Below are 144179 nucleotides of genomic sequence, written 5' to 3' on the forward strand. Positions count from 1 at the left end.
CTTTCACTAAAGATATCAGATAAGTATTAGATTTTCATCTATTTTTTTATATTATACCCCAGATTCAATTCATAGAATTCTCCTGATAAAAAAATGAATTGATTCTTTGTGTTTCCTTTTTGCTTCCCACAGGATTTCAAAGAGTTTCTATCTCCATTCAGGTTAAGTATAAGTTCTTTCCCTTCTTTATTTTGTGTTAACTGTCACTTAGCTGGAGCTTCACTTCCAAATCGTTTCCTCGTAGTCTTTCTTGCGTCGGGGCCTTTAAACTCCTTCTGGACGCACGGCTGTCAGAATTCTTCCCAGGATTGACTTCTCCCTTCACCTCTCTTAATAAACATAAAAGGGAGCAAAACCCTATCTGCCTGCCTGTCTGAGTTAAATTTTCCCTCTTTCTTGGTGAGATTTTAATTATCACACTGTGGCCCAGCACTAACTCAAAATTAAAATAATCCAATCACCCTTTCTTTGAGGCCTAAGCTTTTCTTTTGCGTTCCCTGTGCTAATGAAGGAGTGCCTTCAGCGGTACAGGAACCCAACCACACAAAACACTTACACTCTTACTTCTATCCTTATTACTACTTCTTATCTTCTAATAATATCATATAATCCCTTCCTTCCCCAGAACCCACTAACACTACTCACCCCCTTCTGAACCCAATTAATCACTAATGAAATTCTAACCCCTATTTCTATGAACTACCAAACAAACTTTTATTTCTAAAATAGCAACACAATCACTCTTTCCCCTCTTTCATTCCCTTTCTTTATACTCCTTTCCAAGAAATCCTCCCCTTGTTACCCTATTTTCTCACTTATCTCTTCTCCTTTCTCTCCAATAGCACCAGCCTCTCCTACACACATCCACACTCACCGCAATCCCAACTCCTTCTGATAACTGCCAGCGACTCCGTATCCTAGGTTACGGAATTTCCGCTGGCAGTTCCGAAGACCCTTAGCCAATCCGTCGCCAGTTCTAAGATTCCAAGATTCACTGCTGACCAACGGAATGTTGGCCAGCAGTGCTAAATCTCCATTTTATTTAATTAAATCCCATAGGAATTAATGGAAAATTCTTCCATTAACCTAAATTCCCTCTTAACCTTAATTAATTTACACCAAAATTTCCATACTAATAAAACTTCCCGTCCCCTATCAAATCATGTTTTTAAAAATTTAAAAATACCCCTTTTTACTATCCGCCTACCCTTATTCCACCTAAATCCCCTTTTAAAAATCCCAAATTCCGTAAAAACCCGATCAAAAATTAAATGAACACTTCCTTCACATACCCCGTCGAATAAATTAAATTAACCCTTTCAGAACCCCTTAAAACAACACCCTACCAAAAACTCCCACTCAAAATATAAAAATTCAAAAATTAACCCACCAGAAAAATTCTAAAAAATTCCCCGACCCCAAATCCAAAAACAGAATTTAAATGCGTCAAACCCCTGATTTTTTAAAAATAAAAAACGCAATTCTCACATTTTAAAAATAAATAAATTAAAATTTTGAGTCAAACGACCCCTTACCTTAAAGAAGATTTTCTGCTCTCTCGACCTCTCCCTTCATATTCGTTCCAGCTTGTCTCCCGACGAAAACGGAGCCCAAAATAGAAATAACCCCAAAAACCGGCGAATCTTCTGAAGCTCCGGCAAAAAATCGAGGCCCAGGCTTCTAGGCCTCGCCGGAGCTCATTTAAAAAAAAAACCCAAAACGGGCACGCGCACGCAGCCGACGCATCCCAAACTCACCGCCCCCTTCTGCCTGCCCTCCTTCTTCGCCGGAAACGGCCCTGCTGCAGCTCTTCAACTCCCGGGGACTCGTTCCTTCGCCCCGGGAGTTCAAAACTTCCACGCTGCCTTCAGCAGTGTCTACTGACATCGCACTGGCCCCCGAATGTGCCTTCACTCCCGGGGACTTGCCCAATCGTCCCCGGGAGTCAGAAAAACAGCGATGCTGCCTCAAGCAGCGTTCCCCTCGGCCCCACACGCCTGTATTTTTTTTTTTTAAAAACCCGCCACTTCTTGCAGCCCTGCAATGGCCCCCAAGCCTGTCACTGTCCACTCACCCTGGGCAGCAGCCTCCCGGACCCTCCAGAGCCCCCCAGGTAAGTATTTTTTTAATTTTTTTTTCTTAACCCCTTGTTACATAATGAGATGCAAATATAGGCGCACTTAGCTTTGAGCATCATGGAGTTCAGCGGGAGGATTATGCTTGGTGCATGCACAGAAGAGTTCAGCAGTGAGCTCAGCTCCTGTGCACATGTGCCTGGTGAAACCCGAATGTGAAGCACACACTGGCGTCTGTTTTCTGCAGTCTAAATATAAACATACAATTTTTTTTCTGGATGCTTATATTTAGATGCAAGTAACAGACGCCAATGTGTGCTTTTTTTTATTATTACTAAGCATGGCCGCTTTAAATTTAGACACAGGACAAGAACGCCACTTCACTTTCGGGTCTGCAGTTTCTCACAGCCAGCACTCAAGGGCTTACACGGGCTTCTTTCTGCTTCCAAAAGCAATCAAAACTGGTAGATTTTGCAGAAAGAATCATGAGAGAAGCATGAGGATTATGGGAAATCCTCTTTTCTAAATTTTTTACAGCGGTAAGGCACCTTTGTTTCAGGTGCTCTTTTCTGAGCACCTGATCTTGCCAGGTATTTGTGACCTGGATTGGCCACTGTTGGAAACAGGATGCTAGGCTTGATGGACCTTTGGTGTTTCCCAGTATTGCAATACTTATGTACTTATGTACAAAATGACCTTATTTAGGGGCCCTTTTACTAAGCCGCATAGGTACCTACGCACACCTAATGCACACCAATTCAGAAATACTGCCCGGCTACCGTGTGGCCTGGGTGGTAATTTCATTTTTTACGCACGTCCACTATGCATGCCAGAAAAGTTCCGGCATGCGGCGCTAACCGGGCAGTAATCGGCACTGTACACATGCTAACGATTACAGCCCGATTTACATGTGAGACCTTACCGCTAAGTCAGTGGGTGGTGGTAAGGTCTCAGGCCTAAAATGGACGTGCGCCAATTTTTATTTTGCCGTGTGTCCATTTTTGTCCAAAAAAAGGGCCTTTTTTGCAGGTGCACTGAAAAATGGACTTGTGCATGTCCAATACACATGTCTACACCAGCGCCGGCCATTTTTCAGCACACCTTAGTACAAGGACCCCTTAAATGAGCTTGACTACATTTGCATATATCAGAGGGGTCTAGCAGAACAATGAGTGCTTTTTGTTTGCTGCACTAGACCCCTTTGATCATTTGGCACTGGTACTGTACATGTGAGCGCTAGTACGGAACTAATACCCGTGTTTACTTTTGATCACTTGCACCTCAGCGTGGAGGTATGAGTGAGTGTTTATTTATTATTTTATTTGTTACATATGTACCCCACATTTCCCCACCTATTTGTAGGCTCGATGTGGCTTACATAGTACTGTAGAGGTGTTTGCCAATTCGGTTGATAGCAGATACAAAGTTATATTGTGGCCAGATGAGGTAGGTGTGGATCAGGGGTCAAAGGAAGTGAAGATTATAAATTGTCCAGTACAATCATTAGTTATGCTGTGTTGCTGGGTGCGGGGATTTTTGTTGGATCGGTGGGATAGGCCTTTTTGAAGAGGTGAGTTTTGAGTGATTTCCTGATGTTTAAGTGGTCACGGATTGCTCTCAAAGCATTTGGGAGTCCGTTCCATAGTTGTGCGCTTATGTAGGAGAAGCTGGATGCATAAGTTGTTTTGTATCTTAGTCCTTTACAGTTTGGATAATGTAGGTTTAGCTATGATCGTGATGATCTGATTCTGTTTCTGGTTGGTAGATCTATTAGGTCTGTCATGTATCCTAGGACTACGCCGTAGATAATTTTGTAGATCAGAGTGCAGATTTTGAAGATGATCCGTTCTTGATTGGGAGCCAATGCAACTTTTCTCTTAGGGGTTTAGCACTTTCGAATCGTGTTTTACCATTTCTCAATCTGGCTGCTGTATTTTGGGCGGTCTGGAGTTTTTGATATGAGTTTATGATATAAGCACATATATGTGTGTGTTTGAAATTAAAAGAGCAATTTTATAACTGCACCCACATTCATGTTCTTCTTGAAAGTATAAAGGTGCAGAATACAAGCACTTTAGCGTTTTTTCTATTTTATTATAATTTATATTCTACTCTTATCCAGAGCAGAGTGCAAACATACATAATAATAAAAACATATAGTAAATCAGATAATAACTAACTGTACATACCAGATGGACCAACAAAGCAACACACTCACATCAATCCCTTTGTTCAATCAATAAATATACAAAGATCTTACAATCACTGCAACCTATCAAACTGTCTGTATTATGAAATACTGTTGCTTCAGTAATAGTTTAAACACTACAGAGCTTCCTATTGAACTGCCTTTGTTAACAGATGCTGCTTCAGTGGTCTTTTCGCAACATTCTTCTGCTTCCTAATAACAGCTGGCAGCTTATTACATTCAGGAGGTCCGGCCGCTAAATAGATCCTCCTTCTTATATATTCCAGCTGAAAAAGCCGGAAATCTGGCACTTCCAGTGTACAGGAAGTTTCGGAGTGACCTATATAGAATCTTCTAGATAGTGTGTAAATACAAAGGGCTTGTTCACATGGGTGGAGCATGGCGGGATATGGGAGGAGCTGCCACTTACATGTGTAAGTGGCTGCGAAGTGACTAAGCACTATTCTGTAAGGGCGCATGCAAGTGCATAGAAGGGAATTCGGGAAGATCCACGCTAAACTAATATTATGCAAAGGACGCATGACCTTTGCATAATACTGGCTTAGTACAGATCTTGTGCCTAACTTTGAATGCAGCACTTACACCTGCCAAAACCTGGTATACATTGTGGCGTCCAACTAACAGCAATTGTGTGCGCAAATGACATTTTTCTATAAATTGCACTTAAATCCTGGGAATGCCCCTGATCCGCCCATGCCCCTCCCAAGGCCCCACACCCTTTTGAGTTGTGTGCTATAAAATGTAGGTGCACATGTAATAGAATAGCGTACAGGGCAGATCCAAGCATTAATCCTAATGACTGCCAATTAACACTAATTATTGATTGTTAATACCTTGTTAACTAATTAGTTTATGTGCAGATCTAGGATTTGCACCCAAATTTCCACAATCTATATAGAGTCCCCTAGATAGTGTGTAAATGCAAAGGGGTTGTTCACATGGGAGGGGCATGGGAGGAGCCTGGGGGGAGCTGCTACTTACATGTGTCACAGAATGCTGTTGTATTTACCTGACTACAGGTATGCCATCTCTATAGCTGGTGTAGCTATTGGTGCATAAATGTACAGTGCGCCGATACTGGGTTACGCTAGTATTCTATAATGGGATCCGGGTGCCCAGCTACTATTATAGAATAGACTTTCACCTCATGGCATCGGGGTGCCTATACAGAGACACTTAGCTGTAGAATTGCCCCCCTATCCCCATAGTAACATAGTAAATGACGGCAGATAAAGACCTGTATGGTCCATCCAGTCTGCCCATGTTTCTACTATACTCTCCGTACAACTCAGTTTTGCACAATCCCCCTCCCTAATTCTATAAAAGTTGCCAAAGATTGCATGTGCAAATTTGTACATGTGCCCGCAATTTAATTGAATAACAAGGTAATTAGTGCCAATAATTGGCTTTTTAAAAAGCAATTATTGGCACTAATTGGATTCAGTTAAGATGTACAAGCATAAATTTAGCAAAGAAAACCACCCCAAAGGGGTGGAGGTACACTGGTTCCTACGTAAAAGGTTGCAGAAGCAAGAAGTAGGAAAGGTAGGCTCTTCTAAAAACCGGAGGAGACGGAATTGGTTTTTTTATAGACGTCTCCTCCGGTTTTTAGAAGAGCCTACCTTTCCTACTTCTTGCTTCTGCAAGCATAAATTTAGGCATGTGATCTATGCATAAATTTTAAGCATGTCCCAAAAAAGGGGGCATGGAAATGGGAGGGTCATGGGTGGTTTAGAGTGGATCATGGGTGTGGTTTTAGGTTACATGCGCAATTATAGAATAAGGGGGTTCCATGCATAAATTTAGGCAGGGCATTTGCACCACATTTTTGTTGGTGCAAATTTATACAAACCCCCCCAGGACTGAAGCGCTATTCTCTAAACTATGCCTAACTTTAGGCACAGCTTATAGAATAGCACTTAAATGGGTTTTTTTTTTCAGTGCAGATTTTTTAGGTGCAATTTATAGAATTCATCCCCACTATGTACAGATGTGCTTTATGGATTTGAAAACTGAGCTAGAGGGAACAGCCACTCCTGCTGTGAACCTAACAGAGATACAACTGCACCTTTGTGCATGCTTTTATTTTTTTAATAGTTTAAATAATCACACACGTGTTCCTTCTATCCAGGAAATCTGGGTTTCTCACCCCTCTCCATGGGACCCCACAGCTAGCCAGGTTTTCATGATATCCAGGATAGCCGACCTGAACATGTATACCTTGGAGGAAAGGAGAAACAGGGGTGACATGATACAGACGTTCAAATATGTTACTATTGAATGTGCGTAAAATAAATTGTATGCATTGGGAACCAAGCATATGCAAATTTATCTCATGCATAATCTTTAGAGGTATCATGAAAACCCAACAGACTCTTGATGGGTTTGAGAAGCCCAAATTTACTGGATAGAAGATTTAAGAATCCTATTTTACAGGTCATACTATAAGAAGTGATTTATTTAAGCTAATTCTGTGTTTTGTTCTTTGGAATATTAAGCTGATGAGTCCAAAATAGCTGAATGACCTACGGTCACCTTATGTTCCTTCTTGCTCATTATGTTCCACATCCTCACAACAGAGTTGACTCCAAGCCCCTCCTCCTTCAGTTATGAAGTTTAATATAGTCCGGCACTTTTTATTTTTGTACACGAGATCTCCTTCCAAATAATATTAATATAAAGGATTCCTACTTGGGTTTTAGAAAATGGAAGAGTTACCCAAAGTTGAGTAAAATTCCCCAAATAAAGTCTGCATATTAACTATTTTATTTATTTTGTTAACTTGACCCTTTTTAAATATTTCCTATTATTTTTAATACGTTGTTTGTGACTTTTATATATTTCTTTTTAGTTTTTAAGTTACATTTGTGAATGTTTTATTTATGTTTGTGATTTTTATATGCACTGTATCCAGAAAAAAGTGAACCCCCTAAACATTTTACAATAACAACCTCAGACCTGCACCAAATTAATTAAAATTTTACAAAATGACATCTATTTGTTTCACCGATGCCAAATTACATAGGAAACCCTTGTCCCATTTAAGAGATTTTTAATTTTGGCACACTGCTGTCACAAATCTCGGTTTCTGATATGACTTGGGGTCCTTTTACGAAGCTGTGGTAAAAGGGGGCCTGTGCTGGCATTGGCACATGTTTTTGATGTACACCGAGGCCCCCTTTTAACACAGTGGAGCACAGTTTGCACATGCAATATAATTGAATAACAAAGTAATTAGTGCTAATAATTGGCTTTTTCACAAGCAATTATTGACACTAATTAGATATAATTGGTACTTATACATGTAAATTTAGGGACATGGAAATGGGAGGGTCATAGATGGAACTGGGAAATTCCTAGCATTTACACGCCTTGTTATGAGGGGGGATACGCACCTAATGTAGGCACGTACATTTACACCACGTTTAAGTTGGCCGTGCCTACAGTTAGGCATGATTCCCATGCATAAGCAGTGTTCTATAAACCACACCTAACTTTAAGCACAGCTTATAGAATTGCTCTTTTTTCAGCACCGATTTTTTTTGGTGCTATATATAGAATCTAGCCCTATATAATAAAGTCATACCCATACATATGAACAATACTCAGAAAGTATCCCCCCCTGAAATTCAGTGCTATTTAACCAGTCATCAATGGCTGCTGACCACTTAAATAGCATTTAAATGGCTAACTGCCAATATTCAGTTCATAGCGACTCACCAGTGATATAGTTGGTTTGCGCCGATATTCAGCGCTGGGTTTAGCAGTTAAATAGGACCGCATAAATAGTTCTATAATTAACTGCTAGGAACTTTAACCAGTTGGCGCTGAATATCGTCTTAACCGGTTAAGTTCTGGTGGCCAAAAATGAAACCAGAAATTCAATGCCGATCACCAGATAGGGCGCGACATTGAATTTCCGGGTTCAACGCCGGCAGCAGGCTTTAACCGCACTGCCTTCTACCAGTTGAATATTGGCCCCTATGAGTCCAATGATGTGGGTAGTAGGAAGATTCTCACGAAAGATGTTTAACACTGGAGGCTGCTTTTAGTTCCTGTTTATTATTTTAATAATGATTTATTATCAGAATTTACAATCACTACAGGAAAACTTTTTAAATTGTTAAGAAGAAACAGAGTACCCAGTGTATTTTTGTCTGCTCAACTAGATATGAAGGCTTGGCTGCTCTTAATGGCATTTTCTCAGTGCGAAGCATTGTGTATCCTAATGCTGTGGTGGTGAGAAGATAAGTCCATGTGATTGGAATGAGTTTTTCCTGTGCTCATGGATGGATGGAATTGTGAATGCAGACGAGGCTCTGTTGTATGACTGTATTTTAAGGAAGGGGTAGAGAATGGGTGGGTGATGTTGGTCTACTAATATATTGTACCAAATTGTCAATGTATCTGATGTATTGATTTGTGTTTGTTGTATTACATGAGATCATGATGTAAGTGATAGCTCTATGAGCCTTAATTTTATTTTGTACTGTAGTTTTTACTTGTATGCTGGAAATTGCTTTACACCAGTTGCGTAGCCAGACATATAATTTTGGGTGGCCTGAGCTGAGCCCAAAGTGGGTGGACACAATGTTTTTCTTCCACCCTGTCCCCCCACCCTACTCTCTGCCCCCTCCCCAGAGACCCTCAACTCATTTTACAAGTACCTGAGCTGGTGAGGATCCCCAAGCATTGCCAGCTGAAGAGGTCCTCCTCTAGCAGCCAGAACATTCCACTTCTCTCTCCAGTCAGTGGCACTGTCCATGAGCTGCTGATGCACTGGCTCGCCACCCCATGTATGCTCAGTTTTTGCACATGCATGATAAATGAGAATGTGCAGGGGCCAGTGTAGTGGCGACCCATGGACACTGCCACCAACTGTTGAGCAAAGGGGCATATTCTGGCAGGGCTTCGGGATTCCTACCAGTCATATTAAGGGTGTTGCAATTTTGTGTGGGCCTGGGCTCAAAGTGGGTAGGCCCAGACCAATACGGGCCCACCCATGGCTCTGCCACTGTTTCATACAGTGAAAAGAGATAAGTAAATATAAAATAATTTGAAGTAAAACCTATGTATTCCATATCATGCTAATAATTTTGTTTCATTAAAAAACAAAACAACAAAAAAACAGAAGTCTGCTTTTCTCTATTTCAGACAGACATACAGTGAGTGCCAGGTTCATCCCTGAGGAAGGCAGTGGAGATTGATCTGACCACCCTGAGTCCCAGCTTTGTAGCTCGCACCTTGTTGTACCACCTGACATCACTTCCTGTTCCCTGAGAATGCTGGTAACCTGCAGTGGTGAGCCAAGAGCTACAGTGGCAGATAGTCAAGAGAGGTCTCTTTAGTTCTTCAACCTCCTTCAGTGATGCTCAATCTCATGGCCTTCTCCATCTGAACCTTCCATGGCCCTCCACCCAGGTGCACAAAATATCATGGACACATACAGGCAGATAGTTAAGAACATATATATGGTCAGTGGAAGGGCCAAACCATATAACTACTTTAAAAATATTCCAGACCACGTGAACAGATAAATTAGGCGTATAAATTGTTACACACTCTACATTATCTGTCAGTGGGATTTGGGGCATTTTGGATGAGGTGCCACTTAGATGTGTAACTTACATTTCATATTTATTTAAAATAGGTATATTTGATATATTTCTGCATCTGTGGTGATAGTATAACTTACAAGTTAGACAGCCAAATGGGTCATACTAATAACAACTAGAGCTTGAACCATCTAAGTTAGATGGACCAAGTTATAGAAATATATCCAGCAGGGCCATTTAGGGGAGTAGGTACTATAGTGGGTTAAGGAAATAAATGCAGTATGTTGCCATCTAACATGCATTTGGTGTCAACATAGTGTGCTATTTTACCATCACAAACAGGCTGCACAATAATGAGATATAGAGCACATTATTTTGTAAATTGATTAATGCAGCTTGTAGTGACTCCTGCAAGCTGTAATATTTGTGGAAAAAGCAATGACTGCTTAAAACTGGTGTTATTTTTCCTGGCCGGTAGCATCTGGCTACTAACACACACAGACTGATGCTCCAGGGCACCATCTTAAAGGGGCCAGAGCTGTATAAATATTAACCCTCCCTTCCACCAAGCAATAGTGGCCCCCTCATCTGATCCTAAACCCTCCCCGCAAGCACTATTATAAACCCTAATCCAAGGCACCCCCAAGACCTCCCCCCGTATGCTCCACACACCTTTAGACCCCCCAGGCCTACCTGAAACTACAGCTAGAGTGTCAAGTTGCCATTTAAGGGTAGCTTTTTGCCCTTACTGTATATAGCAACTTGATCCCTATGGTAGTACCATGAGATGACTACTAGGAGACATGGCTGCCATTTTCAACCCAGAGCCACAAGGAACTGAGATTGTGCTTACCAGGGGCGGACTGACTGTTCGGGAAACTGGGCAGTGCCCGAGGGCTCAGAGGCTCTGCCCGGATGCCTGCCGTTCTCCCGCTGTTCTCCCCATTCCTACAAACTACCTTCCTGCTGCGGCCACTGCTGCTGCTACAGCAGCGGTGGCAAAAACAGAAATAAAGATCATGATGCAGAGCCGCAATGTTCCTCCTGTTCGCGGCTGCCGGTCCTGCCTTCCTCTAACAATTTCCGGTTCCGGGGCAGAGCCGGTCAGCTGTGAGTGGGATGGGAACAACGGTGCAGCCCTGCGATCTTTTTTTTCTATTTTTGCCGCCACTGCTGAAACAGCAGCAGGGCAGCAGCAGTGGTGGCCGTGGCAGGGGGGTATTGGGTGGGAGTGTGGCTAGCCTGGTCCTGGTGTGCCAGTGGTAGTGGGGGTGTCCGGTGGGGGGGGGGGGAGGTTTGGGTGTTGGGTGGGGCTGAAAAAAAGAATGAAACACTGGATGGAAGGGGGAGGGTGTGATTGAAGGTAGGGTAGAAGACTGGGGATATGGGGATTAGGTGGGGTGATAGTGGAGACATATAAATTGAGCAGGAATAAAGAGGACCCCAGGTACAGGGTGACTGGGTGATGGGGAAGGACAGACGATGGATGGAGAATGGAGTGGGGAGGGGGAACAGATGCCAGATGGAAGGGAGAAGAGATGGGACAGATGCTGGATGGAGGGGGAAGGGAGGACAGATGCTGGATGAGAAGAGAGGAGACATATGTCCAGTGGCATTCCTAGGGGGGGCGGTGGGTACGGTCCGCCCCGGGTGCACGCCGCTGGGGGGGTGCCGCGCGCGCCTGTCCTCCATTCGTTCCATGCTTCTTCTCTGCCCCGGAACAGGAACACAAAGACAAGGTTAAAACCTTTTGAGAAGGCAAAGCATGAAAGCCCTAAGATTCCTTATAAAGGTCCTCACTGATGAAGTCACAACTTGGAATGAGGCTTGGATCACACTAAGGAACACAGCAGGGCACCAGAGTAAGGCTAAGATACTGGGACATCAGACTGAGGCTTGGATAGACTCTGGAATGAATCTGGAATGAGGCTTGAGAAACAGGGAAACAGACAACAGTGGTATCAATACAGTCCAGAGAAGCCACAGAGCCCTACCATTGGAAGAAAAGGTGAGTGCGGACGTGGGGCACAGCTGCAGCCGTGACATATAAATCAAAGTAAATCTGCGTTAATTCTTTTTTTTTCATATTTTGTAAACAATAACAGTAAAAAGTGTGTATGTGAAAACAGCTATTAAAATGTGGGATTTAAAAATCCTATTTTACAGATCATTCTATATTTTATGCCAGATCAACCAAATTTTATACGCCAGAATGCTTCAGCTATAATAAGTCTGAATCAACTGCTTAATGTATTGTGCTACAAAGAACCTCGTGACAGAGTGCGTTCAACTGCACTCCTTGCGTGCCATTGTTTTCACAGGTGGCACTGTCACCCAGCCTTATGAGCAGTTTTCAACCCATGGGTGTGACTTCCACTTGTCACCTGGCAAACTATGTCAGCAGTTTTAACATCACATTAGCTCAGAAACTCCTGCCAAATAGTCAGACATGATATTACCCAGGAAACTGGCAGCAACTATATCTGACCCAAGGAAGGGACGGTCAGATTCCACTACCTAGACCCAAAGGGGTCAATATTCAGCTGGTGGTATTATTACCAGATATTCAGTGTCAGGCCGTGTCCGGACACTGCCATTGAATATCCAGGTTTATGCAGCCAGCTATTTCTTATGCAGTTAAGTGCGATATACAGACCTAAGAGACACTAAACCAGAAGTGTGTGCTAACTGTGTAGACACCCATAATATTCCTGTGGGCGTCTTCATGGTTAGCATGTAGACAGGACCTGTAGAAGTATTTATATTCTGAATTGTACAATTTCTTCCTTGCAATTTGCTATGATATTATTCTTTGTAACATTTAAAACTTCAAATAAAAAAGAAAGACTGAACAGGAGAGATTTTAATGAATTTGTTCACTTTGCCAACTGAATTTGGTATAATGTTTTCTTGCTAGTGTTACTGCTAAAACAGATGTGAAGTATCATTTTAGAAAGGAGGTGCAAATCAAAATTGAGACGTCCAGGTCAGGATGTCTCAAGTTCTGCTAGTATTTTATGGTTGATGGTTTACTGAAATTTACTATACCATTTAACTTTTTAGAACACAGCAGTTTACAATAATAATAATAATGAAAAAAACATAGTCAAAGGTAAAAGTGCAGATATACCTGAGGGAGAACATTAATTTCTCACAGAGCTATGTCTCAAACGTTGCAAAAAAAAAAAAAAAAAAAGGATTTCAATAACACCTTAAATTTCTTCAAAGAACATTTCACAATAGGATATGCAGACATGGAGCCTGTTCTAAGATACATGGTGGAATGGACTTCTATGCACTGGATATGTTTCACAGGAGCATCCATTTCAGAAATATAAATATATTAATATCAACAGGCATAGCATGACAATATATGCCAGCACATACATGTGTATCTTAGCCATTTCAGAAACAAAGACATCTACAAAGTCTGAATGAAAAATAATGCCTCCACCTTCATAATTCTTCAACAGACGGCAGCACTGATGCACTATATGGGTTCACTTGTTCTTTGAAATCTCTTCCTTCACCTCAGTTGGTGAGATGGGTCTTTGTGAAGAGGCTGTTTTGCTATTGTTGTGAAATGAAAGCATGCATTGAGCACAGATATTTAATGCTCTGCTCTGTTCCTTATGGAACAGAGGTTAAAATAATGCAGAGTTAACTAACAGGTTAAACAATTAAGGCTAAGCCAAATTTTGAGTGATAAAATCAATCTATAAACAGACGTCTATATCCTTATCTATAGCAGGCACCATGTTTGACATGTCACAAGGAAAAGTGCAAGGAAAAGTGCTTGATCTGTAAGAACAAACGAAGACCAGATTAGCTTTGCTTGGAGATAGGGAAAGGAGAATACCAGAAGATAAGGGAATGCATGAGGCTAGAATCTTTTACAGGGCAATTATCAAAGGCATTTCAGCACATAAAACAAGGAGCTTTTTTATTTCACATTTTGAGTATACATTCAAAAGCGAAACATAGGAAACACGCAGTATAATACAGAGAAAACTAATGATAAACCACTCACAATCACTGCTAATTCAGCAAGCTCCACTGTGGTTCCAAAGGGGCTAGACCTGATTCTTTGGGCATGCTCCTTCAGACACAAGCTTGAGGCTGCATACTGGAGTCCGGCTGGCTTAAATCTGCCCAAAGCATCCCCTAGTGATGACTTTGACTTTAGGGCTGACACAGGTGTTCTGCAGAGGTAACTAGAGCAGCAAAAATAGAGAGGATCCAACTCCTTCTGCATGCGCTTACTTCCTCCTCTCCCACAACAGCCTCAGTCCCACTGATTTACATCCTCCTGAAACAGCCTCCAGTGATGATGTCAGGGCCAACACAGGTTAACCAGAGCAGCAAAATAGAGGGAATCCAACTCTTTCTGCAGGTATTCACTTTCTTCTGTCCTTTAAAACAGGGTTTTATGTGCTGAAATGGGATTTTTGAAAGTTGCCCAACACATATTTGGGTATAACCAATACCTACATAATCGTACCCACATATCAGGGAGGCATTCTTAGGGATGGGGTTGTTGGAAAGTGAATTTACATGCATACTTTTACACTTCCGTAAGTGTGTATGTTAATGTTCAAGGAAAATAGTACCTGTACAAACAGGAGGTGCAGATTTGTGTACACACTTTTAACCAGCTCAGTTTTCAAAGAGACATTCTTCTCTTTCAGAGTTAATGTTAAGGCTGTGGTTTAAAAGTACTGTGACACTGTAGCTTGGTTTCCAGATCTAGGTCTTAGGTGGTAATGTCTACAGAATATATATTGCAATAGGCTTTTAAATAAAGTAATCTAATTTGGAAACAGTTCTGTTTCATGGCTTTCTATATTTATCTAACAGGTGTGGTAATGTGTGGCAACAGTTTCATGCAGAACAGTAGCTCCACGCAGACAGTAACATGAACACAAACCAACGAGGGTTTGTGTAACAGACAGGCCTAAAACCAGTTAATATAATAATGCATGCCATTTTTTTATTGCTGGATATGACTTTGTTTGTTTCTCTGCTAAGGAATGGCTGGCAGATTGGAAACAGCTGGCTGTTCTTCCACTGCTCCATGACCCATCCTCCAGTCACACATTACCCTGGGGGATCAGCTCCCTGACTGCCGTAATAAGAGAACCTTCATAAAGAAAGGCAGCCAAACCAGGGAGATTTATTTATTTTACAAAAACTGAATCACAAGCTGTTTTCATGAACATTGTGTTAATGTAAGTAGTAATTCGTTTGCTCCCAAACCAGACTCCTTTAGTTGGGCACAGAGAGAACCAAAAAGAGAATCGTTTTATCCATGCACTTAGGGAGTAGAAATCCACGGGAGAAGTATGTTAGGCGGGAAGAGTCTGATAGTTACGGGCGGGGAGAGGGATCTTGGGGTGATAGTATCTGAGGATCTGAAGGCGACGAAACAGTGTGACAAGGCGGTGGCCGTAGCCAGAAGGTTGCTAGGCTGTATAGAGAGAGGTGTGACCAGCAGAAGAAAAGAGGTGTTGATGCCCCTGTATAAGTCGTTGGTGAGGCCCCACCTGGAGTATTGTGTTCAGTTCTGGAGGCCGTACCTTGCTAAGGATGTAAAAAAAATGGAAGCGATGCAATGAAAAGCTACGAGAATGGTATGGGATTTGCGTTACAAGACGTATGAGGAGAGACTTGCGGACCTGAACATGTATACCCTGGAGGAAAGGAGAAACAGGGGTGATATGATACAGATGTTCAAATATTTGAAAGGTATTAATCCGCAAACAAACCTTTTCCGGAGATGGTGAGGGCGGTAGAACGATGAGGACATGATATGAGAGTGAAGGGGGGCAGACTCAAGAAAAATGTCAGGAAGTATTTTTTCACGGAGAGAGTGGTAGATACTTGGAATGCCCTCCCGCGGGAGGTGGTGGAGATGAAAACGGTAGCGGAATTCAAGCATGCGTGGGATAAACATAAAGGAATCCTGTGCAGAAGGAATGGATCCTCAGAAGCTTAGCCGAGATTGGGAGGCGGGGCTGGTGTTTGGGTGGTGGGGCTAGTTCTGGGCAAGACTTCTACGGTCTGTGTTCTGAAAATGGGGCTAATTCTGGGCAAGACTTCTACGGTCTGTGTCCTGAAAATGGCAGATACAAATCAAGGTAAGGTATACACAAGAAGTAGCACATACGAGTTTATCTTGTTGGGCAGACTAGATGGACCGTGCAGGTCTTTTTCTGCCGTCATCTACTATGTTACTATGTTATATGTACTATAAGGTGTGACTCCGGGGCTACTGTGGGGGTGATTTTCAAAGCACTTAGTCTTTCAAAGTTCCATAGGTGAAAGAAACAGTACATACCAGCCTGTATGAGAGTCTGATTAGAGCAGCAAGAAGGTCCCTGGAATAGCCTAGTGATCAGTGCACTGCACTGTGGAGAAGGGGACTTGTAAGTCTAAGTGCTTTGAAAATATGCCGCTATATGCCCTAAGAAGCAGAAAGATATTTACTTGTACAGATCATTCAGGGGTACTGCTTACCCTTGCTTCAGTATAGAGTTAACAGAATCTAGGAATTTTCTAGCTGGGTTGGGTACTGGCTATATCAAAGTAAAGGGATTTGAGGATGCTCTTAGCCCCAATGAAAATACAAGAATGGAAGCACGGATGACTTAAGAGTTTGAGAGAGAGAGAGAGAGAGGTGCTCTTCCCGTTGAAGCAGGTTGAAGCTGGTTGAGACAGTTAAGAGGCCTCTGAGAGTAAACAGGAGAGGAGGGATTTATACTGCAGAAAGCAGGTGATGCCCTACACACCATCCCCCATATTCTATACATTGCGCTGAGATTTCTGCGTGGAAATCAAAGCATATTCCATAACAATGCACATAGCCTAATTGGTTAACAAGCCAATCAGCGCTGATAATTGCTACTTAACAAGCAATTGTTGACACTAATTGGCATTAATTAGAATTTACAGGCAGAATTGTCTAAGTGTATTCTATAATATGCTGCGTGTAAATTCAAAGTCACATAGTTGAAAAGGAGGCGTGGACACAGGTATGGAATGGGCAGGTCATGAGTGTTTCTAGTATCTATGTGCATGGTTATAGAATATACCCAGTCCACGCCTAATTTAGGTGTCAGCATTTACACCAAGTTTTACCTGATGTAACTGCCCGCGACTAGATGTAGTCACATGGTCTGGCATTCAGTGTATTCTATAAATCGTGCAGAAATTTAGGCTTATTCTATAAAGTACTCCTAAATTAAGGTGTACTTTACGCTTAGGTGAATTTCAATTCGGTGCCAATTTTTTAGGCGTGATGTATAGACTCTAGTCTTACAGGGGCTAATTCTGTTAAGTAGGCGCTAACATTTATATGCCAATTACACATGTAAATGTTTAGAATATTAGCACATACACACTTAAATGCCAACATTCCATCTAAGGGCTATTCTGTAACCAGCTTGCAGGTAGCCATAAACGTGGGTGGAGGCTGGGCAGTGCATGAGCTGGGTGCACTGTTATTCACATTCCCCCAAATTCTATATATGGTGCCTTAAGTTGTGCATGCTAATTTGGCAGCATGGCCAAATTGCATGCCCAACTTAATTGATTAACAAGTCAATCAGTGCTGATAATTGGTACTTAACAACCAATTAGTGGCACACATTGGCTTTAATTAGAATTTACACGCACAACTTTCTAGGCATATTCTATAATGCGGTGCGTATAAATTCTAATACGTGCAGTCAAAAAAGGGGCATGGCCATGGGCATGGAATGGGCAGGTTGTGGGCATTTAAAAAACTATGTGCACTATTATAGAATACTAGTAAAAAAGGCCCGTTTCTGACCCAAATGAAACGGGCGCTAGCAAAGTTTTCCTCGGAGTGTGTATGTTTGAGAGAGTGTGTGTGAGAGTGACTGTGTGTGTGTGTGAGATAGAGAGAGTGAATGTGTGAGTGTGTGTTTGTGACAGAGAGAGTGAGGCTGGGTGCGAGTGTGTCTGTGAGAGAGAGAGTGAGACTGGGTGCGAGTGTGTCTGTGAGAGAGAGAGTGTGTGTGAGAATGAGAGTGTGTGCCAGGGGCCCCCCTTCCCCCTCCCTTCCTTCCCCCCGCCCCAGTTCCAGGGTCATCCCCCACCTCCCTCCCTCCCAGTTCCAGGGTCATTCCCTCCCTCCCTCCCTCCCTCCCTTCCTCCGATTTTCAGGGTCGTTCCCTTCCTGCCTCCCTCCCTCCCTCCGACTTTCAGGGTCATCCTCTCCCTCCGACTTTCAGGATCACCCCCTCCCTCCCTCTGACTTTCAAGGTCCCCCCTCCCTCCCTCCGAGTTTCATGGTCCCTCCCTCCCAGTTTCAGGGTCCCTCCCTCCCTCCCTCCCGAGGAGGCATGGCGGCTGCTCACACACCCTCCCATGGGGCCCAGAGGGGCAGCCGCGGCCGTCGCCTGCTTTTCTCCTCTGCAGCGCCGCTCCGACTCCTGAGGTCCCCCCTCCCCCGTGCAGGAATGCACGAGCGCACCTGCGTGCCGGCTCGGCACAGCAGCACGCTCTCTGTGGCTCTGCCCCCTCCGCTCACGCCCAAGGAGGACTCCAACCTTTCCCTGCCATTGGTCGCGATGCTGTCGGCTACTCTGCCCCTCAACGCTTCTTTTTCTCTTTCAAGCTCCACCTCAGCCCCGTTGCCCTGCCCCTTTCTCCCCTCCTCCTCTAGCTCTGGCGTTCTACGTGACATCAGCCTGATCTACGGAGCCTAGCAGACCAACTCGGAAGAAAGCCACGGACACAGGCAGCAAGACGCATAGAACGTTGGAGGTGAGAATTATTATATAGGATACCCGATCTGCACCTAACTTAGGTGCAGGTATTTAGGCTTGGTTTTAGGTGGCCTTCATGGGTGCGCCTAAATTTTAGTTGCAAGAACTGCAAGTGAGCATATTCTATAAACTACATGTAACTTTAGGTGTAGTTTATAGAGGCGCCATTTATAGAATTCCCCCCATTACCTACAGAATACTGTAAGTTACAATCATATCACTAGAACTTAGGCATGTTCACTTATACCAGCTCTATGGCTGGTGTAAATGTTCATTTCTAAGTGCATAGATACGTGTATGCACCATTAAGCTACTATTTTATAAAGGTATGTATGCGCCTACATTCCTGTATAGAATAGGCTGTTACCAGGTAGTTTTAGAACTACCCCCATCTGCCTGATGATCAACCCAAAGAGATGTTCTCCACACTTCCCTCCCCCTACCCTTTGTTTCTTTATCTGCTGCTATTGCATTAGTCCAGGGCTCCCTTCTCTCCGAAATGGCACACAGTAAGTGTTTCACTTATCACACAGCCATGTCTTTTTTTCAGAAAAAGACAACCTTTTATCTTAGGGGGCCTCAGCACGCGTGAAAAACATGCACTGACACTAGTGCATGCCCCCTTTTAGTAAAAGGACTCCTCAAGGACCTGGGAGGAGAGGATCTCACCCATAACTGAGACAGTCAGAGACTGTGTGTGTGGAGCGAACCCATTCCTTCTAGAGATTCAGAGGAGAGAGGGAGATTCAGATTTAGGAAGAGAAGAAACAGGAAACGAAAAATGCTTGAGGCGAAGAGAATATCAGGAGAAGGTGTTCATCAAAGTCCTGAGAGTTCCTTTAGAGGTGGAGTCTGAGAATTTTTCCATCTTTTCAGTTTGTCCATACCCTGAAACTGTGAGTTAACAGATGAACTTGTATTATAATTTTATTAAATCCAGTACATTTTTTTAACCAACTCTTCTGGGGTGTGGTTTATGTGTTAATGGTGGAAGATATCTAGGAGTTTGAGGAGGTTAAAGGCATCAAATTTGGGCATAGGACCTTGAAGACTGATTCGCTCCCCCCCACCTTCTCAGGACCCTAATTAAAACAAAACTCTCTAAAATCTATCCCAAAACCCAGTCAAAGAACCACCCCTGGGTTAGCAGGTGCTGTTATCTGCATACGTGTTTATGGATATTGTCCCCCCCCCTCCCCCCCCCCTGATTTTTGAAACCAGAGACTTAACGCACGTGAGAGGCAGATTTTACCAATATGGGTGGCAAAATCAGCTCTGCATGTGTATCTGCCACTTCTTACTTGTTCAATGCCTGAGCGATGCTGCTCTTTGTTTCTTTGTACAATGGTTGTTCCTTCTATCCATGCCACCAATTACTTATGTCTCTCCTGCGTTCAATGAGTCTTTTATAAAATACTTTGCAAATGGTGAATGCCCAGATTAGGATGTCTCTTTTTCTATTTTATTCTGTTATGAGTCTTGAATACCGACCGTTCTTCCTCAAAAAGGATTTGCAACAGTACACAGAGCAAGAAAAATGTCTACAGTAAGAAAGAATAACAAAATCAAAAACAGTACAACTTACTAATGTAAACTCAAAAACTAAAATTCATATAAATAAGTCTTTAGGATATTCTTAAAGGCTAAATATGAAGGCAGAAACTTCAAATTGGCAGGCAATGCATTCAATAATGTGCCCCCTGATAAGTGAAGGAATTCTCAAGAATTGATTTAAACCTGACGTTTTTCATTATAGGAAAACCTAATATAAGAGCTTGATGAGAACAGATTTCTCCTAGAAGATGGAATAACCAACAAATCCACCAATCCTTCTGCATTTAATCCAAAAAAGTGATTTAAAAATTAAATAATAACATCTTAAATCTAATGTGTTGACATACTGGTAGCCAATGTAATTCTCTAAGAATAGGTGTCACACTGTCAAATCTACCCACACCAAATATTAATCTACCAGCTGTATTCTGCAGAAACTACAATCGATTTTTCTACTTAGGCAACCTATGCAAGTTAGGCTTTTTGGATGTTAAATTAGGTGCATAGTGCAAAAATCAGATCTAAAATGTTTTTCACCTTAATTCAACTTCCATAGCCACCTACTTCTTAGGGAACTAAATTCAGGTGGTCTGACAATTTTCAAAGGGAGTAATTTAGGTACTTGACTCCCATTGATGCCCACTTAATTTGCTTATTTTTCATGTAATTAATATCAACAAGGATGTGATTAGAGACAACCCATGCTTAAGATTTATAAAAAAGTGCATTATTGGGTAGGACTTGAATATGGCCAGAGAGGGGACAGGATGCACCAGTTTAGGAAGCCTGGCTCAGACAGATTTTGCAGCACAAGGAGACTGCATTGCTGGGATTTAGCAATGAAAGAGAAATACACAGATAAGAGCAGTTTTCCAGATGAAAGGAGGTGGTGGTGGGGGACATTGTAGAGATAAGAGAGGCAACTAGGATCTGCAGATTAGATGCACTGGTATTTGATTAGGAGAAACTTGAATTGTGAAAAGAAATGAATGGAGAACCAATATAATGATGTGAAAAGAGGATTTATACATCATAAAGGCACTGAAGGTAAATAGCTGAAAGGTGATAAGCAGAGTATCTCAGGGATCCATTCTAGGGTCTATTCTGTTCAGTATCATTGTGAGCATAATTGTGATGGGCTTAGAAGGAAAAGTTTGTCTTTTGGTGGATGATACAAAGGTCTACAAGTGTGGACACTCCTGAGGGAAGAGACAGATGACCCGATGCTCAGAAGTAAATGTGGACACTAGAGGCGCACAATATACAAAGGCCCTTACTGCGGGAAAGAAGGAGCTTGCAAAGGAACAGCGCAAGTAGGATGCTAATGTAGGCAAAAGGATGCAAATAAGGACATTTCCTATTCCCTCTCAATGCTCAGTGAACAAGGGCACCCTTACTGCTGGAAACCCTACGCCAGCATTAGGGTGCCCACACAAGCTGGTAAAAGGCAACTCATAGCCCTGGACCTTCAGCGACAGGTGCTGCCCTCTGCACAGCACAGCCCTCTCTCTTCTGGGCTGCTGGGCTCTTCTCTGCTGCTCACTTTCACATGCTCTCCCCAGGGCATGTTTCCAATTCAGGGATTGCTCGCCACTGGAGCCCAGACTCCCCTCGCTACCCAGACAAGGAGGGTTTTCTGCAACATGAGCCCTGCCCTAAGCAGAGAAAAGAGCCAACCGAGTCCCCATCCCAATAAGCCCCTCACTGAGCCTATCTCATAGACACCTGATGGTCCAGTGGGGTCCAAAGGGCAAGAGCAAAGTCCCCAAGTACCTAAATTCCAGTCAAAAATCTAAGACCTCACTTTCTCCACTCTTCTCATCCAGGTTCAACATCTCCCTTCTCTGTATCCTCTCCTGTATCTAGCATCTACACATACACACACACTCTCTTTCCTCCCCGTTTAACATCTATTCTCTATCTTTCTCCACCCCTGTGAATTCAGTATTTACCTTGTCTCTGTGCACTTTCCTTTCCCATTCTGTATCTGCCTTGTCTCTTTTTCTCCCCTCCCCAATCTAGCATCAATCCCATTTTCCCCTCACTCCTTTATCCTTTATATGGTATAGAACCCCCATCCAGTGCTACTCCCACCTCTGTCATTTCGAGGTGCACGGGGGTGCTAGACCACAGGGTGGGGCTAGAGGGCTGGAGGTCCACTGGACCTCAAGCCCTCAGGGGGACCGGGTTTGCTTCTGGTGGGCAGGTTTGCCTCTGTCGGGGATGTCAGAGGGGGGTTGGGGGTTGCTCTGTCGGTCTTTAATTCCCTATGCTGTTCCTGCACTAAGGCCCTCATGATCAAAAGCAAATTCTGGTGCTAGAGGCTGTTAACGCCATACTAGCGCCAGAGTTTGCAGCCGACCCATGATCAGAGCCCTCAAGCGCCTGAAACAGTGCACTCGAGGGCTCTCAGCGCAAGTAGCATGCAAATGCATGCTAAACAGGGCTTCTAGCGCAATTAGCTTGCAAATGCATGCTAATTGGCGCTTAACACATTCATCCCCAATGATCAACGCCAAAGATTGGGTCGCTGGCCGCAGCAAAATCAACGAGCTGGCGTTAGATTTTGCGGATCATTGGGGAGGAATGGTGAGCCCTGTCCAGCATGCAGTTGCAACCAAGTCGTCTGGGGGTTCGTGGGGGGGGGGGGGGGGTGGCAGGAGAACCACCGGATTTCCAGCCCTCCGTGAACATGGGGGGGGGGGTCGTCGGGGGGACCGGAGGTCCACCGGACCTCCAGCCCCCCCCCATCGCTGGGTGGGAGGGTGGGAGTCGGTTTGGCCGCCGCTCTTTGTTGGGGGATCGGCAGGCCACTTTGACAGTTTTGGGTTTTTGACAGCCCAGACCTGTCAAAGAAGTGCAGGAGGATTGTGCTGAGCGCATGCTCGGGCGCAAGTCTCCCGCACTTCAACATGATAATCAAAGATAATAGCGCTGCTTAGATTTGCATGCATTATCTTTGATCATCGATGCAGAAAAGCCCTGCGCTGTCCCGGCGCTATTTTTAGGGTGCTGTTTGGAACAGCGCAGGGCTTTTGATCATCTGGGCCTAATTTTTCAGCACTGTTTGGAACAGCACAGGGAATTTGATCATCGGGGCCATAGGGAAGCATCCATATGACTGTTAGCTAAGTACTGTAAAAGCTTTTGTGTTATATTAATTTTCTACAGGGTTGTCACATAAGAAATCCATATAAAAATGATATGGATCAATGATTACAAAAGCACACGAATTACCCTGTAGACCTGTGTTCTGACCTCTCACTGGGTGCCTGGCATGCAGTTTAAACTACAGTACAGAACATCACTATGAGAAGACTCAGAACTCTTGAACTAAAGACTTCTTTAACAGGGAAAAATAACTTACAGTTCAGATGTGCTAGACAAGAGTTTTTGTCTTGCAAACTGTTCTCCACCAGCTCTTCCTCTGTACAAAAGAGAAGCTGGGAGTAATTCAACAATACACTGAGTAATGTTGTTTATATTTTTGCGCTGGTGAAGTCTTGATAGAATCAAAGAGTACAGCATAGGTAATGACGAGCTTTACAATTGGTCACCCCCTTATTTTTTTGTGTGCTTGGTTTTGATGTGTAAATGTACATATATAAACATCTCTATATATAAAAGGCACCACCAACGTTCTAATGAAGCCTCCAGCTGAAAGTGTTAAGCGCCAGAGATATCCGGTTTCCCCATGAGTGTCTGCCCCACCCTCGCTCTCTCTGTAACACAAATAGTGAAGGAAAACAGCACAGCACGAAATCGCGCTCTCTGTAACAGTGAAGGAGTCAGGGGGGGAGGGGCGTGAGACGCCCTCACTCTCTCTGTAACACAAACCCAGCAACACAAACACAGCACAGCAGGAAACCTAACACTGAAGGACTCGACTCGGAGGGGAGGGGGGGAGGGGACAGACAACACAGGGGACGGGAGAGAGGGCAGGGACACACACACTCTGAAGAAAACCTTGCTAGCCCCCATTTCATTTGCATCAGAAACGGGGCTTTTTTACTAGTTTCATAATATATTCAAGGTACAAAATACATACAGCAAAAAACAAACAACAAAACAACACACCCTATTCTATAAGTGCAGAGCATAAAACTTAATAATGATAGTCAAAAGATTTGTCCAAGTTGTTCTGCCCTCACAGTTGTGCGTACATGTTCACATTTGTCTTGTATTTATAGTTGCAGCATGGAAACCAGGTTAGCAGTAACTTCCTGCTACAGTTTGTAATCTCTGTTCACGTAGGTCAAATGTTGCATTTGAACCCATTTTCTCCAGTCACTGGGAGACCTGCCAGGTTCAGGCTTCAGCCCAAGATACATCCTCTGATTCCACTGGTCAATCTACAGCCCCCTAGCCTTTCTTGGGTATTCTATGCACCCCTCCTCCATTCAGGGCAACTCTCCATTTTGGACTTGGGAACAAACAGCCCACAGCCTCTCTCTCTCTCTCTCCACCCTTGGAAATATGTCCTCCTTTTACTCTGAAACTCAATGTCCTTTTTTCCCTAAAAGCTTAACATCCTTCAAAGAGGTACTCAGCATCTGTCCATTTAGAAATCCAACATCCATCTCATTAGTCTGACAGTCAATTAACTCAGCATCCAGTTACAAAGGTTCACCTTGCCAGACTGGAACTCTTCTTTCATTCAGTTTACTTATTTGAAATAAGCAGTTGGAAATCAAGAAAAGCAAGTCTTCCTTTAGGATGTTGGGTTGGTTTAGTTAACAGTTTACTAATGCGTGGAATACGTGCTATGAGAACAGTATACAGGTATATTGGGGAGTTGCACAGACAAATCTTAAATATTTTCAATTACAGCTTTGTCACCTCGGACTGAGAAAGATTTTCCAGTTATGTTGACGCAGGGTTAGAGGTGTTCTTAGGACACAGTTTTAGTTTACCAGTGATATTCAGCAGTCCAAATTAATTGGTTTAACTGTGCTGAATGTCTACTTAAAGTTATCCAGAGTAGTTACCCAAATACCTTTACTGAGACACCAGTTAGCTGAATATCAATCCTATAGTGACACAAAGTCCAATGAACGCAAAATAGAAAGCAAAATAATTACGTATTCATCATCATAATGACGAAAGCAAACTGTCTAAAACCTTGCAGGAATTATGCAAGACACAATCATTTAGTTCCATAATGAAGATTACTTTAAAAACATCATACATAAAAATCATACATAAAAATGCTTTTAAACGCTTATGAAATCATCAATAACCTAAATTGCCTTGGAAAGATCATTCTGTGAGAGAGACAGCCTTCCTCCAAGCTCCTTGCAACTTAGCTATAGATGAAGAGGGATTGTACAGACTTTGCAGGAAGATAGAGGCACGATGGTCTCTCAATAATCAATGTAAGTAGGATGATCTTGAAATAGGTATGAGCACTAAAGGGAAACTATGATAGCATTTCCAATGTGGGTTTTGTGTGATTGTCTAATTTTAAAACCCATCAAAAAAATAGGTGGAGGCATTCTGAGTTAATTGAAATCTGTTAACAAATCTTAATGTACACCTATATAGATGAATTTAAAGTAATCAAGTTATGATAACATAGAGGTCTGTATCACTGTAGCAAGAGTTATTTATTTATTTATTTATTGTGATTTATTAACTGTCTATCTAGAGATTAGCCCAAGGTGGTGTACAGCAGGTAGTACTACTAATCATTTCAATAGTGCTACTCGAAGTATGCAGTGCTGTACACATTATATGCAGGTTCTTTCTCTGTCCATAGAGGGCTCACAATCTAAGTTTTTGTACTTGGGGCAATGGAGGGTTAGGTGACTTGCCCAAGATCACAAGGAGCTGCAGTGGGAATTGAACCCAGGTTGCTAGGATCAAAGCCCGTTGTGCTAACCATTAGGCCACTCCTCCCTAAAACTTAGACTAGTAAAATGAGCAATTACATGGCAAATTGAAATCTAGTAATAGGACTAGCATGATACAGTATCAGAAATATACATACACACACTTAACAGCACTGTGGAACAATCTTATAATAGAGATATGATAATGTCAGTACAATAGAAATGATACTCTAAATAACACGGAAAAACATTCACATAACATAGGTATGATCCGATGTCAGTGTACTACCAATGAAACAGCTAATAAGCATGTATTAGAACATTTAAATAACATAGATATGATGTTAATGAGATAAAGGAAATGGTCTTATCATTTATTAAAATGTAATATACTGCCTGGCTACCAGATCTAGGCAGTTTACACAACAACCTAAGGGCCCCTTTTTCTAAGCTGTGGTAAAAGGGGCCCTGAGCTAGCGGCAGCGTGAGTTGATTCCCCTTTTACCGCATCGGGTAAAAAGGTGGAAAAAAGAAAAGGCTGTGCAGTACGTTCGCATTTGCCGTGCGGCCATTTCGGATGGAGCACTTACCACCACTCATTGAGATGGCAGTAAGGTCTCATGCGCTAACCCAGTGGTAACCAGGCAGCGTGAGGAGCTGCCCGATTACTGCCGTGTGGTGATAATTTTAGGAAACTTCTGGCAGCGCCGGAAATGCTACACGATGGGTCGGAACTACCTCCTGTTGCCGTGGTGGGCTGGCAGTAGTTCCAGATTGCCGTGCGGCAAGCCTGTAGCCGCGTGGCAACCCTTTAGTAAAATGGCCCCTAAAATACAGTAATAAAAGAAAGGAACTCCATTAAAAGACAGGAAAGACCTACACATTCATACCAAGATAAAAATAATAGCAGGTACCTTAAAATACCCCATACGCATGCTCAATGAATCCTTCCCTCTCCTTCCAGTTCATCCCCATGCAATTGCCACAAGAAGAGATCTATTGTGGGAGGGGCCAGGTGCAACTCTCTTCTGCCTTTCACTGAACCGGGGTTCCCTACAGTACAGCAATGGCAACACAACACCAGGCTGCTGCTTCTTTTTCTGCAACTTAGAGCTGGAAAGTTGCAATCTGAACTGTGTGCACCAATGTCTCCAGTAGTTCAAAGAGCGACATTCCAGCTCTTAGTTGCACAGAAACAGGAAACAGCCCAAGGCCTATGCTGCCCAGATCCACATATGGGATGGGAGTCTATGGGGGTCACTTTCAAAAGAGAAAAACATCCAAAAAGTGGCATAAATCTGCATTTGGATGTCTTTCTTACAAAAAAAGTCAAAATTGGTATTTTCAATGTTGCAGGAATGGATGCATGAATTTATGATACTTCAGAAGTCAGACAGCACACCAGAATGAGAGAGAAATCTTCTTTATTTGCCAGCAAACAAAGTAGAACATCAGCATTAAGTCTCTTCTTCTCTTTCTCAGCTCTCTTTGTCTCTCTCTCAGCTCTCTGTGTCTTTGTGGCTTCTGTCTCAGCTGCTTCTCTTCTTATGCTGTCTTCTCCTTCTTCTGTCTGTTCCTTCTGTCCTTCTCTTTCTTCTGAGCTCCTTCTGACGTAAACTGCTTCTTCTCCCACTTAAATACAGTTCTATCTAGCCTAGCCCCCTTACTCTCCAATTGGTTAAGGAATAGATTGATTACCTTGCCTCAACCAATCAGCTCCATACAAATATCAGTTACATAGGTTCCAGACATCCTAAACTGACCTGTGACCTGGGGCCCCTTACACCAGACATTTGGGCTCCAGTCTCTTACATGTTATTATGATTGATTTCTCATATTCCTAGTACTAACTGCTAACTAAACTCTGGTATTCATTAAAGGGGTCAAGGGCCAATCTTACTTAATAGCATACATATCAGGTTATTACTTTCAAGACCATTTCTACATTTTACCTATAATTAATCAAGGAGAAGAGAGCTGACTAGTCCTGACCTCTTTCACCTATCAGCTTCCTTCACAGAACTTGCTAAGACCACAGAAAACTCAAAACACATGTTGGCCTCTTCACTGCAGTCCTTGCTTAACCTCTTAAACAGCAGACAAAGAGTAATACAGAATTTAACAGACATTCTACACAGAATTATTAATTTACACAAAATACAGCATATTCTAAAGTAAGCATCCTTATAAGACATATTCTACATACTTATAATGGTCTATATATCTAAGCTATCTCCTTATAACAAAATCTACATATTAAGAACTTCTGAAATTATTTCAGCTTTAAACTACAGTATGCCTAACAGTATACAGATGTTGAGCTAGCATTCATCATTCACAAGGGTGAAAGAAATTCCTGTCTCTGACCTTTCTAACCTTTTGCTCGGCAAGCTAGACATTGAGTAATTAACCTGAACCATCTGGCATTCCTTCATTTACAGAGTGAAAGTTAAAATTAACAAATATGATTTCTTATATATATTATGCCCATGGCTGCCTCATTCCCCCCTTTGAGACTAAAATCAGCTTATGCAGAGATAAGTCTCACTACTCAAACTCTGGAGATTATAGTGATCCTAACTAGGAATAGACTCATGAACCACCATTACCCTACTTGTTAAGGTCCGACGGCATACTGCCGAAGCACATGAGGCCAGGAAACAAAACAACAACCCTGCTAAAACTAAGACTATTAGGGAAATAAACAAAGGACGTATCCAGGAGGTCAATGACCACCACCAGGAGGTAAGGTCTAATCCTCCTCGGTAATCCTCCACATTAAGGCTGGCCAACTGTAGGACTTTATCCATAGCATGCCTAACTACATGCGTCCTATTTATGACAATAGTACAGCACTCTGAAGAATTTAGCACTGTGCAGAGACCACCCTGGGCTGCAAAGAGATAATCAAGACCCATACGGTTATACCGAGAAACTATACTTAATTCATTAATTTGATCCTGCAATGCATTGACTACCACGTTCAGCTCATGAACTAGAACATGAAGTAGGGATTGAAGTCTCCGGGTAGCCATACCTAGTTCAGTAATACCCGCTACCGGGCCCCCAATTGGAATCCAGGCCGTGGCAGAAAGGGCTACAAGTCTCTTTTTAGTCAGAGGATAAGTAGAGTTAATATACTGGAGGGCTAATTCAATCGCCTCATCCTCTGTGGCAACGGAGGAGGGTAAGGACAAGGCCTCTCGCTTAGAGCGGTGCGGGGATGGTGGTTTGAGAAGAGGAATAACTAAGGAAAATAATTCAAGGTTACCAATACACAAAAATCATATGTGGGGGGAAGAATCATGTGGAGGACATTATCACAGAGCCAGTAATGACCAAGGAGAGGGCGACGAAAGTTCCCAATAAATGTAGGCACAGGATGGAGATTAGGATGCCCATAATGCGAGCCCCTATCCCAGGGGGAACGAAGAAGAAATGGAGACTTTGTACACCATAGGTGCCAATCCCCAATTGTGACAGACCGCTCATATGATGCAACCCCTTCATACCCCGGGGACTTATGAAAGTAGAAAATAGGATGGGACACTATAGTCTTCTCAGTAGTATAGTTAGGAGCCAGATAATCACCTTGGTCATAATCTACAGGTATGGTAGTAGGGCACATAGGAGTACCTGGAGAAACTACCCACACAGGTTCCTCCTTCTCTGGGAGAACATTAGTATAATTACAGGGAATGGGAAGAACAGTTGAGATGTCTCTTGTTAAACAAAACACTCCAGAAGCTGGATAGGGAGACGTAAAAACTGGCCTTAGAGAAGAGTCAGAGAGGGAAGTAGCATTATAAAAGGACCACCAAGTATAATCCTGGCTCCAAGGGCCTGAACTCGAAAAATAGGGAGGTATAAGAGCTGGGAGTTGCACAGGAACAGGAACAGCTGGGACATCTGTAGTATAAGGAGAAAATCGGGAACACACAATACAAGGGGAAGTAATCTTTGCCTGGCTAATTAGTTCCTGGACAGAGTGTAACCAAAGGTTAGAGCGAGTTGGGGTATTAGGAACAAGGAGGCAAGGAGTAGAAAACAACAAAAGCATCCAAATTACTAACATTTTCTTTCTTCCTAATCTAAAACAAATACAGCAAACTAATTAAGCAATAATATTTCAACAGTCTGTGCTAATCACAGATTACTCTCATATAATGTTCTCAGTCTTTGAGTTCTTATACCAGTTGGGATAGACCCTCAACTGACAAGGATCAAGCTCTCAAATTCCAAGAAAGCCAGAATCTGGACAGAAAGAGTCTCAGTGTGAAGCCGAAGTTCAGCAGCTCCTGCAGTATGCAGTTGACCCTTCTTTTCAGCTAGTAGATTCTTTGGTTCGGGTCAAGCGCAACTTCAATGGCTCCGCTGGATCACTTTCTGCTCTCCACTGTCTAGGCTCCGTCTGATCCGTGCTGGGCTCAGTCTGGTCAGCAGACTTAATTCGAGACCAATGGACCCATGGAGTAATCCCTGCGACCTTCACAGCTGCAGGGGTAGAAAGCAAAACAGTAAAAGGTCCTTTCCACCGGGGCCCCAAAGGCTGGAGCCTCCAGTCTTTCACCCAAACTCTATCCCCTGGCAGGAAGGAATGTACCTGAGCCTGGAAGGGGACAGGGTTTATTTCTCTCACATAAGACTGAAGCTCAGAAATTATCTTACCCAAGAGGGCTACCTGCTCCTGTACCTGGGCAGACCCTAAAATCCCTATGTCTCCCTTAATTCCCTGCAAAATGGCTGGGGGCTTCCCATACACAATTTCAAAGGGAGAGAGGGCTGTTCCTTTAGTTGGAGTGCATCGGAGGCGGAAGAGGGCTAGTGGCAGTGCCTGTGGCCATTTCAGTTGGGTTTCCTGACAAATCTTTGCTAGGCTATTTTTCAAGGTTCTGTTTGCCCGCTCAACCTGCCCTGAACTCTGGGGACGATAGGCACAATGCAATTTCCAGGTAATGCGCAATGCGCGGGACAGGGCCTGAAGTGTAGCTTCAACAAAGGCGGGACCATTATCTGAACCTATGGCAAGGGGCAGTCCATACCTGGGGATGACATCCCTAAGGAGGGCTCGAGCTACTTCTGTGGCTTTCTCAGTAACTGTAGGATATGCTTCCACCCACCCAGAAAAGGTACAGACCATGACCAAGAGGTATCGGAGCCTACCACTCCTGGGCATTTCTGTGAAGTCTATAACTAGAGACTCAAAGGGTGTTAGTCCTCTAGACTGAACTCCTGGTGGAATACGGGGTCCCTGACGAGCATTATTCTGGGCACAGAGAGTACATCGGGCAGAGGCAGTGGCAACCAGACTATCCAATCCTTCCAGCACCACTACTCGACTGAGTAGGCGGGCTAGTGCTGTTTTCCCTAAGTGTGATAGGTCATGAGCTTGAGACACTACAGGCCAAGCTAGGTGGCGTGGCACCAGAACTCTGGTATCAGGGAGATGTAACCAGCCATCAGGTCTCCTTACTGCACCTTCCTCTTGAGCCCATTTCTCTTCCATTTGGGTGTACATAGGCGTCCATTCTTGCAATCGAATTTGGAACAGGGGAGTCACAGTACTTGCTGGGGGTCCTCGAGCAGCTTCCTTGGCCACCCGATCAGCATGGCGGTTCCCTCGGGCCACTGGAGTATCTACCCTTTGGTGTCCCCTGCAGTGAATAACAGCTACCTTCTTAGGGGCCCACACAGCCTCTAGCAGCTGAAGTATTTCGGGTCCATACTTAACAGGTTGGCCTGCAGCATTTATGAGTCCCTTTTCCTTATACAAAGCTCCATGAGCATGTAGGGTTGTGAAGGCATACTTAGAATCAGTATAAATGTTGGTCACCAGTCCTGCTGCTAGCTCCAGAGCTCGTATGAGGGCCACAAGTTCTGCTTTCTGGGCTGAAGTTCCTTGGGGCAGGGCTCTTGCTTCTATCACCTTGTCTTCTGTCACCACAGCATAGCCTGCCAATCGCTTGGAGTTCTCCACATAACTGCTTCCATCTGTGAAATAAATTACATCTGGGTCCCTCCACGGAACATCTTTAAGATCTGGTCGACTGGAGTACACTTCATCCATGGTTTGGATACAATCATGATCCGGTGGTCCCTCAGATGCTGGCAAAAGAGTGGCGGGATTAAATGTAGCCACTGTTTCCAGGTGTATCCGTGGATTCTCACACAAGCTAGCTTGGTACTTAACCATGCGGTTATTTGTAAACCAGTGGTTGCCCTTATACTCCATGAGGGTAAGAACTGCGTGGGGGACTTTAACAACCAGTTCTTGCCCCAAGGTCAGCTTGTCAGCTTCCTGGACCAGTAAGGCTGTTGCTGCAATGGCCCTCATGCAGGCTGGCCATCCTTTAGCCACTCCATCCAGCTGTTTAGACAGGTATGCAACAGGCCTCTGCCAGGATCCCATCATCTGGGTCAGCACTCCCAGAGCAACCCCCTGTCGCTCATGGACATACAGTGAGAAAGGTTTCTCCACATCAGGAAGGCCTAACGCAGGGGCTTGGAGTAGGGCTTTCTTTATGGCAATGAAGGATTGTTGAGCAGTAGGTCCCCATTCAAATGGTTCCTTTTCACCCCCCTTTGTGGCCTGGTAAAGGGGTTTCGCCATCAATGCAAAATTTGGAATCCAAATTCTGCAGAATCCGGCTGCTCCCAGAAATTCCCTAACTTCCCTTCTGGACTTGGGTTGGGGAATTGCAGCAACTGCTTGCTTCCTACTGACATCCAGTCTCCGACTTCCCTGGGAAATACAGAAGCCCAGATACTTCACTTCTGACTGACAAAGTTGGGCCTTTGAGCGTGAGACCTTATAGCCTGCATCCAAGAGTAACTCCAGCAATTCTCTGGTAGCCTCAAAACACTCTTCCTGAGTCACTGCTGCAATCAGGAGGTCATCTACATACTGGAGTAAAACTCGCCTGGAAGGCTCAGATTTAAAAGTCTTAAGGTCTTGTCCTAGGGCAGTCCCAAAAATGGTGGGGGAGTTCTTGAACCCCTGTGGCAGGCGGGTCCATGTATACTGAAGCTTCCTTCCTGTTACTGGGTTTTCCCATTGAAAGGCAAAAAGCAGTTGACTGGCGGGGGCCACCCGAATACAAAAGAAGGCATCTTTTAGGTCTAGTGTCGTGAAATGGGTAGCTCCAGAAGGTATCAATCCTAGCAGGACATATGGATTAGGCACTACAGGGTGTAATGAGATAGTGGATTTGTTGACCACTCGTAAGTCTTGGACTGGCCGGTAGTCCTCAGTCCCTGGCTTCTGAACTGGCAATAGTGGCGTATTCCATGGAGACTGGCAAGGACGAATAATTCCATGGGATAACAAACGATTCAGATGTGCTTGAATCCCTTCTAGAGCCTTTCTGGGAATTGGGTATTGGCGAAGATGGATTGGCCGAGCACTTGGAAGTAAGTCTACATGTACAGGAGGAATATTTCGGGCCAACCCTGGGGGATTATCTTCTGCCCATACCCCACTGACCTGAAAGCTATCTGCCAGGGGTAGGTCAACTTGGCCATGTGACTGATGCAGCCGCCATTCTTCTTCAAGAGGGCAGCAGAAACTCAATATACCCTTTGGGCTAGATGTCGGGGGCCGAAAGGAGACTGAAGTCTGGCCATCAGAGTCAAAGGAAATTTGGGCCCTAAGCTTGGACAGCAGGTCTCGACCTAACAAAGGGATTGGACAGTCTGGCATATACAGGAATTCATGAGTGACTGTGTGTGAGCCTAACTGGCATCTACGGGTCGTCAGGAAGGGCCTCCGGTTCTGCACCCCCGTGGCTCCCACCACTCGGACAGTTTTTCCAGACACAGGCGCTAATCGCTCCGTCACAACAGAATGTTCAGCTCCTGTATCAATCATGAATGGAATTGAGCGGCTCCCTATAGTTAACTTGACCATAGGTTCCTGGGAGCCCAGTTTGTAGGAACCCGGTCTGTCCTATTCGTCCCATTCTGCCATCTCGGCTATCCCGATGATGTCAGATTCAGGAGGCTCATATCTTCCCTCTCGAACTCGGCCTCGGCTTCCTCGATCTCCTGGTCCCCTTCTCAGTCCCTGGCGCCTCTGGGGGCATTCATCTTTCCAGTGCCCTCTTTCCTTACAGTAGGCACACTGATCCCTCTCCAATCTTGGTCTGGGATTCTCCCCCCTTGGCCGGGATTGATTGAAGGAATCTCGGGGCCTGGCTGGTGGTCCGGGGTCCCACTTTGGCTTCCCATTAGCTAGAGGTCGACCTCGATTAAGGGTGGAATTAGTAATGGCTGCCGCTAAAAGGTCGGCCTTCTTCTGCATCTTCCGGTCAGCCTCTCGGCGCACCTCCTGATCTCTATTAATGAAAACCTTGGTTGCGATCTCAATTAGCTGGGTGGTATTCATCCCTGCGAATCCCTCCTGACGCTGCAACTTCTTCCGGATATCTGGCATACTCTGGGCCACCAATGCACTATTCACCATTCTCTGGTTTTCTAGGGCTTCAGGGTCAAATGGGGTGTATGTTCTGTAGGCTTCAATTAGTCGCTCTAAAAAGGCCCCAGGGGATTCAGTTGCCCCTTGGAGAATTTCAGAAACCTTTGCCAGATTAATGGGCCTCTTTATGCCTTTCCTCATACCTTCCAGCAAGTCCCGGCAATAGCCAGACAACAGTTCATAGTGCTGCCCATCATTTGGATCCCAAACTGGAGCTGCGCGAGGAAACCGAGCTCTAACCCATTCCTCTAGGTTCTGTGTCCCCTCGGGGGCACGCGCTCGCGTGATGGCCTCAGCATTTTGCAAAATCTTCCGCCTCTCCTCAGTTGTGAAGAGGGTCAGGAGAAGTTGTTGACAATCAGTCCAGGTTGGGTTATGGGTGGCCATAATGCTAGCCACTAGGTCCACCACTGCCTGAGGCTTTTCAGTATAAGAGGGGTAATGCGTCTTCCAATTCAGGAGATCGGTGGTTGTGAAGGGTACATACTGATAGGCCTGTGCCTGTATAACCTGACCCTGATTATTAGGATCCGGTCGAGTGGTAGTTACCTGTCGGAGTGGCAGAACTCTCGAGGAGGTGGGAATGGAATCTGAGGTAGAGCTAGGAGCTACCCTCCTATCATGCTCAAAGGTGATTGCAGCGGGTCTAACCCATTCAGGGGAGGTAGGTTGAAACCCTGAGGGATGGGGAGGGGTACTCATAGACTGAGAGGTGGTCACAGGTGATTCAGTCCATTGAAAGAGATGCCGGGCCCCTGATGAGTGGGTAGGGGTACTAGAGGGAGAGGCTGGGCTGTCAGGAGTTGAGGAGTCAGGGAGTGGAGCCCAAAGCGGGTCTTCGGAGGTTAACAGGGAAGGATGTGGCAGAGGAGGGTAGAGACTGGCTGAAAAGTCCAACCTAGGATGTGGTGGGGTTCGCACAGTGGGGGAGGAACTATCCGGAGAAGCCTGTACTGGAGAAGCTTGGGCTGGGCGGCGTGGATCTCTAGGGGCGGCAAGAAACCCCAACAATGGGCCATAAGGTGGTGGCTCAAGATCTGAGGGGTCATCAGAGAGTATGGGTTTCTCAGGCAGGGTAGGGGCGGAAGCCACCGATTGGGTGGTAGGCTTCCTGGGGCTCTTTCCCTCTTCTAGTTTAGATTTTCTAATCTTTCTTTGAGCACGGCCTAACATGAATTTTACTGGGGATCCCATATAAGTTTTCAACCAAGAGGGAGGGTCAGTCACAAGGCTATCCCAGGAATCTATATAAGGGAGTTGTTCAGAATATTCTGGTTCTCCTACAACTATGCTGTAGACCTTCCGGATTACTTCAATATCTAAGCTGCCACTAGGGGGCCACCCCACTCCCATAGATGGCCACTCAACTTCACACAAGGTTCTTAGAGTACTTGAGCTTAAAGTCTGTCCATAGTCATTAATTAAAAATCCTTTTTTAAAATTCTTAAGCATACAATCTAGGGGGGTAGCAATTTGTCTAGATGATGTCCCACCCATAATGCTTACAGTTACAACACACAAAGAGGGAGGGAATTTTTGAAAGTGCAGTAAGGGGTCCGCACTCTCGAGACACTAGGTAGACAGACAGCAATCGCTTCCTTCCGTTGCTGGCCAATTGAACTCGCGTTAATTGGAAACGCAGCTATAAGAAGTCCGCACTCGTTTAACATTCACGCATCACACATTCTGCACAAAAAATCCCACCCAACAATTTCAGATTTCTCAGATACAGATAAGCTCAAGCGGTTTCGCTTCTAATCTCCACTAGACTAGAAGGTACTAGGGCCTTCGCTGAGAGTTGATCAGGCTCTCCTTCCCCCAATTTTTGAGGGGCTGGTTTACAACTTTCTAGCTAGAATTATAATACAGAATACAGAATACATACCCGGCGAATGTTCTCCAGTCAGTTGGGTGCTGGGATTAATGCAGGATTCAGGATCCCACCGCTGCCACCAAGAATTGTTGCAGGAATGGATGCATGAATTTATGATACTTCAGAAGTCAGACAGCACACCAGAATGAGAGAGAAATCTTCTTTATTTGCCAGCAAACAAAGTAGAACATCAGCATTAAGTCTCTTCTTCTCTTTCTCAGCTCTCTTTGTCTCTCTCTCAGCTCTCTGTGTCTTTGTGGCTTCTGTCTCAGCTGCTTCTCTTCTTATGCTGTCTTCTCCTTCTTCTGTCTGTTCCTTCTGTCCTTCTCTTTCTTCTGAGCTCCTTCTGACGTAAACTGCTTCTTCTCCCACTTAAATACAGTTCTATCTAGCCTAGCCCCCTTACTCTCCAATTGGTTAAGGAATAGATTGATTACCTTGCCTCAACCAATCAGCTCCATACAAATATCAGTTACATAGGTTCCAGACATCCTAAACTGACCTGTGACCTGGGGCCCCTTACACCAGACATTTGGGCTCCAGTCTCTTACATGTTATTATGATTGATTTCTCATATTCCTAGTACTAACTGCTAACTAAACTCTGGTATTCATTAAAGGGGTCAAGGGCCAATCTTACTTAATAGCATACATATCAGGTTATTACTTTCAAGACCATTTCTACATTTTACCTATAATTAATCAAGGAGAAGAGAGCTGACTAGTCCTGACCTCTTTCACCTATCAGCTTCCTTCACAGAACTTGCTAAGACCACAGAAAACTCAAAACACATGTTGGCCTCTTCACTGCAGTCCTTGCTTAACCTCTTAAACAGCAGACAAAGAGTAATACAGAATTTAACAGACATTCTACACAGAATTATTAATTTACACAAAATACAGCATATTCTAAAGTAAGCATCCTTATAAGACATATTCTACATACTTATAATGGTCTATATATCTAAGCTATCTCCTTATAACAAAATCTACATATCAAGAACTTCTGAAATTATTTCAGCTTTAAACTACAGTATGCCTAACAGTATACAGATGTTGAGCTAGCATTCATCATTCACAAGGGTGAAAGAAATTCCTGTCTCTGACCTTTCTAACCTTTTGCTCGGCAAGCTAGACATTGAGTAATTAACCTGAACCATCTGGCATTCCTTCATTTACAGAGTGAAAGTTAAAATTAACAAATATGATTTCTTATATATATTATGCCCATGGCTGCCTCATCAAAACCAATTCTTAGAAATATTTCTATGCAGACCACCAGAAGTGTGTTCAAATCATAAGGGGGCATGTCAGTGGCATGTTAAGGGTGGGATCTGGGCATTCCTAACATTTGGAAGTTTTTCTGCTATAATGGAACAAAACAAAAACATCCAAGGCTATAAGTTGGACGTTTTGGTCTAGACCTCTTTTATAAATAAACTAGTAAAAAAGGCCCGTTTCTGGATGAAATGAAACGAGCACTAGCAAGGTACCCCCCCTTTCCCCGGTCTCTCCCTGTGTCCCCTCCGAGTTGCATGCAGTCCTCCATGCCCTCTGTTTGTTGTACACAGGAGTGGACGTAAGGCTAGGTAGTGCAGTGTAGGAAAGGAAGGGAATCGCATTAATCCCAGTTTCCCCAGCCCTGTGTAGCCGTCATCTCCATACACTCAAAGAAAAGCAAACCTCAGAGGTGCTGCATCGACGTTGTCCCTCCGACGTTCACTGTATCTGGCTGGCTGGCTCCCCCCAGAAGCGGTTTTGTCACATAGTTGTACGGGCGTTTGAGGGGCCTTGTTGGTGTCGTCGGCGCCGTGGGAGCTGATTGTGAGGCACAGCGTGTTTCCGCATTAATCTCAGTTTCCCTTGCCCCGTGTAGCCGTCATCTCCATACACTCAAAGAAAATCAAACCTCAGAGGTGCTGCATCGACGTTGTCCCTCCGACGTTCACTGTGTGTGGCTGGCTGGCTCCCCCCAGAAGCGGTTTTGTCGCATAGTTGTACGGGCGTTTGGGGGGCCTTGTTGGTGTCGTCGGCACCGTGGGATCTAATTGTGAGGCACAGCGTATTTCCCTCCTTCTCCCTTCGCATTGCGTGACTTGCATCCCTTTCGTTCACTCCTCCCTTCCCGTCGCGTCCATTTCGTTCATGGTGTCGATGTCATCACGAGGGTGTGTCAGAGAGAAATGGACAGATAGTCGGTCGGGAGGCTTCACCACCATGAATTTACGAACCCTTCGTGGAAGTGGGTGGAGCTTGATTGGCTTCATTCGAATGTTGGGGTTGCGAATTATGTCCGGAAGGGGCGTGGCTGAGGGCGGGTGTATGAGAGTGAGAGTGAATGGTGCTGACAGGCTACAACATTACAGAGCTTCACTGTTTCCCTGCCACACTGTGAGCTTCAGTGAGCTTCAGAATTGGAGGTGAGAATTATTTATATAAATAAGCCAAAAAAAGTACCCTAAATGACCAGATGACCACTGGGATGACCTTCCCTTATTCCCTCAGTAGTCACTAACCCCCTCCCACCCCCTAAAAAATGTGATTAAAAACAATATTTACCAGCCTGTATGCCAGCCTCAGATGTTAAGTCCATTAGAGCAGCATGCAGGTCCCTGGAGTAGTCTAGTGGCGGGTGCAGTGCACTACAGATGGAACCAGGCCCATACGGACCCCTATCTGTTACACTTGTGGTGGAAACTATGAACCCTCCAAAACTGACCAGAATCCCACTGTATCCACGTATAGGTGCTCCCCTTCACCTATAAAGGCTGTTGTAGTGGTGTACAGTTGGGGTTAGTGGGTTTTGGGGGGCTCAGCAGACAAGATAAGGGAGCAATGGTGAGATGTGTACTGTGCCCTTTAGGGTGCCCTATTGTTCTCCTGGGATGTCTGTTACTGACTCCTCCTACATCGCGATGGTATGATTTTGTGCAGTTTTCACTTGGACAATTTTTTTTTTTTGAAAATGGACCAAAAAGGTAAACGTACAGATCACAAAAACATCCAGTAAATAGCTATTTGTGAAAAAAAAGATAGACATGGCTATATTCCCCACTTGAATTTTGGATATTTTTAGCAAAGCATCCAAATTTGACGTAGACATCATACCAAAAATGCCCCTCCACATGAGTAATAGTAAAGGGATCAAAGAGCATGTAAGGGTGAGGGAGGAGATCAGAGAAGGTGTGGAGTGTGCATGCGTGGAAATGAGTGAGGTGATTGGTGGGCTATGGGTAGATGTGAGACTGAGTGAGGGGATCAGACAGGGTGTAGCATGTACATATCAGAGTGATAAAGAGGATCAGAGGAGATGTGGCTCATATGCTGGAGAGGGAGGGGATTGGAGGTGGTGTGGAATGCATGTATCTAAGACTGAAGATATTGGAACGTATGAGTGAGTGAGGGGATTGTGGGAGGTGTAGAGAATATGTGTAGGTGAGCAAGTGAGAAAAGGGATCACTGGAAGGAAGGATATGAAAGTGGATCTGTCCTCCCTCTATTTCCTGATCTGAGATTCTCTCTTTTTCTCCCCTCCCCCTACATCCCACACCTTCCTTGTCTCTGTTCCTGCTTCCCCTGTTCTCTTCCTTTCTATCTTCCTCCATCCATCATCAATCTCTCTGCCCCTTCTTCAGGAGATCAGTTCTCTATCCCCTTCCTCCCTTCTGATCACTAGAATTCTTCCCCCCCCCCCCCCCCCCCAAAAAAAAGACAGAATAAATTATCTGGCCACCAGAAAACATACATTAATATGCAAATGTGCCACATGATTGCTGCAGAATTTCTGAATCTTAGCCACAGAAGGTGTAATTTTATAACAGATCCAGGGCTGTAGTTAGTTATGTTTGGCCAGAGCAGCTGCACAGGGCACAAGGGGAGTCAAAATTTCCCCTTTGTCCACTGGCATGAATCATGTTACGCCTCTATTTTGTAAACTTCACTGGCCTCTTTCAGTTCAATCAAGGATATCTTATAAGTAATTTATAGTCAGTCTAAAAAGCTATTTTTTTCATATAGCTTTTGACGATGCTGGAGTGCTGAGGGAGGGGGGCAGTGGTAACATTGCAATGAATGTCACGATGATTGCTGTGGACAAAATGGATTCTGTCTTTCTGGTATGATTGTGTCTATTCTGTTTTTATTACAGATCTTATTCTGGTTTCTGATTTTTAAATACTGTATGTACATCTCCTCGATTTGACCTTGGCCAAGATTGATGATTCATCAAGCTTTAAATAAACATAAGCATAAAAGACCTTTTACACATGAGAAAAGTTTACAAAATTTTGCCAGAATGTCCTAACTCTTGCTGTAGAATTTATACTTCATTTACTGCAGGAAACTGGGGACTGTGGCCATAGTATTTCTGGTTTTATAACATTTAAAGAGGGTATTTTTTTCATTGTAGCCATTTGGAAATTGTTATGGATCAGCATTATGTTACAATCTACTCACACATTCACACAATTGACAGCTTTTCCAGTTCTGTGGCCTCCAAAACAATGAAAAATAGAAGACCAGTCACTGCAGTTCAAAGCAACATTGCAATTAAAAAAAACATAAAAAAGACGACACAAAGCCACAAACAAAAATCTAACCTTTACTAATGCAGTCTTTGAAAACCTATTGAACTGAAGGGTGAGGTGAGACCAAGCATTGAAGGAGAGAAAAGTCTAAAGAAAACATCTCCTTTTCCAGTGTGTGAGAAAGACATTGTTTTCATCAGCTGGGCATATTTAAAGCTGGGTTTGCCAAGTTTCTTCCCAGAAGAGGCTTTTATGATTCAGGCTCCCAGTGGCGCTTGGAGTGGTTCCTCCATTAAAGACTGCATAATTGTATATATCCTTGACTGTGCTCCATAATAAACCAGGGTTCTCTGAATATGATCTTGATCTGGGGACCTGCTTGTATAGTACCCTGACAGTGGCTCTTCCCTTTTACTATAACACAGCATCTATAGCTTAATACAATAACATCACTTGAGTTAAAAAAAAGTCAAGAGTGGCAGGCATAACTAAGTTCAATGGACACAAACATTGAATATAGCTAGGTGGGTTCAGCAGGCATAGATCTGGAGCCTATAGTTAGGCATGGGAATTGGCTCTAAATGGATGCCCTTTTAAGAACTGCACTTAGCGCCGATTTTTCTGGCACCAAATTTAGAGTGTATATATAAATGGAAGAACTATTATAAACTACCTAAGTCAAAACAAATACAACTATAATACCTTAGATCAAATACAATAATCCATACACACCAGGTGACGTCTAGTCACCGCTACCTTTTTACCTTAAACTATATAAATGTGTTATAAATGTGCTCAGTCCATACCCATTACAACCATTATATCCCCAAGAGGAATATGTGGTAGTGTCACAGATGGAACCATCATAGCACATTAAATGTTCTGCCTCCTTATGGTGTATGTACATACATCTGAACCAGCTGAGCGTTTTTAGTATCTATATAAGGTGCCTAAAAAATCCATATGGTAAACATTTCTGCCTAAGCATATTCTATAAGTGGCACCTAGATTTAGGTGCGGTATATAGAATATGCTTAGTTGATATTCCAGTGCCTAAAACTATGCACCTCCATTTACACCAATGAAAACATGGCATAAATCCCTGCACATAGATTTACTCACACTGGGCCATATTCTATAACTACGCACATAAAACTGGGAACACCAGTTGCCCTTCCCATAGCCATGTACCTTTTGAACTGCACGCATTAGAATTTAGGCGCAGAGATTGTAGTAGATCGGGTATCTTTAAATAACAATAAAAATCAGACAAAATATTGCCAATTAATACTGTCAAGTACTAAGCATGATGTACTTAGGAACAACAAACATAGTTTGAAATGTCTATATGCGAATGCCAGGAGCCTAAGAAATAAGATGGGGGAGTTGGAATATATTGCACTAAATGAAAAATTAGATATAATAGGCATCTCTGAGACCTGGTGGAAGGAGGATAACCAGTGGGACACTGTCATACTGGGGTACAAATTATATCGTAGTGATAGGGTGAATCGGATTGGTGGAGGGGTAGCATTGTATATTAACGAGAGCCTTGAATCAAATAGATTGAAAATTCTGCAGGAAACAAAACACTCCTTGGAATCACTGTGGATTGAAATTCCATGTGCAAAGGGGAAAAGGATAGTGATAGGAGTGTACTACCGTCCGCCTGGCCAGGACGAACAGACGGATGCGGAAATGTTAAAGGAAATCAGGGACGCAAACAAACTGGGCAACACAATAATAATGGGGGATTTCAATTACCCGCATATAGACTGGGTTAATGTAACATCTGTACACGCAAGGGACATAAGATTTCTTGATGAAATCAAGGACAGCTTCATGGAACAGCTAGTTCAGGAGCCGACAAGAGAAGGAAAAATACTAGACTTAGTCCTTAGTGGTGCTCATGATCTAGTGCAGGGGGTAACAATACGAGGGCCGCTTGATAACAGTGATCATAATATGATCGGTTTTGATATTGGCATTGAAGGAAGTGAAACTAGGAAATCAAGTACGCTAGCGTTTAACTATAGAAAAGGTGATTACGACAAAATGAGAAAAATGGTGAAAAAAAGACTGAAAGGAGCAGCTCGCAGAGTAAAAAACTTGCATCAGGCGTGGATGCTGTTTAAAAACACCATCCTGGAGGTTCAGGACAAATATATTCCACGTATTAGAAAAAAGGGAAAAAAGACTAAACGTCAGCCGGCGTGGCTAAACAGTAAGATAAAGGAAATCATTAGAGCCAAAAAACAATCCTTCAGAAAGTGGAGAAGAGAACCAACTGAAAGTAACAGGATAGATCATAAGGAATGCCAAGCCAAATGCAAAGCGGAGATAAGGAGGGCAAAAAAGGACTTTGAGAAGAAATTAGCGTTGGAAGCAAAAATACATAGTAAAATTTTTTTAGATACATTAAAAGCAGGAAACCGGCCAAAGAGTCGGTTGGGCCGCTGGACGAAAATGGTGTTAAAGGGGCGATCAAGGAGGACAAAGCCGTAGCGGAGAAATTAAATGAATTCTTTGCTACGGTCTTCACCGAGGAGGATTTGGGGGGGACACCGGTGCCGGAAAGAATATTTGAAGCGGGGGAGTCGGAGAAACTAAACAAATTCTCTGTAACCTTGGAGGATGTAATGGGTCAGTTCAGCAAGCTGAAGAGTAGTAAATCACCGGGACCTGATGGTATTCATCCCAGAGTATTAATAGAACTAAAAAATGAACTTGCGGAGCTACTGTTAGAAATATGCAATCTGTCCCTAAAATCGAGTGTAGTACCGGAAGACTGGAGGGTAGCCAATGTTACTCCGATTTTTAAGAAGGGTTCCAGAGGAGATCCGGGAAATTATAGACCGGTGAGTCTGACGTCGGTGCCGGGCAAGATGGTGGAGGCTATTATTAAGAATAAAATTGCAGAGCACATACAAAAACATGGACTGATGAGACAAAGTCAGCACGGATTTAGTGAAGGGAAGTCTTGCCTCACCAATCTAATGCATTTTTTTGAGGGGGTAAGCAAACATGTGGACAATGGGGAGCCGGTTGATATTGTATATCTGGATTTTCAGAAGGCGTTTGACAAAGTGCCGCATGAAAGACTCCTGAAGAAATTGCAGAGTCATGGAATCGGAGGTAGGGTATTATTATGGATTAAGAACTGGTTGAAAGATAGGAAGCAGAGAGTAGGATTGCGTGGCCAGTATTCTCAGTGGAGGAGGGTAGTTAGTGGGGTCCCGCAGGGGTCTGTGCTGGGTCCGTTGCTTTTTAATGTATTTATAAATGACCTAGAGATGGGAATAACTAGTGAGGTAATTAAATTCGCCGATGACACAAAATTATTCAGGGTCGTCAAGTCGCAGGAGGAATGTGAACGATTACAGGAGGACCTTGCGAGACTGGGAGAATGGGCGTGCAAGTGGCAGATGAAGTTCAATGTTGACAAGTGCAAAGTGATGCATGTGGGTAAGAGGAACCCGAATTATAGCTACGTCTTGCAAGGTTCCGCGTTAGGAGTTACGGATCAAGAAAGGGATCTGGGTGTCGTCGTCGATGATACGCTGAAACCTTCTATTCAGTGTGCTGCTGCGGCTAGGAAAGCGAATAGAATGTTAGGTGTTATTAGGAAGGGTATGGAGTCCAGGTGTGCGGATGTTATAATGCCGTTGTATCGCTCCATGGTGCGACCGCACCTGGAGTATTGTGTTCAGTACTGGTCTCCGTATCTCAAAAAAGATATAGTAGAATTGGAAAAGGTACAGCGAAGGGCGACGAAAATGATAGTGGGGATGGGACGACTTTCCTATGAAGAGAGGCTGAGAAGGCTAGGGCTTTTCAGCTTGGAGAAGAGACGGCTGAGGGGAGATATGATAGAAGTGTATAAAATAATGAGTGGAATGGATCGGGTGGATGTGAAGCGACTGTTCACGCTATCCAAAAATACTAGGACTAGAGGGCATGAGTTGAAGCTACAGTGTGGTAAATTTAAAACAAATCGGAGAAAATTTTTCTTCACCCAACGTGTAATTAGACTCTGGAATTCGTTGCCGGAGAACGTGGTACGGGCGGTTAGCTTGACGGAGTTTAAAAAGGGGTTAGATAGATTCCTAAAGGACAAGTCCATAGACCACTATTAAATGGACTTGGAAAAATTCCACATTTTTAGGTATAACTTGTCTGGAATGTTTTTACGTTTGGGGAGCGTGCCAGGTGCCCTTGACCTGGATTGGCCACTGTCGGTGACAGGATGCTGGGCTAGATGGACCTTTGGTCTTTCCCAGTATGGCACTACTTATGTACTTATGTATTACAGAATATGCTTAGCGAGTTGTGTGCTTAAATTCTATTTATTTATTTATTACATTTGTACCCCGCGCTTTCCCGCTCATCGCAGGCTCAATGCGGCTTACATAGTAACAAGAGAATACAATCTGTAGTATCAGAATCAACAAAGGAGGTATGTGATAGGACAAATGAGCAAGGAGTAAATGGGATAAAAGAGGTATGAGAGAAAGGATATGGATAGGTAAGGTGGAGTGATAAAGGAGAAGTTGGGAAGAGCATGGAGGGTAAGAAGGATTGGTAGGAGATATTTCTGAGTCATGTTGTTAATGATAAGATGAACCGGTAAATAGATGGGTTCTTTGTGTTTGCTTATGGTAGGTCAAGTCATTCGGGCAAACCTGTTTGAATAGATGGGTTTTCAATAATTTTCTAAAGGGAAGGTATTCACTAATTGATTAGTGCTCATTATTGCTTGTTAAGTGCTGTTATCAATGCTATTTATTTATTCATTTATTAGGATTTATTTACCACATTTTGGAAAAAATTCACTCAAGGCGGTGTACAGTAAGAATAAAATCAAACATAAGCAATAGACAATTACAGCAGTAAAAATATTCAAATAATAATATATTTTAATAGACAGCATAGGATATAAGCAAAGAAGGTAAGAGAGTAAGAGGAGTTAGAAAATAAGATGACTAATTTAAAGAAAGTTGCACATGAAATCAAAGAGATGATTAACATATAGGGCCCTGTTTACTATGCAGCGTTATAGGTACGTTAACATTTTTAACGCGCATTAACCATGTATGTGTGATAACCATGTATGTGCCTACAATATCCCTATAGGCACCTACATGGTTAGTGTGTGCGCTAAGTGTAGGGGCACTAAAAACATTAATGCACTTTAGTAACAGGGCCCATAGATAGGAGGAGTTAGAGAATAAGGTGACTAATTTTAAGAAAGCTGCACATGAGATAAAAGCGATGGTTAATGTATAGATAGGCAAGAGAGTAGGAGGAGTTAGAAAATAGGATGACTAATTTAAAGAAAGTTACACATGAGGTCAGAGAGATGGTTAACATATAGATAGGTATGAGAGTAAGAGGAGTTAGAAAATAAGGTGACTAATTTAAATAAATTAACTGGTTAAGCCAATTAAGTTGCACCCGTTGTTATACAATATGCCTGGATTTCAGTGTGGATCTGTAGGCATGCTATATAGAATCTGGCAGATAGCATATAAATGCAAGGTGATGTTCACATGGTCAGAGCAAGGGAGGGACAGTATGGCAAGATCTTGCTTGGTTGTTGAAGTTTAATCCTCACTGTAGTGATTTGTTACCAGTCCAGGAAATTTGGATTTTTCTCCAGGTTCTGATAACCAGGGCTTTTTTTAAGGGGTACTTGGGGTTACTGAGTACCTGCACCTTTTCCACTGTCTGCTAAACTTGACCCATGGTTCTCGTATTTTAATGAAAGAGCTCAGGTTCTACATGCAAATTCTGCCTTGTCATAGATTCTATGGCTGGTTGCAGGGGTCCTGGCTATTGTGGGGTGAGTCCCTCAATGATCACTCTACCCCTGAAGGATGGCCTTGTATTTGAGCACCTTTTTTGCTAGACAAAATGCACTGCTGATAACCATACGATGTTGACTTGGGTGCAGAGAGGTTTACTACTACTACTACTACTTTATGTCAATTGTATCATTTTCTTACCTTGGGTAGCTCTCTTCATTTAGCAGCTGAGTTATTTTCAGGGGAGCAGGACTTTGCAACCCTTTATGCCTTTCAACAACTTATTCATTATATTGTATCCTGAATACGTGGGGTTATTGGACATAGGGTGCCTTTTGTTTTGCATATATTTACCTGTTTTGTTCTTTATTTTTGGCTGGATTGGAGGGATGGTTGGGAGGGCGGATGGGTTTCAACTCATACTAGGAAACATGGTTGATGGAAGGGCTGTATTCGGCTCCTTTGTTCAGCCATTAGCATTTTTGCTTGGTTTAAGTTTTTGTACTCTTTGTTCTTTGTTTGCATTGTCATCAATAAAAAAGTATGACAATAAAAATAGTCATTGCAAATATGAAGGGTGAGGGGGTTGGTAGGAGATGGGGGGATTACACTTGTTAAAAGTTTGATGACACAACTTTCATTGTCTTTTTACTTTTATATATGCATATTTTGCGATGTGATTTACTGAGTACATATGTAATGTTGGCTGTATGTTGACTCTGAATTGCCATCAATAAAAATTTTGAAACATAAAATGTGTCATAGATGTTACCACCAGACCAGGCCTGACTTAAGTACCTGTAATTCATTTGTGACCCATTTGCTAGTGTCACAGTTGAGTTACAGTAGGCTAAATATTGCTGTCTGTGAGCTGCTGCTCAATGCACTTTGTCTATCTACAAGGGTTCATTTTAGAATTTGTGATCTATGCGTACACATATATCACATGGAGGGGCAAAATGGAAAGATCGTCCAAGTACGAATTAGGGCGTTCTTACGATAACGTCCAAAAATAGACCTGTATAATGGAAAAATAGTGTGGGCGTTTTTCGATAATCGATTATCCCTGTAAGAAAACAATCAAATGACGAGCGCATAAGCGTGACTAAATTGGGCGCCCTAACACGGTCGACTATTGCAGGTGCAAACGACCAAATCACGTGGTGTGTAAAATAATGTACATAGGTGTATCGCAAGTACAGTACATGTTGTTCAGGCCATCCAGGTACGGAAATATATGACGAACGCATATATGTGTCAACTACAGACATATCATGCTGCTCCACCCATACATTCATCATATGTGCCCATCTGAATGTGCGGATCTGCATGCACTGTACACCTACTGAACATGCAGTAAATGTATATTGTGTATATGTGAAAAGGGTCGGGTGGGGTGCGTCATACTCATCTATAGAAGCCACGTTTCACACTCCTGCAGGCATGTGCACGTCAAAGACGTCTATGCTTACGAGGGCGTCCACGTGCTGATAGGGGCCATATATGGAATGGTCATCCATATATGGAGCTGTGCGTGAAACGACGTCCCTCACGCAAGGTCGTCTATATAAGGCACTTCTTTTCCAACACGTGGAAAAATGGCACAACGAAGGGAACCCAACTTCGGGCAGGAGGAGAGCCTGATGCTGGTGCGGCTGTGTGTAAGGCACCGGCACAGGCTCTTCATTCAGCACCATCACCTGCCCCCCAGGCTGCAGGCCATGCGAGCCTGGTCCCGCATCCGGGAAAGGTTAGAGAGGTAAGGTTATGGCCCAACCCCCCTCCCCTCCTGTACCTACACATATAACAGCTCCGTCATCAATGTTACCAGCAGTAACTGGAGTGTCCATGCAAGGATCATGAGTAATATAGGAACATGCACAATCACTAATAATCTGTATGTTATTGAAACGACCACCATTCCCACATCCCTACAAGAATGTATTTCGTTAGGTTAGGTATGTGACATTTGCTATTAGTGTTATGTGACAATTTCGTTAGTTATGTGAAGGCCACATTTTCCAACCCCTCTTTGGAGCCTCCGAATAGTGGAAGCATGAGACCAATGAAACCTATACCATACTTTATAACATGGTCATGATAACACATATAAAGTAGTTTAACAAGCATACATTATAATGTATACAAACGGTACTGTCTGGCCTCATGGCCACCTCTCTGGCATCATCTGCATAGGAACCAACTCGGTGGCTGCTGTGGGTGCTTCACCACCCCACCACCAATATCAAATATGTATGGAGGGAGGGGTCATCTCCACTGGGGGTTCCACCCCCCCAAAATGGAAAAAAGGTGGCTCCTATGATTCACTACCAATGGAGGTGCCCCCCCCCCCCCCAACACTGTAGACCCTCTCTCTCTGGTATGTGAATAGCAAATGAATGTGTGCAGAGGACAAAAAGGACCAACACCCCTGACCCCTGCTCTCCAAACTTATATCTTACAGACGCTTTGGAGTCCACCGGGACCTCGAGTCCCTCCGGAGGTGGTTCCGGCGGGTGAGGCGGGAGAGGCCCGACCTCATCCGGGCGGTGCGAAGGCACCTCAGGGCTCGCCGTAAGTATTCAAAAACAGGACACCTGTACAGATTACTACATACATTTCATGAATAAAGCAAATGTGTTGTACAATATCACTTCCCATGTGCCTAATAGCCACCTAGTAATACCAATCTGTCCCAGATCAAGGATGCAGGTTGCAGGGGTTCTCCCATGAGCGTGCCTGCAACGTCCGACCATCCCCCCGAGATGAATGAGATGATATGCCACACTTTACTATTCCCCTTATTGTGGTGGCTGATTACTGTGTCCTGGTACAGCTGCCTGAGGCCCTACTTGTACTGCATGTTATGTCCTAAATCACATAAAAGAATTGTGCTCAACACCCTTCCCACTGCCCCCCCCCCCAATAGCTCCTACAACAACTGCCCATCAACCCCTCGTTGCATCTCACAATGCAAACATGCTGGTCAGCAATGAATTTGGTATGGCAACATGTCCTGCGTGGTGTGTGTCAGAGGAGGGTCCAGGGTTCTGTTTCATGTCATCTGATGCAGCTCATTCCCCATGGGCATAGGCTACGCCTTACCACACCCTGCCCCATCCCCTGCCTCACGCCACCCAGCTACTGCACTATGCAAGCCATGGTGTATGCACTGATCTCAATCACACTCCTTTTTACATACACAGGGCTCCACCAGCAGGAAGCTGAGCGGCAGGATGAGGAGGGCCACCACCTCCAGGAGGAGGAGGAGGAGCAGCAGGAGGAGGAGCAGGAGCAGGAGGAGCAGGAGGACATGGATGAGGAGGAGGAGGAGCAGCAGCCAGACCAGGAGGCGGCCCACCAGGAGGAGGAGGAGGAGGACTCGGACTCGGAGGAGGGAGTCCTCATCATAGATGAGGACAATCATGAGGGCCCCTCCCCACCTGCAGCTCCGTGTGAGGCCTCTCCCTCCCCTCAGGCAGCGCCATCGCCTGGGCCACCTCCATCCCCTGGGCCAGCGTCCGTGTCCCCTGGCCCACCTCCATCCCCTGGGCCAGCGTCCGTGTCCCCTGGCCCACCTCCATCCCCTGGGCCAGCTTCCGTGTCCCCTGGGCCACCTCCAGCCTTTGGGCCAGCTACTGTGGTCCGCCTCCTGCAGCAGCTGGTAGATGGCCAGCAGCAGCTTCTAGTTGGCCAGCACCAGCTGCTGCAGGAGGTGAGAGCCCTACTGTAACAAGGGGTTAAGGGTAGGAAGGGAAAGGGAAAAATATTAATTTAAATTATAAATACTTACCTGGGGTCCAGTTTGTGGGAGCGGAGGTCGTCCCCGGGTGAGAGGAGTTGGGCTGGGGTTTTTTTTTTTCCTCTCCGTCGGCGGTTCCGGCGGTTCGTGGGGGTTTGGGGCCCTGGTTTGGGCCGGTGGGAACCTGGAAGCGCTGCAGGGAGGCAGCGCTGAAATTTTGGACTCCTGGGGACGATTGGTGTGTTCCCTGGAGTGAGGAGGAGGTCCGGGGCATGTTTGGGCCGGGTTCGGGCCGATGGGAGGCCGCACAGCGAATTTCGGGGTCCGGGAGCAAGGGAGCGTGTTCCCGGACCAGAAGAGGGGAACCGGATGCCGGAGGAGCGCTGCAGGAGGCAGCGCAGAAGTTTTCCGGCTGGGGGGAAGCGCTGGAGTGGGTTTTTTTTTTTTAAAAGATGGCCGGCGAAGGTAGAACGTCGGCGCGAGTGTGCATGAGGCGGCGCGCCTCATACACGAATCGCGAACGCGCGTCTTCGCGGCTAGGCCGAAGCCGGGGCCTAAATTTTGGGCCGGCTTCGGTTGTTTTTTTGTTTTCAATCCGGTTTCGTGTGAGGACATCCGGGACCGGAACCAGGGGAAGTCTACAGGTGTGGGGAAAATCGACAATCAGGTAAGGGGGTTTTTAACCCAAAATTTTAATTTATTGATTTTTAAATTGTACAAATAGGGTTTTTGATTTTTAAAAAATCAGGGTTTTGTTTAATTTAAATTTGGTTTTCACTTTCGGGTTTAGGGGATTTTTCCTGATTTTTCCAGTGGGTTACATTTTGAATTTTAATATTTTAAAGGGGTCTTTTGGGAGGGGTCTGGTTTTAAGGGGTTAATTAAGGGTTAATTTTTTAAATTCGATAGGGTAGGTCCGAGAGGGGAGTTGGAAATTTTTGGGATGGTTTTTGGGTGGATTTAGGGATTTTTGAGGGATTTGGAACAGTTTATTTGAGGGCGGACATTGGAATTTGGGATTTTTAAAATTGAAAAACAGGGATAGATAGAGAATGGGGGATTTAATTTTTGGGCCAAATTTTAAGGGTTTTGGGTAAACGGTAGGGGGGCTAGGATTTTTGGAAATATTTTTACATTGAAGTCTATGGGGTTTTTTTATTCAAAATGGTGCTGGAGCAGTGCTGGTCAACATTCCGCAGGTCAGCTTGGCCAGTTTAGAATTTTAAAAAAGGATGGTGATTGGCTGAGCTGACTGCGGAATGGCAAGCCAGTGCTGGTCTCCTTGGCAACGGGGTTTGGGCAGTTGGGGAGAATGTGTTTGGGAGTCAAGGTGAGAGGAGGTGTGATCTGTGTTGGGAGTGTGTGAGAGTGGTTTCAGGGAAGGAAGAGGTAGAAATTTGAGAAAGACTTGGGAAAGTATTGAAAAATAGGGTATTGGTTAGAGTATAGGCTGTATAGAGTATAGGTTAAAGTTAATATTCATTTTTATTGGGATTTAGGAATTTGGGATATTTTTAGGAAGTTGTGGGGTTTGGAATAGGGAATATAGTATATGGGAAGTTGGGGTATAGTGAATAGTGAATTAATATTAGAATTTAGGAGAGTTACTGAGTTTAAAGGTTAAGTTAATAGAGAGGGGATAGGTGTAGGGGTATAGTAGGGAATATTAAGATTATAATTAAAAGTATAGTAGTGGAATGAGAGGTATGTTTGAATGAAGACTACCAAACATATTTGATATAAAAGTTAGATAAAATAAAAGTTTAATTAGAGAGTGTAAGTTTATAGGATAGGGAATTGTTTAATTATTTTGATTTTATTAGCTAGATGGCCCCAGTATAAAATTGTTACGGACACTAGGTATCCTGGTACCTGGTCAGTGCAGGGAGAGGATTGCTTCCATTTATTTTATTAAAGGGTGAGGTTTAGGAGGAAGAGCCGTCATCTACAAGGAATCCTGAAAAAGCTGACACTGCAATTACAAGGGCCCCAACGCAAGCAAGGTTCACCGGCGCACTGGAAAAAGAGGAACATCCTACAGCTAAGTGACTGTACAGAGAATTCTGTGACTGGGGGTAAAGGGAAAACAGTGGGGTTAGGTACTCTGAGAAAGAAGAGAAAACAAATAAAACAAAATACTTACCTGTACCAGGAAAAGTGGGGTGTATACTCTGTAAAACAGAAACGGGAACACAAAGAATCACATTCTATGAAAATACTATTTAAGGGAATACTTAAAATTATCAGGAAAGGGTAAGGAAATAAAGAGGAAAAGAAAACAAAATACTTATCTGATATATAAGCTGGTGAAGTACGGAAACTCGACCTGTAAGAAAAAGAAAAAGAATGTATGATAAATTTGAGAGAGTTTAAGAAATATTTATGGTTTTTGTTGAACTGTTTTTATTATTATATTGAAATGTTTTTGAATAAATGTTATTTGATTACATGAAAAAAAAAACATCTGATCACTATCTGATTTTGGGAGTTTGGGCAGGAAAAATCCTAACATTTTAGTTTATTTTCCTCTCCTGGTCTTAGAGATCAGGAGACGAGGTTAGTGATTGTACCCACCCTCTGGCCTTGGTGATTGGGATCTCAATTTAGCTGTCACGACTACAATCATCTGGCTATTGAGACCCCTTTACTTGATTACAGCATACCCTAGGCTGAGGGGGTGTGGCACATTTGGCGTAGTCGGCAGGATTTTTCTTGCGTTAAGCTGCCAAACTGACAGATTTTAGGAGGGAAATTGGTTAAAGAAATTTTGGGAGGTTTGGCTGGGTTAAAGAGGTAAATAATTTGGAAAACTTCCTTTGCAGAAACCACTTATTGTGAAGTCAAATAAAAAAAATTGGTGGAGACAGTAGTCTTTGGTAATTTTTGGGTGGGGTTTTTCTGAACTTCCTGGATCTTTGGCTTCCTGGGGGGTCCTGTTTTTGGAGTGACACTCATCCCCTGGCTAAGAAGATGGAGGGCGAAGGATCCGGAGCTCGTGCTCAGCCACAAATCCTAACTCACACAATTGTGATTCCCCAGGACCGAACAGTGCCAGATTTCTGTGGGTTTCCAAAAGGACCAGAAGATCTCCAGGTAGAGGAGTGGATAGATAAGATTAAATCACGCCTGAAGATTCTGAGAGTTCCTGATGTGGATCAGGTGGAAGTGGTGAGGGATCACCTACGAGGGATTGCACTAGACACCGTGAAGTACTCCTTACCCAGGGACAGTACGGTGGAGGAAATATTTGAATTATTACGGCAAGTGTATGGGGATAAGGTGTCGTTGGGTTTGCGGCTACAGGAGTTTTACAACCACCGACAGGGTGAGAGGGAGTCAATACGGGTGTTCGCCTACAAATTGCAAGAACGTTTGGAGTCCATTTTGAAGAGGGATCGGAGGAGAGTGGGTAACCCGGATGAGACCCTGCGTGAGCAATTTATTATCGGGCTGAGAGATGAGAGTCTAAGGAGAGAAATCGCCAAAAGAAATGAAGATAACCCAAATATTTCTTTTGCTGAGTTGATGCAAGCAGCCATCCGCTGGGCTGGTGAAGAAAAGGGGTTATTGACTGGGGAATTTGCCCCGAGAAGAGTGTTGCAAAGATCCATAGAAGAGGCAGGAGAACAAGTAAGGCCGGAAGAGTCAAGAATGATGGCCATGATGCAACAGATGTCGGCGATGTTTTCCCGTCTCTGTGAAAGACAAGAGGAAGAGTGGGACCGACAGAGACGGGAGAGGAATAGTTGGGCATATTCGAGTCCAGCCCCAAGAGGAGAGTATCTGAGAACAGGAAGACCCTCCAGAACGGATGCGGGGCAAGTAATCTGTTTCAGGTGCCAGGAGCCGGGTCATTATGCCAGAAATTGCCAGAGCGAGAGAGTTAATCGTCCTGGTTCTGGTGAAGACAGAAATAGACGAGAAGAGCCAAGCACCAGTGGTGTACAGGCGAAAGCTGGGGATTCTCGAGGTGAATGTCCCTCGAAAGGGGACGGAGGAAAACCGATGGTGAGATTACAGAAGCATTCAGAAATGGAGGGAATGCGGGAAGAAAAACTGCATGGGGAGCGGGCTATAGGATCAAGCCCGGTTCTAAAGGTGAAGATTAATGAAGTCGACACTGTGTGCACGGTGGATACAGGATCTAGCGTGTCAACTATTCTGGCCAGTTTTTATTATAAGAATTTCCCGAACACAGAACGCCTTCAGGATGCCAGCCAGTTAACTCTGGTGGCGGTGAATGGGACGGAGTTACCAGTCCTTGGTTACATCGATGCTGATGTTCGCTGTCTGGGACAACTGGTGCCGGAGAGGTGCATATTCATTGTAAAAGATAATTTCAGAGATGGGCAGGTGGAAGATTGCTCTGTACAAGGCATTGTCGGAATGAACGTCCTACAACACCTGGAGGGACTGTTCAGAGACCTGTCATGTTTTACGCTTGAGCCAGTGAAAATTGCTAGTATCCTGTCCAAAATTCCAAAGAAGAAGTCTGTCAAATCTAACAGTGTAGAAGGCATGGTGAAACTGCAAGGAAATGTGGGGCAGATAATTCCAGCCATGTCGGAGCGAGTGCTGGTGGGAAAATGCCAGAGGATCAGAAAAAATCTGGATGTGGTGTTGGTGACTGCTTCACGGAAGATCAGCTTACCTGATAAAGTGATGGTCGCTAATACCTTGGTTAGGCAACAGCGTGGGAATGTGTATGTACGAGTAATTAATGTGGGAATGCGGGATGTCACTATTCCCGGGAGGTGTCAAATTGCAGAAGTACATACACCTGAACAAATTCTCCAAGGTGCAATGCCCGAGTTATCGGGAGAAAAGAGTAAGAATTGGGAAACAGAAATCCCGAAGGTTAAAGTAGACTGGGAGGATTTACTTCCGGAACAGGCATTGAAATTGAAAAATCTTCTATGGAAGCATAGGGACGTATTTTCAAGCAGTGATACGGACATTGGCTTCTCAGATTTGGTCTCACATAAAATAAATACTGGGGATATACCACCAATCAAGCAGCCATACCGAAGAGTTTCACCACATATCTTTGAACAATTTAAATCCCATGTTCAAGATCTAGTGAGTCAAGGCATTTTGCGGCGAAGTTTCAGTCCTTGGGCATCACCAGCAGTAGTTATTAAAAAGAAGGACGGCAGCCTTCGTTTTTGCTGCGACTACAGGAAGCTGAATGCCGTGACAATCCGGGATGCCTACCCACTACCCCGGATTGATGAATCCTTAGATGCTCTGGGGGCGGCAAAATGGTTCTCATCCCTCGACATGACTTCAGGTTATTTTCAGATGGGAATGCACCGGGCGGATAGAGAAAAAACTGCGGTTACCACACCCTTCGGGTTGTTCGAATGGACCCATATGCCGTTTGGTCTCTGTAATGCGCCGGCAAGCTTCCAGCGTTTAATGGAGACTGTCCTCAACGAATACGTTCTTGACATCTTGTTGCTGTATTTGGACGACATACTGATCTTCGCTTCAACATTTGAAGAACATCTTCGAAGATTGGAGTTAGTTCTTTGGAGAATGAGGGAGTGCGGCCTAAAGCTTAAACCATCCAAGTGCAGACTGTTGAGTCGAGAAGTGCGGTTTCTTGGGTACATTGTGTCGAGTAAAGGAGTGTCAGCGGACCCCGATAAAGTGAAAGCATTACAAGAGTGGAAAGTTCCGTCCAGCAAAACTGAGGTGCGAAGCTTCATGGGTTTTGCTAGTTTTTATAGAAGATTCGTGGAAAATTTTGCTCAGATAGCGGCTCCTCTGCATGCTTTAACGGGGAAGTGTGTGAAGGAGGGAGAGCCATTGAATTGGAATGAAGACTGCCAAAGAGCGTTCAATATTTTGAAGGAAAAGCTATCATCTGCTCCGGTTTTGGCTTATCCTGTCTTCACTCAACCATTTATTTTGACGACTGACGCAAGTTTGAGGGGTCTGGGAGCTATTTTAAGTCAGATGCAAGATGGAACAGAGAAAGTCATTGCATTTGCGAGCAGGGGCCTTAGAAAGTCGGAGCGAAACCCGAGTAATTATTCAGCGTTTAAGCTAGAGTTGTTGGCACTGAAATGGGCCGCAACCGAAAAGTTCCGGGAATACTTAATTTACCAAAGATTTATCGTAAGGACGGACCACAATCCCCTAAAGTACCTGGAAACTGCGAAGGTACAGGCTGTGGAGCAGAGGTGGCTGGCTCAGTTAGCTGAGTTGGACTTCCAGGTTGAATACAAGCCTGGAAAGAGCAATGTGGTAGCAGATGCACTGTCTCGATTACCGGAGGTTGAGGAGCCGGAGAAGGAAGAAAGTGATGTAGAAAAAGATTTCCTGAGATTACCTTGTGCTGGGATTGCAGTGAAGAAAAATAAAGGAAAAACTCGTGCTCGCAAGGAATGTAATAGAGTGTTCCTAGAGGGGAAGAACATGGAAATTTTTAGAGCGCAGCATGAAGATGATGTTTTAAAAACTGTTATATTCTGGTTAGAGTCCAATCATCAACCTGAAGGGGAAGAATTGAATGTTGCTGGGAGAAGGTCCTTGTGGAAGCACCGAGCAAGACTGCGACTGAAGGAGGGTGTGTTGTTCAGGTCATATGAAAACTGTCGACATGGGGCGGATATATTGCAGTTGGTGGTGCCGGAAAGTCTGAAAACTGAAGTACTGGAGAGATATCACGATAATATGGGACATTATGCCATAGAAACAACGTTTAAGAATCTCAGAAAGGACTTTTTCTGGGTCAACATGAAAAAAGATATTGAAGATTGGATTCAGCGTTGTAAGAGATGCTGCTTTGCAAAGGAACTTTTCCCAAGAGAGCGAGCGGAGTTGGGCTGCTTCAGTGTAGTAAGACCGCAAGAGGTCGTAGCAGTGGATTATACGATACTGGAGAGAGACAGCGCGGGATTCGAGAGCGTGTTGGTTATGACAGACATGTTCTCCAGATTCGCTGTGGCTGTGCCGACCAGAAACCAAACGGCTTTAACAACAGCTAGGGTGTTGGTAACGAAATGGATTGCAGTGTATGGGCCCCCAGAGCGAATACATTCGGACCAGGGACCAGCATTTGAGTCTGCAGTAATCAAAGAGTTATGCACCTGGTATGGCATCCAAAAATCAAGAACGACACCTTATCACCCGCAGGGTAATGGGAGGTGCGAGAGGTTCAATCGCACGTTACATCAGATCTTGCGCACCTTCCCTGAATCAAAGAAGAGAAGCTGGTCAAAGTGCTTGCCGGAGCTGAACCAGATCTATAACAGCTCAATTCACCACTCCACTGGTTTCACTCCAGCGGCTCTGTTCCTGGGTAGGGAGTCCATACTTCCTCAGCACTTATTGGTGAGGAAAGAAGAGGATTGGAATGCGGATGAAAAGATTGAAAATTTGGAAGATTGGGTGCGGTCTCACCAGAAAAAGATGGAGAATGCGTATGAAATAGCGAGGAAGTGGGAGCTACAACAGAGCCGACAAATGAAACAGCAGTACGATAAGAATTCCGGAGCTGAAACCGTAAAAAAAGGGGATTGGGTGTTGCTTCGGAGGCAGAGATTCTTGGGGAGACATAAGATCCAGGACGTTTGGGAATCTCGTCCATATAAAGTGGTGGAAGTTTATGGGGAACAGTCAAATGTATTAAATATTCAAAATGTTTTGGGGGAGAGGAAAACAGTGCATAGAAACACTGTGAAAAGGTATGTTTGCGAAGAGGGAGAACTCGAAATGAATTTAGGCTTAAGTAAGCAAAGGTTGAGGAAGGAGTCTCCTGTGCCAGTTACTGAACCAGAGACTAAACCTCTCTGGTATACCATTCATACCGAGTTTATTTTTAATCCGGTAGGGGTGGTGAATGAGGTCACAGATACTGGTAATATAAGGGTATCTAGTAGAGAGAACAAAGGTGTGAGTTCAAAATTTTTGCAGGGAAAATTATGTATTAGGTTAAATATGTGATATATATTCTGTTTTGTAATTTATGGGGAATGAAGTTGGTTACTTCGTATCCCTGCTAGGGGAGAGCTAAGCTGGTGGGTACGGGGTGTAATTATAACAGGGGGTTGAAGAATTTTGGGGTCAACATTCTGTTCCTGTATTCACACGTATTCTTAATCAAGGGAATACTGGTTGAAGAAATGATGATTATTGTACTGTTGTAATGTTAAAGTTCAATTTATGTGAAGAAAAGTTTAGTTATGTGAATATTTAAAGTAACCTGGTTAGCTGGGTTGGGGATTAGATTGGATGAGATTAATAAAGAGGGTTGAGTTTATTGGTAGAATGCTTGGAATGGGTTGGTTGTTTGGAAAGGATGGATGAGTAAGAGATAGGGTGATTTTATGAGGATAAGGTATGATTGAGGAGAGAGTTTAAAAAGATGATGGGGGATGATTGGTTGTTGAGTAGGGTTGATAAAAGAAGTGGCTGTGAAGGTTTAAGATGTGTTGGTATAAAGGAGAAGTTTGTGGTTGAATTTAAAGGATGATGGTGTGGGGGAGAATATTGGGGACAATATTCATTTTAAGTCCGGGTGAATGTAACAAGGGGTTAAGGGTAGGAAGGGAAAGGGAAAAATATTAATTTAAATTATAAATACTTACCTGGGGTCCAGTTTGTGGGAGCGGAGGTCGTCCCCGGGTGAGAGGAGTTGGGCTGGGGTTTTTTTTTTTTCCTCTCCGTCGGCGGTTCCGGCGGTTCGTGGGGGTTTGGGGCCCTGGTTTGGGCCGGTGGGAACCTGGAAGCGCTGCAGGGAGGCAGCGCTGAAATTTTGGACTCCTGGGGACGATTGGTGTGTTCCCTGGATTGAGGAGGAGGTCCGGGGCATGTTTGGGCCGGGTTCGGGCCGATGGGAGGCCGCACAGCGAATTTCAGGGTCCGGGAGCAAGGGAGCGTGTTCCCGGACCAGAAGAGGGGAACCGGATGCCGGAGGAGTGCTGCAGGAGGCAGCGCAGAAGTTTTCCGGCTGGGGGGAAGCGCTGGAGTGGGTTTTTTTTTAAAAGATGGCCGGCGAAGGTAGAACGTCGGCGCGAGTGTGCATGAGGCGGCGCGCCTCATGCACGAATCGCGAACGCGCGTCTTCGCGGCTAGGCCGAAGCCGGGGCCTAAATTTTGGGCCGGCTTCGGTTGTTTTTTTGTTTTCAATCCGGTTTCGTGTGAGGACATCCGGGACCGGAACCAGGGGAAGTCTACAGGTGTGGGGAAAATCGACAATCAGGTAAGGGGGTTTTTAACCCAAAATTTTAATTTATTGATTTTTAAATTGTACAAATAGGGTTTTTGATTTTTAAAAAATCAGGGTTTTGTTTAATTTAAATTTGGTTTTCACTTTCGGGTTTAGGGGATTTTTCCTGATTTTTCCAGTGGGTTACATTTTGAATTTTAATATTTTAAAGGGGTCTTTTGGGAGGGGTCTGGTTTTAAGGGGTTAATTAAGGGTTAATTTTTTAAATTCGATAGGGTAGGTCCGAGAGGGGAGTTGGAAATTTTTGGGATGGTTTTTGGGTGGATTTAGGGATTTTTGAGGGATTTGGAACAGTTTATTTGAGGGCGGACATTGGAATTTGGGATTTTTAAAATTGAAAAACAGGGATAGATAGAGAATGGGGGATTTAATTTTTGGGCCAAATTTTAAGGGTTTTGGGTAAACGGTAGGGGGGCTAGGATTTTTGGAAATATTTTTACATTGAAGTCTATGGGTTTTTTTTATTCAAAATGGTGCTGGAGCAGTGCTGGTCAACATTCCGCAGGTCAGCTTGGCCAGTTTAGAATTTTAAAAAAGGATGGTGATTGGCTGAGCTGACTGCGGAATGGCAAGCCAGTGCTGGTCTCCTTGGCAACGGGGTTTGGGCAGTTGGGGAGAATGTGTTTGGGAGTCAAGGTGAGAGGAGGTGTGATCTGTGTTGGGAGTGTGTGAGAGTGGTTTCAGGGAAGGAAGAGGTAGAAATTTGAGAAAGACTTGGGAAAGTATTGAAAAATAGGGTATTGGTTAGAGTATAGGCTGTATAGAGTATAGGTTAAAGTTAATATTCATTTTTATTGGGATTTAGGAATTTGGGATATTTTTAGGAAGTTGTGGGGTTTGGAATAGGGAATATAGTATATGGGAAGTTGGGGTATAGTGAATAGTGAATTAATATTAGAATTTAGGAGAGTTACTGAGTTTAAAGGTTAAGTTAATAGAGAGGGGATAGGTGTAGGGGTATAGTAGGGAATATTAAGATTATAATTAAAAGTATAGTAGTGGAATGAGAGGTATGTTTGAATGAAGACTACCAAACATATTTGATATAAAAGTTAGATAAAATAAAAGTTTAATTAGAGAGTGTAAGTTTATAGGATAGGGAATTGTTTAATTATTTTGATTTTATTAGCTAGATGGCCCCAGTATAAAATTGTTACGGACACTAGGTATCCTGGTACCTGGTCAGTGCAGGGAGAGGATTGCTTCCATTTATTTTATTAAAGGGTGAGGTTTAGGAGGAAGAGCCGTCATCTACAAGGAATCCTGAAAAAGCTGACACTGCAATTACAAGGGCCCCAACGCAAGCAAGGTTCACCGGCGCACTGGAAAAAGAGGAACATCCTACAGCTAAGTGACTGTACAGAGAATTCTGTGACTGGGGGTAAAGGGAAAACAGTGGGGTTAGGTACTCTGAGAAAGAAGAGAAAACAAATAAAACAAAATACTTACCTGTACCAGGAAAAGTGGGGTGTATACTCTGTAAAACAGAAACGGGAACACAAAGAATCACATTCTATGAAAATACTATTTAAGGGAATACTTAAAATTATCAGGAAAGGGTAAGGAAATAAAGAGGAAAAGAAAACAAAATACTTATCTGATATATAAGCTGGTGAAGTACGGAAACTCGACCTGTAAGAAAAAGAAAAAGAATGTATGATAAATTTGAGAGAGCTTAAGAAATATTTATGGTTTTTGTTGAACTGTTTTTATTATTATATTGAAATGTTTTTGAATAAATGTTATTTGATTACATGAAAAAAAAAACATCTGATCACTATCTGATTTTGGGAGTTTGGGCAGGAAAAATCCTAACATTTTAGTTTATTTTCCTCTCCTGGTCTTAGAGATCAGGAGACGAGGTTAGTGATTGTACCCACCCTCTGGCCTTGGTGATTGGGATCTCAATTTAGCTGTCACGACTACAATCATCTGGCTATTGAGACCCCTTTACTTGATTACAGCATACCCTAGGCTGAGGGGGTGTGGCACACTACGGCAGGGCAATGAGCAGCTCCAGGGCCCACTAAGGGTACTGCTGGGGCTGCTCATTGCCCTGCTACAGAGGGCCTTGCTCAGAGGACGTGGCCGCCCTTAACTGAAATAGGGGGGGGGGACTGTTGGGGGTGTGGGGAGTGGGTGGGGGAGGGAATTGTTGGGGTTGTGTGTGTGGGGGGAGGGAAATGTTGGGGGTTCTGTGGGGGGTGGGGGAGGGAAATGTTGGGGTTGTGTGTGGGGGGAGGGAAATGTTGGGGGTTCTGTGGGGGGTGGGGGAGGAGGGAATTGTTGGGGGTTCTGTGGGGGGTGGGGGAGGGAATTGTTGGGGTTGTGTGTGGGGGGAGGGAAATGTTGGGGGTTCTGTGGGGGGTGGGGGAGGGAATTGTTGGGGTTGTGTGGGGAGTTGTGGGGGGGAGGAGGGCATTGTTGGGGCTTATTTTGTAGGGGTGGGGGTGGGGGGAAATAAATGTTTTGTTACAATATAACTATCAGTGTGTGTGTGTGTGTTTGTCTCCCTTGTGCATTACATATCACCAAATGGTGCTGTTGAGTTGAGAGGAAGGAGGGCAGCAATATGCATAGCATTACATGTGCTGTGTGAATGAGAAGGTGATGTATGTCTGAGAATGTTGGCCAGACAGAACGCCACCTGTTCATTCCAACCTGCATGCCCATATGTGCAGGGGGGTTGGCCCAGGGAGGCTGGATGGATATTTGTGTTCATTAATAAAAATGGCCAGCCAGCATCTCTCTCGCCCTCCCTCCCACCCCTCCACCATACTGACCCACAATACAGAGTGCCATCAATAAGAGAGTAATAGTGTACCACGACGTGTGATCTACCAGGTACACACTTCCACATAACTCCAGGTACCACATACACAGTGTTTGCTGTCTGATGGACACATATCCTTACCCACAATCAATCCACATTGGTGGGGGGGGGCCAAGAAGGACCTACAAACAGCTGGCTCATATTTTCACATTGAATACATCAGCTATGGTATATAATGCTGAGGAGCAAAAGGGAAACAATGGGAAACCCAATAGATGGATGGTTACTTCATCACAGTTGCAATGTAATACTTGTGTTAGGGAAGGGCACAAATAAAAATGGTGCTCATTATTTGCAGGTGTGATCACACTTTCTCCAGTAGTTGATCAAGGTGTGTTACATTCAAGTATTCTGGGTTTGTGTCAAACTTTGTCCCTGAAGTGACTTGCCTTAGGTGGGATTTGAACCAGCAACCTTATGATTATAAGGCTGGTGCTCTAACCACTAGACCACAGCAGCCACCAGGCTTTAGCCACCACCAGTTACTTTGGGTTGGTACCTGTACACACACCCCTCTCCCTCACCACCACGTAGCCACCTCGATCATTTTGTCCAGGCTACCGATTAAAAACAATGTAATGTGCATGTTCCCTACCCTACTACCTATGGAGCAATTTAGGAGGGGGAAGTATCTCTGGCTGTCTTTATGTATATTAACAGGCCACCTTTATGATGCTGTTGTGACCTGGTAACCCCTACTCCCTAGCTCTCTACCCTTACTCCCTATCCCAACCGTTGTCATTGGGTTTCCTCTTACCTGTCCTGTGTGCCCATATTTATTGAATTAATTGTAAGCTCTATTTGAGTAGTGGTAGTGGTCATGTGTGTTATAGGAGCAAGCAGACAGGGTGGACAGGGTGGGTGCTGTGTGTGTGTGTGAGCACCCCCAATAATGAGGAAAGATCATGTAGCTGTGCAGGGAGGAGGGTTGGTCACTGGGCTTAGCACCCCCAATACTACTTTCCAGTTGGCTCCTATGGGTGTGTGTAGGTTACTACTGTGGCAGAACTTTGGGGGCCGTCCTTCCCTACTACTCCTCTATTTTCCCATTACCAACCTGTGCCTAGTTCCTCCTGTGACCTCTGTGCTCTACTGAGTGTGGGCCACATGCATTCAACTGAAGGAGCCTGTAATGGGGGTCATAAAGCAGTTCTATGCAGTTTAGCAAGTCAGTAGTAACACAACACATGCTGCAATGTTGTTCAATTTAACATTTATACAACTAACAGCTTGAGCACAACGTTGTGAGTGGTGTCCTTCTCTTGGCTGCTCATCCACCACCTCTACCCAGCTGCCTGCGGGGCTCTCTCTTTCGTACCCGTGTCAATTCCATTCCTCCTCACCATCTCTTTGCTGGGTCATCAGGTTGGGGGACATACCAATGTATATGAATGCTGAAAGACAAAAGTGGGTTATTTGCACCAACACTATTCCTCACTCTTGTGCTATACAGGTGAAGACTCGGAGGAGGCCGGCCCTAGTGGCCTGCAAGGCCAACGCCCTACACCATCCGTCCAGCCTCAACCTCCACAGCCTGCAGCACCAGCAGTCCAGCCTCCACCACCTGCACCAGCTATGCATCCTCTGCGTCCACCACCACCTGCACCAGCTGTCCAGCCTCTGCCACCACCACCTGCACCAGCTGTCCAGCCTCTGCCACCACCACCACCACCTGCACCAGCTGTCCAGCCACCACCACCACCTGCACCAGCTGTCCAGCCTCTGCCACCACCACCACCACCTGCACCAGCTGTCCAGCCACCACCACCACCTGCACCAGCTGTCCAGCCTCTGCCACCACCACCACCACCTGCACCAGCAGAGGCCGCACCTCCAGCACCGGAGGACTTTGTTGAGGAGGAGGAGGAGGAGGGCCCAGCTCCCCGCCAGAGGCCATCTGGCCAAAGGAGGCAACTCCTGCGGCTGGCCACGGAGCTACTCCGCCACAACGTGCGCTTGGAGGAGTACCGGCAGCAGAAACTGGAGCTGCAGCGCCAAGCACTGGAGGCACAGCAGCGAGCACACCAGGAACTCCTCCAGGTGCACCGTGAAGGCCACCAGGAGGTGCTCCAGCAACTGAGACGGCTGGAGCAGAGCATCCAACACCTGCGCCCTCAGGGCACCGCGCCTACTCCAGCCCCAGTGCTGCTGGAGCAGCCCCTGCCATCAACATCCTCCTCCACTGACCACCAGCAACCACCAGCTAAGAGGTGGGCATTGCGCTCCTCAGCCTCCGCACCCACTCCTGCAGCACCCGCGAAATCTGCTCCCATTCTGGGTCCTGTGGCCAGACCACTAGAAGCAAGAAGGTGGCCCGATTTCCACGGTGCAGCCGAAGCCGCAGGCTGCCGTGGGGATACTGAGGAGGACACTGGGAGCAGCAGCTCAGAAGAGACTTCCCATGCAGCACCAGCTGCAAAGGAAGGGCGTGGGAGGGGTAGGAGGGGACGGGGGAAGGGAAGGGGAAAATGATGGGACATGCTGTAGGGTGAGGGTTGGTGGGAGGGGGGTGGGTGTGGGAGGGGGGTGGTGGTGGTGGTGGTGGTGGGGTTGACCAAACACATATGCACTGTATGTAAAAAATAAATGTTCACTTACATTCACCTAAAACTTGTTTCAATGAGTCTTTGTCTTGCTCTTACGCCAAGCTGGTAGGCATTGAGCTCTGCTCTGTGGGCTGGGGGTGGAGGGGGCTCCTCTTCCAGCTCATCTGGGGCCTCTTCTGGTGGTGGCTGTGGCTCCTCTGGGAGAGGCTGTCCTCTGCGCTGGGCCAAATTGTGTAACATACAGCACGCCACAAAGATCTTGGCCACCTTTTCTGGACTGTAGAGCAGCTCTCCTCCAGACCGGTCCAGACAGCGGAAGCGGTTTTTCAATAAACCAAAGGTGCGCTCAATGATCCCCCGGGTGCTGCGATGTTTCCTGTTGTAGGTTTCTTCTGGCCCTGGTTGTGGGTGGATCAGGGGGGTCATAAGCCATGTCCTCTGCGGGTAGCCTCGGTCACCTTTGCGGAAAAGCAGAATGAGATAGATGAGTGTGTATCGCTTGGAGCAGGTACAGGGGGGGGGGGGGGGATTTGGATAGTGGGTTGTGGTGGAGGAAGCCAGGGAGGAGGGTTGCCCAGTGGAGGAGGTCTAGTATGGGTGGTACATGCATGTTGCACTTACCTAGTAGCCATCCACCAATGAACTCCCCTCGCTCGAACCTGCGGAAGATGCCCGAGTGCTGTAGGATGTAGGCATCGTGGCTGGAGCCGGGGTACCTGGCACACACGTCTAATATCTCCCCCTGGGCATCACATACAACTTGCATGTTCATAGAATGAAATGCCTTCCTATTTCTGTAGGTGGCTTCGTGTGCCCGGGGGGGTCTGAGGGCTACGTGTGTGCAGTCTATCACACCGATGACCGAGGGGAATCTAGCAACAGCATAGAAGGCGGCCATGTTGTTGTGCAGGGCCTGGGGGGTGGTGGGGAAAGTGATGTAGTGTGAGGTGTGAGTTATGAAGGCATCCAGGAACTGGGTGAGACAGTGTGAAATAGAAGCCTGGGTGAGGCCTGTGTTAGCAGCTAATACGGATTGAAAACTGCCAGTGGCCAGGACAGAGAGAGCGGAAGTGATTTTGAGGTGGGCAGGGATGGGGTTACTCCTACGTGTCTGGGGCTGAAGGAGGGGGTTCAGCTGCTCACACAGCTGACGAATGGTGGCCCTATCAAACCTGAACCTTGTTAGACACTGCTGGTCAGTGAGTTGTAGGAAGGTGGTGCGGGGCCTAAACACTCGGGGCCATGAATACCTCCTGCGGTGGGTGGCCTCTTCGTGTAGCATGCATGCCACAAGTGCATTAAGTGCATCCATATCCCCACCACCAGTGCAAGTATTAGGACTAGTAGTCAAACAAACAGCAACACACACAGATCTGTCACTTCCCAGCCACCACGCCCTCTGGCCACTCACTCGCCAAACAGTACAGGCACACAGAGACAAACGGAGGTCAGGGAATAGAGTATACACGTGGGAAGAGTGAATGGGGAGGGATAGGGGAAGGGGAAGGGGGCGATGGAGCAAAGGAGTAGGAGTAAGGAACGGTGAAAGGGTAAGACACAAAAAGAGGCAGGGCACACAGACGACCGTCACAGGTACTCAACACGCTCGGCTTTCTCTCTGCAACCACCACTTCAGCTCTTCCACCAACAATATCGCCACTCTCCAACTACACACAATCGCTAATGGGTCTAAAGACGATTTCCTCCTTGCTCTGGTCGCTTTTATTTCGGGTCCATCATATTACGCCCATCTTCCCGCTCAACCAGAGCCATTTCGCTATTCGTTATACGTTGTACCCGCCCACGTCGTATCACCGCCCCTAACACGCCCCCGACACGCCTCTTATTTGGACGTTTTTACGTCCACGTACGAGCGACACGGACGCACTGAAACATTGCTTTCAATTATATGGATTTACTCGTTTTTGTGAGATTAACGTCCATCTCCCGATTTAGGTCGACTCTTGGGCGTTTTTTTCGTTCGATTATAAGCAGGATAGAGATGTAATCTATTACATTTGTCACAAGACATACTTCATGTATCACTTACAGATATAGATACACGTGACACATTTCACTAGACATGTGATATATACCACAGATACAGACATAGTGCATTGGAAGGATAAACCTAACATATGTTTATTCTGTATTTGTATGTATAAAATAGGATATGTCTTTAATTCTAAAAATTTGTGCACAAGTTTTGACACTAAGGAGGTCATTTTCAAAGCAGATAGCCTTCTCAAAACAGCCAAAAATACATCCATTTGCTGAAAATGTCTAAATTGCGATTTTCAAAAATGCAGAATTTAGACCGTTTCTACTTTGTTCATCCAAATAACAAGGGTGCATGTTGTGGGCATGTTTCGGGAAGGAATAGGGCGGGCCCAAAATCAGGACATCTTTCAGTAATAATAGACCAGAAAGACACATCCAAACCTAAAAAGAATGTTTTTCTCCAGATCGGTTTCAATCACATCAAAGTTAAAAAAAAGATGTTCTGAATGACCAGCTGACCACTGGATGGATTAATGCTTGACACCTCATAAGTACATAAGTATTGCCATACTGGGAAAGACCAAAGGTCCATCGAGCCCAGCATCCTGTTTCCAACAGTGGCCAATCCAGGTCACAAATACCTAGCGAGATCCCAAAAATGTACAAAACATTTTATACTGCTTATCCCTTAATTCCCCAGTGGATGCTGTCCCCTCCCACCTCCCTAAGAACTGGAATGTGATACCAGGTGGTATGACAGCATCAAGTATAATGGGAATACTTGACAGAGCAGCAAGCAGCTTTCAGGAGTAGCCTAATGGTTAGTGCAATGGACTGTGAACAAGGGGATCCAGGGCCAAATCCCACTCCCCCTAGTATGTTTGTGGTGGAAACTGTGAGCCCTCCAAAACCAGCAAATTACCTGTACTGTAAATATAGGAGACACTTGCAGGGTGGAAGGTGATTGTAATGGTGTACAGATATTTACCACATTGTGGCTGAACACAACAATCCCGCAAAGAGAGTAACGAAGAAAAGAAGAGTGGGAAATGGAAGAAGGCTCAACAAACAACGGGACTTAAAAATATGAAACAGTTCTTTTATTTATGTTGTATGAAAGACTCATAAAACAGTTCCTTTGTTTCTGTTACATAAAAGACTCGACATGGCACCCAGTAGCGTTCCTAGGGGGGCTGGCACCCAGGGCGGATCGCCGATTCGCCCCGCCCCCCCGGGTGCAGCACCCCCCGATGCAGCACGGACCCCCCCCCCCCGGCGAAAGGACACCCCCACGAAGGAACCCCTCCCGGCCGGGTGCACGCCGCCGGGGGGGTGCCACGCGCGCCTGTCCTCCGTTGTTCCATGCTTCTTCTCTGCCCCGGAACAGGAAGTAACCTGTTCCGGGGCAGAGAAGAAGCATGGAACAACAGAGGGCAGGCACGCGCGGCACCCCCCCCCCCCCCCCCCGGCGGTGTGCACCCGGGGCGGACCGCCCTCCCCTAGGAACGCCACTGATGGCACCTTGTTTTGGCCTGGAGTGCCTGCCTCAGGAGTTTTTAAAATCTCTGTCCGAAAAAGGGAACTAAACAGCTACAGATAAGGATATCTTGTGGAAAGAAAAAAAAAAGCTATTCAGCAATCTTGTAAATGCCTATCCCCAAAAAAGGGCATAAACCACTACTGGTAGTGATGCGTGGAGAAGTGGCCTACTGGTTATAGCATCAGTCTTGATATCCAAAGGTGCCTGGTTCAAATCCCACTGCTGCTTCTTGTGATCTTGGACAAGTCACTTAACCCTCCATTGCCTCAGGTACAAACTTAGATTGTGAGCGCTCCTGGGATAGAGAAATACCCAGTCTACCTGAATGTAACTCACCTTGAGCTACTACTGAAAAAGGTGTGAGCAAAGTCCAAATAATTAAGGGCCCTGTTTACTAAGGCACACTAACATTTTAGCACACACTAACGATAGAGACACCCATTATATTCCTATTTTTAGTGCACGCTAAAAGGTTTGTGTGCCTACAGCGCGGCTTAGTAAACAGGGCCCTATGTGTCTTGTGATCTCTAAAAAGATCATGGAGAAAAGTACATAAGTAATGCCACACTGGGAAAAGACCAAGGGTCCATCGAGCCCAGCATCCTGTCCACGACAGCGGCCAATCCAGGCCAAGGGCACCTGGCAAGCTTCCCAAACGTACAAACATTCTATACATGTTATTCCTGGAATTGTGGATTTTTCCCAAGTCCATTTAGTAGCGGTTTATGGACTTGTCCTTTAGGAAACTGTCTAACCCCTTTTTAAACTCTGCCAAGCTAACCGCCTTCACCACGTTCTCCAGCAAAGCGAGCGCTGTCTAGCAATCTGCGGAATGCATGACTATGATTACAAAAATCAGGATCTACAGCTGCTTCCAGGTTTGCATAGGTTTTGTAAAATTTCTCATTTTGGGCAGCACTGTACAGGAGAGATTAAGAGTTTTCCCTTTAATTATCCAGTATTCCCTTTAATTATCCAGTATTCCCCCACCCCACAATTGATAGCGCAGATGATTGTGGCCCTGAACCTAATTGGAAGTATTTATTTAAAAAACTCATATACCACCAATAACTAGGTGGCTTCCATAAAAAACACTCACAATCAATAAAACAATACTAAGAAAAAAATTAAAACAAGACATAGCGACATTGCCCAACATTAAGTAACATGTTCGTATACAGTTACATGAACATAGTCACAAATAATTGTGCTTTCAAAAGTTTTCTGAACTGCATAAAATTAGAGTAATGACAAAGCTGGCCAGGTAACTCATTCCATAAAGAAATTCCAGCTGGAACAAATGCTGAAGCTCATGTATCAGCATGGCGCAGTTGCATCACTACATCAGTGGAGAGACACATAGCAGACTCTGACTGTGGTGCACGCCTTGGATGGTACACGTTCAATGCTTGCTTCAAATAAAATGGAGCAGTGACAAATAACGCCTGATATACAAGTGTCAGCACCTTAAATTGTATTCTTTGTACAACAGGAAGCCAATGTGTAGGTTTCCATATGGCAGACATAAATATCTCTGTGTCAGTGCTTGCATGTCTAGGGTCTGAATTACCAATTTGTCTATGTCAGTACCAACACATAGAGGTATAAGTTGCCAAGTTCCCTCCTCTAAAAAAATGTTTGGACAAATTCTGGAGGAAAAGTCCATAGTCTGCTATTGAGGAAGACAAGGGAAGCAACTGCTTGCCCTGGGATTTGTAGTATGGAATGTTGCTACTCTGAGTTTCTGCATGGAATCTTGTTACTCTCTAGGATTCCAGAATCTTGCTATTCTTTGGGGTTCTACATGGAATGTTGCTACTCTTTGAGTTTCTGCATGGAATCTTGTCACTGTCCAGGATTCCAGAATTGCTATTCTTTGGGGTTCTACATGGAATGTTGCTACTCTTTGAGTTTCTGCATGGAATCTTGTCACTGTCTAGGATTCCAGAATCTTGCTATTCTTTGGCGTTCTACATGGAATGTTGCCACAATTTGGGTTTCTGCCAGGTACTTGTGACCTGGCTTGGCCACTGTTTGGAAAACAGGATAGTGGGCTAGATGGACCATTGGTCTAACCCAGTATGGCTGCTCTTTAGATGTTTTAGGCATTGGCAAATGAAAAATGGTTGCACCAGCCACATGTAGCTAGTACATACAAATACATTCCTGCATGTATTTTAGAAAAGGTTCTATGTTGGCAGATCCTTTTCTAAAATACTGCCAGAACTGGGTATGTCCTGACCTGGATGTCTCAATTCCATTTTCTACCTTCTGTCTAAAAGGGGGCTGCACAGCTCTTGTCTGCACTCTACAGATGCAATATGTATTCAGTAGTGGTCCTCAAGGGCCACAAACAGGTCAAGTTTTCAGGATACCACTAATGTTTATGCTTATTACATAAGATAGATTTGCATGTGTAGTATTTCCTACAGAGTCATTCATGAAAATGAACCCATTTGTGGCCCAGGTGGACTGTAAATATCTTCACAAATGCAGTTAATCCTAATAAAAAAAAAAAATATATATATATATATAAAATACATAAATACATACTACCACTACTACTTATCATTTCTATAGCGCTACTAGACAAACGCAGCGCTGTACACTTGAACATGAAGAGACAGTCCCTGCTCGACAGAGCTTACAATCTAATTAGGACAGACAAACAGGACAAACAAGAGATAAGGGAATATTAAAGTGAGGATGATAAAATAAAATACATGAATAACAGAGGCTTGTGTGCTAAGGAGCACCCAGCACTTGCTACTCTGCCCAGTTTATGACTAGAAATATCTAACAGAACCTGATTTATTACCAACATGTGAGACTGTGGACACACTGCTCCAGACAGGAAGAGCAGATAACAGAAAGGCAGCGTCTTCAACTTTGTTTATATATTTTTCTCATTTGAAAGCTGACATCATATGACTTGATTGCTCGGTGACTTGGTTTCTTTCTGTTAGAAGTGAATTTAAAGTTCTTCATGAAAGAATTTCCTGTGTCCTTGATAAGTCTGTGGTTGACTAATGTTTATGACCTCTATGGAATCATGTTTCTGAAAAAGAGAAGAGAAAGATGTTAGTTCTTATTGAAACATGGCTGGGTTCCCCAGTCAGTCAGGTTTTCAGGATATCTGCAATGAATATTCATATCCTCCCCTAAGTAACCACATTTATATATGCTTGTTACTTTATTATAAACTTATATCAAATCATTTGTGTACAATAATTTCCCAATAGACTTTCCATATCTTTCTTTTCCTCCACCAATCATTCAATTGAATATTCATTGTGGATATCCTGAAAACCTGACTGTCTAGGGAGCCCCAGGACAGGTTTCGGAACAATTGGTTTAATACATAGACCTGTGCAATCAAAACATGAATAATAATCATAGTCATCATCATAACAATCTTAAGTTCAAAAAAGGCCTGAAATACTCCCTATAACTGTACTATATGAAAAGTTTGTATTGATTCTTTAACAATCTAACCTTAAAAATTAATAAATTTAGGTTTGATCTGATATGATCTCAGTGACATGAATCATAAAACTATTCTGCTGGTTAGTCAATGGAAACCTTGTACCTATGGGGATAATGTAATCCTGGCCCCATACATTGAACATGTAGCTTACAACTTCCTTTCTTTATAAATATTTGATATACTGCTCTTCATTACAAAACAGCAGAGGAGTTTACAATATAAAATATAACATGTAATAAATATAACACGTATAACAATTTTTACAAAAGACAACCATCAGGAACACTCAAAGATATACATTAAAGGGAACCAGCCACAAAGAAAAAGACAGAAGAGAGAACCCCCCCCCCCCCCCACTGAATGTCACTAGCTCATTTCAATCTGGCTGAACCCCAAAAGACTATGGGGCAATTCATAAATTGGCTTCTCAGCTTAGGCACCCCAATGCTGTGTGCCTAATGTCAATTCTATAATGGCATTTTGGTGGCAAGATTACATTATAGAATACTAGTAAAAAAGGCCCGTTTCTGACACAAATGAAACAGGCGCTAGCAAGGTTTTCCTCGGAGTGTGTATGTTTGAGAGAGTGTATGTGAGAGTGACTGTGTGTGAGAGAGAGAGAGTGAATGTGCGAGTGTGTGTGTGTGTGTGTGTGAGAGAGAGAGAGAGAGTAAGTCTGGGTGCGAGTGTGTCTGTGAGAGAGAGAGTGTGTGTGTGAGAATGAGAGTGTGTGCAAGTGCGTGTGTGAGACACAGTGTGTGAGAGAGTGTGTTTCACACAGATACAGTGTGTGCGAGAGAGACAGTGTGTGTGAGACACAGACTCTCTGTGAGACTGAGTGTATGAGACCAAGAGAGTGTGTGACACATAGAGAGTGAATGTGATACAGTGTGAGACATACAGTGTGTGAGAGACAGTGTGAGATTGAGAGAGAGAAAGACATTGACTGTGAGAGAGAGAGTGCGTGAGAGAGAGAGTGTGTGTGTGACAGAGATACCTCCCCCCCTCTGGTGTCAGGCCCCCCCTTTCTCTCTCTGGTGTCTGAGTGTTAATGTGTAGTACGCTGAGCTCTGGCTGTGCTTCAAGGAACTGACCAATCCTATTTAATAGAATGCACCTCCAACATTCTGAAGCCGAGAAACCTCGTGTGGTTGGTCACTTCTGCTTGTGACATCAATTCAGGAGATGGATACAGAGAGCAGGAATGCCTCAGCCATGCAGTCAGCTTCAGAATGTTGGAGGTGCGTTTTATTATATAGGATAAGGATATGTTGGCCTTGGTAGGCATAAGCTGGTACCCCCAGGTATAGGTATACCTAGTGACACGTAATTATTCTATAAACTAAACCCCACATGGCTGGCAAAGTTTAAATCCCAGCAAAAGCTTTACATCAGACACAAATGGTGCTGGAACCAATCAAGCAAAACTAGTACATGAATTTTTAAAGACCTCAGCAGTCCCACTGGATAAGCATAGGTCAGCCTCGTCGAGATTTAAGCACCATATTTGCCACTGGTCTTTTAAGAAAAAAGTATTGCGTTTTCAATTATAATTATTCAACAATAAAGTTGGTTTAACATTTATATATATACAGTAATTAACTTATTAGCTATAGGGTGGTAACTGCTGCAGTGGGATCCATTCATATTTGTCTTCCTCAGCATTCAGCTTAAGGACTATATGACAGAGAGATAATGTTCACTCACCCTCCTAGAGAGTCCCATTGAAAAAACACATATGACTACGGATCCACAAATAGCAAGTTCTTCAGTAAGGTGGCAGGATAGAGATCTAAGGTACAATTGTCATTATTAAATTTGATAATTAATCACTGAATTTCATTAAAAACACAAACCTAAATTCCTCTTAGATGCAGTCGCTTAGATTACCCAGCTTTGATCCAGCTAAGAAAGCTCAATGGGGCTATATTCTAATAATCTTTTGTGCCTGTTAATTAGTCAAAGCAAGGCATGGTACACTAAGGGCAGGATTAAGATATGGGCAATCTTTATCTGTCCCCTCATCAAAAGAAATTGTACGATGTGATACTTGCCAATGTGCTTTCTCAGGAGTAGCACCCACGCTCTGGAATTTACTCCCAGAACGGTCAAGTATAACTACCTCTACTTCAGGAAGCAGGTGAAAGCCTGGCTCTTCTCCCAAGCCTTTAATACATAGGGTGACTGACTATACACTCGTTCTGCACCTAGACTAGTTTGCTACACACACTGTAACTGAAATCAGTTCCTTATATCTTGCTTAACTGTACACTGAAGTTGTCTTGAGTTTAGCCACCCATTCCCAACTGACTCTGTACCACCCATCTTGTCCCCACCTATATGTCTGCACTTCACCCCTCAGCTATATGGTAAGCTGTATTGTAGAAAAGCATTAGTATCATATCTCTGTTATTTGAATGTTCTAACGTGTGGTTATTAGATGTTTCATAAGTATTATGCTGACATTTTATTATATCTCTGTTAATTAAATTTCACTGCTGTCAAATGTGTATATTTTTCATCCTGTTTCATGGTAGTCCTATTCTTAGGTTTCAATTTGCTGTTTTCAAGTTTACCTCATTTATTGTATTCAACCCTGACACCAGGGCCCCTAAGGGATGTTATGCAAAACTATATCCAAGAGGCTTGTATGGTGGTCAGATGTCAAAGTGGTAACTGATGGAAGGTTTGAAAAGCTGGTTCCTCTAAATCAGGTGGCCTCCATCGGGAGAGGTTACAGACTAGTGAGTCATTAGCTGTACGGCTGCCTTTCTAAGACAAATATTTTCACTTAAGCAGATCAGCTTCTACAGCAATGAATCTGATCAAGGCATGGGAGCAAAAGGTAACCCTCTTGCAAGCTTTATAACTGCTGATCTTGATATGTTTGAGATCTAGTCTGTTGTTGCTGTTGAAAACCTTGAGTGGGGAGGGATGGATTGATGGATGGAGACCCTCCTTCAGAGCAGGCCCCACTTTATGCTAAAAGAATTAAATTGTAGACAAAATAATGTCATGCTCATTCATAGCTCTTTGGTCATCCTTTCTAGATATGCTTCCCCCACACTTGTAACAGGATGAAAAGTAGAATGGGGGGGGGGGGGGGGGGGGGGGGGAGGGGAGGCAGAAATCTAATTTGTCTCATTAAAAATGTCAGATTTCATTTTTCTTAAGATTACTCCAAAACATACTTATCTTCTCTTGAAAATAGTTTGGTTACTCGTACTGTTGGCCCAATATCACAAATTTTATCTGAGACTGTATCTTTAATCTGTGTGCATACACTTGCATTGGATTTTTCAGCAGTCTGAATAATCACAATTCTTAGATCTATGCTACCCTGGTTCAGGATAATGTTCCAATTGGCCACAAACATTTGGTTTTTCACTCTACAGTTTCAGTTCTTTTTGAATCCTTAAGCCTTGGAGATGTATTCAGTCAGCAATATGTGATCAGACTTGTTGTTCACCATTTTGGGTGAATTTCTTCATTAAAGGCAGTTAATAAAGCTCAATAAATAAATAAATACAGAGTGCTTGCAAATAATTCCATGTGGACAAATCAGCGTGTAATTCTGTATGGATTAAAAGATGCTCAGTGATCGTCTACTGAGATTAATATAAAAAAAAAGGATGGTCTCTCCATAGTACATTTACATTTATTTACACTTATATAGCGCTAGTACCAAAGGTTCAATAAAAAATACCAAGCAGTCCATAGCTATGGCTTCTCAACCTTGGGACACACCCAGCTACTGTTCTTTCTAAGCTGAGCGGGTGTGCTCCAATTGCATTGCTGCCAGTAGGTGGTGGTGCATCAATGTTGTGTTTTCAGTCACTAGGGTCAGGCAGGTTCTTTGGAGTCCTGCAGAGCTTGCCGGTCCCTCACTATTAGAAATGTGATAGTGAAACAGCACCCCCCACTGGCAGCACTGTAGCTGGAGGACTCCTGCTCAGCTTAGAGGGACCAGTGCACACAACCAGTCAGTCAGGTTTTCAGGATTCACACTTTTCCTCCGATATTTAGAACCATTTAATCAGCCAGGAGCCATGCCTGGCCGGTTAAATGGCACTTAACCGGCTATCCGGCAATATTCAGTGTGAAATAGCCGGTTATCTCCTGCTGAATATCGACGGTTAGCATTTAGTGGATAACTAGTTATATCTCATGAGTTACTGGTGCTAGTAGAAGTGTATGTGAGTGCTTGACTGATTGACATCATGAGTGTCTGTGTTAAGAGTGCTGGATTTCTTTCTTTTTATCTACCAAACTAATTTGCCTTTGAGGTCTTCTTCTTTTTTCCTCTTGCTCTGGCAGTGCATCCAGTAAGTTCCTGAGAATTTTCATTCATCAACATTATGACCACGTTGGGTTCGTACTAGACCTCTATTCTCCCTGCTACTCTACCATAACTAAAGCCCTTGATTCTGTATGCAGCAAATTAACACTGAGGATAGGGAAATTGTGAAGATCACATCACGTGGCAATATTTTGAAACATGTCTTAGATCTTGATTAAAATGAACTGTATTAGAAGACCACCTTGGCCAGTCCAATGGTTCAGATGGCAAGTGTCATCCAGAAGGACTTGATACAACTCTAATTGGGTCTTCGGTCCCTGGATCAGCTAAGGCTGGGGATGCTACAGAGGCAGTGTTCATAGGGCTCAGGGGAGGGACATTAGTAATGGTGATACCTGGTGGCCAGATTCAGCACTGAAGATTGCAGGGGTCTAGAAAGAGCCCTAGTGCATGGCCCTACTCATCCCGGAATGAGAGGAAAGTGGGAATGGTTTTAATCGATAGACTCCTGATGTAGGCTTTTTTGGCCGAAACATAACGTTGTGTCAAGTCATTTCGTATTCTAATAAACCTTCATTTACTTTATTACTACTGTGGTCCTGTCTTTGGATATCCTGGTTCTCATTCCCACTTTCCTCTCATTTTGAGCCTCTCCGTGGGACCTCTTGAGTTCTCCACGCACGTGGATTCTCTTTGGACCTACTCATCCCGGACCATCCTTGCAACAACAGATTAGGCATGTTGGGAACAGAAGGAAATAAAATAGAAAGATAAAAGGAGCAAGGAGGAAGCTGCTAGGTCAAAAAATATCTTAAACCAACACAATAGTATGTGCAAAACACTTTGTACAACCCAAAATGACTTCAACAATCCCAGAAAGGATGTATTGCTTTGAGCTGTGCACAAGATTTTGTAGCCTTGTTCTTGGAACACTCCCAGTTCTGATTCAGGTCTTCCACATGGCAGCTACACTTCACAATATGCAAACCAACCCGATATATGTATTTCTCCTGCACAAAAAGATTTTTTGCTGTCATATTTCAGGAGGTAATCACTGATGCATCTTTGCTTAGCTTATCTGAACTATGATAAAATTCAACATATTACTGTTTGTCTTGAAGAAACTGTATCAGGTGGACAACTGCCACAATTTAACTTTTTTAAAATTTTTTTGAAGCAAGTGTTGCAATTGGCAACGCTAATAGTGGTACATATTTATCCAAACTCCATCTTATGCAGACCCAGATACGTGCTTAGGACTTGTGTCCCTGAAAGAAATAAAAAAGACTTGCAGTATTCTAGATCTGCACATTCTTAGGGGCTGATTTCATTACAGGAAGGCCATTTGAAAAGTTCAAAAAGGCACTTATTTTAAGCCTAAATCAGGGCCGTGCCAACACGGTAAGCGAGGTAAGCATGGCAGGAGGGCGCCATCCTCTGGGGGGCGCCCCGCCGCACCATGCTTACCTCACCCTCTTCTCCCCAGATCCTTTTCCTTTTTTTTTTGTTTAAATTTACCTCTGTCCGGCGGCGTAGCGTCAGTGAGAAGGAGGCAGCGCTCCCCCGCCCCGACGTGTCTACTAGTCTTCCCTTCATTGTGTTCCGCCTTCTTCTGATGTCAGAAATGACGTCAGAAGAAGGCGGGACACTTAGCGAAGGGAAGAAGACTAGTAGACACATCGGGGCAGGGGAGCACCGCCTCCTTCTCACTGACGCTACGCTGCCGCCGGACAGAGGTAAATTTAAACAAAAAAAAAAAAGGAAAAGGATCTGGGGAGAAGAGGGCGGGCAGTGTAGCGATCATTTTCGGAGGGGGGGAGCGGCGCGGTGCCAATGGGGTGGCAGCGGCGGTGCGGTGCCAACGGGGGGGGGGGGCGCCGGAGACCCTAGGCACGGCCCTGGCCTAAATTATAAAGGAAAGATAGGTGCCTATAATAGGGACTCATTTTCAAAGCACTTAGACTTACAAAGTTCCATAGGTTACTATCCTGCTTATAATCGAACGAAAAAAACGCCCAAGAGTCGACCTAAATCGGGAGATGGACGTTAATCTCACAAAAACGAGTAAATCCATATAATTGAAAGCAATGTTTCAGTGCGTCCGTGTCGCTCGTACGTGGACGTAAAAACGTCCAAATAAGAGGCGTGTCGGGGGCGTGTTAGGGGCGGTGATACGACGTGGGCGGGTACAACGTATAACGAATAGCGAAATGGCTCTGGTTGAGCGGGAAGATGGGCGTAATATGATGGACCCAAATAAAAGCGACCAGAGCAAGGAGGAAATCGTCTTTAGACCCATTAGCGATTGTGTGTAGTTGGAGAGTGGCGATATTGTTGGTGGAAGAGCTGAAGTGGTGGTTGCAGAGAGAAAGCCGAACGTGTTGAGTACCTGTGACGGTCGTCTGTGTGCCCTGCCTCTTTTTGTGTCTTACCCTTTCACTGTTCCTTACTCCTACTCCTTTGCTCCATCGCCCCCTTCCCCTTCCCCTCCCCCTATCCCTCCCCATTCACTCTTCCCACGTGTATACTCTATTCCCTGACCTCCGTTTGTCTCTGTGTGCCTGTACTGTTTGGCGAGTGAGTGGCCAGAGGGCGTGGTGGCTGGGAAGTGACAGATCTGTGTGTGTTGCTGTTTGTTTGACTACTAGTCCTAATACTTGCACTGGTGGTGGGGATATGGATGCACTTAATGCACTTGTGGCATGCATGCTACACGAAGAGGCCACCCACCGCAGGAGGTATTCACGGCCCCGAGTGTTTAGGCCCCGCATCACCTTCCTACAACTCACTGACCAGCAGTGTCTAACAAGGTTCAGGTTTGATAGGGCCACCATTCGTCAGCTGTGTGAGCAGCTGAACCCCCTCCTTCAGCCCCAGACACGTAGGAGTAACCCCATCCCTGCCCACCTCAAAATCACTTCCGCTCTCTCTGTCCTGGCCACTGGCAGTTTTCAATCCGTATTAGCTGCTAACACAGGCCTCACCCAGGCTTCTATTTCACACTGTCTCACCCAGTTCCTGGATGCCTTCATAACTCACACCTCACACTACATCACTTTCCCCACCACCCCCAGGCCCTGCACAACAACATGGCCGCCTTCTATGCTGTTGCTAGATTCCCCTCGGTCATCGGTGTGATAGACTGCACACACGTAGCCCTCAGACCCCCCCGGGCACACGAAGCCACCTACAGAAATAGGAAGGCATTTCATTCTATGAACATGCAAGTTGTATGTGATGCCCAGGGGGAGATATTAGACATGTGTGCCAGGTACCCCGGCTCCAGTCACGATGCCTACATCCTACAGCACTCGGGCATCTTCCGCAGGTTCGAGCGAGGGGAGTTCATTGGTGGATGGCTACTAGGTAAGTGCAACATGCATGTACCACCCATACTAGACCTCCTCCACTGGGCAACCCTCCGCCCTGGCTTCCTCCACCACAACCCACTATCCAAATCCCCCCGCCCCCCCTGTACCTGCTCCAAGCGATACACACTCATCTATCTCATTCTGCTTTTCCGCAAAGGTGACCGAGGCTACCCGCAGAGGACATGGCTTATGACCCCCCTGATCCACCCACAACCAGGGCCAGAAGAAACCTACAACAGGAAACATCGCAGCACCCGGGGGATCATTGAGCGCACCTTTGGTTTATTGAAAAACCGTTTCCGCTGTCTGGACCGGTCTGGAGGAGAGCTGCTCTACAGTCCAGAAAAGGTGGCCAAGATCTTTGTGGCGTGCTGTATGTTACACAATTTGGCCCAGCGCAGAGGACAGCCTCTCCCAGAGGAGCCACAGCCACCACCAGAAGAGGCCCCAGATGAGCTGGAAGAGGAGCCCCCTCCACCCCCAGCCCACAGAGCAGAGCTCAATGCCTACCAGCTTGGCGTAAGAGCAAGACAAAGACTCATTGAAACAAGTTTTAGGTGAATGTAAGTGAACATTTATTTTTTACATACAGTGCATATGTGTTTGGTCAACCCCACCACCACCACCACCACCACCCCCCTCCCACACCCACCCCCCCTCCCACCAACCCTCACCCTACAGCATGTCCCATCATTTTCCCCTTCTCTTCCCCCGTCCCCTCCTACCCCTCCCACGCCCTTCCTTTGCAGCTGGTGCTGCATGGGAAGTCTCTTCTGAGCTGCTGCTCCCAGTGTCCTCCTCCGTATCCCCACGGCAGCCTGCGGCTTCGGCTGCACCGTGGAAATCGGGCCACCTTCTTGCTTCTAGTGGTCTGGCCACAGGACCCAGAATGGGAGCAGATTTCGCGGGTGCTGCAGGAGTGGGTGCGGAGGCTGAGGAGCGCAATGCCCACCTCTTAGCTGGTGGTTGCTGGTGGTCAGTGGAGGAGGATGTTGATGGCAGGGGCTGCTCCAGCAGCACTGGGGCTGGAGTAGGCGCGGTGCCCTGAGGGCGCAGGTGTTGGATGCTCTGCTCCAGCCGTCTCAGTTGCTGGAGCACCTCCTGGTGGCCTTCACGGTGCGCCTGGAGGAGTTCCTGGTGTGCTCGCTGCTGTGCCTCCAGTGCTTGGCGCTGCAGCTCCAGTTTCTGCTGCCGGTACTCCTCCAAGCGCACGTTGTGGCGGAGTAGCTCCGTGGCCAGCCGCAGGAGTTGCCTCCTTTGGCCAGATGGCCTCTGGCGGGGAGCTGGGCCCTCCTCCTCCTCCTCAACAAAGTCCTCCGGTGCTGGAGGTGCGGCCTCTGCTGGTGCAGGTGGTGGTGGTGGTGGTGGTGGCAGAGGCTGGACAGCTGGTGCAGGTGGTGGTGGTGGCTGGACAGCTGGTGCAGGTGGTGGTGGTGGTGGCAGAGGCTGGACAGCTGGTGCAGGTGGTGGTGGTGGCTGGACAGCTGGTGCAGGTGGTGGTGGTGGTGGCAGAGGCTGGACAGCTGGTGCAGGTGGTGGTGGACGCAGAGGATGCATAGCTGGTGCAGATAGTGGAGGCTGGACTGCTGGTGCTGCAGGCTGTGGAGGTTGAGGCTGGACGGATGGTGTAGGGCGTTGGCCTTGCAGGCCACTAGGGCCGGCCTCCTCCGAGTCTTCACCTGTATAGCACAAGAGTGAGGAATAGTGTTGGTGCAAATAACCCACTTTTGTCTTTCAGCATTCATATACATTGGTATGTCCCCCAACCTGATGACCCAGCAAAGAGATGGTGAGGAGGAATGGAATTGACACGGGTACGAAAGAGAGAGCCCCGCAGGCAGCTGGGTAGAGGTGGTGGATGAGCAGCCAAGAGAAGGACACCACTCACAACGTTGTGCTCAAGCTGTTAGTTGTATAAATGTTAAATTGAACAACATTGCAGCATGTGTTGTGTTACTACTGACTTGCTAAACTGCATAGAACTGCTTTATGACCCCCATTACAGGCTCCTTCAGTTGAATGCATGTGGCCCACACTCAGTAGAGCACAGAGGTCACAGGAGGAACTAGGCACAGGTTGGTAATGGGAAAATAGAGGAGTAGTAGGGAAGGACGGCCCCCAAAGTTCTGCCACAGTAGTAACCTACACACACCCATAGGAGCCAACTGGAAAGTAGTATTGGGGGTGCTAAGCCCAGTGACCAACCCTCCTCCCTGCACAGCTACATGATCTTTCCTCATTATTGGGGGTGCTCACACACACACACAGCACCCACCCTGTCCACCCTGTCTGCTTGCTCCTATAACACACATGACCACTACCACTACTCAAATAGAGCTTACAATTAATTCAATAAATATGGGCACACAGGACAGGTAAGAGGAAACCCAATGACAACGGTTGGGATAGGGAGTAAGGGTAGAGAGCTAGGGAGTAGGGGTTACCAGGTCACAACAGCATCATAAAGGTGGCCTGTTAATATACATAAAGACAGCCAGAGATACTTCCCCCCCCCCCCACCACCACCACCACCACCTACCTCCCTCCTCCTGCCCCCCACTCCTCACCTCCCTCCCCCTGACCCCAACATAAGTGTAGTGCAGCACAACAGATACCCCAACTGCATAATGAAACACCTACCTGAATCCTCAGCCTGGCCCGAGGTGTCCAGGGAGCCAATCCCGTGGATGCCCTCCTGGGGTAGGAGGGAGTACACCATCAGCTCCATGGGTGTAAGGTTGGCAGTGTCATTGCCTGGGGGATTGGCCCCCGCCTTCCTGCGAACATCCCTCCTCAGCTTCCGCCACTTCCTCTTGCAGTCCTCCACGTCTCTCCCAGCATGGAAGACAGCATTCAGGCTGTCCCGTACTGCCTCCCATTCCCGCTGCTTTACTGTTGCTGCCAGCCTCTGCCCTGTAGGAGCAAACAGACTCCGGTGCCGCTGTACAATTTCTTGCACCAGGAGCTCCACCTCTGCCTCGAGAAAATTACCCTTCCGGGTCGGCGGCATGCGTGGTGGCATTGTACCAATGGGGTTTTCGAAAATACGGAGTGGGCGTTTATATAGGCGCCAAGAACGCCCATTGAGACGGGGGAATAGGCGTTTCTGATTTGGGCGCTACTTTTTCAATTATACACATAATTCCTAAGCGTGCCCAGCTCAGATAGCGATTAGGAACACATGGTTTCGATTATGAGTAGATAAGTACGGGCGTCTCCACCTGCCTTCCCTTTCTTCATTGCCATATCACCTGCCATTTCCTGCACTTAGACCTTGCCCGTTGTTCGTAATAATCATTTACAGGGTTTTACCCTCACTTATATGAAGGTATGTGTTTAGCTAAGTATGCTTGGGTACACCTGTGTATTTAGGGGGGGGGGGCGGAATTATTGTTGGCCCTCAGCCACCACGCCTTCCGTTTCCTGTCTTCCACATCCCCTGATGCTCCCTTCCTTTCTCCCATTCTCTCTGCCTGGTTGTAGCAGGCAGTGTGTGGGGGCCAAGAATTTAGTACAGTCGGCCCAAATCAAGCACCCCTCGGTGAGGGTCATTTCAATCAGGGAGATGTGCAGCTAATGTTCCAGAACATAAAAGGCGCACTACACAGTCTTGAAACAGACGTTCATGGTAAGCTCTCATTTGTCTGCCACCTCTTCTCTTTGTGCTCATAGTCAAGGAGTGTGCATTCACTGTATGTATGTATGTAGTCTGGAGTCAGATGTTAGGTAGCTCTCGTTTCACCAGGTTCCTGTGCACTGTACTGTGGGGTTGGCAGGTTCTCAGTGGTGTGGGCCAGCTGTTGGACGTGCTGTATTGGTTCCCGGTAGTTTCCATCTTCCTTGTTTATGTGGTGTACCCCAGTCCCCATTTATCAAGTGGCCACCCATTCTCAAGGTCCATAGGCGGGGGAGGGGAGAATGATTAATGCAATGGATGTGTATAGCACATTATGGAACACCTTCCTAAATTGCTCCATAGGTAGTAGGGTAGGGAACATGCACATTACATTATTTTTAATCGGTAGCCTGGACAAAATGATCGAGGTGGCTACGTGGTGGTGAGGGAGAGGGGGGTGTGTACAGGTACCAACCCAAAGTAACTGGTGGTGGCTAAAGCCTGGTGGCTGCTGTGGTCTAGTGGTTAGAGCACCAGCCTTATAATCATAAGGTTGCTGGTTCAAATCCCACCTAAGGCAAGTCACTTCAGGGACAAAGTTTGACACAAACCCAGAATACTTGAATGTAACACACCTTGATCGACTACGGGAGAAAGTGTGATCACACCTGCAAATAATAAGCACCATTTTTATTTGTGCCCTTCCCTAACACAAGTATTACATTGCAACTGTGATGAAGTAACCATCCATCTATTGGGTTTCCCATTGTTTCCCTTTTGCTCCTCAGCATTATATACCATAGCTGATGTATTCAATGTGAAAATATGAGCCAGCTGTTTGTAGGTCCTTCTTGGCCCCCCCCCCCCCCCCCCCACCAATGTGGATTGATTGTGGGTAAGGATATGTGTCCATCAGACAGCAAACACTGTGTATGTGGTACCTGGAGTTATGTGAAAGTGTGTACCTGGTAGATCACACGTCGTGGTACACTATTACTCTCTTATTGATGGCACTCTGTATTGTGGGTCAGTATGGTGGAGGGGTGGGAGGGAGGGCGAGAGAGATGCTGGCTGGCCATTTTTATTAATGAACACAAATATCCATCCAGCCTCCCTGGGCCAACCCCCCAGCACATATGGGCATGCAGGTTGGAATGAACAGGTGGCGTTCTGTCTGGCCAACATTCTCAGACATACATCACCTTCTCATTCACACAGCACATGTAATGCTATGCATATTGCTGCCTCCTTCCTCTCAACTCAACAGCACCATTTGGTGATATGTAATGCACAAGGGAGACAAACACACACACACACACTGATAGTTATATTGTAACAAAACATTTATTTCCCCCCACCCCCACCCCTACAAAATAAGCCCCAACAATGCCCTCCTCCCCCCCACAACTCCCCACACAACCCCAACAATTCCCTCCCCCACCCCCCACAGAACCCCCAACATTTCCCTCCCCCCACACACAACCCCAACAATTCCCTCCCCCACCCCCCACAGAACCCCCAACAATTCCCTCCTCCCCCACCCCCCACAGAACCCCCAACATTTCCCTCCCCCCACACACACAACCCCAACATTTCCCTCCCCCACCCCCCACAGAACCCCCAACATTTCCCTCCCCCCACACACACAACCCTAACAATTCCCTCCCCCACCCACTCCCCACACCCCCAACAGTCCCCCCCCCCCCCTATTTCAGTTAAGGGCGGCCACGTCCTCTGAGCAAGGCCCTCTGTAGCAGGGCAATGAGCAGCCCCAGCAGTACCCTTAGTGGGCCCTGGAGCTGCTCATTGCCCTGCCGTAGGGCTCTCACCTCCTGCAGCAGCTGGTGCTGGCCAACTAGAAGCTGCTGCTGGCCATCTACCAGCTGCTGCAGGAGGCGGACCACAGTAGCTGGCCCAAAGGCTGGAGGTGGCCCAGGGGACACGGAAGCTGGCCCAGGGGATGGAGGTGGGCCAGGGGACACGGACGCTGGCCCAGGGGATGGAGGTGGGCCAGGGGACACGGACGCTGGCCCAGGGGATGGAGGTGGCCCAGGCGATGGCGCTGCCTGAGGGGAGGGAGAGGCCTCACACGGAGCTGCAGGTGGGGAGGGGCCCTCATGATTGTCCTCATCTATGATGAGGACTCCCTCCTCCGAGTCCGAGTCCTCCTCCTCCTCCTCCTGGTGGGCCGCCTCCTGGCCTGGCTGCTGCTCCTCCTCCTCCTCATCCATGTCCTCCTGCTCCTCCTGCTCCTGCTCCTCCTCCTGCTGCTCCTCCTCCTCCTCCTGGAGGTGGTGGCCCTCCTCATCCTGCCGCTCAGCTTCCTGCTGGTGGAGCCCTGTGTATGTAAAAAGGAGTGTGATTGAGATCAGTGCATACACCATGGCTTGCATAGTGCAGTAGCTGGGTGGCGTGAGGCAGGGGATGGGGCAGGGTGTGGTAAGGCGTAGCCTATGCCCATGGGGAATGAGCTGCATCAGATGACATGAAACAGAACCCTGGACCCTCCTCTGACACACACCACGCAGGACATGTTGCCATACCAAATTCATTGCTGACCAGCATGTTTGCATTGTGAGATGCAACGAGGGGTTGATGGGCAGTTGTTGTAGGAGCTATTGGGGGGGGGGGGGGGCAGTGGGAAGGGTGTTGAGCACAATTCTTTTATGTGATTTAGGCCATAACATGCAGTACAAGTAGGGCCTCAGGCAGCTGTACCAGGACACAGTAATCAGCCACCACAATAAGGGGAATAGTAAAGTGTGGCATATCATCTCATTCATCTCGGGGGGATGGTCGGACGTTGCAGGCACGCTCATGGGAGAACCCCTGCAACCTGCATCCTTGATCTGGGACAGATTGGTATTACTAGGTGGCTATTAGACACATGGGAAGTGATATTGTACAACACATTTGCTTTATTCATGAAATGTATGTAGTAATCTGTACAGGTGTCCTGTTTTTGAATACTTACGGCGAGCCCTGAGGTGCCTTCGCACCGACCGGATGAGGTCGGGCCTCTCCTGCCTCACCCGCCGGAACCGCCTCCGGAGGGACTCGAGGTCCCGGTGGACTCCAAAGCGTCTGTAAGATATAAGTTTGGAGAGCAGGGGTCAGGGGTGTTGGTCCTTTTTGTCCTCTGCACACATTCATTTGCTATTCACATACCAGAGAGAGAGGGTCTACAGTGTTGGGGGGGGGGGGGGCACCTCCATTGGTAGTGAATCATAGGAGCCACCTTTTTTCCATTTTGGGGGGTGGAACCCCAGTGGAGATGACCCCTCCCTCCATACATATTTGATATTGGGGGTGGGGTGGTGAAGCACCCACAGCAGCCACCGAGTTGGTTCCTATGCAGATGATGCCAGAGAGGTGGCCATGAGGCCAGACAGTACCGTTTGTATACATTATAATGTATGCTTGTTAAACTACTTTATATGTGTTATCATGACCATGTTATAAAGTATGGTATAGGTTTCATTGCTCTCATGCTTCCACTATTCGGAGGCTCCAAAGAGGGGTTGGAAAATGTGGCCTTCACATAACTAACGAAATTGTCACATAACACTAATAGCAAATGTCACATACCTAACCTAACGAAATACATTCTTGTAGGGATGTGGGAATGGTGGTCGTTTCAATAACATACAGATTATTAGTGATTGTGCATGTTCCTATATTACTCATGATCCTTGCATGGACACTCCAGTTACTGCTGGTAACATTGATGACGGAGCTGTTATATGTGTAGGTACAGGAGGGGAGGGGGGTTGGGCCATAACCTTACCTCTCTAACCTTTCCCGGATGCGGGACCAGGCTCGCATGGCCTGCAGCCTGGGGGCAGGTGATGGTGCTGAATGAAGAGCCTGTGCCGGTGCCTTACACACAGCCGCACCAGCATCAGGCTCTCCTCCTGCCCGAAGTTGGGTTCCCTTCGTTGTGCCATTTTTCCACGTGTTGGAAAAGAAGTGCCTTATATAGACGACCTTGCGTGAGGGACGTCGTTTCACGCACAGCTCCATATATGGATGACCATTCCATATATGGCCCCTATCAGCACGTGGACGCCCTCGTAAGCATAGACGTCTTTGACGTGCACATGCCTGCAGGAGTGTGAAACGTGGCTTCTATAGATGAGTATGACGCACCCCACCCGACCCTTTTCACATATACACAATATACATTTACTGCATGTTCAGTAGGTGTACAGTGCATGCAGATCCGCACATTCAGATGGGCACATATGATGAATGTATGGGTGGAGCAGCATGATATGTCTGTAGTTGACACATATATGCGTTCGTCATATATTTCCGTACCTGGATGGCCTGAACAAAATGTACTGTACTTGCGATACACCTATGTACATTATTTTACACACCACGTGATTTGGTCATTTGCACCTGCAATAGTCGACCGTGTTAGGGCGCCCAATTTAGTCACGCTTATGCGCTCGTCATTTGATTGTTTTCTTACAGGGATAATCGATTATCGAAAAACGCCCACACTATTTTTCCATTATACAGGTCTATTTTTGGACGTTATCGTAAGAACGCCCTAATTCGTACTTGGACGATCTTTCCATTTTGCCCCTCCATGCAACATTGTATGTCTAAGTGCTTTTCAAATATACCTCATGTACCTTTATAAAATGGGCTTCCAGGACCAGCCCCAAAGGTGTGCAAATACTAACATACACACACCCTTGCTTACACTTATGCGGGTAAGTGTACTCTCACACATGTGCTAGTATTCTATACATTTAGAAGCACAAGGGGAGAGTAAATGTGAGTACCTAGTATATAGACTTGCCCTTTTAATGATCAGAATTCACTCCCCAATGTCCCAGAAAAATGGTGTTATGAGCTGGGCATCGAGGGCATCTGTGGGTGAACAAATATCTTTCAGAAATAATCTTATTGCCACAATAAAATTCCAGTTTCTACTCCCAGTGGGTTTTCTGACTGGATGGATCCTATCAGAAAACAAAGTGTTTTGTTTAGACCCCTACAAGGTTCAGGGATCCACTGAGAAGGATGAAAAAAAGATTCTGGCATGCACTAGATAAAATAATGGTAATGTTTAAAAACAAAACAGAATAAGATAAGACACTAAAATGCTGAAGTTACTTTCTACAGCTCATACGTATCGGGAGTTGTTATGCTGGTACTGTATGAAAATGTTGTATATGTGCTACTGAGCATTTCTGTGTATCACCGATTTTCTTCTTTTGGTTTGGCATGACTGACCTGCCTGTTACTCACTACTCTGGAGACCTACATTTTCTGAAAGCTCTTAGATCAGTTTTATGTTTATGGTTATATTTATTCACTTACATCCCGCCTGGACCAAGGCAGATAACAAAGTAACATGCACAGTCATAAAGCAATAAAACCATACAAAATAAATAAGTACCTGAATATAATATGTAAGCCACATTGAGCCTGCCATGAGTGGGAAAGCGCGGGGTACAAATGTAATATAAAAAAAAATCAAATATCAAGAGCACAATACAGGCTCAGCCAAACTTCACACAAACAGACTCCCCAGTTTGTCGAAATGCCTCGGAGGTTCACTGGGATCGATATTCTTCTAACCTTCCAGAGTAAAATCCTGAGAGAATCAATCTGTCCTCAGGGAGCATCTATGCCCTTTGTTTTTCAAGCTGACTGGAAACTGCATAATATGCATGATCTTCACTGTATGCAAATATATCTCATGGATATATATTGTGGATAACCTAAAACCCTGGCTGAATGGATTATGTCCCAAGAAGTGGGAAAGGAACCCCTTGCCCTACAGTACAGTTGCAGATTTTCATGCAGTGGCCTTGACCCATGGGGAGCTTGCTAGCTATCAGTGGTTTTAGGGTGGTAATATTATTAAGTATTACTAAGGCTAATTTTGTGTGGCATGGTCTTCTCATGTTTGCTATAAAGTGCTGGAATCTGGAATGTTTGCACTCAGAAGATAAGATTTGGGTTGGAACAGTAAACACAAATTTATTTTTTTGGTACACGTCCACCAGTCTGGAAGCCAAGAAAGCACTTTGGCCGCAGTCCGGGAAACTTTGCCCTCTGTTATGAAAAATCCCTCCAAAGGATTACAGGAAAGTGTAGACTCCAGCCTCCTAGTTAAGATCTTGAGCCCCTCGACTCTTCCAGTGAATAACAACAGTGCAAGCAAATTAATGACAATTCCTCTCCTCATCTATGTAGTCTGCAAATGTAAGCTAATCAAACACTGTAATCCATGGAACAATGCCAGCTTCTCTTAGCCAGCATTTTATTACTAATTAAACAAACGTGCCCTGTCATTCTCCTTTTTGCTCTTTGTTCAAAACCAGCCAATATATCAGGGTAACCTCTAAGCAGATTCTGCAGAACAGCCTGCTCCGTTTTTGTTGTCCCTCATAAAAAGAAATTATTGCTTTGTTGGTGCTCATGATGATCATTTGGGGTTTTTTTTTATTGTCACAGAATGGTAGAAGCACCTTTGAAACATTTGTACGTTACTGCCAGGTGCAGTCTTGTCAGTAACTGTGTGCAATCCAGAATCTAGTCTTGTTTTCACAACACTTCATGCGTGGATTTACAGGTCTGATTTTCCTAAGAAAAGCAGCATTACATTCCCATGCATGCAATAGGGTAAACCTTGGACTGGCTTACTTTAAGACAGCGATTCCCAAATCCCAGCCAGTCAGATATTTAAGGTACCCACAATGCATATTAAAGAGGCAGTGTATGCAAATCAATCTCATGAATATTTATTGTGGCTATCCTGAAAACCTTGATTGGGTGGGATTCCCCGAGGACAGGTTTGGGAATCACTGATCTATAATCTAGAATTGTTGGCATCCTTATGTTTATTTATTATTTATTTATTTGTTACATTTGTATCCCACATTTTCCGACCTATTTGCAGGCTCAATCAGGCTTATTTTCGAAAGGGATCGCCAGCGATCTTCAAACACAAATCGGGAGATCGCTGGCAATCTCTCAATCCCGGCCAAATCGGTATTATCGAAAGCCGATTTTGACCGGCCTCAATTGATTTTTTGTTGCAGCGCCAGCCAACCTTCAAGGGGGCGTGTTGGTAGGGTAGCGAAGGCGGGAAGGGGCCGGGGCGGGATTACGAGATGACCGGCTTCACCTTATTATAAAAAAAAAGGCCGGCTCGAACGAGCATTTCGCCGGCCGGACTTGGTCCATGTATTTTTAGGACCAAGTCCCAAAAACGAGCCCCCAACTGACCAGATGACCACTGGAGGGAAGCGGGGATCACCTCCCCTTACTCCCCCAGTGGTCACCAACCCCCTCCCACACACAAAAAAAACAATTAAAACATTTTTTGCCAGCCTCAAATGTCATACCCAGCTCCCTGACAGCAGTATGCAGATCCCTGGAGCAGTTTGTACTGGGTGCAGGACCCAGGCCCATCCTCCCCCTACCTGTTACACTTGTGGTGGTTAATGTTGAGCCCTCCAAAACCCACTATACCCAAATGTAGGCGCCCCCCCTTCACCCCTTAGGGCTATGGTAATGGTGTAGACTTGTGGGCAGTGGGTTTTGGGGGGGATTTGGGGGGCTCAGCACACAAGGGAAGGGTGCTATGCACCTGGAAGCTAATTTTGGTTTTTTTTTAAAGATTTTTTAAGTGCCCCCTAGGGTGCCCGGTTGGTGTCCTGGCATTTCAGGAGGGCCAGTGCACTACAAATGCTGGCTCCTCCCATGGCCAAATGCCTTGCATTTCGCCGGGTTTGAGATGGTCGGGTCCGGTTTCCATTATGGCTGAAAATCGGAGCCGGCCATCTCATCTAAACCTGGCGATCCGCTGGCGATCCTATTCTAAACCCGGCGAGCGATTTGGCCGGCGCCAAGCATATTTTGAAAATACGCTTGGCTCTGCCTGCTTATGGCGCCGGCCCCGAAGATGGCCGGCCATCAATTTCACCGGCGCCATTCGATTATACCCTTCAATGTGGCTTACATAGTACCGTAAAGGCGTTCGTCAATTCCGGTATTAACAAATTCAGTAATGTTGTGGTAGAATAAGGTTCATATGTACAGACACAATACAGAGGAAGAGTTTATGATTATTAAACTTCATATATAGCATAACTTAGATTGTGAGCCCTCCTGGGACAGAGAAATATCCAGAGTACCTGAATGTAACTCACCTTGAGCTACTACTGAAAAAGGTGTGAGCAAAATCTAAATAAATAAATAAAACTATATAGTACAAAGCAGCTTAAACTCTGGTCTAGATTCTATATATCATGCCTAAAAAACCAGCACCGAAATGAAAAAAACTTAAGCGTATTCTATAAAGTATACCTTAATTTAGGTGTATTTTATAGAATAAGCCTAAATTTCCACACGGTTTATAGAATACACTGAGCACCCGTCGATGTGACTACATTTAGTCACGGCCATTTACGCCACATTTTACTTGGTGTAAATGCTGATGCCTAAATTACGCTTGGAGAGGGTGTATTGTATAACCAGGCGCATACATTTTAGAAATTCCCATTCCACACCCATGGCCACATCCCCTTTTCAACTATGTAACTTAGAACTTACGCACATCACATTATAGAATACGCACAGAGGCGTATTTTCAAACCACTTAGACTTACAAAGTTGCATGGTAACCTATGAAACTTTATAAGTTTGAGTGCTTTGAAAATGAGCCCCTTAGTCAGTTGTGTGCGTAAATTCTACCTTACCTATATCAATAATTGCCTATTAATTGGCAATTATCAGCGCTGATTGACTTTTTATCTAATTAAGTTGCGAGCACAAATACAGAATGCGACTGCATTTGTACATGCAACTTAAGTCGCACTATATAGAATTTGGTGGTATAGATAAAACATTAACATTTAACATTTTTTACATTCTTTATGGTCTCAGGCCTAGTTATGTAACAGATTTTGTGATAATTTATACCCCCTCAAGATGTCTCCGTTCAGTGATAGAAATAAAATTGGTTAATTGATCCAAAGCTCTTTGTACGTAGAAATCCATGGAACAACAAATACTGGGCCCCTTTTACTAAGCATTGGTAAGCCCAACACGGGCTTACCGCTCGCTAAACAGGAAGTACCGCTGGGCTACTGCAGCAGCCCGGCAGTACCTCTCACCCCTACCACGCCGTCATATCCGTACTCTTCCCCCCCCCCCCCCACGAAACGGCAGCGCAGCAAGTAATTTACTACTACTACTACTACTACTTAACATTTCTAGAGCGCTACTAGGGTTACGCAGCGCTGTACAATTTAACAAAGAGAGACAGTCCCTGCTCAAAGAGCTTACAATCTAATAGACAAGTGAACGGTCGGTCCGATAGGGGCAGTCAAATTGGGGCAGTCTGGATTCACTGAACGGTAAGGGTTAGGTGCCGAACGCAGCATTGAAGAGGTGGGCTTTAAGCAAAGACTTGAAGACGGGCAGGGAGGGGGCTTGGCGTAAGGGTTCAGGAAGGTTGTTCCAAGCATAGGGTGAGGCGAGGCAGAATGAGCGGAGCCTGGAGTTGGCGGTGGTGGAGAAGGGTACTGAGAGGAGGGATTTATCCTGTGAACGGAGGTTACAGGCGGGAACGTAAGGGGAGATGAGGGTAGAGAGGTAGTGAGGGGCAGCAGACTGAGTGCATTTGTAGGTAAGAAGGAGAAGCTTGAATTGAATGCGGTATCTGATCGGAAGCCAGTGAAGTGACCTGAGGAGAGGGGTGATATGAGTATATCGGTTCTGGCGGAATATGAGACGTGCAGCAGAGTTCTGAACAGACTGAAGGGGGGATAGATGGCTAAGTGGGAGGCCAGTGAGGAGTAAGTTGCAGTAGTCCAGGCGAGAGGTAATGAGAGCGTGGACGAGAGTTCGGGTGGTGTGTTCAGAGAGGAAAGGGCGAATTTTGCTGATGTTAAAGAGGAAGAAGCGACAGGTCTTGGCTATCTGCTGGATATGCGCAGAGAAGGAGAGAGAGGAGTCAAAGATGACTCCGAGGTTGCGGGCAGATGAGACGGGGAGGATGAGGGTGTTATCAACTGAGATAGAAAGTGGAGGAAGAGGAGAAGTGGGTTTTGGTGGAAAGACGATAAGCTCGGTCTTGGACATGTTGAGTTTCAGGTGGCGGTTGGACATCCAGGCAGCAATGTCGGATAAGCAGGCCGATACCTTTGCCTGGGTCTCCGCGGTGATGTCTGGTGTGGAGAGATACAGTTGGGTGTCATCAGCATAGAGATGATACTGGAAACCATGAGATGATATCAGGGAGCCCAGGGAAGAGGTGTAGATTGAGAAGAGAAGGGGTCCAAGGACCGATCCCTGGGGAACACCAACAGATAAGGGGATGGGGGTGGAGGAAGATCCATGAGAGTGAACTTTGAAGGTGCGGTGGGAGAGATAGGAGGAGAACCAGGAGAGGACAGAGCCCTGGAACCCAAATGAGGACAGTGTGGCAAGAAGTAAGTCATGATTGACAGTGTCAAAAGCGGCGGATAGATCCAGGAGGATGAGGATGGAGTAGTGGCCTCTGGATTTGGCAAGGAACAGGTCATTACAGACTTTAGAAAGTGCTGTTTCTGTCGAGTGAAGAGGGCGAAAACCGGATTGAAGCGGATCAAGGATGGCATGAGAGGAGAGAAAATCAAGGCAGCGGCTGTGGACTGCGCGCTCAAGTGTCTTGGAGAGGAAGGGTAGGAGGGAGATGGGGCGGTAGTTGGAGGGACAGGTAGGGTCTAGTGATGGTTTTTTGAGGAGTGGCGTGACTACAGCATGCTTGAAGGTGTCGGGGACAGTTGCAGTGGAGAGAGAGAGGTTGAGGATATGACAGATGGAGGGGGTGATAGTAGGAGAGATGGTGTTAAGTAAGTTGGTGGGGATGGGATCAGAGGAACAAGTGGTGCATTTGAGGAGGAAAGAAGGCGGGGCGGTTTCCTCCTCGGAGATATCAGGAAAGGAGGAGAAGGAGGTCTGGGTTGGTTGGTTGAGGGAGAGGGTTGAAGGGTGAAGAGGAGGAGGTGGCTTGGTAGTGAACTCAAGGTTGATCTTTTGCACCTTGTCGCGGAAGTAGTCAGCCAGTGATTGAGGAGAGAGTGACGGGGGGGTGGGAGCGGAGGGCACTTTGAGGAGGGAGTTAAGGGTGGCGAAGAGACGACGAGGGTTAGAGCTGAGAGAATTAGTCAATTGGGTGTAATAGTCCTGTTTGGCAAGGAATAGTGAGGACTGGAAGGAGGATAGCATGAATTTGTAGTGAAGGAAATCTGAATGGGTGCGAGATTTCCTCCAGAGGCGTTCAGCAGATCGGGCGCAGGAGCGAAGGTAACGGATGCAAGGGGTCAGCCAGGGCTGGGGATTAGTACGCCTTGTGGGACGGGAGGTGGATGGTGCAAGGGTGTCCAGAGCAGAGGAGAGAGTGGCATTGTAAGCGGAGACAGCCTCGTCAACAGACTCGGAGGACATGATGGAGGGGAGGAGATTAGAAATACTAGATGATAAGGTGGGAGGGTCAATAATCTGGAGATTCCTGGAAGTAGTGGTTAATGTTGGGCGGGGCTGAGGGGGAGGGCCATTTCCTGCAAGAAAGAGAGACTTCCCTTTTACCCGCTGCATTAAAAGGGGGCCTCAGCATGCGTGAGAAACATGCACTGATGCCAGCACAGGCTCCCTTTTGCCGCAGCTTGGTAAACGGGGCCCACTTGTTGCTAAGGGAACTGAACTCTGGAATCTTCTTCCACCTTTTATTCAGAATATTAAGTGCTAAATGGTATTTTGGTGTAATTTAAAAACTTGGCTTTTTAATAAATATTTGGTTCTGTTTAAAAGATTGCCCACTCCCAAGCACTGGCAAAGTTTCCCCTAATGCTACCCGCACCAGCTTTGGCATCTTCCCTCTGCAGCACCCCACTCCACTTTGATGTAACTTCCTGTTTTCACAGGGGTGCGGCAGAGGGAAGACGCCAGAGCTGGTATAGGTAGCATTAGGGGAAATGTTGCCAGTGCTTGGGAGTGGAAAACCACATTTAAAGGTAGACCCGGGGGGGGGGGGGGGGGGGGGGAGAGTGGCCTGAGAGAGAGAGAGAGAGAAATAGAGGGGCTTTTGCACTGATGGGGGCGTAGAGAAACTGAACCAATAGTTGGCCTAGTGTGCCAAATTGAAAGTTGGCTTAGGGCACCACAGTCCCTTGAGCTGGCCCTAGTGCTCAGTTAAGTTCTGGGTTGGCAGTCATTCTCAGATATTGCCAGGAGTTGCACATGCCCCAGGATAAATATCCAGGGTTAAGTCAGCCCATGGCTGGAAGTGGCTTATAAACCGCTCACTGTCACAGGATGAATATTGACCTGCAAGTTTTTAACTATTTCCTAAAAGCAGAACATGCTCTCTTCATCACAAATCCAATGGAAGATGGTTCCATAATTTGGGACTTATCACTGAGAAAATTCATTGACAAGCAGATTGCAACCAGTTGCTGTGAAGAATGCAGTTCACATGTCAGTTTGTATATGTGAATAAGACTTCAAATATACTGGGCATCACAAAACAAACTGGAAAGTCAAACACAGCAGCTTAAGTTTGTCAAAATTCCACAGGTAACCAGTGGAGTTTTGTCAAAACAGGGGTAATATGATCAAAAGATTTTAAAATCATCAGAAACCGAACTGCTCTATTTTGGACCAGTTGAAGACACCCTAGCTAATACTTAGGTAAATAAAATATTCAGACATGGTGTGAAAGGAATGAAAAATTGAGTTATCTTAGATGTATGCTTAAATTGTGTTGTGCAAGAAGACTATTCCAAGCTACTTTTATGGCAAGCTAGGTTATAGGTTTCTGTATTTTGAGAATCTGTGCTGAAACTTTTGCTTCATGAACTGATCAGTTGCTACTCAGTGTTACACTGAGTGTCAGAGGTATTCTGTGCTTTAAAGCATCAGTGCATGAGGGTAATTCTGAAGCTACTTTCCTATCCATCAGTGTATATATATTACAGCTAAATTTCTTCATGAAAAACCCTGATTAATCCGAGGAGGTTGAGGTACCTCCTTCTCCTCTCCTCTCTTTTTTCAGGTAAATTTGACTGCAGGAGAGGGTATTACAAGATCCTATCCCTCGGTGTTTGTAGGGAGAGGCTGGGCTAGGCCTGGCTTTATTCTAATTGCATGCAGGCACTTGTATTTTCATTTGCTTAAGAAAGTACATGCAGTCATTGATTGATTGTGCAAGTGTGGAGAGGCAGCAGCTGTACAAGTTGCCTCAGAGGGCTCAGTATCTGACAGGTTTGAGCTGGTTAGACAGGAAGAGAGGGAAACATCCAAAAGGCAATAAAAGAGCTTGTCTCTTTGCCTGCAGGTTAGATGATAGTAATTCATAAGAACATTCAGTATAAACATAAAACTGCTCACTAATTATCACTGCTTTTCTGTTTAATGTGTCACAGGATCTCCACAAAAGTCTCACTCATTAGAAATGTGTTCAGGGCTGTAGGAAACTATGTGTGGGTAGTGCAGCCACATGGGGCCTGGGAGGTGGGGGTGCAAACATTGCACCCCACCCATTGCCTCCCTTTCTTGGCTGTGATGTGGAGCATGAGCATTAGAGTCGCCAAAATTGTACCACTTCCATTGCTTCCCCTGCTTGTCTGCGATGCAGTGGATGGGATGGGAGCATTAAGGGGTGTGTCACACAGTTTCAGCTCAGGACACTCCTCAGTTATGTATCACTTCTTTGACAGCTCTCTCACTCTTACACCCTTTCAGACCCTTCTCTCATTTAGCAGAGGCTCAATGCTAGTACACTGATCCTGACCACTATTATCAAGAGAGACAAGCCAGCAGAAGTCAAGTGACCTAACAATAGGAAGAAATCCATCCCACCCCGGACAGATGATCCAACAAACCCTCATGACACAGCACCGGACACCCCCAGCCCCCTGACAGAGCACCCGACACCACCCTGACAAAGCACTGGACACCCCCAGCCCCCGACACAGCATTTGACACTTTCCTGGTGGTCTAGCACTCCCCAACCCCCCCCCCCCAATGACATAGCAACCCTCTCAACCCCCCTGACAGAGGCAAATCGGACACCCCCCTGACAGAGAGTGTTCAGGGGTTGGAGGTACGGTGGACCTCCAGCCCTCCAGCCCCCCCCCCCCAGTGGTCTAGCACCCCTCCTGAACCCCCCAGTGTACCTCTAATGACGAAGAAGGAGTGGCACTCCCCCTTCCTTCAGTACCTTGTATGGTAGGGAAGCCCCACCCAGCGCATCCCATGATGGACTTGAAACAGGTGGGAAATCAGGAGACGAAAGGCAAATTTTGGTTCCAAACAAGGCAACTTTATTGCTAGCAAGTGAACAGCACCGAGTAGCCTCGGGACACTGTGTGTCATAAATCATCTGACGCTTACATTTATACTTCCCTACTGGGCCTGCGCATTTGGCCCCTTACACGTCATACCTGTCATGCGCAGTAACATTTGTAGTTCTTACAGTACAAAATTGTAGTCCCAGTACGTACACACGTCATAACACTGAAATGATACTGGCAAGAAAAACGAAACTTAGCAGCTTATTCTGTACACACAATGCTCCTTTCTAGCACAGGAGATAAGGTGCGGCTCAGGAATGCAGGGGGGTGCCAGCACCCTCCAAGGTCGCCTATTTCAGATGGCGTTGCTATGTGCAAGCTGGTCTTGTATAGGCCTTGCAAACTACTGTTACAAGCTATATATCTAATAGCCCTGCATTCTGTCTGTACATTAGTAAACAGCAAACTTGTCTTGTTAGTAAACAGTAAAACTGGATAAGGCACAAATGTCCAGTGCAGTAATAAGGTGTGGCCAAACAGCCAAAAGCAGAGGTAGAGTGCATAAGTAAAAGTCCATCAGTAGGCACAAAACATGAGGTTGTCCTGTTGCTCAGTAGTATTCAGGTAGTACCGGCGTTCCACTCCTTCATTCCCCCCTTTTGATACTTGAACATCCATTCTGGTGGAGAGTATCACCTCCATGAACCCTGAAAAAGGAAAGAAAGGACAAGGATAGTTAGCGAGGGAGGCAACAAGCGAGCCCTAAGCCCTTGCGCAGCCGTTGGTTGCTTCGCCGGGGTTGAGACGGAGGGCCCCTAGTGGAATCCCCCCCCCCTTTGTAGCCGGTCTTTTGCTGGCACAAGGGTGATGGCCCATTGAGTGACTCAGGGGGTTCAAAGTGCACATCAGCCACAAGGTGCTTCATCGTCAGCTTCATCAGACTGGGGAATGGGGGAGTACATCTGGAGAGCCATAAGTTGGGCAGCAGCACGGCGGTCAGCGATGCTTTCCATGGTGGAGCGGAGACACCTGAAAACTAAGGGGAGAGACAAAGGTATTATTAGGCAAGACAGCAAGAACAGGCCACCCATGACGAGGAGGCCTTGCAGGCTCCCGGAGGTTGGGAGCCAGCTGGTGAGGGAGGAAGTCCAATCCCACGCACTGTTCCAGGTCTGGACGGGGACGTGGGCTAGTTTGACCATCCGGTCAGTTATCTCCCTGATGACATGGCTCTGGTCATCAATCTGTAAGCAGCAATTACTGAGGTTAAACTTGCCACACACCCCGCCCTCCTGGGCTAAGAGGTAGTCAAGAGCCAAGCGATTTTGGTAGACGGCGGTAATGAGCTTAGTGTTCTGTCGTGCTAGGATATTGAGGGCCAGGGCAGAATCGTTAGTGAGGATTTCGAGTACGGCCTGTAGGCGAATAATGCGATTCAGCATGTAGATAGGGGTGCGGTACCCGTAGGTACCATCTTCAGCCCAGGTGGCCGGTCCATAGTAGTGAATGATACGTTCAGGCGGCCACTCGTTGTCCTTCCAGTCTCCAATCTGGACTTTGGGCTTGATGATTGTGAAAGACCGTTTTCGTCGGGTAGGGTTATCAGGCCCCTTTTCCACGTATAGGGGGATTCCCAAAGTTTCGCCGACTTGTATGGGCAGAAGGAAAAAACTAGGTCAGACCGTGCCCAAGAGGCAGGTACCGTACCAGCGGGTCGGGAGTTGTTCATAGGCCCTGCGTCCGCAGATATAGTAGTAGCCCGCCGGGGCTACCCACTTGAGGGAGGCGTTCCCTCCGTATGTCCATGTCGTGTTTAAGGTGGGTTCTGTCCAGATAGGCTCCGGGGCGGGCAGGTTGTCCGTTTGCCACCAGGTCGTCCGGCTGCCATTATACTGAAGAACCCCCGTACAAGCAGAGTCTCCCACTGGTACAGAGTAACGCTTCGATGGCGCTCGACTAGCGCAGAGGGTACCTATGATGTTTGTTCTCAGGGCCCATTCGTACGGCTTCGGCCGTTGGGGAAAGGTAATGTTAGTGGTGTTGAGTGCATCCCATGTGTGTTGTCGGATCTCTCTCGCTTCCCAGGGCCATTGTTCACCCATGTCGGTGCCTCCACAGACGAAACAGTTGGCAATTCCGAGGGAGAGGGCGATGTTTTCAGCCAAATTGAGGAACATATTTCGGGCTTCTGGGGAAATGGGGAATTTAGTCTCGGTCTGCTCAGCACGAGCAATTTCATCAAATACGTCTTGGTAGCCGACAACAGTAGTCTGGTAGTGCGTAGGAGGCTTCGTTTCGAGACTCTGATATATGGTAATATATGTCAACGGATCCATTCCTCCGCCGTCAATGCCGAGGCCCCACGTTCCTCTCCAGGGCATGTCGTGTCCTCGGATGGGCCAGTCTAGGGACACATAGTTACCAGAACCTCGACGAAATTCGCCCAGGCCGGGGCATCCGGCATATCCTCCTCCCGTATAAGCACATACTCGGTCCCAGCCCGAGGCTCGAGTGTCGCCGGCGCATGGGAGCCACACCCATGGGGAGCAGCATCTCATGTCTGGACTGAAGGGGCAGACATATTTGTGGTCCTTAACGTATGCCTCTCGCCAACTCTGGCTACCACACTTGCGAGACCAAGGGTGCTTGTCCATGGCGGCACAGACGTCGAAGGTGAGGTTTGCTACAGTTTGGATGCCTCCGACAAGGATACGAGTAGAATTAATGTAATACAGAATGCCATCTCCCTCGACTCCCGGAGGTCCGGCCACATACGCAGGTAGTCCTACGCTGAGGGTGATATTGTAGTATCTTGGTTTGGTAGGGCTGTGGCAGATGGTGAGATTTCCTTGGAGGCATCTGTGGAACTGTTGGAGGCCATTCGGAGTGATGAGGGCGCAAGTCGGGAGAAACTGGCAATCGCCTTCCGGGGGCTGCGTCTGGTGAATGAGGGTAGTGACCAGGTGATATCCTCCCTCTATACGGTGGCGCACGAGGCGCAAACATTCAGTGCAATTCAGGCTCAGGGTGGCAGGATAATAGCTCGGAGCTGCACACAGGAGAAGGAAGATGGTCAGCATTATAGATGTGGTGGGAGGTATCCGAGCTTTTGCAGCAAGAAGATAATGAGGCCCACGATGAAGGCTGCGATAAAGAGAGAGCCAAAAACGCAGTGGGTCCAGAAACTGAGTTCCTGTTGCTGGGCAGGCATGAATCTGGTGGTTCACGTCTTTCTTAGAGTCAGCCGTAATGGAGCGTCAGGATGTTGGTGCGCAGTCCAACGCTTCAGGGTGCTGCTAGTGGGAGCAGCAGGCTTCAATCGGGTCCAATGTATCCACACTGGGCTTCCTGCAATTTTAACAGCGGTGGAGGTCGTTAGGAGAACAAGGGAGGGCCCCTTCCATTTTGGCTTTAGGCAGTCAGATTCATCCCACTCTTTTACCCAGACCTCGTCTCCCACCCTGAACCTGTGCGTAGGATTGGTGAGAACCAAGGGAGCTACTCTTTCAGTGTACTGCTGGATGTCTTGCACTACCTGGTGTAAGGCTCTCATCTGTTTCACTAAGGAACTCTCACCCTGTATCTGCAAGGAGTCGGGAAAGGAGGGTAGTGGTGGTGGCCTAGCATACATCATCTCGTAGGGAGTAAGGCCGGTAGCCTTGGGGGTACACCTAAGATGCAGCAAGGCCAGTGGAAGCAGGTCGGGCCATTTGGCTTTTGCTTCTTGGCATAGCTTGGCTAGCTGGTTCTTCAGGGATCGGTTAGCCCTCTCCACTACTCCACTGCTTTGGGGTCTCCAGGCACAATGCAACTTCCAATCGAGGCCCAGTCTGGTACTGAGCTGTTGTGTTACTTCGCTAGCGAAGGCGGGACCGTTGTCAGAGTTTATTTGCTTGGGGAGGCCGTATCTGGGTAGGATTTGATGAAGCAGTAGGGAGGTGACTTCTTTAGCCATTTCCGTTCTAGTAGGCTGGGCTTCAATCCATCCGGTGTAGGTACACACGGCGACGAGGATAGCTTTGTAGCCGCGCGCCGGGGGCATGTGTGTGAAGTCAATCTGGCACACGTGGAAAGGGCTGGTGCCTCGGAGAACATGTCCTGGCATAGGGCCGGGCCCCGTGCGAGGGTTGTTCCGGGCACAAGTCGCGCATCGGCTGGAAGCGTTTTTGGTCCACAGGGAGAGTTTGTTGATGTAGTAGGTCTTCTCAAGTAAGCGCCCCAGGGCGTCCCTTCCCAGGTGTGTGCGGTCGTGAGCCTCCTTGGCCACCGTCCAGGCCAAGGCTTCGGGTATCCATATGCGCCCATCCTGTAGTATCCACCAGCCGTTGCGTGACTGTAGACCCTCTTGTTGGGCCCATTCCGTTTCTTGGGGGGTGTAAATAGGGGTCTCCGTAGGGAGCTGGACGACGAGTACGGGGTCAGGAGGGTGAGAGGAGTAGGGGAGCTGACTTGCCCTTTTTGCAGCGTTGTCTGCCCGCTGATTTCCCCGGGCGATAGGGTCCGTTCTTCCAGTGTGGGCCCTGCAGTGCATCACAGCCACCTTCTTCGGCTTCCATACCGACTCGAGTAATTGGCAGATCTCAGCGGCATTTGCAAGTCCTTTCCCTTCAGCTGTCAGATATCCCCTCTCCTTGTACAAGGCTCCGTGCACCTGGAGGGTGAGGAAAGCGTATTTGGAGTCGGTGTAAATGTTGACAACTTTTCCTTCAGCCCACAGGAGGGCTCTGGTGAGGGCGATCAGCTCCGCCTTCTGGGCTGATGTTCCGGGTGTCAGAGCCATAGCCTCGATCACATGGTCCTCAGACACCACCGCATAGCCAGCTTTTCGAATTCCCTCTACCACCTGGCTGCTTCCATCGGTAAAAAGGGTGATGCCCCCTTGCCAGGGTTGATCCTTCAGGTCAGGTCTGCTCGAGTGCACAGTGGCCATTACCTCTTCACAGTCGTGGAGTGGTGGTTCAGGGGCCGGAAGGAGGGTGGCAGGATTGAGGTTGGTCGTGTCCAGGATTCGCACCTCCGGATTTTCGCACAGGAGGGCTTGGTATTTGACCAATCGGGAGTTGGTCATCCATCTGGGTCCGTGGCTCTCGAGTAGGCCGCGGATGGTGTGGGGTGTGGTCACAAAAAGTGTTTGGCCGAATGTGAGTTTATTGGCCTCGTGTATCAGGAGACAAGCAGCCGCAATGCTTCGTAGGCAGCCCGGCCATCCTCGTGCCACGTTGTCCATGCTCTTGGAGAGGTATGCTACAGGGCGTTGCCAGGTACCGACCAGTTGGGTGAGGACTCCAAGTGCCAATCCCTTCTTTTCGTCGATGAACAAGTGGAACGGCTTAGTCACATCTGGCAGTCCGAGCGCTGGTGGGGCCGCAAGGGCATCCTTAAGGTCCTGAAGGGCTTTCAGTTCGCTTTTCTCCCACCGGAGATCTTGGCCCTCGAGTTCAGGTCCTTTCAGTTTGGCGTACAAGTCTTGGGTCAGGACAGCAAAATTGATAATCCAAATGCGGCAATATCCAGCGGCTCCGAGGAGTGCCCGTAGTTCCTTCTTATTTGCAGGAGTGGGTTGGTTGCGGATGGCTTGGGTTCGGGGGATACCGAGCCTTCGGGTTCCTTCTCGGAGGCGAAACCCCAGATACTCGACTTCGATCTCGCATATCTGTGCCTTCTTGCGACTGGCCCGGTACCCCTGGGCTTCCAGGGTCTTCAAGAGGTAAAGGGTGGCTTCTGCACAGTCCGTGTACGTTTCACGGGCCACCAACAGGTCATCCACGTATTGGACGACCGGCCCATACTCGTCCTGATACGTCTTCAGGTCCTGGGCGAGTTGGTCGCCGAAGAGGGTAGGCGAGTTCTTGAACCCCTGGGGAAGACGGGTCCATGTATATTGCTGCTTGGTTCCCGTCTGCAAGTCTTCCCACGTGAAGGCAAACAACTTTTGGCTGTCGACAGCAAGGGGGATGGAGAAGAAGGCGTCCTTCAGATCAATGACACTGTACCACTTGGTCTGAGATGGCACTTGGGCTAGGATGGAGTATGGATTTGGTACGAGGGCAACTATGTCGGCTACCTGGTTGTTGACTTTCCTCAGGTCCTGGACGGGTCTGTACTCGGATGTTCCTGGTTTCTTAACGGGCAACAATGGGGTGTTCCATGCGGATCTGATTGGTTTAAGGACTCCCTGTTGAAGGAGTTTCTGTAGATGTGTATGCATACTATGCCGGGCTGCATAGGGGATGTGGTATTGTCCTTGGTTGACAACTTGAGCATTTGGTTTGAGCTCAATCCAGATGGGGATAGCGTTAACGGCCAGTCCGCCGGGGTTCAATTCTGCCCATACATCAGGCACTTCATCCATTATGGCTCGCCTCTGCTGGGCGAAAGGGGTGTTCTGGTCGTAACGGCAGTCGCCGGGTCCTACAGTTGGGGGAACGTGTAGTCTCCATTCTTCTCTTACTGGACAGATAAGTGTCACTGGCCGATCTTCAAAGCGAGCTTCCACTTCACCCGTGGTCTTGAACTTCAAGGTGGCCTGGAGCTTACAGAGTAGGTCTCGACCAATCAAGGGGACCGGGCATCCAGGGATGTGTATGAACTGATGGGACACCATCGTCCCTCCGATCTGGACTTGGCGCTCTTTGAGGAGGGGGGCCGCAAGGGATTTCCCGGAGGCTCCCACAATTGGTATAGTTTCTTTCGTGGCTGGGGCTATGGCTGTGGTGATAACAGATCGCTGGGCCCCTGTGTCTAGTAAGGCCTTCATGGATTCTGTCCCCACCCGAATTTCCACCAGAGGGTCAGTGGGGACTCTGCCCTCCCGGTCTCTTCATGCTGTGCCGTCTCGGGTAGCGTCCACAGCCATCTGCCATTCCCTCCGGTCATCCCGTCCTCTCTCTCTTCGGCCCCTTCCACGGCCTCGCCTAGGGGCCCCCGTGCGGTCGCCGGTCTCCTCCTCTCTCTGCCGGTCCCATGATTCCTCTTCTCTCGGGTTGTCCCGTATCTCCTCTGGGCAATCAGCCCACCAGTGTCCTTCTTGTCGGCAATTTGCACACTGGTTACGCCCTATGGGGGACCGCGTTCCTCTTGTTCTCCTGCCCCTCCCCTTTGGTCTAGACCTCATTCGTTCTTCCAGCACCGTGGCCAACACATCTGCCTTCTCCCGCATCCGTCTGGTCGATTCCTTCCGGGCCTCCACCTTCTCCTCCTGGTCGCGATATCCGAATACGCGATCAGCTATAGCTTTCAGTTGGCTTAGGCTCATCCCTTCGAACCCCTCCGTTCTCTGTAGCTTTCTTCGTATATCCGGTGCTGACTGGCTAACAAAACTCATAACCACGGTTGGGAGGTTCTTAGGGTCTTCGGGATTTATCGGGCTGTGCCTTCTGAATGCTTCCATAAGTCGTTCAAGGAAGTCCCCTGGACTCTCGTCCTTTTGTTGGACTACACTGTGGATTTTTCCCATGTTGGTAACCTTCTGCTTCCCCTTCTTTAAGGCGGCCAGGTACGCCTGCTGGTATCGGCGGATAAAGGTTTGGCCTTCGGCGGTTCGGTAATCCCACGTGGGGGCAGCGATGGGCGCCTCCGTTTCTAGTAGGTTCTGTAAATTGGCATGGGCCGGATTCGCATCCCGGATGGCTTGCTCCATATTTTGTTGTAAAAGGCGGCGTTCTTCAGAGGTCAGGATGTGGGCGCTCAACTGCCTAAGGTCGGCCCAAGTTGGATTGTAGCTGTATATAATGCCTTCCACCAGCTCTATCAGCTGCTCGGGTTTCTGGTCGTAGGACGGCCCATGGAATTTCCAGTTATACAAATCGGCACTTGAGAAGGGAACGTGGCTATAGACTGTTGATTCGATGGGCTGGCCCCCCCCTTCTGCCGGGTTAGGGGTATAGGTGGTGGACTGTCGAACTGGGAATAAGTGAGAGGTTCCCCCTTTTCGGCTGGACGGAAGGGCCTGTTGCGGACTCGATTGGGGGAACCGAGTAATATTCTTCACAACCCGTTTACTCTTCCGTGTGGTTGCGAGGCCAGGTGACTCAGGTGAGGCTGGGCGGGACGTCTCCCCGGCATCCGACTCTGACCCGGAAGTCCCGGCGTCAGCGGGGCCTTCTGCTAGGCCCGTAAGGTCAGGGTACATAGGAGCATAGGGCGGCGGCGCAATGTCGTCTTCGTATGCCTCCGCCGTAGCAAGTATCGGGGCTTTTGGAGGCTTCTTCTCGGCCGAACCCTGAACTTTCCCTGCGGTTTTCTTTGGGGGTTTCTTCCTAGAAAGTGTGTTGGTAGTACTGGGCGTAGTTCCTGCCTTAACTCTGGTAGCAGGGGGCGTGGCCTCAGTGGCTTCAGTGCTAGGGGCGGTAGGCCGTATGGGGGCGGTCCCTGCGGCCTTCGGGACGGCAGCGGTTGCCGAGCTTTGGAGAGCGAAGGCATGGATCGGCAGGGTTCTAAGTTTGGTTTTCCGGCCTTTTCTCTGCTTTACCAACATAAGGGCGGCCTTTTCTACCTTCCGTTGGGCCCAAGCCGGCGGATCCCGGACTACATCCAACCACGCTTCTATGTATGGAATGTCCTCGGGGCAGCCTGGGTTTCCCTCAATTATAACAATATTCATGACCGCCGCCACTTTTTCATACTCGAATGACCCTTCCGGGGGCCATCCAGCAATTCCTAGCCCTGGCCACATAAATTGACATCTCTGTATCATCCCGGCCCTGCTACATTTATCTAGGTCGAACACTTCGCTAAAGTGTTCCGCCATTAAATCTAACGGTGAAGACCCACCCCCGCCCATCCTAACCTGAGTGCCAAAGGACAGGTGACGGACAAAGGGGGAAAGGGGAGGTGGAGGAGTAAGGGGTCTCGTTCCACCAGACACAGAAGGGTCAACACTCGGCCTGACCAGGACGCGGTCGCCCGGCCTGGAACTGCAAGCCCACTCACACACTTTCATACGCCACAAGAAACCCCCCCGTTCGTTCGCCGCTCGGTTTCGTCGCCGGAGCCTAGTGAGTTTCGGGACCTAGTCGGATACCAATAGTCCGTATTAGTCACTGGCTAAAAGAGGGTGATCACGCCTCTTCTTCGGTCCTTACTGGGCCGGTCACTACGTAGAGTATACTCGCCTGTCCGCCGGGGTCGCAGGCCGCGCCGTCGTGCGCTTCTCCCTGAAATAGAAAAGGTGCCTTGTCGGAACCACACAGCCCCCTCTACAGTCAGGCAGAGTTGATCGGCCCTCCTCCGGGAGATGGACGCTGAAATCAGCGGTGGCCACTCACCACCTCCTCGGGTGGGAATCGATGACCCGATCCGACTGCAGTGGGGGAGGGGAAGAATATAATCCGATTCCCCTTTCTACTTCTGTCCCATCTGGGGTGCCAATGAAACAGGTGGGAAATCAGGAGACGAAAGGCAAATTTTGGTTCCAAACAAGGCAACTTTATTGCTAGCAAGTGAACAGCACCGAGTAGCCTCGGGACACTGTGTGTCATAAATCATCTGACGCTTACATTTATACTTCCCTACTGGGCCTGCGCATTTGGCCCCTTACACGTCATACCTGTCATGCGCAGTAAACATTTGTAGTTCTTACAGTACAAAATTGTAGTCCCAGTACGTACACACGTCATAACACTGAAATGATACTGGCAAGAAAAACGAAACTTAGCAGCTTATTCTGTACACACAATGCTCCTTTCTAGCACAGGAGATAAGGTGCGGCTCAGGAATGCAGGGGGGTGCCAGCACCCTCCAAGGTCGCCTATTTCAGATGGCGTTGCTATGTGCAAGCTGGTCTTGTATAGGCCTTGCAAACTACTGTTACAAGCTATATATCTAATAGCCCTGCATTCTGTCTGTACATTAGTAAACAGCAAACTTGTCTTGTTAGTAAACAGTAAAACTGGATAAGGCACAAATGTCCAGTGCAGTAATAAGGTGTGGCCAAACAGCCAAAAGCAGAGGTAGAGTGCATAAGTAAAAGTCCATCAGTAGGCACAAAACATGAGGTTGTCCTGTTGCTCAGTAGTATTCAGGTAGTACCGGCGTTCCACTCCTTCAGACTGGTAGGGCAGGGTGCCACAATTTTGGAGGTGGCACTGAAGGAAGGAAGGAAGGAAGGAAGGAAGGAGTGCTACTCCTTCCTCATCGTTAGAGGTACATGGGGCGGGGGTTCAGGAGGGGCACTAGACCACCATAGGGGAGGAGCTGGAGGTCCACTGGACCTCAGCCTCCGAGTCTTCTCTATTGGGGGGTGTCTGATTTGCCTCTGTTGGGGGGGTTGGGGGTTGCTATGTCGGGGTAGGGGTGGGGAGCATTAGACCACCAGAGAAGTGTCGGATGCTGTGTCAGGGGGCTAGGTTTGTCAGTTGCTTTGTCAGGGGTGCTGGGGTGGGATGGGGGGCTTCCAGCCCTGTTTGACAGGTTTTTCTTTTTTGACAACCCAGACCTGTCAAACAACTTCTGTGGGAGGATTGTACCTCAGGCACATACCCAGGCACAATCCTCCCATAGAAGCACCCTATGATCAGAGCTAACAGTTTGCTTAAATTTGCATGCTATTAACTCTGATCATAGGGGTATTAATGCCCCTTGCTGTACCAGGGATAATTTGAGAGTGGGAGACTCGCCCAGAGGCGGTTGTGACCCAGTCAGTGGGAGGAGGGTACTAGTGTAGAGCACAAGTGGCAAGTGCAAACTGACCTGAGCTGTGCTAAGGATTGACCCTGTAAGTGGCTGCGGGTGGCTAGGAATTTCGTGACAACCTGCTATTTTGCAGCACTTAATTTCAGGACAGGGCTGCCACTTTCCTTACCTCCCAGATCCAGAAGTCTCTTGCTACCAGCTGCAGCAAGTGTATAAATAATTGGATACCCTCAAGCTCTGGACCCTACTCCCACGGAAGTCTGGCTACGCCCCTGCTTTAAAGCATCAGTGCATGAGGATAATTCTGATGCTACTTTCCTATCCATCAGTGTATATATATTATAGCTAAATTTCTTCATGAAAAAACCTGATTAATCCGAGGAGGTTGAGGTACCTCCTTCTCCTCTCCTCTCTTTTTTCAGGTAAATTTGACTGCAGGAGAGGGTATTACAAGATCCTATCCCTCGGTGTAAGTGGCTGCGGGTGGCTAGGCATTTTGTGACAACCTGCTATTTTGCAGCACTTCTCAATCATTAGTCTCAGGACAGGGCTGCCACTTTCCTTACCTCCCAGATCCAGAAGTCTCTTGTTACCAGCTGCAGCAAGTGTATAAATAATTGGATACCATAAAAGCCTCCCTCCATCACTACATTAGCCATGTTCTTTCTACCATCTGTTGCAAAATAGCCAGGAGCCACTGTTCTCTCTCTGCCAGCCATCTATGATTACACTTGTTTCGACTAACATATGGGTTGCAGTGTGGCTTTTATCCAAAACCTGGGTATGCAGCATAGCCTACCTTTACCCTGCCGCTGGTGTGCTCCCACTATACCTACAGCCTCCATTACCTTGCCCAGGAGCCATCAGTGTGCTGTCAGGGAGAGGTAGGTATATGCCAGATATTTATTTATTGAGATTTATTAACCGCCTTTATGAAGAGATTCACCCAAGGCAGTGTACAGCAGATACAGTTTAACATAAAACTTACAATTTCGTTGACAGCATAACGATACTAAAATAACCAAGTATAAACATAAATACAATAAATGAGGTAAACTTGAAAACAGCAAATTGAAACCTAATAATAGGACTACCATGAAACAGGATCAAAAATATACACATTTAAAAGCACTGAAATTCAAACAACAGAGATATTTTATTTATTTATAACATTTATACCCCACAATTTCCCACCGCTGGCAGGCTCAATGTGGCTTACAACAGTTCAGTAACAAACAGGCAAGTACAATAAATGGAAAGGGATACGTGGGGCAGAAAGGTACAGGGATAGGAGAAAGTAGGTAAGTCCACAAGATCTATAGAGGGGTCGGAGGCCAGAAATCATAGAGGCAAGACGAGAAGGCCAGGAATCATAGAGGCAAGATGGGATCTTTAGCGTAAGCTTGCCCAAATAAGTAGGACTTGAGAGACTTCCTGAAAGTCAGATGATCTGGAACCGTTTTTACAGATGTAGGTAGTGCATTCCAAAAATGAGTACTGATATAGGAAAAGGTGGAAGCATATGTGGTTTTATACTTGAGACCAAAACACACAGGGTAATGGAGGTTTAAGTAAGAACGAGCAGTTCTGAGCGAATTCCTTGGTGGTAAGTTGACAAGGGCATCCATATATGCTGGAGCTGCTCCATAGAGGATCTTATGGACTAGGGTACAAATTTTAAAAGTTATTCGCTCCTGTACAGGAAGCCAGTGTAGCTTCTCACGAAGTGGTCTGGAACTGGTGAACGTTGATGCTCCATAGATAAGTCGAGCTGCTGTGTTTTGGGCAGTTTGTAGTTTTTTGAGAAGCAGGCCTGTGCACCCTGCGTATACGCCATTGCAGTAATCGAGTCGGCTTAAGACTAGCGATCTGACTAAATTGCAAAATACTCCTCTTGGGAAATAAGGCTTTAATCATTTTAGCTTCCAGAGAGAGAAGAATATTTTCTTGGTGGTAGAGGCGGTATGATCCAACAGTGTTAAGTTCCGGTCCACAATGACTCCTAGTATTCGCAAACTCTCAGAGATGGGCAAGGTAAGGCCTGGCACGTTTAAGGTAGTGGGTCTGAATTTGTTAAAGGGAGAGGTAAGAATAAGGCAATGAGTTTTTTCTGTATTAAGCTTTAATTTGAAGGAGTTAGCCCAAGTGAGCATGGTGTTTATCCCATGACTGATTTCATTAGCTATTTTGGTGAAGTTTGTCCGAAAAGGGATGTAAATAGTGACGTCATCTGCATAGATAAATGTGTGAAGACCAAGCTTTGAAAGGGCTGCGGCCAGGGGAATCAGCATTACATTGAAAAGAGTAGGGGAAAGCGGCGAGCCTTGAGGCACACCATAGACTGGGTGCCATGGAGGGGATAATACAATGTCAGCATAATACTAACAAAACATCTAATAAGCACACATTAAAACATTCAAGTAACATAGCTATAATACTAATGCTTTTCTACAATACAGCTTACCATATAGCTGAAGGGCCAAGTGTAGATATATAGATGGGAACAAGATTCATGGTACAGAATCAGTTCGGATAAATAGATGGGTGGCTAAACTCAAGGCAAGTTCTTCGTACAGTTAAAATATAAGGAACTGGTCTAAGTTACAGTGTGTGAAGCAAGCTAGTCCAGGTGAAAAATGGGTGTATAGTCAGTCACCCTATGTATTAAAGGCTTGGGAGAAGAGCCAGGCTTTCACCTGCTTCCTGAAGTACAGGTAGGCTTAAATTATCCGTAACCCCTCTGAGAGTAAATTCCAGAGTGTGGGGGCTACTACTGAGAAGGCTTACTGGCGGGTAGCACATTGTACAATTTCTTTTAATGAGGGTGTGTAAAGGGCTAACTTATTCTTTGAGTATTCTAGCCCATTTTGTCTGAAGGCCTTGAAAATCAAACATAGAGTTTTAAATTTAGCCCTTTAAGGTACTAGGAGCCAGTGTAATTTTGGTGGGAAGGGTATGATGTGGTTACGCCATTTGTAGTCTTCTATCAGTCATGCTGCTGCATTCTGAATTAGTTGAAACTGTTGCAAACTCTTTTTGGTTTGACCAGTGTACAGCTAATTACAGTAGTCTAGTCGTGATGTTATCATGGCATGGACCATTGTGATCAGACTTGTCTTTTCATTATATATTGTTGGCGAAATGCATGCTATACCCAGGCATGACACTGTTTATACAGACCAGGAACCACTTGCCTACTAATTTTGTTCTGGAGGTCAGTTGGTAATTGGGGCTAATGCAGCAACCTCTTCAACCCAATGTTCTCTGTCACCTGCAGGGACTAATTTTCCAGGGGGCACTTGCTACTCTGCTTTGTTGGCAATGGATTTACCTGTTGCTGGTCTCCTCCCCCAATGTCTCCACCCCTTCCCCACTACCTCTGCCTTCTTTTGGTCTTGTGGAAGCAGAGAATGGGTCTTTCACAGCTGCACTGGAAGCTGCAGCTGTCTGTACATTAGTCTTACAGAAATCTCTCTGCAGCTTGGCTGGTGAACCAATATGGATTGGAAACTGTCCTTTCTGTTCAACTCTGTTGGGCATCTACTTTTCTTCATAAAATAGGCATCGTAACCAGTGCCTGTTACAGAATTACTTTCTTTCTCCATGGACAAGCAAAATGAGTCAGCCACACACTGGCACGGCCACCGAGAGACTGGGCCAGGCCCGGGGCAAGGCCGGTCCCCGAGGTCATCGTCATCGTCGCCGCCCCCCCTCCACCTGCCCCCCTCCGTCCACCACCGGGCCGGGCCCCCCTAAATTCAAATCATAGCACCTCACCTCGACCTCGCTCCGTGTGAAAGAAGTGCAGCAAGGCAGTCTGCAGATTGCCTCCCTTAAGGCCTTCCCTCCCTGTGTCCCACCCTCGTGCATAAAGTCTGGAATCGCACTCCTCCCTTCCCCCTCCTTCCCAGTCCGGGATTGCTCTCTTCCTCCCTCTCCTCTGGCACTGCAGTCTTCAGGCTTTCTGGGCTGCCAGTAGCTTTAGTGATGTAAGCATGCTGCCTTTGACCTGCTTGGAAGCCTTCTTTCTGCAGCAACTTCCTGGTCCCATGTAAATGGGATGCTATAAAGAGAGGGCTTCCGGGGCAGGCTAAATGCAGCGTGCTTACATCGCTAACGCTGCCAGTAACCCTGAACAACCTTCTTGGCCCTGAACCAGACACTTTGAAGATGCAGCACCAGAGGAGGGGAGGGGAGCGGAGGAGAGGATGGGAGGAGGCGTGTGATACCGGAACCTGTAGAGAAAAGGGTGGAAGGAGAGAGGGAGATGCCGCACCACCTAGGGCAGGAAGTGGCAAGCCATTTGGGGGCAATGCCCCCTCACCCCCCAAACTATGCCCATGAGAACAGAATTCTTTCCAGGACATGGGGGGGGGGGGTAGATCCTGCACTCAGAAAAGGAGCGCACCTTCATCTTCAGCACAAAACTTCAGAGCTCCTGTGGCTTCCTGTGGCAGTGCGGAAATTTGCAAAGTTTGTAATGCCAGCGGGGGGGGGGGGGGGGGGGGGGGGCTTGGGTACTTTTCGAAGCTGAAGCTGAACCAGGAGAAATAAAGGTCAACAGAGCACTGGAAGGAGGGGAGGGCTTCCTGCATCAGGCCGGGGGTGGGGTGGGGGTAGTGATCATGTGGCAGAGGCTGAAGGGAGAAGGGAAGTGGATAGGGAGTCAGCCCTGAAGTTGCCAAAGTGGATGAGTTATGCTCCTCTCTGACAGCTCCTGACTTGCCATAAAATCTAGCATGTAAAGGTAGGTGCTCCTTTATGTACATTACACCGAATGCTCATTTTAATACTAATGAGCTCATTGTAATAAATTTTCATAGGGTCAGCCACCAAATACTCCCGAACATCCTAGACTACTTTGGGATTGGAGGAAACGTACTAAAATGGTTTAAAGGCTTCTTAACAGCAAGAACTTATCAAGTGATCTCTAACTCAAAAAAGTCAACACCATGGAAACCTGAATGTGGAGTACCACAAGGATCACCGCTCTCACCAACCCTTTTTAACTTAATGATGACACCTTTAGCCAAATCATTATCCAACCAAGGACTCAACCTGTACATCTATGCAGACGATGTCATGATATACATCCCGTTCAAACAAGACATAACCGAAATCACAAATGAAATCACACACAGCCTCCAAATAATGAACTCATGGGCGGATGCATTCTAATTAAAGCTAAACACAGAAAAAACACAATGTCTCATCCTGTCCTCACAATACAACACAAACAAAACCAATACCATAAACACCCCAGACTACGCACTTCTGGTCTCAGACAGCCTGAAAATACTGGGAGTCACAATTGACCGAAATCTCACACTCGAAGACCATGCGAAAAATACAGCAAAGAAAATGTTCTACTGAAATGTGGAAACTTAAAAGAATCAAACCTTTCTTCCCAAGGGAAGTTTTCTGCAGCCTAGTACAATCAATGGTGCTAAGTCATCTAGACTACTGCAATGCCATATATGCCGGATGCAAAGAACAAATCATTAAGAAGCTTCAAACCGCTCAAAACACAGCAGCCAGACTCATATTTGGAAAAGCGAAATACGAAAGCGCCAAACCCCTAAGAGAAAAACTACACTGGCTCCCACTAAAAGAATGAATTGCGTTCAAAGTTTGCACCTTGGTCCACAAAATCGTCTACGGGGAAGCCCCGACCTTCATGTCAGATCTTATAGACTTGCCTATTACGAACTCAAAAAGATCATCATGCACATTCCTCAATCTCCACTATCCTAACTGCAAAGGGCTAAAATATAAATCCACATAAGCGACCAGTTACTCATACATCTGTACACAGCTGTGGAATGCAGTACCAAAGGCCATAAAAACAACGCAAGACCTAAACATCTTCAGAAGGCTACTGAAAACAGATCTTTTCAAGAAGGCATACCATAAACATCCATCTTAAACACTAAATAATAACATTATACACGATCTATACAAAACCAAACTCTTATCACATGACTGACTATCCTCTTTGCTATGAATGATCAAGCACTATCACTAGATGACCAAATGTATGTTACAATCCAAGTTATTACTCAGTAACCTTCATGCAATACCATATTGAACTCTTCTTTACCATGTATGTATGCACATGGTATATATATATACCATAACCTGTTCCATATATGTTATGTTCCATGTATGTTACCATGTATGTATGCACCTGAACACAATACCATTTGTAATTCTGTTACCCGGAAATGGCAACCGCCATTACGGCAAATGTAAGCCACATTGAGCCTGCAAATTGGTGGGAAAATGTGGGATACAAATGCTACAAATAAATAAATCTGCTATGGCAAACAGTAAAAAGGACTCAGAACCCCTTTGTGCATTAGACACTATAACATTTGCTTTAGACTAGCTACAAGTCTGAAGCAAACGTTGCAAGCATGCTAAGCTTAGTGCATTGACCCCTGGGTTCAATTCCCACTGCAGCTCCTTGTGACTCTGAGCAAGTCACTTAACCCTCAATTGTTCCAGGTACAAAATAAGTACCTGTATATAACATGTATGTAAACTGTTTTGACTGTAACCACAAAGGGTGGTATATCAAATCCCATCCCCTTTCCTAAATTGCTTTGGTTATACCAGAAAGGTGGTATATGAAGAATCTAATACACATGTATATTGCAGCTACTCCCTGTACCATTGCTTCCTTTAGATCTGGGCTGCCTAACTATTTCAGAGTATATTTAAATAATGTCAAGCGATCACTGTAATGTAGGCAAGCAATTTCAGTTTCTTGCCCAAAGGTTGTGCTGGCATCATATTGTGAGCACGCCCTGGTCACTTCCTCTGCTTAATTCCAGATGTTGCTGATGTTGGCAGAGTGACTTTGCACATCCAGCAAGGAATAATGACTTTCCTGCTCTTCCTGACCCAGCTGATTTAATTATTACAGAGAAGACAGCAGGGGCAGCACTAAAATCCCACAAGTAGGAGGTTTCTTTGGCATTTCTGAAATGCATTTTGGTTTAGTTGACAGTATTTTGCATAGTTAAGATATGATTATTTTGATTTGCCTGTGGTGGCACATTTTTTTCTGTGAGAAATATTTATTACTATCATGACTATTACTACTATTAATTATATTCCACTTCAGCGATCCAAATTGATCACAGTGGTAAACAGAACAGCATACATAATCCAAAAATACAAACAGTTCATAATTAAGGACAAAAATAAGCAGTGTATCCAAAACTATACATTATTAATTGAAGGCTTCCTGAAATGTCCTGAAATGGGAAGGCTTTTTCAGCTGTAATTTGTCTTCCATTCTAGGAAATTCTGGAAGTGAATTCCACAAAACACAGCATGACGCTGAAACAGCAGCATCTCATGTCACAGTCAATGCAGCACACCTAGAGAATGGACGAACAAGCAGAAAGCGAGGAACGAGAAGGCTTGTGCCATACCAATACATCTTTCATCATACACAGCTCTCAAAATCAGAACAAGCTGAAATCAATGCTATTATCATTAGAATTATTTTCCTATGCAACTTTTCATTAACCACACCGGGCCCTTATCATGAGAAAATTTTCAGTTCAATAACACACAATTGCAGAGAAGATTCTCATCTTGTGAAGGGCTGTTTCCTAGACCTGGAAACAGCCAGTGGCAGCTAATTCTCTGCTCTGTGCACCTCAGGGCAGCACCATTTCTGCAGGTGCACAAGAGAAACAGTGCCTTTATTTTGCACCCTTAGACCCTTCCAAACAGAGACAGACTCAGAGGGTGGGCAATACGGAGCTCAGCAGATTTTCTGGGAGAGGCGCAATCTGGAACACTCCCACCGAGAAGGATGTGCCACCTCCCACTCACCCTCATCTGTTTAGAATAAGTGATACACGGCAGTCTTTTGCCAAAGATTTCTTGTTGAAAGCATCTCCAGCCTTTCTGCCAGCTTACACTAAGGATATGTCTCTCCTAAATCTGACTTAAATCTGTGCATCCTACCAGCAGCTCCCACAATGACTATTACAATCCATATTTCATAATAATTTCCTTTCTAAGTCTGTCACATGTCTTTCCCATAGGTAAGCACTGTGTATGCTGGAGCTAGAATGTTTGTTTGGGCCAAGGCAGGCCCCGGAACACTTATATCTTGTGTTAAAGTACAAAGTACAAAGTACAAAGATAAGGAACATAATTACTCATACTTAGTCACATAGGACTAGATTAAGTAAATGGCTCTAGCATATCTAGGGTGGGGTGGGGCGGGCCGCCCCAGGTGCCAGCCGTGAGGGGGTGCACTGAGCAGGTGCATGCTGTTGGCTGTGATGGCCCCCTGCCCAGGAACAGGAAGTTGACGTCTGAGGGGGCAGGGGACCGGCAGAGCCAACAACAGCGTGTGCCTGCTCCGAAACACCCTTGCTTGGAGGAGGGGGTGTGCACTGCTGGGGAGGAGGAAGTGTGCATGCACTCCACCATTGGGGGGGGGGGGGTTGTGTGCTCTGCTCTAGGTGCCATATAAGGTAGCTACGTCACTGGTAAATGGCATCCAAATTTGGGTGTTGAAAAAAAATGAGCACTGAGCACTATCCTATAAACGGTGTTCTGAGTTGGGTACCATTTATAGAACAGCGTGTAGTAGAGGGATCTGTGCCTAGGGTTACCATATGTCCAGATTTACCCGGACATATCCAGAAATCCGGTCAAATGGGCAGATTGCTAGCCTCCCTTTACTTACTACTGCCCTGATGGTCTAGTGACCTCTTCCGCCTTCGGGGCAGGAAAGAGCCCCCTCTTTCTTGCCTGGAGCGCTGCCCTGCATGCATCCTTCCTGTTGGTGATCTCGGCACCGATTCAAAATGGCCGTTTAGAGTTGAAGTGACCTTGCGAGACTTCAACTCTCGGCGGCCATTTTGAATCAGCGCCGAGATCAGCAACAGGAAGGATGCATGCAGGGCAGGAAAGAGGGGGCTCTTCCCTGCTCTGAAGAGGTCACTAGACCACCAGGGCAGTAGTAAGGTAAGGGGGGGGGGAGGGGAGGGGAAAATGTGACAGGGGCAGAGTGAGGGTGTGAAAGGGGGCGGGGTGGGGTGTGTTGTGGGGGAGGGGCATGTGTCCTCCTTTTTGGGGGACAAAATATGGTAACCCTATCTGTGCCCAGCTTTGGCCCAACTGAAACATGGTGTAAATCCTCTTGTGTAAATTAGGCGTGGATCCCACAAATTCTAAAATACTTCGCATGCATCTTTAGCGAACTCTCCTGACCTGCCCATTCCCCTCCCATAGCTATGCCCCCTTTTCAGCTGCACATTAAAAAATTTACATGCGCATCTTGATAGAACAGCGCCTAGCAAAATGTGCACGCTAATCCAAATAGTTGCCAATTAACACCAATAATTGATTGTTAGTGCCCAATTACTGGCATTAATTGGCCCATTACTCAGTTAAATTATGTTCATGCCCAAATTTGTGCATGCAATTTGAGCACCATTTATAGAATTTGGGGGAAAGGGGGCAACACTATAATTGATGCCTCCATTTAAACAGCCTGAGGTGCCCAGGTTTTGATTATAGAAATTAGTGTAGAAAATTCCATAAAACTTGAAAAAGAACTGAACACGCAGGGCTTTTTTTGAGGGAGTACTTGGGGGTACTCAGTACCGGAACCTTTTCTATTGTCTGCTAAAATTGACCTATGGCCCCCGAGTTTTAATGAAAGAGCTCAGGCTCTAAACAACAATTCTGGCTTGTCATAGATTCTGTGACTGGTTTCAGGGGTCTGGCTATTGTGGGGTGAGTCCCTCAGTGATCACCCCACCCCTGAAGGGTGGCCTGGCATTTGAGTACCGGCACCTTTTTTCACTGGAAAAAAATGCACTGTGAACATGTATTATCTCTGCACATCCCTACCATGTATGGACACCCCTGTGCAATATAATCCCTGCACTGTATTTGTACTATGATACAGTTTGATATGGAAATACTGCTGCAACTGATTTGGGGCTTCTTTTACAAAGCCATGCTAGCGATTCCCACATGGCAAATGAGAGGATGCCCATAGGAACTGAATGGGCTTCCTCTCAATTGCCGCACCGGGAATCGGTAGCACAGATTTGCAAAAGAAGCCCTCAGCTTGGTGAGAGACAGCTATGGCTAGCTTTATTTGTGCTTTGTCTCTCTTCTATTGAAACAATTTTATTCATTTTATTGGGACTTATTAACCGCCGTTATAGTAACATAGTAGATGACAACAGAAAAAGACCTGCACGGTCCATCCAGTCTGCCCAACAAGATACACTCATATGTGCTACTTTTTGTGTATACCTTACCTTGATTTGTATCTGCCATTTTCAGGGCACAGACCGTAGAAGTCTTGCCCAGCACTAGCCCCGCCTCCCAACCACCAGCCCCACCTCCCCGCACCGGCTCTGCCACCTAATCTCAGCTAAGCTTCTGAGGATCCCTTCCTTCTGAACAGGATTCCTTTATGTTTATCCCACGCATGTTTGAATTCCGTTACCGTTTTCATCTCCACCACCTCCCGCGGGAGGGCATTCCAGGTATCCACCACTCTCTCCGTGAAAAAGTACTTCCTGACATTTTTCTTGAGCCTACCCCCCTTCAATCTCGTTTCATGTCCTCTCGTTCTACCGCCTTCCCATCTCCGGAAAAGGTTCATTTGCGGATTAATACCTTTCAAATATTTGAACGTCTGTATCGTATCACTCCTGTTTCTCCTTTCCTCCAGGGTATACATGTTCAGGTGCGGAAGTCTCTCCTCATACGTCTTGTAACACAAATCCCATACCATTCTCGTAGCTTTTCTTTGCACCGCTTATGAAGAGATTCACCCAGGCGGTGTACAGTAGGTACAGTTTAACAACAAACTTACAATTTAGTTAACAGCATAACAATAGTAAAATGAACAAGTATAAACATAAATACAACGAAAGAAGCAAACTTGAAAACAGCAAACAATTTTGTTTGTTTTTTTATACCCAGTGCATTTTGCCTCTTGGTTGATGGTCTAGAACTGCACATTAGGAACTGCTGCCTTGTTTAGCATCTTATGCAGGCAGAGCTGAACTCAAGGGAGGGATGAAAAAGCAAACAGCAATGACCCTTTGACATTACCATAGTTACAGATCCATTCTCCTCTGGAAATGATTGGAAAATCCACTCCCAACTGTGCACACCCTGTTTTCAAAAGGGGACTCCCACCTTTACTTTCTTTAAAAACATGTTTACAAATAATATCTTGTGTCTGAGAAAACAAAAGTAACAGAGAAGTGAATGGAAAGTCCCCAACAGGAAGAAACAGGCAGAGAAGCTTGCAGCCGAGATTCATTCTCCCAATATGTAATGTCAAGGAGCCAGAAAAGCACTGCCACCTTCTGGAGAGTACTGAAAAATGCTCCTTGCCTAAAGAAAACATGGGCGCTCAAGGCTTTCTTCCATGTTTTGCCTGTGAGAAACATATTTTACAAACCTGGCTCATATCTTTATCCCTCTCAATCCATTCTTGCCATTGCAGAAGGGATGAAGATGTTTGAGGCCTAAATTGTTCAGATCCTTAGAATTTTTAAGTCAGGGTATACATAAGGGATGCACTATCATCTCAGGACAGAAAAAGGAATACAGGGGGTAATATTCTGCTGGCAGCAGTCAGTGCTTTTTAAACACTGACTGCCACTGCCAAAATTATGTCTGGGTATTCAATGCCTGGCCATGTCCGGGTACTGGCATTGAATATTCAGGCATGTGCAGACGGCTGGCACTTAACCGTCTAAATGCCAGTAGTCAGCCCTTAACCAGTTATGTTAAAAATTCAGTCAAATTAAGACTGCTATTTATATGGCCCAATTTGGCTGCTTAACTTAACCACTTAAGGGCAGGGGCGTATCTGCGTGGGGCCACAGGGGCCTGGGCCCCCACAGATTTTGCCCTGGACCCCCCCTACCGCCGTCAACCCTACCCCGCTGCCGTTGCTTACCTTTATTGGCAGGGGACCCCAACCTCCGCCAGCCGATGTCCGCTTCCACCTGCCAGTGCCGCTGCCTTTAAAAATATGTCTTCAGCTGGCGGGGGACCCCAACCCCCCGCCAGCCGACCCGAGGTCTGTAAAGTTCTTCGTCCTCCGTGGTCGGCCTGTACTGTATAGCTGTTGAATCCAGTTCGGAGTCTGACGTCGCAGCACGTTGTACGCCCCCTCCCTCTGGCTCTGGCCTCCCCTACCACCGGTCTCCAGATACGCCCCTGCTTAAGGGTTAAATATCAGCACTTAACTGGTTAAGTGTTGACTCCACCCAGACTCTACCCCAGACCCCCAACACAATAGCCAGTTTCAGCTTTAGTGGTTAGAGCAGTGCTTCTCAATCCAATCCTCATGGCACACCCAGCTAGTTGGGTTTTCAGGATATACACAATGAATATGCATGAGGTAGATTTACATACCAAGGAGGCAGTGCATGCAAATTCACTGTGGGTATTCTGAAAACCTGACCGGCTGGGTGTGCCCCGAGGACTGGGTTGAGTATCACGGGGATAGAGGGCATATTCAGCGACCCTATCTGAGTAAGTGCCACTAAATATTCCCGCGGGGCCCAGTCTTTATGAGTTAACTAGATAAGAGCCTTCCTAATTAGTTAACTCACTTTGAATATTGACCTACACAGACTCTTTCCCCACTAGTGAAGAGCAAGCCTTCTTTAGTACATATTTAGAGCACCCTGGTGGAGCCCAGATCATTTCTAGTCTCTCAAATGTATGTTACAAGGAAAAAAAAAAATCTGTATTGTGAGATTTGAAAAGTAGAATGTGTTTGTATTCCTGTTGCTGTGAGAGGGAGGTGTTCTTCTGTGCAAACAATAGGTACTGAATGTATTCTCTTACTCACTCTGGGTGATCTCATTTCTTTGCTATGATGAGGCAGGTCTGTGCCAGTACACAGTAAACTCAGAAGAACCAAACTATATGTGCAGCATGTTTCCAGAATTAACAAGACAGCATTAAATATAAATACTCTGAATCTTAAGCTGTTTCTCAAAACTATACCAATGCAACTATTTCTGGCTCTGGCCACCGGGGCTTGATTTTACCATAGGTACCATGGAACTCATTTTCAAAAGAGAAAAATGTCCAAAAGTGGCATAAATCTGCATTTGGATGTTTTTCTCACAAAAACATCCAAATTGGTATTTTCAAAACCAATTTTTAGACATTTTTCTATGAAGTCTTTCAGAAGTGCATTCAAATCACAAGGGAGTGTTTCAGGGGCATGTGAAGGGCGGGATCTGGGCGTTCCTAACACTTGGATGATTTTCAGCCATAATAGAACAAAACAAAACATTCTACTACTACTACTTATCATTTCTATAGCGCTACTAGATGTATGCAGCGCTGTACACTTGAACATGAAGAGACCGTTCCTGCTCGACAGAGTTTACAATCTAATTAGGACAGACAAGCAGGACAAATAAGAGATAAGGGAATTACTAAGGTGGGGATGATCAAATAAGGGTACTGAACAAGTGAGCAAGGGTTAGGAATTAAAAGTAGCATCAAAAAAAGTGGGCTTTTAGCCTAGATTTGAAGACGGCCAGAGATGGAGCTTGACGGACCGGCTCAGGAAGTTTATTCCAGGCATATGGTGCAGCAAGATAAAAGGAACGGAGTCTGGAGTTAGCAATGGAGGAGAAGGGTGCAGATAAGAGAGATTTACCCAGTGAATGGAGTTCCCAGGGAGGAATGTAGGGAGAGATGAGAGTGGAGAGGTACTGAGGAGCTGCAGAGTGAATGCACTTATAAATCAATAAGAGGAGTTTGAACTGTATGCGGAAACGGATAGGAAGCCAATGAAGTGACTTGAGGAGAGGGCTAATATGAGCATAGGGACACTGGTGGAATATAAGTCATGCGGCAGAATTTTGAACAGATTGAAGAGGAGAGAGATGGCTAAGTGGGAGACCTGTAAGAAGCAAGTTGCAATAGTCTAAGCGAGAGGTGATAAGAGTGTGGATGAGGGTTCTGGTAATGTGCTCAGAAAGGAAAGGGCGAATTTTGCTGATATTATAGAGAAAGAAACGACAGGTTTTAGCAGTCTGCTGAATATGTTCAGAGAAGGAGAGGGAGGAGTTGAAGATGACCTCAAGGTTACGAGCTGATGAGACAGGGAGGATGAGAGTGTTATCCACAGAAATAGAGAATGGGGGAAGAGGACAGGTTGGTTTAGGGGGAAAGACTAAAACTAAGACGTTTTGCACTAGACCTGTTTTTATAACGAATAAGGCACAAAAAGGTGCTCTACATGACCAGATGACCACTAAAGGGAATCAGGGATGACCTCCCCTTACTCCCCAATGATCACTAACCTCCTCCTACCCCACCCATCCCCCAAATGTGATTAAAAACATTACATACCAGCCTCTATGCCACCCTCAGATGTTATACTCAGGTCTATTAGAATAGCATGCAGGACCCTGGAGTAGTCTAGTGGTTGTGCAGTGCACTGCAGACAGGTGGACCCAGGCTCATACCTCCCTCTACCTGTTAAACTTGTGGAGGAAACTGTGAGCCCTCCAAAACTCACCAGAAACCCACTGTACCCACATATAGGTGTCCCCTTCACCCGTAAGGGTTATGGTAGTGGTGTACAGTTGGGGGTAATGGGTTTTGGGTGGGTTTTGGGGAGCTCAGCAGACAAGGTAAGGGAGCAATGGTGAAATGTGTACCTGGGAGCATTTTATGAAGTCCGCTGCAGTGCCCCCTAGGGTGCCCTATTGCTTTCCTGGGATGTCAGGGGGACCAGTCTACTAAAAATGCTAGCTCCTCCTACATCCTAATGGCTTGATTTTGTGTGTTTTGCATTTGGATGTTTTGTTTTCAAAAATGGACCAAAAAACAAAATGTCCAAATCACAAAACCCTGCTCAAAACATTTTTGAAAAAAAAAGATAGACTTTTTCTTTTTTGAAAATGACCTTTCCTATTCAGATTTTGGACGTTTTTTGCAAAACGTCAAAAGTTGGACTTAGACATCATATCGAAAATGCCCCTCCACAGATCGAGATATTCAAAAAGGTACCTAATTAAACCTATGTTATAAAAGCAATATAGGTTCCTATGTGTTTCCATAAAATAGGTTGCCAGATCTAGCCCCAGCAGAGCATAAATGCCAATGTGAAATTTACAGCTGTTAAACAATTAAATTGCATGCACAATTTGGGCACGCGCCCAAATGTATGCATGCAATTTTGAGCGCTATATATAGAATTAGGAGGATAATGTTTATGTGTGTATGTGGCTGCTGTGATGCATTGCATGGGATAATCTGTGTCATGCTGGCAATGAGCCTCCCCTCCTGTAGGAGGAGCTATTCCATTCCCTTATGTGTCTGTGGAATAGATGTATACTCTGGTGTCTTCTGTATTTGTCTGTCTTGGGCTGTAGATGTATCTGCTCTGCCTGTGAACTGGTTCGGTGCTGGGTCATTGTCTTCATTACCTGCCTTGTATCTTGCCTCATATCTTGTTCCAGATTCTTGTCCAGTTCTTGCTCCTGTGCAGGATTCCTGCTCCACATGAAGAGAAATTCTATAAACTAGGCCATAGGAGCCAGCTCTGTGGGTGCTGAGAACCCCAATATCGAATAAGCTCCTTCATTTTGTCCAAGGAGGAGCAATTTGTATTGTGTCTCTCACCTAACATTTACTTACATGTTTCATGTAAGTGTATAAAAGCGTATATCCCAGTGTACCGCCTAAGCGTTATTCTGTAAATATGCATCTATCTTGAATAGTATGTATTTGCAAAGAGGATGTGTACATGGGTGGAACATGGGCAGAACATAGGTGAGGCTCCCACTTATATGTGTAACTTACAGAATGCTACAGTATAAGTTATGTGTCCCTGCCACATTTAGGTGCCTGAACTTAGGCAGGGGGTAATTTTCAAAAGGTCACCTAAATTTAGGTGCCAGGATGATGGAAATCATTCGACCCCCCCCCCAAAAAAAAGACCCCTTAGAAACTCCACACATTACATCTTTCTCTGTTGAAAGACATCCATTCATTTGTACCCTAAAACGTATTCCGTGCATAAGTTATTTAATGCAAGCGAACACATTACTGCTTAACTCAAACTGCTCACTTCAGTGTAACATAAGATTAAGGTCAACCAAATCAAAAACAGATGATAAATTCAAAGTTACCAAGACAACTTTTTCCCTTTTATCTAAATATTGGCAGCTGTCAGAAGAAACTCAGTATATGAGCCACTTCTGAAACCAACCTGTTCCACATCATACAGTCCAGAGCCTTCTAAAAATTCTCCTATTTGCCCCACACCTTCTGTTCAGCGATATTATCTAGAAAGTAGAGGTTGGAAATAGGTTGATAACTGGAACAGACATTTTCATCCAAATAACTTTTCTTCAGTATACATGCAGTAATGGAATCTTTCAAAAATAATGGAAAACTAGCCTGAGGCATTAACAATCTCAGCTATCCAGCCTAATATATCATGTGAGCAATTTTTCAGACGACATGGCAGCAGTGGAGCCCAAGGGGAATTTGAACCTTGAAGAGGTCCTAGCATGCTACTTGAATGATGTGGGATGGATGAGAATCCCAGTGAAAGGCTGTAAGAAACTAGAGAGAGATGTGATCCCATAGGCTAGGGCAGCATTTTCAACCAGTGTGCTGCAGCTGCTCCCCGGATGTGCCATGGGCAGGAGCAGACTGACTGTTCCAGCAACTGAGCACCTAGTGCTGCATTTCTCCCTGTTTCTGTGACAATCCTCCCTCACCACCCCTACCCCTCAGTCTACTTTAAGCCTTTTTGAAGGAGGATCCCCAGCAGTGGCACTAATTCACGGCCATTGCTTGCAGCCTCCTTGGAGCATCTCTTCTACTACAACCCCATAGGCGGTCGGTGGCCCAACTGTTTGGGGAGGCTAAAGGGGGCGGGGTTAAGGGTGGGGCCAGGGGTGGAGCTTAAATCCATAATTGTCTGATAACACACAGAAAAATAAAATAAAAATAAAAGTCACAATTAATACCTTTTATTAAATTTAGATATTAGATATGTATCATATGTCAAAGAATAAAGTGGTTGCTCAAAGCGTATACTAACCACAATCGCGCAACTGCAAAACACTATGCACAACTTTGTGCAAAAACACACTCAGAATTACTACTACTACTACTACTACTACTATTTAGCATTTTTATAGCGCTACAAGGCGTACGCAGCGCTGCACAAACATAGAAGAAAGACAGTCCCTGCTCAAAGAGCTTACAATCTAATAGCTTTACCATAAATATTACACTGGGCAGAACCTAATACACCAATATACCACCCATACGGAAAATGCAGAACGTCAACAATATGAAACAAGGGATCATAATATCACAATTCTCATGTACAGCCACAAAACACCCTAATTCATGTTTAATGTGGGATAAAATGTCATAAATAAGTAAATAAGTAAATAAGTATAAACTTTTAATGTTGAGCACCTGATTCTCAAAGTGGACATATTCCAAACACTATAATGAAATAAAATGATCTTTTCTACCTTTGTTGTCTGGTGACTTTGTTTTTCTGATCATGCTGGCCCAGTATCCGATTCTGCTGCTATCTGTCCTCTTAACTCCGTTTCCAGGGCTTCCTTTCCATTTATTTCTTTACTTTCCGCCTTTCTTCTTCATTTCTTGTCCTACATCCGTAAGTAAAAGCTGGATCCTCTGCAGACTTGACTGTCCAGTGGATCCAGCTTCTGCCTATTTTCTCCATCCATGTGCAATTTTGCTCCTCTTTTTCTTTTCCCTCATCTCATCTCCTTCTTCTCTCTTCCCTCCCCTCCCCTCTATTCCAGCAATTTCTCCTCTCTCCCTGGGCCCAGTCCTCCCATCCATGTCCATCCATGCTCCTCTCTCTCCTGCCCCTCCATTCATCCATATCCAGCAATTCCCCTCTCTCCCTGAGCCCTGCGCTCCATCCATGTCCCTCTCTCCCCTGCCCCCTCCATTCATACATATCCAGCAATTCCCCTCTCTCCCTGAGCCCTGCCCTGCCCTGCCCTGCCATCCATGTTCCTCTCTCCCCTGCCCCCCTCCATTCACCCATATCCAGCAATTCCCCTCTCTCCCTGAGCCCTGCCATCCCATCCATGTCCCTCTCTCCCCTGCCCCAACTGCCCACCCTCTTCTCCCCCCAAGATCCCTTTCCTTTCTTTTTCTTTTAAATTTACCTCCAAAGTCTGGCAGCACAGCGTCAGTGAAAGCGCTCCCAGTGAAAGCGCTTCTCTTCACTCAGTGACCCGCCTTCTTCTGATGTCATGAGACACTGAGCGAAGGGAAGCGCTTTTACTGGGAGCGGTTTCACTGACACTGTCACTGCGCTGCCGGACAGTGGAGGTAAATTTAAAAGAAAAAAAAGGAAAGGGATCTTGGGGGACAGAAGAGGGCGGGCAGTTGGGACGAGCGGCGAGTCCCGGGCGGGCGGAACTGGGTCGTGTAGGCGTCGTCACGTGAAACTACAGATGACGTCATCAGGATCCGATCCTGCGGCTGGGGAGGCTTAGCCCTCCCAAGCCTCTGATACCGGGCGCCTATGTACAACCCACTCCGCGTAAACAGGAAGTTGCATCAGAAGGGGGTGGGTCGCAGCAGAAGAGAGTCTCTAAGCAGGCTGCATGCAACAGCAATGAATTACTACTGCTGCCAGGGAACCTCCTTGAAGATGCAGTTTGCGGTTTAAGGTAGACCCGGAAGGAGAGGAGAGAAAGAGAGAGAGAGGGAGGGAGGGAGAGAACTTGACCCAGGAGAGAGGTTTGGAGAAAAAGAGAGGGGGGAAGAGTTTGACTGGGGGGGGGGGGGGGGAGAGTGTTGGAGAAAAAGACAGTGTGTCATTTCTGTTTACCAGCTGTGGTTTTGCCTCCATTTTTACCTTGGGGAAAGAAGAGAGGGAAAGGAGGAACAGAGGAAACAGGAATACAAAGGGAAAAATCAAAGTGCTATTAACAGGAAGGAAAGAGAAATTAGAAATCAACAGGAAAGATAGAATGACGGTGATAGGCTTTGAATAACGCATTTGAAAAAAAAATGATTTGAGGGAATATGAAAATGATGCAGGATGTAGGGACATGTGCCAGACTTCAAGTAATTGAAATGCAGCCAAAACGATTTCTTAATCCCTGCTGTCTGTAACACAGTATCATGGGGATCATTAATCCCATGGTTCTTGTAATGCTGTATAATGGGGGTCATTTTACTAGTTAGGGAGGGGGAGGTTTAGGTGGAGGGGGAAGGGAAGAAAGAGAAAAATCCTGGAACCTTAAGAAGGTGGGGGAAGGGAAGGGAGCGAAGAAAAAGAAAAATGCTGGACCTGTGGGAGGGGTAAGGAAGAAAGAGACAAATACTGGACCTGGGGAGTAGAGAGGAGTTAGGGAAGAAAGAGAGAAAATCCATGGACTGGAGTGGGGAGCCATGGACCAGAGGGGCAGAGGGGGGAGAAGTGATAGACCTGAGGGGAAGGAGGGAAGAAATGATGGATCCAAGGGGTGGAGGGGAAGAAAGAGAAAGTGATGGACCTGAAAGTGGAACGGAGGGAGAAAGATGTTGGGACACAGGAGCAGGGCAGAAGAGGGAGGAAGAGATATTAGACCACAGGGGCAGAGAAGAGATATTGGACCACCAGGGCAGGGAGAGAGGGAGAAAGAGATATTAGACTACAGAGGCAGGGAGAGAGGTAGGGAAGGAGGGAGCAGTATTGGATCACAGGTGCAGGGAGGGAGGGAGCAATATTGGGCCACAGGGGCAGGGAAGGAGAGATATTGGACCAAAGTGGCAGAGAGTGAGGGAAAAGAAAGGAAGAGATATTGGACCACAGGGGCAGGGAAACAGGGAGGGAAGAGAGAGGAAGCGATGCTGGCCAACAAATGGGGGTGGGGTGGAGGGACGAGAGAAACTGGGAATGGGGAAACTATAAGGGAGAGGTCATGGGGGATTGTCAAGGGTAAAAATGCAGTAATGGGGAGTAGAGGAAAGATAGAAGGGATTAGGAGGCAGGGGAAGGAATGAGTCAAGAGCTAGGGGGTGAGAGAAGGAGATGGAACGTTGATAGGTAATTTTAAAATATAAAAAGAAATAGATGGAGGGAGGGAGGAAGATATATTGGACCACAGGGGCAGGGAGGACAGGAAGAAAGGAGAGATATTGAGCTACATGGGCAGGGATGGAGGGAAGAGAGAGGGAGTGAGGGGAGAGTGATGAAATGTCCCAGTGATGAAGTGTCGCAGGAATGAAATGTCACCAAGTGATGAAATGTCTCAGTGATGGACTGTCCCAGTGAGGAAGTGTCCCTGTGATGAAGTGTCTCAGTGATAAAAATGTCACCAGGTGATGAAATGTCACCAAGTTGGTGGGGACCGGAGTTGGGGGGGAGGGGAAAAAGAAGAAATCCTTTCAGAGCTCAAGCAAATTGTGCAAAAAGCAAACACATTCCAGACTTACTGCCACATTAATAAAACTAGAAATGCAGTATATCAGAGATGCATATTTCCCAAAGTTGACATATTACAATTAATAAATTCAGAAAAAATACTTTTTTAAGCTTTGTTGTTTAGTCATTGCTTTTGTCCCAGTGTTGCTCTTCTGCTTTTCTCTGTTTTTTTTAAAACTCTTTCCAGGGTCTCCTGTCTTTTTTTTAATTTCTTATCTCTCTATCCAGCTTATAATCGAAAGACAAAAACGCCTATATTGTGACCTAAATCGGGAGATAGGCGTTTATCTCCCAAAAACGAATAACACGGTATAATCGAAAGCCGAACTTGGACGTTTTCAACTGCACTCCATCACGGAAGCGTACAAAGTTGATGGGGGCGTGTCGAAGGCATGGTGAAGGTGGAACTGGGGCGTGGTTATCGGCCGATCAGAGATGGGTGCCTTTCGCCGATAATGGAAAAAAAATATGCGTTTTTAGCGAGAATTTAGGGCACTTTTCCTGGACCCTGTTTGTCCATGAATAAGGCCCCAAAAAGTGCCCTAAATGACCAGATAACCACTGGAGGGAATCGGGGATGACCTCCCCTGACTCCCCCAGTGGTCACAAACCCCCTCCCACCACAAAATATGCCGTTTCACAACTGTTTATTTTCACCCTCAAATGTCATACCCACCTCCCTGGCAGCAGTATGCAGGTCACTGGAGCAGTTATTAGGGGGTGCAGTGGACTTCAGGCAGGTGGACCCAGGCCCATCCCTCCCCTACCTGTTACAATTGTGCTGCTTAATGCTTATTAGTTGTCCAACCCCCCAAACCCACTGCACCCACATGTAGGTGCCCCCCTTCACCCCTTAGGGCTATAGTAATGGTGTAGACTTGTGGGCAGTGGGTTTTGAGGGGGATTTGGGGGGCTCAACACACAAGGGAAGGATGCTATGCACCTGGGAGCTGTTTTACCTTTTTTTTTGTTTTTGTAAAAGTGCCCCCTAGGGTGCCCGGTTGATGTCCTGGCATGTGAGGGGGGACAGTGCACTACGAATCCTGGCCCCTCCCATGAACAAATGCCTTGGATTTATTCGTTTTTGAGCTGGGCGCTTTCATTTTCCATTATCGCTGAAAAACAAAAACGCCCAACTCACAAATTGTCGAATAAAACATGGACGTCTATTTTTTTCGAAAATACGGTTTGGTCCGCCCCTTCACGGACCCGTTCTCGGAGATAAACGCCCATGGAGATAGACGTTTTCGTTCAATTATGCCCCTCCACATCTACTAACCTTCTTTCCTCTGCATCCCTATCTGTCCTGTACAATGTCTCCCCTCTGTGTCCTGTGTTCTCTTCCCATGTTTGACATCTGCCCTCTTAGTGTTCCTATTAGCCGTTAAGCCCGTTAAAACGGGCGAGATTTCCAGCTACCATCCTCACCGCCGCTCCCTCCCCCCTCCGTGCCGGGCCCCTTGCACTGACCTGACAGCGCCTCTCACCTCCGTGTGAAAGCGCTGCAGGCAGCAGATCGCTCTGCTGCTGCCTGCAGCGCTTCCACACGGAGGTGAGAGGCGCTGTCAGGTCAGTGCAGGGGGCCCGGCACAGAGGAGGGCGGGAGTGGCAGCGAGGATGGGGAGGGAGGGTGGAGGTTGGTGCACGCGATGTTCATTTCCAGGCGGCAGCGTCCGACAGTGACTCCGACTCCATTTCCCTCTCTGTTCCGCCCTCTGACGTCATCACGTCCTGACGCGAGGGCGGGACAGAGAGGGAAGGCTCTACTGCGCATTTGCAGGTGAGTCGGTCACTTGCCGTTTATATGTTTGATATTCCCCCCATATTTAGCATCTTTCCTCCATGCCCCTGTCCCTATGCTCCCTCCACACCATGCATCTCTTCTCTGTGTCCCTGTCTCTCCCTATGTCCAGCTTCTCTCCTCGCTCTTTTCCCTTTTCCTGCGCTCTGCACCCTGAGCAGCCCCCACCCTTCATGATCCAGGACCTCTCTCCCCCTCCCTCTGTTGTTCCAGCATTTCTCTCTCCTTCCAGTCTCTTGCTTTGTCTCTTCTCTTTGCTCCCCCCGCCCCAGACCAGCATCTGCCCTCTCTCTTCCTCCTAGGTTCGTCATCTCTCCCCCTTTCCCATGCAGGTCTGACATCTCTCCACCCCCCTCTCCCTGCCTGGGTTCGGCATCTTTCCATCCCTGACCCCCTCTGCACCTGGTCCAGCATCTCTCTAGCACTCCCCCCCCCCCCCCCCCCACACACACACAAACTGGCTGTCTCTGACCAGCGGAGCCTTTCCTCTGCCATGTCCCACTCACAGGAAGTTGCATCAGAAAATGGAAAGGCTCACCCTTAAAGGGGAGCCGATTACAACCAGGCTGAAGGCCTTTTGTTACGAGAGGAGGAGGATGAGACTGCTTCTCTGAAAGATAAGATGACTCTCTTCTTGGAAAGGGAAAAGAAACCCAAGATATTCCGGTCTATTGCCAATTGGACATCGGCATTTCATATATTTATGACAGTGGTTATTGAAAAGGAGCCGGACATGAGTCCTTATTTAATAAGGTACATGGATTCCATTATTCGGGCTCACAAGAGATATGGGGGATGGGCTTGGCTAAACTATGATATTAAGTTTCGGAAAAGCATGGCCGATAATCCTGATATCTCTTGGAAGCATCGAGTGGTGGATCTATGGCTGGATGAGATGTCCGTACAGAGACCTTTCACACAGGATAAGGGGTTTAATTACATGGAAGGTATGGGGTGGCGGGGCAGCCAGCCCTTTCAGTCTGGGCCGGCATCTCAAAGGCAATTTGGGGCGCCGGCAGGAAAGCGAATTTGTAGACAATTCAACAATGGACATTGCGCGTGGCATCCCTGTAAATTCAGGCATGTCTGTGCAGTGTGTGGGGGGGGGGGGACATTCAGCAGGGCAATGTCGGCAACAAAGAGACAGGAAGCAGCAGCCAGGGTACCCGAGTCTGCCGTCGGGATACACTGGTCAGTAGTTGGGGTCAGCTGGCGCCTTCGCCAATTAAGTTGGAGCGTATGCAAGTATGGCTGGCACGTTACTATGATAGGGCAAGTGCGGAGGCCATCACATCCGATTTTACTTTGGGTTATGTTATTCCTTATCAGGGCCCTTTATTGCATTCTACACATTACCCCAGAAATGCTGTCTCAATACATGCTCATCATCAGATTGCAGCAGAGAAAATTCAGAAGGAGTTGCTTAAGGGTAGAATAGCAGGGCCGTTTCGTGAGCCACCTTTTGAAGCCATGATAGTTTCGCCAATTGGGATTGTTCCAAAAAAGGAGCCCGGGAAGTTTCGATTAATACATAATCTTTCTTATCCCGTGGGGCAGTCGGTTAATGATTTTATCGATCCTATAACTTGTTCGGTGCACTATGCTTCTGTGGATAAGGCGATAGAAGTAATCAGGGGTCATGGGAGTCAGGCTTCTTTAGCTAAGGCTGACGTGGAGTCGGCTTTTCGCTTGTTACCGGTGCATCCAGATTCTTTTCCGCTGCTGGGGTTCCGTTTCAATGACCACTTTTACATTGATAAATGTGTCCCGATGGGCTGCTCTATTTCCTGTGCCTTTTTTGAGCAATTTAGTTCCTTTGTACATTGGGTGGTTGAGCAGGTCGCTTCAGCAGGGGCGGTAGTCCATTATTTGGATGATTTCTTGTTAGTGGGTAAGGATGCGGGAGACTGCGCGGTTTTGTTGAGCACTTTCAAGCGAGTGGCGGCTCATTTTGGGATACCTTTGGCTGAGGATAAGACTGTTGGACCAGTGAATGTTATAACGTTCCTAGGTATAGAGTTGGATGTGCCGGCCCAGTGTTCTCGTCTGCCAGCGGATAAAATTAGACGCTTGCTTGAGGCAGTGCGGGCGATGCAACAAGTTAAAAAAGCTACTCTTAAACAGTTTCAGGAGCTCTTAGGTTTGTTATGTTTTGCTACCAGGGTAATGCCAATGGGCCGCATTTTTGCCAGAAAGCTGGCTTTGGCGACAAGAGGGGTACTGAAAGCTCACTATCATATTCGAGTGACACAAAGTATTAGGCAGGATCTAGAGGTCTGGGGTGTATTCTTAGAGCAGTTTAATGGTAGAACTTTTTGGCATGACCTTCCGCAGCCCGCAGATGCATTGGAACTGTTTACAGATGCGGCAGGGGGTGAAGGTTTTGGTATATATTTTCAAGGAGCGTGGTGTGCAGAAAAGTGGCCGGAGTCATGGATTCAGGCAGGGATGGTACGGGATATAACCTTTTTGGAGTTATTTCCCATATTGGCAGCTTTACATATTTGGGGGTCGGGTTTGGCAAATAAAGCTATTGTTTTTAATTCAGATAATATGGCAGTAGTAGAGAGTTTGGACAGATTATCTGCCAATACAGTGCCAGTTATTAATTTGATAAGAGCGATAGTTTTGCAGTGTCTGCGTTGGAATATATCCTTAAAGGCGAAGCATATTCCTGGGAAGCAGAATATTATAGCGGATGCTCTTTCTCGCTTTAAGTTTGCAGATTTCAGATCCAAGGCTCCCATGGCAGACAACAGGCCGACAACAGTGCCAGACATCGTTTGGACTTATGGCCCCGGGAAGTGTGGGAGTTAGCTCTTCAGGCATTGTCGCCGGCAACAAGGAAGAAGTATATCTCAGCTTTTCTGTTTTATATGCAGCACATGATGGAGTCTGGTAATGGAGGGTTGTTTACCACTGATGCATTAGTGGGCTTTATATCAGCGGCTCGAAGGGAGGGTCGCAGTAGGGCACAGATGGCTATTACAATTGCTAGTATTAATTTTTTCTCCAAATTGTTTGGCTGGGAGAATCCCACCAAGGCCTTTGTAGTGTCAAGGATGATGAAAGGGTGGCACAGGGTAGTAGGTTCCTCAGTGGATAAGCGTCAGCCTATTTTACATGGTGATTTGTGTGCCTTGTTTGCAGTTATGGATGAGGTGTGTGATTCGCCATTTGAGGTACGGCTATTCCGCTGTGCCTTCGCATTGGCTTTTCATGGGGCCCTTAGGGTGAGTGAGTTGGTGGCCCAGTCTAAGTCTGTGGGGGCTGACAAGGGTTTGTTAATGCGGGATGTGACTATTACACAGACGGGGATTGATTTACTCATACGGAGCTCAAAAACTGACCAGTTGGCTAGAGGTACACACATGTGGATTAGACCACACTTACCGGAAACTACATGTCCTTTATATAATCTGCAACAGTACCTGCAGATTAGACCAATGGGGGGTGTCTGGCTGCTGCTTCATGCTAATGCGTCCCCATTGACTCGATTTCAATTCATCAAAGTATTGCAGTTGTGTGTTACTCGGGTGGGCTTGGAATCTGCAACATTTAGTTCGCACTCATTCAGGATTGGGGCGGCGACTTCGGCTGCTCTGCATGGAGTTCCTATTCGAACAAATTAAACGGTTAGGCCGGTGGGGATCGAATGCGTACAAAAGATACATTCGGCCTCCACGTTAGTAGCCCTGTTAGGGTTAGCCCTGTTAGGGTGGGTGGTCTTTTGCAGTGGGGTTTACTTTGGTTGGCTTTCCTGTTGTTGCCATAATTGATAATATGTTAATTGCATGTGACTTGCCATAATTGATAATATGTTAATTGCATGTGACTTGCAGGTGACGTGGTGGAACAGTACCAGATATGGATCTGTGGTCACTCTTATGTGCATTGGGCACATAGGAGGGCAGCTGTACGACCTGATGGGGTGAATTTGGGCTTTCCGAGGGGGAAGGTGGCTGTACGATGGTTGGGTAAGAGAGGGATGCTGTGGGCTCAATTGTTGCCAACCATAGAGTGGGAGTTGATGACTTCCAGGGCGCCACAGTTTCTCATCCTGCATTTAGGGGGCAATGATTTAGCGGGGATGAACAGTGTGTTATTAGTGAAAACAATACAGAATGATTTATTAAAACTGGCATGTTTGCTGCCCCGGACCAGACTCGTCTGGTCGGATATTATTCCACGACGAGTTTGGAGGGGCGAGAGGTCGCATACAGCGATCGATGGCACACGCAAAAAAATTAATAGGTGGATGGGTAAATTTATGGGGTCAGTTAAAGGGCAAGTGATTGTGCATGAGTTCCTTAAAGAATCTTGTGCGGGTTTGTATAGATCGGATGGGGTCCACCTGTCTGATGTGGGCCTTGATATATTCAACTTTGATTTACAGAATTTTATTGAAGCTATTACGCTGGTGGTAGGTCGCAGCCAGGGTTTGGGGGGAGCCCGCGGTGAACGAGGAGTCGTTGCAGTGAGCTGTGGCATAAGCTATGGAACTTAGGTAACATTAGCGACGAGTACACAGCACCTCAGCGGATAATATGGCAAAGTGAGTTACTATGTATTTGTTAATGACCTGTTGAAAGTTACAATACTGAGCAAAATGTTATGCCTGCATGTGGGCAGGATTACAGAACAAGATGGACACGGCTAGTCTCCTGGCTTGGACGGCCAGGGGGCCAATAGCTTTGGTTAAAGTGGTAAATGCATCCTTGTACGGGATGCATTTGATTGGACAGCGTGCTATAGCAGACAGCACTGAGGAGGAACAGGGTGCTTGGACGGCACAGCCTGTAGTAATATAAGCAAGAAGGGCTGTGTACTCGGAGGGAGATGTTTATCAATGATGTTTACCAATGATTGTTTATGTGAAGGTTTACAGTAAATAAAATTTTGCGGACCTGGCTGCGGCCTAAATAAATCCACATTTGTTAAAGAAATTGGCTTCTGGTGTGGTGTTTGGATAGAAGGGGGTGACTGAGTGAATGCCGAATGCCCGTGTTGATGGGACATGGCAGAGAAAAGGCTCTGCTGACCACAGATGTCCAAGGATGGGATGGAGAGATGCTGGACCCACATAAGGGCAGAGGAAGGGATGGATGCCGGACGTGTAGGAGGCAAGGTGCAATTACAGGTGGCCCTGGGAGTTTTGCCAGCTTGCTCAATGATAGCCATGCCTCTGGGTTTTACCCACCCCTCTGCCAGAATGCTGAAGCAATGAGTGAATCTAAGAGCTTGTGCTTCAGATCAAAAGAAGGAATGTAGAGAGAAAAGCACCACCCGGAACAGGTATTTTTGGGACAAATTCCCATGTTGAGAGAGTCCATAAGGAAAAGAATCCCTTAAAGGAGAAACTGTGAAGTTTTGTACAGAAGAGAATAGGTTTTACTAACAACTGGGAAACCCTTGCTTTCCAAAGAGACTGTTAAAATATTGCTGATTTGCCAAGTAACCAGGAAACCCCCTACCTTCTGAAAGGGATCACAGACACAAAGACTATCTGAAATATGTGCTCTGGTCTTGAAACCCTGTCATGAAAGCCAGATTTGTGGAGTGCTTGTTGTTGTTGTCACATTGTGACTAGTGTTAGCTGTGGAGTCTTGTAGCTCTTACAAAGTTGCTACTTGTCTTTTGGTTGCCTCCCTGATTAATCTCCTTACTCCTCTAGCAAGGACAGACAGTCTGATCTTGGCAGGGTCCTTGTCAGTGGCATAGCCACAGGTGGGCCGGGGCCCACTCACTTAGGGCTCAGGCCCATCCAACAGTAGCACATGGTAATGAAAATGCTGCTCTCCACAAGACTGGCACCTTCGCATGCTCAGTTTTCAGTGCATGCCAGCTGCAGACTACCAAGGTGGAGACTGGAGAGAAGCATTTTCCCACCAGCTGAGATATTTTTTTGATGTGGGGGTGGGGGAGAGAACGTTTGGTGCCCACCCACTTCTTGCCTAGGCCCACCCAAAATCTGCTGTCTGGCTACGCCCCTGCTCTGGTGTTTATCCAGTGCTGCACAGCCCCAGAACAGAAAGACTGTTTCAAATCAGTACATGTTGTGTGTACTATGCAGAGGTTGCTGCAATTTTGTAGATGTTTAAAGATGTATTTAGTCTCTGTTAGTGACTGGCTATGATTGCTGGGTGTGGATGGGCTTTGTGGGTTGTTCTTTTCTGATGTCCCTTGCAGTTTTCTTCTGTGTTGTTAATTGTGTATATGTTATTGTAATCCACCCTGGACTTATTGTAAGGGTAAGTTCATAATGAAACAAACAAACAAATAAATAAATAAATAAATAAATAATAAATACTTGTTCTGTGAGGCCCTGGGGTGTGACACTGTTTGTGGTGGTATCCTAATGTTCTGCAGGTATGGCCAATATTCAGTGCTGTACCCACATACCTAACCGGGGCAAGTTAGGACTGCTTTTCCCATGGTCCATCTTGTCCAGTTAGATATGTGGGCATTGGCAATATCTCTAGTGACTGCATAACTCCCAGCTCTGTCCAAACTCCACCCCTGGACCACCTGGACAGCGCCATGGCAGTCAGGGAGTAATTAAACTCTGGAATTCGTTGTCAGTAAATATGGTAAAAGCAGTTAGCTTAACAGGGTTTAAAAAAGATTTGGCTCATTTCCTAAAAGAAAAGTCCCCAAGCCATTACTATGAATTTGGGTAAATCCACTGCATATTCTAGGATAAGCAGCATAAAATCTGTTTTACTGTTTTGGGATCTTGCCAGGTACTTGCATCGGTCCAGCGGTGAAACTATTTTCAAACTTGATATAAAGTTTGAAAATAGTTTTACCATTGGACTGATGAGGAGGTGGATGTGTAAATCTTACTGATTGAAAAGCTTAAGTTCAGTAAGTAGCACTGCTGAGGTCTATGGAAAACTGCATAGGTAGCTTATATATGTATTTCATAAGGATCTCCTGCAAGTCTTTTTGCCAGTATTAGTGGGTGTGTCTAAAGTTAGGCAGAATTCGCTGGCTGTAAGTGCTGTTCTATAACTGTGCCTAACTTTAAGTGTGGAATATAGAATACTGCTTTTGTAAGCACCATATACAGAATCGAGCCCTATTTGCTAAGAAGCTCATAGGAATAAAATGGGCTTCTTAGCATTTACTGTCAGATTCTATATATTGTGCCTAGCGTTCCGTGCCTAAATCTAAGCATATTCCATAACAATGTGCGTAACTTAATTGGCTTAACGAGCCAATCAGCGTTGTTAACAGCACTTAACAAGCAATAATGAGCATTAATTGGCAATAATTAGAATTTACATGTATAACTTGCTAAATGTATGCTGTAATGAACTGCGCCTAAATTTTAAAAAGCGCAGTTCAAAAGGTACCAGGCTATGGGCAGGAAAATGGGTATTTCATGGGTGTTCCCAAATTTATCTGCGATGTAATAGAATATGGCCTAGTCCACGTACATCTATGCGCACGGATTTTGGCCGCATTTTCATTGGTGTAAATGGATGCATGTAGTTTTAGGCACTGGAATATCAATTAAACATATTCTATATACCGTGCCTAAATCTTATAGAATACGCTTAGGCAAAAATGATTTTTACGTGGATTTTCCAGGTGCCATATATAGAATCTCCCCTTAGTGCACACTGGGGCCCTTTTACTAAGGTAGACCCAAAAATGGACTGCGCTGGTGTAGGCGCATGTTTTGGATGCATGCTGGTCCATTTCCTGAGCGCGCCTTGAAAAAAGGGGATTTTTTAATGTGCTGGGAAATGGACGTGCGGCAAAATGAAAACCAGCGCATGTCCATTTTCAGCCTGAGACCTTAACACCACCCATTGACTTAGCAGTAAGGTCTCACATGCTAACTGGGTGGTAAGCGTGAAGCACGCGCCAACTGCTGATTACCGCTGGGTAAAGGCTCCATGGTAGAAAATAGAAAATATGTTGGAATTACCACCCAGGGCACAAGGTAGCCGGGCGGTAATGCCAATTTGACGCACATTGAACATGCATAAGCGCCTACACGCCTTAGTAAAAGGGCCCCGCTGTTTGTTAGTGCATCTTTGTAAAAGGAGCCCTGAATTATTTATTCCGTGGAGTTATCTGTCTCTCAGGGTTTAGATAATCATGCTTTGAGTGTAAATTGTAACTAAAATACAGAATATTCTAAGCTTTTTCAGAGCACTGTAGCTGTACTGGGCTCTCCGGTTTAAAAAAAAACCCCAAACTTAATATATTTCAAGCTCTAAGGAGATTTAAATCACATTTTGCAAACACCTGGACAATTCAGTGTTCTGAGCTGAAAAGAAACTGGATGGGGAAGGTATTATTTGCCTTTTCAGACACAAGAAAGGATGATGTAGCAGTGCTTTTCAGCAAGTCAGGAGTCTTTGAAACAGAAAATTATAAGGGATCCACAATGGAATCCTATAATTTTACATGGCTTTTTTTTCTTGCAGGGGGAAGGAAAGAAATTTTATTATGCAGTGTACATGCGCCAAATAATTATGAATAAATCTTTTTGCAGGTTGGTGAGGCTATTGATAGTTTTTTTTGTGTGAATACCTTTCAGTTAATAGTGTTGATTTCAACTGTGAGTATGATCAGAAACATGAAAAATCTAGTAAGTCTTATGTGGATAACCTAGGCAGGATCAACCTTTGGAGGACTAGCTTCAGCCGCTTCAGAGTCCTGGAAAACTTGTTCCAGCCCTGGAACAAGATTATTAAGGCGGGGGATGGGGCACTTGCCTCTAGGCCCAAGGGATTACTATGTTGTCATTCAAACTTTGCCCAGAAAAATCTGTTGCTCTAAAACAAAAAAAAAAATGTACTGGAAAACCTAAATACTTATCTCTCAATAAAGATCCCACTGAGAGTTTAAAGAGATTAAGGGATTGACAGATATAGGAGTAGATGCCTGGATTTTAACTGTAAGAAAAAAGGAGTTTCTAAATGTGAAACATCTATTGCCGTGATAATTTATTTCTTCCCCCCAAAGTTTATAAATCTCTCACTTCTCCTGGCTCTGTCCTTGAACTGTTATTGATTTTGTTGATCTGTTCTGGAGGCCCTTCATCACCACTGATGCCACTGTATGTCAGAGACTTGACACCTACAATCAATATATTGATTAGCTAGAATGCAGATCTTAATGAGCTTACATTGGTTACTCTAGACTTAGACACCAGAAGAAAGCTATGTCATTAATAACACAGCACTTGTAAATTTGAGGATACCCACAAAGGACTATGGGGCCCTTTTATAAAGACACGTAAAGGCCTAATGCGCGTGCAGCGCATGTCAAATTGGCATTACTGCCCAGCTAGCACGTGCGCCTGGCGGTAATTCCGAGTTTGGCATGCACGGAAAACACGTGGTAGAAAATAATTTTCTATTTTCTATCGTGGGGGCACTCCTGGCGGTAATCAGCAGTTGGCGTGTGCTGGATGGTTACCATGTAGGTAACACTTGAGCCCTTACTGCTAAGTCAATGGGTGGTGTTAAGGGCTCAGGCTGTAAATAGACACGTGCTGGCTTCATTTTATATCACATCCATTTCCCAGCCTGACCCCCCCCTTTTGTTTCCAGATGCGCTAGAGAAATGGTCCAGTGTGCATCCAATTCACGTGCCCACACTATCGCAGGCCACTTTTTGGCACACCTTTGTAAATGAGCCCCTACATTCTGTAAATGGCACCTAAATGTGGGCACCAAAAGAAATGAGCACTAAATGCTATTCTATAAATGGTACCCCAAGTTGGGTTTGTTTATGAAGGATTAAAGCACTAGCTGCAATATCATCTCTGTAATGTCTACCCTAGTATAGTGCTCTTACTATGCTTTATGACAAGAGCAGGAATGGAATACAGGATTTGGTGCAAGAGGTCATGGTGCTTGGACCACTTGGCAACAGTGATCATAACATGATCAAATGTAATGTAATAATTGCAGGGAGTAAATTCAGGAAAACTACTATGTTAGCATTTAACATTCAAAAAGGAAACTATGATAAAATGAGGAAAATGATCCCCCCCCCCCCCCCCCGCAACAACAACAAAAAAAAGCTAATAAGAGCAGCTGAAAAGGTTAAAACTTTACTTCAGGCATGGACTTTGTTCAAAAACACTATCCTGGAAGCCCAGACCAGATATATTCCATATATTAAAAAAGTCAGAAGGGATAATTATCCCCGGATTCCAAGATGGCGTCCGTGAGAGGAGGTGTGCTGTGAGCGCTCTTACCCCTCCACTGATCTTGCTTTCCAACCCCCGAATTTATGGGGAAAAGAAAGGGGAAGACAGGGGCTAAAGCCCCCTCCAGCCCAGGTCTTGTTCCAGCTATGCAACAGACCACGATGGAGGCGTTTTGCGCCCCAACACAGAGATCAATTTTGCCAACCTTGGTTGGGTCTCCGGGTTTTTCTGGAGACCTTAGCTCTGAGACGGTGTCTTTGAGCCTGCCTCAACAGACGGCGCCGCCGAGACCTGTCGGAGGGATTGTCCCGCAAGGAGAGTTACTGCTGACTTCGGCCGCATCTACAGGGGGCCCAGCGGGATCGTCCACGCTGGATAACTTACCAACTGGATGAAGTCTGAATGGAATATTTCTTCAGGCATCCCCTATACTGGCAACTCCCGCGATGATCTCTGGTGGATTTGAGAGACCAGCCGTTGTTACATTGGAAACTCTGTTGGAAGCAATTCAGGCTTTGTCCTCGACTGTGCAACAATCCACGAACTCACTTAAAGCTGAAGTAGCTGAAATAAAACTTCAACATCAGACAGTAGACGAGAGGGTGAAGACACTAGAAGAAAAATGTGAGTTAAACAATTTTGAGATTAAAAAGTTACAAGTATGTTCTGGAACTTTGATTGTAGATACGGATAAAGTTCAGAAGAAGACTGAATATCTAGAGACTCAGTTAAGGCGGAACAATTTGAGATTCCTGAACTTTCCAAAGTCGCCAATGATACCTGCTATAGAAATGCTGAAAAAATACTTTTTGGAAGTTTTGGGAATTCCAACTGATTTATTTCCCCCAATAATCAAGGCATATTATATTACTGGCTTGAAACTACCTACTGCACCAAATGTATCTCAAAACCTTACTGATTTATTGGAAACCTCTTTGGAGGTTATTTCTGAACGTACTACTTTATTAATAACCTTCGCCTTCGAGTCTGATAGAAATAACGCTTTGAGGCTCTACTTCAGAAATATGGCTCAACAATTTTATGGGTCAAGGATATAGGTCTACCTGGATTTAAGTAGATCCACACAGAGACAGAGAAAAGAATTCCTCACGCTGAGATCGTGAACTTTAGCGCTGGGAGGAACTTTTACCTTAAAATTTTCCTGTAGATGTCTTATTTCCTTGAATTCGGTTAACTATGTATTTTTCGATCCAGTTAAATTGGTACAATTTATTTCCCGTAAGGAAAGTGATACAGTTGAGTGGCCTTTGGCTGCTCCAATGGATAGCTGAAACCGCTGGCTGGCAAATGTGCTCTAGCCTCTCGTAATATTTCTTTTTGCTAAATATTGAGTTAATTCTCTTTAAACAATTTCCTTATATCTTGGAATTAAATATGTGGATGAATTTAAAGGCTATTTTCCTGTTATTTACTTTGGAATAATTGTATTTCATTTTCTGGCATTTATTTTATGTAAATGTACAATTGAAATTTAATAAAGATAAATAATAAAATTATAAATAAAAGTCAGAAGGAAGGCAAAACAATAGCCTGCATGCTTAAAAAGTAAGGTGGATGAGGCTATTAGAGCTAAAAGAACATCCTTCAGAAAGTGGAAGAAGGATCCAAATAAAGAAACAGAGTAAGTAATGGCAAGTTAAATGCAAAGGACTGAAAAAGAAGGCAAAGAAAGTCTCTGAAAAGAAGTTTATCTCAGTGAAAAAAAAAAATTAACAACATTTTAAGTACATTTAAAGAAAGAAAGAAGCCAGTAAGAGAAACAGTTTTTGCAAAGGCAGAAAAGGGGTGGTCAACACTGCAGTACATCCAAATAGCAAGGGGGTATGTTGTGGGCATGTTTTGGGTGGGACTAGAGAAAGCCCAAAATCAGGATGTCCAACAGCGATTATCAAATGGGAAGAAATATCCAAGCCTAAAAAGAAGAACATCTTAAGTTAGACCTATTTCAGTCATGTCCAGGGTACAAAAGGGTGCTCTGATTGAGCAGGTGACCACTGAAGGGATTAAGGTATGATACCTGCTTAATCCCCCAGTGGTTGCTGTCCCCCTCCCTCTCCCCTGAAAATGAAACTGGAAAGGGGATACCAGGCTCTATGACAGGTTCAGGTATTATGGGTATTCTTAGCAAAGCAGGAAGCAGGTTTGAGGAATAGCCTAGTGCAGTGGACCTTAAACCAAGGGACTCAAGTTCAAATCTCACTTTAACGCTTTTTTTTTCTTTTTTTTTTATTATGAGCCCTCTAGAAACAGAAAAATACCTTCTGTTCCTAAATATATAAGCCTCCTGCTAACCTGAAGGCTGTTAGTGGTGCAGTAGGTATTTTTCTGTTTCAGAAGGGCTCACATTTATAACATAAAATAGTTGAAGTAGGATTTGAACCTGGGTCCTTTGCTTTACTGTCCACTGCACTAACTGCTAGGCTGTCCCTCTGGTCTATAGGGAGGTCTGTGTGGTCATTCTTCTAAGAATGCTGACAAACAGATGCCCTGGTCCCTGCTTTTTTGCCATTCAGATGTTGGACGTCCAGTTTGTAAAATCACTATTCATGCTGGATGTTCTTAGCACACGGACATCCATCTCACATATTTTTGAACAGGAAATCCTGACAAATAAATTATAGGTTTGCTACTTCAAATTCAGTTCCAGTCACAGAACATAAGCTAGAAACCAGTTACAGGAAACTCCATGTTGTGATCATTATTTCTTCTCAGTTGAGAACTTTTGATTAAAGAATCATGCTGTCAAGTATTATTTTAAATTGAGAACGATAGGTTTTCTGAAGTCACTGTTCTCTCAACACGCCTTGCGAACATTAATCATTAATCATTAAGCAATCTTGACTACTGTAATTCCATGCTTTCCAGTTTTCAACAGATAGAGATATCTGTTGTCTTCAAATAATTTAAAATACAGAAGTAAAACTTACCAACAGGGCTAAAAAAAAAGGGAAAATGTATCCCTGCTATTGAAAAACAAACCCTGGCTACCTATTCCACATAGGATTATTTTCATAATACTCATTCCAGTTTATAAATCATTATTCAGGTCTTTCATCTTTTTTCTACTGTTTGTTGATACTTCATTCCACCCCTAGAGCGCTTAGATTTGACACAGCAAAATTTGCTTATGGTACCCTTTTTTAGACAAATTCATTTGGATACTGTTCAGCACTCTATTTTCAGCATTCCAGGTCCCTTACTTTGGAACCAATCTCCTACTTTTTTTTATAATTGGAATCCTTATAACAAGGGTCTTAAAAACCTTTTTTTTCCAGGGGATTCTCGAGGATACTGAGTACTGGCACCTTTTCCATTGTCTTCTAATATTGTCCCATTCGGCTAGATTCTATAAATGGCATTCAAAAATAGGCACTGGGAAAGATCATCGC

The sequence above is a fragment of the Microcaecilia unicolor genome, chromosome 7 (genome assembly GCF_901765095.1).
Source record: "Microcaecilia unicolor chromosome 7, aMicUni1.1, whole genome shotgun sequence".
Classification (NCBI taxonomy): Eukaryota; Metazoa; Chordata; class Amphibia; order Gymnophiona; family Siphonopidae; genus Microcaecilia; species Microcaecilia unicolor.